Below are 144,179 nucleotides of genomic sequence, written 5' to 3'. Positions count from 1 at the left end.
TTTGAGAAGACTCAGAGTTTCCGCTTCTGGTGGAAGTAATGTATAAAGGGAAAGAATTCAGTTGGGTGCTTCTTTGATAGAATGTTTACGTGCTGGCAGAGCGCTAGAGTTTAGCTTATACTCGGGACCAAGACAGAGTGGGTGACTCTCAACAGTGGTCCTGGTGGGTTCAAGAATTTGAGTATAGTGCCTAAGAACTTGGAATATTCTATGTTATCATTGGGTATGCAGTGCAGTACTAAAGGAAGGGAATAAATAGCTTTGGATTCACAGAAAGTCTTACAAAATGGGTGTACCAGTTGGCTATGCTATTGAGCGCTTAAGGAGAATATGAGACGGTTCATGGGTATTGAGACGATGTGGTCTCGTGGATTGGGTCACTGGGGATGAGTGTTATTGGGTTTCGTTACATTAATGAATGGAACTATTATTGTTTCTAAGGCAAGTTGAGAATAAATTAGAAGTTGAGGATCAAGGTTGCAGTTGATGTCGACAAGAATGTCAAGAGCTCGGATGAGCAGGGAAGAATTCAGATATTTAGAGTAAGATGGTATTGTCTTTAGCGTCACCTGAGATCGGTGTCATATGGAAGAGGCTTTGTGTATTGACTTGCAGATTTTTGACCCACTCTACAGAATTAGAACGACTGGTGGTATGGATGTGCGGACCTTGCTACCTGAGTGTAATGGTCGTGGGAGCATGCCCCACGGGGAGATTTGTATAAGTGTGACATGTCAGTCACTTAATTGTTAAAGATTGAGACCAAATGTGGAGGTCATGGTAATATCGCAAGTGCGAGAGTTTATGCCTGAGAGGCATTCTATTCCTTGGGCTATGGACCATGTGAGTTTGTTTCGGATTTGACAGCCGTTCTTATGAGTTGTGAATAGGTCATTGTGGGTCCTTGAAGGGTTATTAGCCCAGTGCGGTATGATTAGAATCGGCTTGAGGTCCGTGGATGGATCTAAATGTGAATGTGGGATCTATATCAGGCCGGATGTGTTCATTTCAGCATAGCGTTGTTTTCAGAGGGATCTTCGAGCCTTGGATGATATTTCTGTTATCGGCCCTTCCGTGTAGTCTCTATTGTGCCATGTGGATTATGAGGCGGTTTGATTATTCGCACTCGTATTGAGATCCCTTATAATTTGTGGTGTTATGTGAGCAGCATGACTCTTGAGATACAGATCATGTATCGCACCTTAGTTGTGTTTGAGTTTTATAGCGCGCGACGCTACCCGTCTCCCCAGGATTTGTATTATGCACTTGGCGTGCTTATGATTGATATTCGGGCATTTCGCGAGTATAAGCGTTACGGCTCGATATGTGTTTTCTTTAGATTATTATGTGTGGATCGGGTGGCACGCCGCCACGGGTATATGGTTGGATCGGGTGGCACGCCGCAACGGATATGTTGTTTGGATCAGGTGTCACGCCGCCACGGGTATCATGGTTGGATCGGATTGCACGCCGCAACGATATCATGTGTGGATCGGGTTGCATGCCGCAACAGTGTGTTATTGAGTACGGTTTCCCATATCTATTATTGTGTGTTTTGCTTCTCATTTTCTGAGGAAGGTTCATGACATCTTTTCGGTTGTTTAAATTAGTTACAAGGGTTGAGTAGATCTTTCCAAAGTTTGTTTCCTTATGTATCACATTCGAGTTTGTAGATTGTTGGCACATTGTGGCATCATATGAGACTTTTGGCAGTGTCTGAGGTGGCTTATTGCCTGAGCAGCTTGTATTGGGTGAGACGAGATTATTGGACCTGGATTCAGTGCGATCAGATTTATATGAAGCATATTAAAGAGTAGTATTGTTATTCAGTCCGGAATGAGGTAATGGTTCTTGTCGGGAGGAGAGACTCCATAAATTGTGATTTGGCATGTGGCTATGAGTTCTACACATCTTCTCTGTCGTGGCAGTGTTGCGAGAGTTAAAGCAAGGCTTAATTGGTCATGAGGTACACTACGAGCTTCGGTCAGTGGAAATTTTAGTTGTTGTGATTTGTAAAGATTGCCTTGGGCAAATGAGTTACGTGGTGCATGGTAAGAATTCATTAAGGGTATACAATCGTGTTTGGTGCAGTGTGTAGTGATTGATACGGTGTTCGTATGCTGAAACAGGCCTGGTGGAGAATTGCGGATGTTGGAATTTGACTCTAAGGCTTACTTGACTAAATAAAGGGGAAGAACTTCATATTGACTCGAGTTAATGTGCCCAACTGGGTTGTGGTAGCATGGATAGGTGCACGAGTTGTTGAACCGTGATTTTGGACAACTCCAGAGCAGTTCTTAGCACGTTCGAGGACGAACGTACGTTTAAGTGTGAGAGAATGTAACGACCCGACCGGTCGTTTTGAACTCTAGCGCGTCATTCAGCGTTTTGAGACCCTGAGCAGCTTCACTTCAGGTATTATGACTTGTACGCGTAGTCGGAATTTAATTTAGGGGAGTTCGGAGTTGATTTGGAAAAAAAATTCTAATTTCGGAAGCCTTAAGTTGGAGGAATTGACTAAAGGGTATTTTTTGAGTAAACAACCTCGGAATCAGGATTCGAATGTTCCAACAGTTTTGTATGATGATTTTGCACTTTGGCGTATGTCCGGATCGGATTTTGGATGACCTGGGAGCGTTTTGGCGCCTATTACGGAAGTTGTCATTTTGGAAGAATTTCATAAAAATTGGGTTGAGGCATATTTCGATGTTATCGATATCCGTTTGGAATTTCGAGTCTGGGAATAGCTCTGTATGGTGATTCTGGTATTGGGAGCGTGTCCGGAAGTGGATTTGGAGGTCCGTAGGTCACTTCGGGGTCATTTGGCGAAAGTTAGAAATTTGAAGGGTTTTGAAAAGTTTGCCCGGGAGTGGACTTTGTGATATCGGGGTCGGATTCCAATTCCGAAAGTTGAAATAGGTCCGTAATGTCGAATGTGACTTGTGTGCAAAATTTGAGGTCAATCAGACATGATTTGAAAGGTTTTGGCATCGAATATAGAAGTTTGAAGTTCTAAAGTTCATTAAGCTTGGATTGGGGTGCGATTCATGATTTCAATGTTGTTTGGCATGATTTGAGGGTTCGAGCATGTCCGTTTTATTATTCCAAACTTGTTGGTATGTTCGGGTGGGGCCCCGGGGGTCCCGAGTGGCGATCGGACAAGGCTCAGACCAAGTTGGAAATTGGGAGCAACAGCTGAAGCTCCCAGTTGCTGTCATAATCGCACCTGCGCTTGGTCAGCCGCAGGTGCGAGCTATGAGCCGCAGAACCAAAAGAGTGAGGGCAGCCCAGCCATCACAGGTGCGGAAGTTTTGGCACACCTGCGTGACCGCAGGTGCAAGAGCAGTAGTCGCAGGAGCGGATGGGCTCGCAGAAGCGGTCCCTTTTGTCCGCAGATGCGGAGCTTGGCCAGGTAAGGGAAATGCGCACCTGCGAGGATTTTTTCGTAGGTGCGGGACCGCAGATGCGGCCAAGGCACCGCAGGTGGAAAAAATCGCTGGGCAGAATCATATTAAGAGCGGGATTTGGCTCTTCTTCTCTCATTTTTCACTTGGTTGGGGCGAATTTAGAGAGCTTCAAGGAGGGATTTTCATCATCTATGTCAAGGTAAGTGATTCTCGCGTATTGTGAGTTAATAACAAGATTTATACATGGATTCAAGCATAAAAATTTGTAGAAATTTGAGATTTTGAAGAAAAACCTAGAAATTGGTATTCTTGAATTTTGATCAGGAATTTGGGCATGAAATTGAGAATAAATTATATAATTGAATTTGTAGTGCTATGGGTAGTATTTGTCTTCGAAAAGTTTTGGAATCCGGGCACGTGGGCCCGAGGGTTGCTTTATCGATTTTTCGAGCGGAGTTGGAAATTGTTATAAATTGATTAATTATGAGTATTAGAGTATATTTTGATTGGGTTGCATCTTATTTGACTGGTTTTGGATCGGCGGTCACCGGTTTGAGGTGTTAGGGCAGTGTTGGAGCCAGTTTTGGAACATCGGAGTGAGGTAAGTCTCCTGTCTAACTCTGTGAGGGGAAAAATACCCCTAGGTGTTGTATGTTGATGTGTGCTACTGTTATGGGGGCTACGTACGCGCGAGGTGACGAGAGCCAGTACGTAGCTACATTCATGTTATTGTCCGGGTAGGCTTAGGTTCACATCATGTTATAACTACACTATTTGAGCATTTTCTCGCCTATTAAATTCCTCTGTTTTACATTCCTACTTGAGACTAGACTTGCTATTGTAAAGACTTCACGAGTTCACGATTAGTCACCGAATAACTTTACTCCTCCTACGACATTTTTTCGTGATATAGATATACTTTATATATATATATATATATATATATACTTTATTGAAAGGTTTTTATTAAAGAAATTACAACTCACACGTTTATTCATGAGTGGGGTCAAGGACCCGTCAAAGCTTCTTATTCTATGGAATCGGGTCGTTCGCGTCGGTAGGATTATGTATTTCACTCTTATGAGATCGGGCCGATCGCCTCGGCAGGATTTATGTACCACACTCTCATGGGAGTGGGTCGTTCACCTCGGCAGTTTAATAGATGCATCTATGGTTCGTGCCGTTCGACCCTCGGCAGTGCACAGTTTAAATTTTTATGTTGGATCGGGTCGTACACATCGACATTTCCTATATCATATCCTCATAGAATCGTGCGTAATCTTTGGCAAGAAGCCAGTGTATCTGTGAGTTTTCTCGATTTGAGTTATGATAATCTATCTGATGAGATCCACTATATCTATATATATGTTCCGGTTAAGGAGGAAATTTCTATCGGAGAGCTTGAGTTCCTCGTAAATAGGGGGATTTGTACCACCCGATTCATGCTTATTTATCTCACTTATTTACTCTGCCTCATATTTACTTACCTTTTTACTGTACTTGATATTATTGGACTACTAGTGAGTGTCGATGTCGACCCCTCGTCACTACTTCTCCGGGTTAGGCTAGATACTTACTAGGTACACGTTGATTACGTACTCATACTACACTTGCTGCATATTTTTGTGCAGGTACATATGTGACTAGTGGCCTTGTGAGAGTAGAGGCGTGTATACACGCGGGGACTTATACGAGCTGCATTCCATATTACGACCCGCAACCAACAGAGTCTCCTTCAGAGTTATTTGTATTTTTTTCTGTCTAAGTTGTATTCCGGACGGATGTTGTACTTTATTTTTACTTCTTGGTTGATGCTCATGCACTTGTGACACCGGGTTTTGGGGTGATTATGGGTTGTTCTGTATTGAAATTGTTAAGAATATTATTACTTACACTGTGAATTCTATCTTTTACTATTTAATCGAAGAAAAATATAATTTCAAAAATATTAAAATGAGAACCAAATCAAGTATTTATTTTTGGCTTGCCTGACGGTGGTGTCCGGCGCCATCACGACCTTTAATGAATTTTGGGTCGTGACAGAAGCGAGGTTGAGATGGTTCGGTTATGTGAAGAGGAGGGGTACAGATGCTCCAATGATGAGGTGTCAGAGGTTGGCCTTGATGCGTTTGAAGAGAGGTAGAGGTAGGAAGTATTGGGGAGAAGTAATTAGGCAGATATGGCGCAATTTCGGCGTATTGAGGACATGACCCTTGATAGGAGAGTGTAGAGGTCGAGAATTAGGGTAGGAGGTTAGTAGGTAATCGAGTATTTTTCTATGCCATACCTGTAGGTAGTAGTATTAGTTTTGTACTTTCGTTTTCTTAGAGTTCTATTTGTCATACGTTGTTTCTTTCGCTTCAGTTACCTTATTATTTTGTTGTTATGTTACTGCTTATTGATTTCTACACTTTTTTTGTTTTTTCTTGAGCCTAGGGTCTTCGGAAACAACCTCTCTAGCTCCACAAGGTTCGGGTAAAGTTTGCGTACACACTATCCTTTTCAGATCCCACTTGTGGGATTATACTGGGAATATTAGTGTTATATTCTAATACTAATACTTAGTTGCTTACCTTCTAGTATATATACATATAGACAGAGCAATTTAATTTTCGTTGTAAAAAAATGGTATAACCCCAATGAATTAAATCCTCTTTTCTTTTAGGAAACTTCTTCAATTATGTATTTGCTACTATTCTTTTCAGTATCTATAAATACATATCGATCGAACTTAAAGTTCTATCATATTTTTGTAATAAAGTAAAAAAAAAAAAAGGTAAAAAAATACTCAAATACTTGCTTCAAACTTGTGATGGCAAAGGCTACGTTGATTTTAATTCTTTTGTTTTGCTTATCTTTTGCAATTTCAGTCAGATAGGGAAATCTTTTGAAGGGAAAAAACAAAATCATTCCGATGATGAGATAAAAAAGGCTGAACGCCAAAGTTAGAAATAAAAAAGGCTGAAAGCCAAACTTGTGATTGCGAGCAAACTTTGTTGTTGTATTGCTCCCATACCACCTAGTGCTTATGTATAAAAAATGCAGTTGGTATGATTATTATGTATGGCAAAAATGAATATAATACATATCTTATAGTAATTAATAAGTTTTGATTATTTTTATGAATTTTACTAGTTTTATTACCACCCAAGTCTAGATGAGCTTCTTTTTTGTTTGTTGTATTTCAAGTACTGTATTATTTTTCTTTTTGACTTTTCTCTTTTTGGAGAAAGGGATCAAAAGTTAACGTCATCTCTCAAGTAATTCTAATAACTTTTTTTACCACATCATTTAGCCCACCGAATATATTAATTTGCCTCGATTAATTACAACAACAATAACAATAAGTATACTTGAATCCCAAGCAAATTAGAATTGGCTATATAAAATCCTCGATGACTATATTGTTCCATTTAAGCTTATCTTATATTTACATTATTCAATAATAATAATAATAAAATATTATAAATACGCTACATTTTTTGCAGCACATAAAGCTAGACTAAACAACTCCTAGAAGACATATAACACATAAACTAAATATAGTATTGTGATTAAAATATTATCCTAACTACTAAGTATCACCTATAGATTTTCTTCTTTTATTGTGTTTTATTTTTTGCTAAATTTGCGTATCTTCCAAAAGATACTGCAGGTATCCGAGACAACTATTTTTAATGTTATTTTAAGTTTATCTGCTTTTTTAAACATCTTCACTCAGCATTTTACACGTACAGATTGATGTATCTGGAGGTCGGCGGACTAAATTTGGGTGCTATTTATACATCATGCCCCTTTATAATTTTAAATTTAAGAAAATAATATTTTTAGATCTCTTACGTATAAAAATAAATCTTTTATTGTAAAAAAAAAAATAAGATTATAAAACTAAAAATAAATTTGTAAAGAGCCAAAAAATCCAATTAACCCCTAAATTTGCTTGGTTAGATACTTTAGGAAGGATGATAAATATTGTAGACTTTTGGTCAAGAACTTAGAACTGTGTGAGATACTTAAATGGTCAAAAGATTATTTTTAGCCCGTGTCAAATACTATTTATATTTAATAGTTATAAAAATGTATAAAATTTATATTTTGTAAGTATATAACATACACAAATGGTAAAAATTGACTCATTAATTTTAAAAAATTGTCTTGGTATCCACCAGTATTTTAAAAGGCACTTTCGGGGTGAGCCCTGGGGCGAGGCGCACCAAAAATGTCCTGAGGCGATGGTCTGGGGCGAAAGTCTCAAGAGGCGTACACCCAACAATTCGGGGCGTACGCCCGGGCATTTGAGGTACGTTTTTTTAGTGAGGCGTAAGCCCCAGAGACTTTTTCAAATTAAATCAAAAATTGTTGAATAAGTCCTTCATATAATACCCTAATTTTCAAAAGTCGGCTTGGTAATTACTCAAAAGTTTTAAAAAGGAACTGAAATGTATTAAATTTAAAAGCCAAGACATTTTTATTGATTGAAGCCCTAATTCATGGTCTTTCCCAATTCTTTATCTTATCCGCTAGTCTGTTAATATCTCCCAAAAGTAATAAATATTCAAATATTTTTTTACAAATACAAAGAGAACTTCATTCTCCTTCATAGCAGCAAGTTCAAAGTTCAAATTGCAGGTTAATCATCATTTTTGTTCCTCCATTAGAAAATTTTATTCTTTTAGACTCAAGTTACATGTGCTTGTAAGTAGCATATAATAGATTATTTTGACTAGGTTTTTGTGGGGATGGAGCGCGCGCGCACACACACACACTCTCTCTCTCTCTCACACACACACACATATATAATTTTCTTCAATTTTTATACAATTTTACATGTTTATAAATATTTACTGTAATTATATTATTTTATAAAATATTAAAAATTAAATACTTATAAGACTTATGCCTCGTTGAATCAGATGTAAAACGTCTCATTTACGTCCACGACTTTTAAAACAATGGTATCCACCACTTGTGTCCAATCTTAAATATTACCGTTCAAAGATATACTCTGGTAAAGAGGCTGCTTTTGTCATTATTTGTTAGAAAAATCTTCAAAATGAAGGTATGCAATTGATGAGCTGTGTAATGTATATGGTTGTTGTTAGCCGGCCCTAATATGTCATAGTCTTCGGTCTCACTAAATGCTTTTCTAATTTCAAAAGATTCCTTTAGCATTATCTTCTTCCAATGACTTTATTTGTTTTTGTATTTAAAGGCCCTTGTGGTTTCAAGAAAATCCAATCCCAAAATCTGAGTTTGAGCTCTTATTCATGGATGGATTTGGATGAGATCATAAATTTACTTTGATTTGTCATCTTACACTGATAACATAATCGTCTCTCCTTTTCCCATCTTTCTCTCTGTTTTATTTCTTTTTTAAGAAAGAAGATTTTAATTTATAGTTCAAAGTTTACTGATATTTCAGTAGATTTGCAACTATTGTATTCCTCAAACATTTCTTCTCTATTAACTAATGATAGATCAATTTTCCTTTCCAAAATTTTTCCTTACAGCTGTACCCAGTGCAATATGTCATTCTTACTATACTCTTATTATACCCACGAGAGCGAGGGTTTTGACAACTAAATCAGTGCAATAATGTCAGTACAATATAGATATTATCTCTGTTCGAATGTCTATTTGTCAAAAATAAAGAGGGTGTCATTTGTACCAAGAGGCTGTCTGAAAGAATGTTATTGGATAGATTCGCCAAAGAATATATTGAAAGCCAAAGAAAGATAAATTAGTTTCTGCAAGTCTCCGACCGTGGTTGGAATAATTCCTGAAAGGTTATTCTTCGACAAATCTACTAATGTTATGGCATCCAAATTTTCGAAATCTGTTGGTAAAGAACCAACCGAAAAATTATTGGACAAGTCAAGCACTACAAGATCTTTGAGGCTCCATAAACTCATGGGTATGTTAGTGAGCCTATTTGAATTTAGGTAAATATTTTTCAAAGAGGTAGTAGTATTGCCAATTCAATATGGTATTGAACCGATATTTGATTATTAAGACAAACCAACCAAGCCCAACACCAGCAATTTGCAAAGGCACTCCGAGAAAGTAAAACTTGAAGATTCTGTAAATCACATAATGTTCTATCTGTCCCTTAATCTCGGAACGATATAAATAAAATAGTTCAAGAGAATTGGAGAGATTGCCAATGGAATCTGAAAGAACACCATCTCTTTCAAATATCTGAAGTCTGCCAAAGAAGTTAAGATACTTAGGTACGGAGATGATAAGTTGTTATTGAACAACTTAAACGTTCAAGCTGTCTCAAATTCCCCAAAGAGTTAGGACTCGGGCCACTGAATTTTATAAAAAAAATTTAGGAATTTTTTCCTTTCCATAGAATATTTGAATTTTTTTTTTTATCAAAATTGTCCTAGTTTTGTATATTACCGTTCTAAGCAATGATTACTTACAAATTATATACAATCCATTATTAATGTCTTAAATTAGGGGATTCATTTACACCATTTTCCCTCTCCTCTTTCCTTATTTTTCTGCCTCAATTCAGAAGAGTTGAATTTGTTGGGAATAAATCCCCTACAGAAGTAATATTCACAGTAATAAAAGCGGAATAATCACGTAGCACCGAGATATGGTAATTAACAAGAAAAAGAGTGACAACAACATCATGATTTTTACGTGAAAAACCCTTTGAATAAGGGAAAAAACCACGGTCCCGAGACGAGCAACTGATATCACTATAGCAAGGAATTTTACACTTTGTAGGTCCGAGTAAATTATTCCAAAGACCACTACAACACTCAAAAGAAATAACCCTTTTTGATATTCTCATCTCATACAATATCGCTCATTCTCTATTTTTCTCACAAACTATTTTCTTGCACCTTGTCTGTGAAACCTCACTCTTTCTTTCTCTCTTTGTTGATGTGTGAAAATGAGATTTGAAGCTCTCCTTTTATAGCCGAAGCCTCACTCTCTAAAGCCTACTATATTTGACAATTTGCACATATTTTTTTTTTTTTTTCTTCAATGTTGACAATTCAACAAAGTTGACTACCAACCCAAAAAAATTTAACAAAGATGACTATCAAACCAAAAAAAAGTTTCGTTAGGCACATGCCTTTTACTTTGACTTTTGAACGAGATAGAACCCATCAAAATTGCTCTTACCCCCAGCTTTTATGATATACCCAAACAACGTTCAAAACTTTTTGATTCTCATCGTTTTCTCCATTATAGATTCCCCTCTTTTTAATAAGTATATTCACTTATTTTTCCTCCTTACTATTTTGTTCTTTTCTTTTCTATTTTTTCGTTTCTTTGCTCCCAACATGAAGCTTGTTCTTGTGCTATACATCATTAGCACTCTGTCCTTGCATTTCATTCTTGCTTTCTCAATTATATTATTTTTTCTACTAAAGAAATTAACTGTATTATATTTGAATAAACATGTAACATTCAAAAGAATGACAGAGCTAATTAATTGTATTGCATATAATTCTTTCTTGGTTTTTGGTTGATTTTTTTATTCATTAATTACACATTATTTAGTTATTCAAAAACATCATCGTGCGAGATTGTTATTTTCATTTTATTCTACCACTTACTAATGAAATAAAAAAAAACTTCAAGCGATAAATGATATTTTAAGTGACAGCAGCAACATACAAATTTGTATGTTACAATAACATACAAATTAAAAATAAATTCCGTACAAATTTGATACTTATACAACAACATATAAACTAAAAATAAATTTTATATAACTAATTGTATAGTATAAAACTTATTTGTAACTTATTTATAATTTTCATACATTATTTTTACCCCAGTTAAATGCAACTACAACATCATATAGCTTAAATATAATTTTCATACAAATTTTATACAATATATTTTTTGTAAGTATTTTGTATATGAGTCGTATATATTTTGTATATAATGTGTTCATCTTTCTCTCTGAAATCCAATCAAAACTTCCTCTCTTAATACAATTTTGATAAATATCAACAACTTTATGTAAAAGGATAATATTTATAACTTAAATACAAATTTCATACAACGATTAAATATATTGTTACAACAGAATACAACTTAAAATACAATTTATATATAACTTTAATACAATTTCATAAGTATATTGTATGTCATGTGTTTTTCTTCTTCTTCTTCGAGGAGTTTCAATATGGAATTCAGCCAAAAATCAAGTCTAATCTTCACTAAACACCCTCAAAAATCAAGTCTAATCTTCTCAATTATTTGCAACAACACTCAATCCAAACAAATAATAGTTTTTGAAAACACAAATTCGAATTCAAAGCTTTGAAGCTTTTTAAAGGTTGTCAATGGAGGAGAATCAAACACCTTCACAATTTTAATTGACACTTCCAATTCGAACACTAATTGCGCAACATGAAAGGAAATTGTTAAGTTAAAACTCTATATTAAAACAATTAAAATTCATTGATAAAAGAAAGAGGATAAAAAGCAGAAAAAACGAAGGAAGAAAAACTGGAGAAAGAACAAAGAAGGAGAGAAAGAGAGTAGGGATGGAGAAATAACTGATTCCATAAGTAATTCCTAATATAATGAGATACTCAATAATACTAATTTGTATATAATTGGTAAATTGTATATGTACATGTAATTAAGTTAAAACTTGATTAATGATGGTAATAAGTTTCATTTGTAATATAGAAAAATAAGAAAATAATTTCGGTACAAAGAGGGTACTATTTGTACATTATGCTCTTTATAATTTATAATTTAAGAAAATAATTTTTTTAGATTTTTTATATATAAAAAATATATTTTTTTATATGTAAAAGTAAATCTCTAATGTGTAAGAAAAGAAGTAAGAATATAAAACAAAAAATAAGTGGGTAAAGAGTCGCAAAACCAACGGAGAGGCTTCTTTTGTCATTATTTGTGTAGAAAAATCTTCAAAATGAAGATATGCAATTGATGAGCTGAGTAATGTATATGGTTGTTGTTAGCCGGCCCTAATATGTCATAGTCTTCTGTACCCCACTTAAAAAAATGGTGACTCTTCAGTCTCAATAAGAGCTTTTCTAATTTCAAAAGATTCCTTTAGCATTATCTTCTTCCAATGACTTTTTTTTGGTATTAAAAGGCCCTTAAGGTTTCAAGAAAATCCAATCCCAAAATCTGAGTTTGAGCTCTCATCCATGGATGGCTTTGGATGAGAGCATAGATTTACTTTGATTTATCATATAACACAATCGTCTCTCCTTTTCCCATCTTTCTCTCTGTTTTATTTCTTTTTTAAAAGAAGATGTCAATTTATAGTTCAAAGTATACTGATATTTCGGTAGATTTGCAACTATTGTATTCCTTAAACATGTCTTCTCTTTTAACTGAAAAAAGAGCAATTTTCATTTCCAATAAATTTCCTTACATTTGTACCCAGTGCAATTTGTCATTCCTATTACACTCTTGTTATAGTCACGAGAGCGAGGGTTTTGACAATTAAATTGGTAAAACAATTTCAGTACAATATAGACATTATCCTTGCCGAAATGTCTATTTGTCCAAAATAAATAAGCTTTCTACAGAAAGTTTCAGGAAGTATGCAATCAGGTGTCAAGAATAGGCACCTAAGATGCGACCTCCGAAGAGAAAGAGTACAATGTTTGAAATTTTTCTCCAAGCCCAAGATGAATTAATACTTTTTTCTTAGGAATCATTTGTCGAGATCAAGCAGATAGGAGAAATGGTATAAGATGCGATTAAAATGGGCCGAATTATGAGATCGATAGGATATTATGTTTCGTATTCTGAATCGTAGAGTCTATCACTCTTTGACCAGATTGTGTGCCAATACCCCCAGCTACTTCTCATGTCCACCCCAGTTGTGACTGTGTAGACACATTCTGGTACTATGCTATCTCTTTTTCCTTTTTTTTTTTTTTTTTTTTTGGTACAGACACTTAATTCATTCTGGATTGACTTGTTTAGCAACTTTTACTGTGCATAGCTCAAACGCTTGATTTTGAGCCCTTCTTTCACAAACATACCTATTTTGGTTACTTCAATAAAACACCCGCCCATAAATGACAAAAGGTGAGAGTAGTAGTTATCATCTCAGTTACTTCTCATAGGCAAAAGGTGACTATCACTCTTTAACAAGATAGTATGTCAATACCCCCAGTTACCTTTCATGTCGGCTGATATGGGATTTCTAATATATCGGTGTACTATTAGAAAAAAGAGTGAAAAATATATTATGTTAGAATTGATTTATATTTCTCTTCGTAATTAAGTCAACCTTAAACCAAGTGCAACATTCAACTTTCTTAGAGTATGAAGGCCAACTATTAATATTATACCAGTTTTAAAAATATGCATCTAAAATATCTAATTTTGTATGGATTCATGTGTCCTATATTTTTGCCTATAAATCCGCCCCTCCTGAGTCCTAATGCCTTATGGGTTCACGTGTCCTAGGATTTTGAGCCCTTCTTTCACATCAATTGCAGTACGATGCACCCTATTTATCAAACTTCCACAACCAAAAGTTTACTTATATAAGGTAAATCGTGCAAATGCATACATAAGGTAGATCGTGTGAAATCCTAGTACGAAGACCAATTACTTCAACAAGTATGTTCTGTCATACTTTCCCAACCTTTAGTTACTCAAATTGCATTTGAGCTACAAGATTATAAAGTGTTCAAGTTAGAAGGTGTTATGTCTTTTTGATGAACTGAAAATGTGCTCTATGCCATGTTAATACTACAGTGCATATGTAATATATACAGTTGCATCCAGTGTAATTTTAGATTTTGGAAGATACAGATTGATGTGGATCTTCAATTTTTCATTTCCTGTTGTTGTATCCTTTTACATTTGTAATGTCAATGAATTATTCTAAGAAATGATCTTTTATCTCTTCTTGCAATTTGAATATCAGAAAATGACATTTAGGTATATTAAAAGGCCTGCTTGCAAAGGAGTTGGGCCAATCAATTAGCATACAACCAATCTAAAAATGACTGGTTTTGGGTTTTGAAATTCAAAAATAGCTCGATTTACTCGTGATAATTGAAAATAGTCGCTGCCTCGAAGTAATCGAAATTTAGCCATTTTTCATGTAAAGATAAATCTGAACGAAAACACTATTCAAAATTCGAAAAATATTCTAGCATATTATACTCGACTTCCAGTATAATATACTGGTCCAACTGGAAGTTCATACACATGTAGTGCTTTAATATCCAGCATATTATGCTGGAACTTTTCTTGTGTTGGAGTTCCAACATAATATGTTATAAGTTCATACACAGGTGCACTAATCTCCAGTTTATTATGCTGGAACTTTTCGTGTTGTAACAAAATAATAATAATGGCTATTTTTCAAACGTTGGTTATTTTTTAATTATCAGTCCGAAAATTGACTAGTCCGTGCTATTTTAAGTTTAATAAAAAAAAGTCTGGACTAAAATACCCTCTAGCCTAAAATAGAACAACTATACAATCTACGGTAAATGGCCAAATATACTCATGTACTTTCGAAAAAAGTTTAAATATATCTTTCGTTATAGTATGAGTCCAAATATACCCCTGCTACTATATTTTGGTTTTAAATATACCCTTAATTTAAATGGAGGGACACATGTCATTGTTTTATTGGTCAATTCTAAATATCTCCTAATTAATTAAAAAGACACATACCCATACTTTGTAAAAATTGCTTTAAAAAAATTAAAAAATAATTTTTATAAAAACTGAAGAAAAAAAATCAACAAAATATTTTTGTTTTTTTAATATTAATGTACTTGTATCCACTGCTTTAGGAAAGTCTTTTTTTTTCGGTTTTTAAAATAAAATCTTTTTTTTCCCGTTTTTACAAAAAAATTGCTATAAAAAAAAATGAAAAAGAATTTTTTGTAAAAACTGAACAAAAAATCAAGAAAATATTTTAGTTTTTTAAAAACTAATGCACTTGTAATCCACTGCTTTAGGGAAGTCTTTTTTTCAGTTTTTAAAACATAATCTTTTTTTTTCCAGTTTTTACAAAATAATTGCTTTAAATAAAACTGAAAAAATTGAAGAATATTTTTTTGTAAAAACTGAAAAAAAAATCAATAAAATATTTTCGTTTTTTAGAACTAATGCACATGTAGTCCACTACTTTAAGAAAGTCTTTTTTTTTTATTTTTTAAAACAAAATCTTTTCAGTTTTAAAAAAAAAAATATTTTTCGGTTTTTTCAGCCTTTTAAAGTAATTTTTTTTGTAAAAACTGAAAAAAAAGATTTTTTTTTTAAAAACTTAAAAAAAGACTTTCCTAAAGCAGTGGACTACAAGTGCATTAATTTTTAAAAAACAAAAATATTTTCTTGATTTTTTTTTCCAGTTTTTACAGAAAAATATTCTTTAGTTTTTTCAGTTTTTTTAAAGCAATTTTTTTTGTAAAAACTAAAATTAAAAAAAAAGAGATTTTGTTTTAAAAACTGAAAAATAAAGACTTTTCTAAAGCAGTGGACTACAGGTGCATTAGTATTTAAAAATGAAAATATTTTGTTGTTCTTTTCTTCAGTTTTTATAAAAAACTATTTTTCAGTTTTTTTAAAATAATTTTTACAAATATTTCGGGTATGAGTATGTGTCTTTTTAATTAATTGGGAGATATTTAGAATTGACCAACAGGACAATGATACGTGTCCCTCCGTTTAAATGAAAGGTATATTTGAACCCAAAATATAGCGGCATGGGTATATTTAGACTCATAGTATAACGAAGGGTATATTTAAACTTTTTTCGAATGTACAGAAGTATATTTGGTCCTTATCCTACAATCTATACAAAAGAAGCGCTGCGGCCATTTCCAAACCCAGTTAAAATACATCGTATGAACTAATTCTGTAGAGCATGCATAAATAATAACTGGTCCAACAATTCTCTTCATTGTATTCGTTCAAACGTTTCTATTTTCTTCTTTTCTTTTCCTTTTTCTTCCTTTTAAATTAGGGGGGCATTTCACCTGTCATCGTTTTTCTGTTTAGTAGACACACACAATATATAGATAATTGAAATAAAACAATAAAGGAAAGGAAGAATATTGCAAAGAAAGAAAGGGAGAAGATTTTGAGATGAATTACAATGTGATAAAACCCCATATTTATAGGGAAAAAGTGACTTAGCCACAAAGTAACAAACTCTCTAAAAGATAAACATTAACCTAGAATACAATTCTATTTATAATAATTCTCCTTGAATATCTATTCAATAGATAATGTGCCTCGTTAAAACCTTAACTAAAATAAAAACCTAGAGGGAAAAAATCCTGGTGAAGGAAAAAAAAAGTACACATGTTTAAAAATACGTCTTTTGGCTGCCTCATTAGAAACCTTGCAAGGAAAATCTAGTGGGACAAAATCTTCTAAGGGAAAAAGAATACAACGCGTATTAACGCCTCCTGATGAGAGCATTGAGCCTTCGCATCCCAATCTTGTACACTAGCTTCTTGAAGGTTGACGTTGGTAAAAATTCGGTGAACAAATCAGCCATATTATCACTTGAACGAATCTGTTGCACATTAATATCACCATTCTTCTGAATATCATGTGTGAAAAATAACTTTGGTGAAATGTGCTTTGTCCTATCCCCTTTTATGAATCCTCCCTTCAATTGGGATATGCATGTTGCATTGTCTTCATACAAAATCGTGGCTAGATTGTCACATTTCAAACCACATTTTCTCGAATAAGATGTATTATAGACCTCAACCACACACATTCTCGACTTGCTTCATGAATAGCAATTATCTAAGCATGATTAGATGAAGTAGCCACGATTGATTGCTTAGTCAATCGCCAAGATACGGCAGTGCCTCCACATGTAAACACATAGCTTATTTGAGATTGAGCCTTGTGTGGGTCAGATAAATACCCAACATCGGCATAAACAACAAGATCGGGACTGCAATCATTGTCATAAAATAAGCCTATATCGGTAGTTCTATTTAGATACCGTAATATGTGTTTGATTCCATTCCAATGTCTCCTTGTAGGAGTAGAGCTATATCTTGCTAAAACATTAACTAAAAAAGTTATGTCAGGTCTTGTAGTATTAGCAAGATACATTAGTACACCAATTGCACTAAGATATGGTACTTCAAGACCAAGAAGCTCTTCATTCTTTTTTTTAGGTTGAAACGGATCCTTATTCACATTAAGTGATCTAACAACCATCATGGTACTTAACGGATGTGCTCCATCCAAGTAAAACCGTTTCAATACTCTTTTTGTGTAGGCAGATTGATGAACAAAAATTCCATTTGTTAAATGTTCAATTTGCAAATCGAGACATAATTTTGTCTTTCCGAGATCTTTCATCTTGAATTCCTTCTTTATATAATCAATTGCCTTTTGGAGTTCTATGGGAGTTCCAATAAGCTTTATGTCATCAACATATACAACAAGTACAACAAACTCGATGTTGTTTTCTTTATAAAAGCACATGGACAAATGACATCATTTATATAATCTTTCTTTAATAAATACTCACTAAGGCGGTTATACCACATTCTTTCTGATTGCTTTAGACCATACAAAGATCTCTGAAATTTAATTGAAAATATTTTTCCAAACTTTGAATTATGTGCGTCGGGCATTTTAAATCCTTCGAAAATTTTCATGTATATCTCATTATCAAGTGAGCCATAAAGGTAGGCTGTAATCACATCACTAAATGCATGTCAAGCTTTTAATGGATAACAAAACTAATGAGATAACGAAACGTTATTGCATCCATAACAGGTGAATATGTCTCTTCTTAATCGACACCAAGCCTTTGTAAAAATCCATGTGCAACAAGGTGTGTCTTATATCTTTGTACCTCATTTTCTCATTCTTCTTGCGTACAAAGACCCATTTATAGCCAACATGCTTAACACCATTAGGTGTTTGGATTATAGGCCTAAAAACTTCACATTTTGCAAGTGAATTCAACTCTGATTTGATTGCTTCTTACCATTTTGGCCAATCACGTCTTTGTCGACATTCTCTAACAAATTAAGGTTCAAGATCTCCACTATGTTGCATAGTGCTAGATGCAACATTATATGCAAAGACATAATCCTCCACTCTATCCAATCGATTTAAATTTATCTCAATATTGATTGGGTTTATTGATAGTTCTTTATTTTCTTGAGTCTCAGGCTGAGTGATTTCCTCATGAATCTCAAGATTAGTTAAATCATAGATTTCTTTATGAGACTTTTTCGTAGTGCCATCTTGATCATTTATTTTTCTTTTCTAGGATTTAAATCCTTAGAACCTAAGGGTCTGCCATGCTTTAGGTATGCTTTTGATTCATTAACTATGACACTAGAAGATTTTTCAATTGGGACATCAATACAGATTGGAACATTCTCTGCAGGGATATGTGGTTTTGTTATTCTTTTTAGATTAGTAAATACGTATGACATTTGATTTGCTATTTTCTGCAAATAAATAATCGTATGTTCATCTTTTTCACAAATAGAAGCACGTGGATTATGATGAGACAATGATGGATTTTTTCACAAAATTTTCCGTTTGATTTCACTAGTTTCTCCCCCTGATTTTGGAAAAAATATCTCATCAAATCGACAATCTGCAAATTGAGCAGTGAACAAATCTCCCGTTAATGTTTCGAGGTAGCGAATAATGAAGGGCGATTGAAACCCAATATATATGCGTAATCCTTTTTGGGGACCCATCTTGGTGTGACATGGCTGTGCTACAGGCACATATACTGCGCATCCAAAAATTCTTAAATGAGATATATTAGGTTCATGACCCAAAATTAATTTTAATGGGGAATATTTATGATTATTTTTCGGTGTGAGACGAACTAGCATTGCCGCATGTAAAATGGCATGACCCCAAAAGAAAGTGGGAAACCTCATTTTCATGAGTAACAGTCTTGCTATCAATTACAGACATTTAATCAAAGATCTTGCACGGCCTTTTTGAGTATGAACATGAGCTATAAAATGTTTCACTTTTATCCCAATTGATAAGCAATAACCATTAAATGCTTGGGATGAAAACTCAACATCATTATCAAGTCGAATAGACTTAATTGGATTATCGAAAAACTGTGTCCGTAATCAAAATATTTGTGCCACTAATTTTGCAAATGCCAGATTGCGAGATGACAATAGGAACACATAAGACCATCTAGAAGATGCATCTATTAAGACCATAAAATATCTAAACGATCCACTAGATGGGTGAATAGGTCCACAAATATCCTCATGTATACGGTCCAAAAATGCAGGGGAATCAATCCCAACCTTTGTTGATGATGATCTAATAATTAACTTTCCTGGATAACAAGAAGTGCAAAAAAATTAAATATTAAAAAAGAATCTTTAAATTCTTTAATGGATATCCATTTGAATTTTCTATAATTCTATCTCATCATAATTGATGAAGGAAGTCCTAATCGTTCATGCCAAAGTACAAAAGTATTGGAATCAATAACCTTTTGGTTTACCCATTAGTGCTGGATTGTTTAATATAATTTGAGACAACACTGTACAACTGAGTATTTGCCTGACTCAATATTATTTATAAATTGTTTGTTTATAGGGCGATCAGATTCATGTGACTGTCTGTCGGTCTCTTATACGTATGTTCAAACCAAAGATAGAGGGATTGGGTTTGTACTTTATGAAAAACTTTGTGATTGGACCAAATAATATGAAACTTAAATACACGCGGCATAAATTGAAGTTGGCATTTACTCATAGGACGACTGTAGAGGAATCACATGAACAGTTTTTGGGTATGAGTATCTTCGACTTAAGACCTTATGAGTATTTGGTAAATAAACTTGATGTTGATGAAAGTGAACTCTTCGGTAAGTATTCTTTTCGCAGTTCTTTTATTTGAATGTCTTATCAACTTTGTCGTGACTATTTTTTAAAAATATTATAGATGTCATAGGAGAGGTTGTAAGCTATGGTGAAGTAGAATCACATAACCAAGGTGATAAGACCAACACTTTTATGAATGTAGAACTTGAAGATCATGAGTAAGATTGCGTTTATGACTTTACTTTGTTATTTATTTTAACAAGATTACTTATCGCAATTTGATTAAGTTTTTATATAATTTAGGTAGGAGGAATAATATTTTGGCAACATTTTAGGGAGAATTCGTAGACCAGATCTTGCCACATTTGGAGGGATTACCCCATCAACCAATCATAGTAGTTATGCAGCTGATAAAAGCTCACAAATTTCAAGATATTTCAATTGTCTTGATGACATGGGAGATTTATTTTATGTTAATTTTTTGGTTCTGAAACTAATGTTATATATAGGCAAATATTATATGCGTAATACTTGGCATGCCTCAAAGCTCTGGATTAATCCAGATCTTCCTCAAGCTGTTGAATTTAAGTCCAGGTTAGTTATTTGAAAAATTAAGTTTGTGTGGATGCTAAAAAATTATTTTTTATAGTTAGAACTAATACAACCTTGCGTAAATGCAGATTGGCAAGTGAGAATGAAGCTAACTCTTCCAGAATCAGTCATATACCTTCTTAGCGTAGTAATTCTGGTTATGATGAGTTGGCTGCTGGAATTGTAGGAGTTAAGACTATTAAAGAATTGGTCGATTGTATGGAGGTAATTAAAGTGTTAAACTCCTTTAGTATTTAATTTATGTTATGTTGTGCATGTATAACATTATTGGATCTAAAACACCATTTTGTTTTCTCAAATGTGCACATATGTATTTTTTAGAATACATGTAACATAAGTTTATGAGCATTTCACAATCCGAAACTTCAGAGTAAAATCCTAAATGCTTCTGTTGATGTGACATGCTTTTATGCACGTCTCTTTTATTATTCTAATATTGTAAAATGGTACTAAATCTCATAATCTCAGATCAACAAATTTATAAGCACATAAATGAAACTAATTGAATCTGGATGCTTACTGCTGCTTATTTATTTGGTTTTGAACATCATCATTTAGTGGAATGTAATGATACAAAACCTTTATAATCTCAGGATATAAAATTAATAAGACTAAATAAGTGAAACTAATTGAATATCTATGCTTATCTATTTGGTTTTGGACATCATCTTTTAATGGGATATAATGGAATTTTTACAGCTTATGCTCCTTGGCATTTACATTGATATTCCAACAATCAAATTTGCAAGATACATTGCTACAACTTTAATTCTTCTTTTCAAGAAGGACAATTTTGGATTGTTGCGACTGTAGTGAATCTGCAATTTAAAAAAGAATGGTCATATTTGGGGAGCAAGAGATGCTCGAAGAAGGTTGATAAAATTGGAAATAAATTTCACTGCAAGAAATGTGACTGCCTGATAGTTCCGCCATTTATAGGTTTGATAAGATTCTCTATTTACTTAAAAAATTAAATATAACTTAAGTTTAAATTTCTTGTTCTAAACGTATTTTTCAGGCGCAAGTTTCAAGTGCAAGTAATGGATCGCACTGGCTTTATATCTTTGTTGCTTTGGGATCGTGAAGCAACAAAGCTCATTGGGAAGTCTGCTAATGAGTTAAATGAAAGTTCAATAGAAGTATGTTTTTTATTTTATTTTTATTGTTAGTATATTTTTTCAATTAAGGTAAATATGGTATATTTGCAAAATTGGAGTAAAAATTAACTCGAACCTCCAATACACCCTTATATTTATTGGAACTGCCCATTTGTTATATCACTCAAAAGGAAGAGCTCCATTATTATTTTTATACCATTCCCTTTGCCATTTTTTGGCAGCAACAATCGCATGTAGACAAATGATATAAAAACGACATAATGCACTCTACCAGAATGAAAAGTAGGCTAATGATTTAAGGTATGGTTTAATCGATGTACTTTTTATTTTATTTCTTATTGTGTTTTAGCACTTCTAACACTAATTCGGTCTTAGACTTTAGTGATGTTGATGAGTGTTCTTATCCAGTGGAGTTGTTTGATATTCTTGACAAAAAAGTCATGTTTAAAGTGACTGTTAAGAGCTCCAACATTAAAGTGCATGCGAAAGTTTATAATGTTGTTAAACTGTATGTGATCGTTACTCAAATACTTCATAATATGCCAATTTTCCCTTTGATTTTATATAATCGATTATCAAGTTTAAATTATTTATGTTATTATTTTCTTAATAGGACCCTGATTTCAATTGTGAACAAGTCACTGATGCAGACACAACTTTCAAGGTGAATAATTCAAATTTTGCCTGTATAGCTTCTCATCTACAATATGGTTCAAATAATTTATTTTTCCTTTGTAGGATTCAATGACTGATAATGAGATGACTTCTCCTGCAAAGACCCCTGCCAAGAGAAGTAGAGAAGAGGATGGAACATATGTAGTAGAAGTTGATGATGATCTTGCACAATTTTCAAGTAACAAGATTAAAAGAGTGATTAAACAGGAGAAAAATCCTTGAATGGCTGCATTTACTTCATTTTAAATGACATTATTCGTACAATTGCATTAGCAAGTACTTTGGTACGAAGGAGAAGTAGTTTTATTTGGTTTCTACCATTTAGAATCATGATTTAATATCTGAAATTAGTTCACTCTTTGTGATGTGAACTTTATTTATATTAGAAGAGCTATTGGATATTTTTGAAATATCGTATGCGAACGTTTATGCTATTATATCATCAAAGAATGATGAGAAGGAACTTATGAATATTATATGTGAGTTAAGTGAATGAATTAAGTACTGAATAAATATCTTTGTGTAATTAAGATTTCTATATCTACTTGTGTTTGTGAGACTTCAAACTTCTTATATATATTTTGTGTATGACATATTGAAGTCCAATAAAATGAAAAACATGAATCGATGTTCCAGCCTCTAAGCCACAACATCTCCAGTATAGTAATATGGGAAAAAGGTTCCTAGAGTGTAACCTTTATGTATGAGATATTGAAGTCTCATTGTGATGTACATTGTTTAAATCAGATAAACATCTCGATAATCCCTGAAGATACTCCATGTAGTTTGGATGGGGGTAAATATGAAAGGCTTGCTCTAACTCTTCCAGCAGCAACATGTATAGTTCCATTCAAGGCGCCCTTATAAAAGTGCTTCTCATTGTTTGTACAAATATTCTCATTGTTTCACTAGTAATTAAAATATTTGACACTTCATTATAGGAAGGAACCTTCAATTTGAAGATGAGAGCGTTAATCTCTAGCAAATGGCATAAGGAGGAGTTCTTAGTCTTTACTTTCTATCCCAAATTAGCGTATACTTTACATAAGCTTGTAGACAATGATGACCCGATAGGTCATTTTGAGTTTTAGCCTTTATTTCTGTGTTCTAAGAACTCAAATAGATCCATTTAGTGTCCTTGATTTGTGTGCGCAGTCCGTGTCTTTTTCTGGAAATTTTTTATGTGAAAAATTGAACAAAATATGAATTTTAGCCTAAAAAATTATTTGAGTTTCCACTGATTCTAGGAGATTCGTCTTCGCAATAAGAAATCATTTCACGTCTCACAAACAAAATTTTTACTCTGGGTTAAATTAGCATGAAATGACCACTTCCAGAGTTGCAGTAAACATAAATTTCATGTCTAAGGCGAAATAATAGAGAAGTGGTGCATTTTCTGTTAATTACAATGATACAAAAGACTTATTATAACGACCCGATTGGTCGTTTTGCTTTATAGAATCCATTCCCCTAAATAAGACTCCTTGTATATGTTTTTACTGTTTTATGACTTACGGGGATGGTTAGTTCGAGATTTGGAAGGGTTCGGGTTGAAATCGGAATACTAGGTTCCTTAAGTTGGCCTTAAAAGTCTAAGTTTGACTTCGGTCAACATTTTGAGTAAACGACCTCGGAATCGAGATTTGATGGTTCCAATAGGTTCGTATGATAATTTCGGACTTGGGCGTATGTTCGGATCGGGTTTTGGATGAACCGGGAGCGTCTTGGTGCCTAATAGTGAAAGTTGGTTCTTTAAAGGTTTTAGAAGTTCTTTAAATTTGGTTTGGAGCGGGTTTTGGTGATATCGAGGACCAAATGGAATTTTGAGACTGGAAATAGTTCTGTAATGTTGTGTCAATCCGAGTAGTCTAAGTACGTTTCGGCGCCTTGGGAGTAAATTGAAGAACTCAAAGTTCATAAGTTTGATTCAATTGGTTTTGGGTGTGATTCGTAGTTTTAATGTTGTTTCGGGCGTTCCGAGAGTTCAAGCGAGTCCGCTTTATGATTCCAAACTTGTTGGCATGTTCGGGCGGGGCTCCGGAGGCCCCGAGTGTCAATCGAACGAGGCTTGGACCAAGTTAGAAATTTGGAGCAACAGCTGAAGCTCCCAGCTACTGTCATAACCGCACCTACGCTTGGCCAGACGCAGGTGCGAGCCAGGAGTCGTAGAAGCGAGCATGCCAAGGCTGCCCAGGATCCACAAGAGCGAGGAGTTTGGCGCACCTCCGAACGCGCAGGTGCGATGACTGTGACCGCAGAAGCGGCTATGTCCGCAAGCACGAAAGGGTCAGCCGCAGGAGCGGTTGTGCAGGACCGGCCCTGGCTCCGCAGGTGCGATGGGCGAGTGGACAGGCAGGTTCCACAGGAGCGGATTTTTGACTGCAGAAGCGGAAGTCACTCTGCAGGTGCGGAAACCGCTGAAGGCAGAATCCTTCATTAAATGCGGGACTTAGTCAATTTGGCTCATTTTTATTCTATTATTGGGCGAATTTTGGAGCTCTTAGAGAGGGAATTTTACCTAACACTTTGAGGTAAGTAATTTCTATATAATGTGTGACAAATACATAGTATATGGGTAGAATATTACATGTAAATTAGTGAAAAATATGGGTTTAGGTAAAAACCTCGGTTTTTTATAAAAATGAGATTTAACCACGAAATTGATTATGGAATTTAGTAAAAATCATATATTTGAGTTCACGAGGTTATGGGTAACAACGTTCTTCAAACATTTTCGGAATCCGGGCACGTGAGCCCGGGGGTAAATTTAAGGAATTTTGCAAATAGGCTTGGGAAATCGCTTTGATGGTTGGGATATGAACTTTTAAGAATGTATTAATTATTTTAAAATAACATTTGACTATTTACGAGTCGTTTGGCGCCAAATTGAGGGTTTGGGCACAATCTTGGACCGGAAAGTAGGCCATAAGACGAGGTAAGTCTCTTTTCTAACCTTGTAAGAGGGAATTTACCCCATAGGTGAACTTAATCATTATGTACTTCTATTTGTGCAGGCTACGTACGTACGAAGTAACGAGAGTCCGTGCGCAACTACTATTCATGCTTATGTCCGGATAGATTTAGGCTTACACCATGTTATTGTTGATACCGTTGCTTGTTTAGAGCGGAGGTTGAGGATTTCAATATTTTGAAGGTTCCTAGCTGAATTTCGTATTTTGAAAAAGAATTGAGAAATATTATGATAACTTGAGGAAATCTATATTCAACCGCTTCGCAAGTATATTCCGTGAGCGAGGTAAATTTTTACTACTCTCATGGGAGCGGGCCGTTCGCCTCGGCAGGTTAATTGATGTATCTATGGTTTGGGCCGTTCGACCCTCGGTAGTGCACAATATATTTATATGTATATTTGGATCGGGCCATACGTACTCGGCATAATTCGTGCGTAAAAATATTGGAATCCCTTTTATATTTAATATTGCTTCATGGACTTGAAAGGTGGAAGGTTTTGATGAGAGAAATGACTTGGTTCTTACTTGAAATGAAAGGATTGTTTACTTATTTTCCTGCTATGAGTTCTATTCTCATCTATATATCATGTTTAATTATAACTTCATGCTATTATATTTTTGGCCCATAGTAAGTGTCGAAGTCGACCCCTCGTCACTACTTCTTCGAGGTTAGACTAGATACTTACTAGGTACATGTTGTTTATGTACTCACGCTATACATCTGCACTTGATGTGCAGGATCTGAGGCAGGTGCATCTGGTTATTAGTCCGGCACGCACGCATGACTTCTGGTTCCAGACCACACGGTGATCTGCCCTTCCGAGCCGTTCAGCAGCAGTCGGAGTCTCTCTCTTGATTATTTTCTATCTATTCTATTTCAGATAGTAGAGTAGAAATCTTTTTATATTCTACTAGTAGCCGACATACTTGTGACACCAGATCTTGGCACATACTAGTAGACTTGTAATTTTGGCTTTATTTCTATGGTCATAAGTACATTTGGTTGCTTTCGTTTTATTAAATTTAAATCCGTTTCTTACCAAACCTATTAAATTAAGGAAAGTTATTTACTTGGGAAAAACTTATAAAAATGGAAACTCACTAGGTTGTTCAGTATTGGCTTGCCTAGCAATGGTGTTGGGCGCCATCACGGCCAAAAAATGGAATTGGGTCGTGACAACATGGTATCAGAGTCCTAGGTTCACGCAGGTCTCACAAGTTATGGCCAGTCTTAATAGAATCTTGCGGATTGGTGCGGAGACGTACGTACTTATCTTTGAGAGGTTATAGGGTATTAGAAAACTACTCTTTATTCATCTCCTATCGTGCAGTTGATGGTGTACTAAGTTTCTTCTCTTACTCTTTCTTAGATGGTGAGAACGCGCACGACAGATGTTCCGGACCTAGGAGGAGCTGCTCCCCCTGTTACTAGAGGCCGAGGCAGAGGCCGGGGGAGGGCATCGGCTTGAGGTAGGGGACAAGGACGTCCCAGAGTTTCCCCAGTTGCACCACCAGCCGATCCAGTAGAGGATCTCATTAATGAGGAGCAGGGTGAAGTGACCGCAGCAGAGCCAGCCCCGGTTGATTTCATGTCAGCACCGGGCTTTCAGGAGGTCATGGGTCGTATGTTGCAGTTCATGGATTCTATGACCCAGGCAGGTTTATTTCTAGTAGACCCAGCCATATCTCAGGTGGGAGAGGGAGCACAGACCCCTACCGCTCAGGCTCCTGGGCATGCAGCTGCAGTATATCAGACCCGGGGCACACTACCCGATGATGGAGCCCAGCCAGTTATAGCAGCTGTACCTGAGCCCAAGCCAGCTGCGACCGGCGAGCCGCAGAAGCTACTGGATAGATGGACCAGGCTTCACCCTCCGGTCTTTGGGGGTGAGCGACATGAGGACCCCCAGGACTTCATTGATAGGTGCAGGGATAGACTGCACAACATGAGCATATTGGAGTCTCATGGGGTGGATTTCACTAGCTTCCAGTTGGAGGGCAGAGCACGTAGGTGGTGGAAGTCCTATCTCCTTGGCAGACCAGCGGGTTCTCCTCCCATGACTTGGGACCAGTTCACCCACCTATTCTTGGACAGGTATATTCCACCCTCCCAGAGGGAAGAGTTGCGGTGTCAGTTTGAGCAGCTCGAGCAGGGTCATATGTCAGTGGCCGACTATGAGGCGAGATTCGCTTAGTTGTCCCGCCATGCACTTATGATACTTCCTACCAACGCAGAGAGGGTGCGGAGGTTTATTGCGGGGTTGCACCCTAGTATTCAGGCTAGTATGGCTCAGGAGGTTGAGATGGGGGCTTCTTATCAGTTGGTAGTGGAGATTGCTCGGAGGATTGAGGGTTATCATCAGAGAGGTAGAGAGAAAATGCAGCGGGACAAGAGGTCCCATTTTTCTAGAGAGTTCAGAGGTGCCCCAGCTGGGGGCAGAGGTCATTTTGGGAAGGGTCAGCCTAGCAGGCCCCCCCATATTCAACACCACCACCTCCTCGGGGTATTCCGGCGCGACCCTATTTCAGTGTTATGCCAGAGAGTTCTTACCGCCCGCCAACTATTCAGGGTTCTTCCAGTGGGTACTCCGGTCATCAGGGTTCTTCAAGTGCATATTTCAGTGCCATGCCAGAGAGTTCATACCGCCCGCCCGCTTTTCAGGGTTCTTTCGGTGGGTATTCGGGACATCAGGGTCAGACTTCAGGGCATCACTCCACCACTCCGAGAGGTTGTTATGAGTGCAGAGATCCTAGTCACATAAAGAGACATTGCCCCAGACTTTGAGGCAAGGCAATGCAGCAGGGTCAACAACCCATGATTACAGCATCAGTAGCCGCACCAGTAGCCGCACCAGTCATCCGGTCGCCCAGAGGCGGAGGGCAGGTGGGTAGGGGCCATCCCAGAGGTAGAGGTCAGGCAGGCGAGGGCCATCTAGGTGGCACTCCAGCCAGATTCTATGCTTTTTCGGCCGTACCAGATGTAGTGGCCTCAGATGCCATGATCACATGTATTATTTCTGTCTGTGGTACGTAAGCTTCAGTATTATTTGATCCAGGGTCGTGTCATCTATGTTTGCTCATTTTCTGGATATTTCTCATGAGTCCTTGGGGACTCCTGTTTATGTGCCCACTCTTGTGGGCAATTGTGTTATTGTGGATCTGATATATCGGTCCTGTGTGGTCACATTCTGTGGATACGAGACTAGAGCGGATCTTCTGTTACTTGATATGACCTACTTTGAGGTTATCCTAGGCATGGACTGGCTTTCCCTATACCACGCCATCCTTGACTGCCACGCCAAGACTATTACCTTAGAGATGCCAGAGTTGCCTATATTGGACTGGAAGGGTTCTTATGTCAGTATATCTAGTCAGGTTATCTCTTTTATGAAGGCTCGACACATGGTCGAGAAGGGTTGTTTGGCTTATCTAGCCTATGTTCGGGATACTACTGCAGAGTCTCCGATGATTGATTCAGTACCAGTAGTCTGGGAGTTCTCCTATGTATTTCTTTCTGATCTTCTGGGCATGCCACCAGATCGTGATGTCGACTTCTATATTGACTTGGCTCCAGGTACCCAGCCTATATCTATCCCACCATACTGTATGGCTCCGAAAGAGTTGAAGGAGTTGAAGGAACAGCTTAAGGAGTTGCTAGCGAAGGGGTTCGTCAGGCCAAGTGTATCACCTGGGGTGCCCCAGTGCTATTTATGAAGAAGAAAGATGGGACTATGCAGATGTGCATTGATTACCGCCAGTTGAACAAAGTTACTATCAAGAACAAGTACCCGATGCCGCGTATTGATGATTTGTTTGACCAGTTGCAGGGTGCTAGGGTGTTCTCTAAGATAGACTTGAGGTTAGGGTACCATTAGTTGAAGATTCAGGACTCGGATGTTCCGAAGACTACTTTTCGTACTAGATATGGCCATTATGAGTTTCTGGTGATGTCATTCAGCTTGACTAACGCCCCAAAAATGTTTATGGACTTGATGAATAGGGTGTTCAGGCCTTTATATTGATTCGTTTGTCATTGTCTTCATTGATGACATTTTGATTTACTCACATAGCATGGAAGAGCATGAGTAGCACTTGAGAGTGGTGCTACAGACCTTACGGGAATAGAAGCTATATGCTAAGTTCTCCAAGTTTGAGTTTTGGTTAGATTCTGTGGCATTCTTGGGGCATATTGTATCAGGCGAGGGTATTAAGGTGGATCCCAAGAAGATTGAGGCAGTTCAGAGTTGGCCTCGTCCTACTTTAACGACTGAAATCAGGAGCTTCTTGGGGTTAACAGGTTATTATCGTCGGTTCGTGGAGGGCTTCTCATCTATTGCAGCACCTTTGACTAGATTGACCCAGAAGGGTGCTCAGTTTCGTTAGTCCGATGATTGTGAGATGAGCTTCCAGAAGCTCAAGACGGCTTTGACCACAACACCAGTCCTAGTGTTGCCTTCCGGTTCGGGGATGTATACTGTGTATTGCGACGCTTCACGCGTTGGCTTGGGTTGTGTATTGATGCAGGAGGGGCGAGTTATTGCATATGCTTCATGTCAGTTGAAGCTCCATGAGAAGAATTATCCTGTGCATGATTTGGAGTTGGCCGCGATTGTTCATGCTCTTAAGATCTGGAGGCATTATATTTATGGGGTGTCCTGTGAGGTTTACACTAATCATCGCAGCTTGCAACATTTGTTCAAACAAAGGGATCTCAATTTGAGGCAGTGCAAATGGCTTGAGTTACTGAAGGATTATGACATCACCATCCTTTATCATCCAGGCAAGGCGAATGTAGTCGCGGATGCATTGAGCAGAAAGGCAGAGAGTATGGGTATCTTGGCCTTCATTTCAGCAGAGGAGTGACCACTAGCTTTGGACATTCAGTCTTTGGCTAATAGACTCGTGAGGTTAGATATTTCAGAGCCCAGCTGAGTTCTTGCATGCGTCGTTGCCCAGTATTCACTATTGGAATAGATCAAGGTTTGACAGTTTGATAATCCGCACTTGACGGTTCTCAGAGAAACGGTAGTGCACGGTAGTGCCAGGGAGGTTTCTATTGGCGAGGATGGTGTCCTGCGACTCCAAGGTCGTCTATGTGTTCCAAATGTTGATGGCTATAGGAAGATGGTTCTAGAGGAGGTACACAGTTCTCGATATTCCATTCATCCAGGTGCTACGAAGATGTACCGCGACCTGAGGCAATATTATTGGTGGCGGCGGATGAAGAAAGACATAGTTGAGTATGTATCCATATGCCTAAATTGCCAGCAGGTTAAGTATGAGTACGAGAGGCCAGGAGGCCTACTCCAGCAGATGACTATACCTGAGTGGAAGTGGGAGCACATTACTATGGGCTTCGTAGTTGGGTTGTCACAGACCTTGCGGAAGTTTGATGTAGTTTGGGTCATTGTAGACCGATTGACCTAGTCGGCACATTTCATTCCTGTGATGACTACGTATACTTCGAAGAGATTGGCCCAGATTTATATCCAGGAGATAGTTCGGCTGCATGGTGTGCATGTTTCCATCATATCAGACAGAGGTCCTCAGTTTACTTCACATTTTTGGAGAGCAGTACAGAGTGAGTTAGGGACCCGTGTAGAGCTCAGCACCGCTGTTCATCCACAGACCGACGGGCATTCGGAGCGGACAATTCAGATCTTGGAGGACATGCTCAGAGCATGTGTGATTGACTTTGGGGGATAGTGGGATTGGTTATTGCCTTTAGCCGAGTTTGCTTACAACAACAGTTACCAGTCCAACATCGAGGTGGCTCCATTTGAAGCTTTATATGGTCGGCGATGTCGTTCCCCCATCGCGTGGTTTGAGCCCGGCGAGGCTAAGTTATATGGCACTGATTTGGTGAAGGATGCCTTGAAAAAGATAAAGTTGATTCAGGAATGACTTCGCACAGCACAGTCCAGACAGAAGAGTTACGCGGACCAGAAGGCGCGTGACTTATCATTTATGGTAGGCGAGAAGGTTCTCTTGAAAGTCTCGCCGATGAAGGGGATCATGAGGTTTGGGAAGAAGGGCAAGTTGAGCCCAAGGTTTATAGGCCCATTTGAGGTGTTGAGATGAGTTGGGGAGGTTGATTATGAGCTTGCTTTACCTCCTAGCCTATCAGGAGTTCATTCAGTTTTCACGTGTCTATGCTCCGTAGGTATCACGCCGACTTGTCACATGTGTTAAACTTCAACACGATTCAGTTAGATGAGAGCTTGGGTTATGAGGAGGAGCCAATTGCCATTGTTGCCAGGCAGGATAGCTAGTTGAGATCCAAGAGGATTTCCACGGTAAAAGTTCAGTGGAGGGGACAACCAGTCGAGGAGGCAACCTGGGAGTCCGAGGAGGACATGCGGAGCAGAAATCCTCACTTATTCAGCACTCCAAGTATGATTCTAAACTCGTCTAAGGACGAACGTTTGTTTAAAAGGTGGAGAATGTAACGACCTGACCGGTCATTTTGCTTTCTAGAACTCCGTTCCCCTAAATAAGACTCCTCGTATATGCTTTTACTGTTTTATGACTTAAGGGGATGGTTAGTTCGAGATTTGGAAGGGTTCGGGTTGAAATCGGAATACTAGGTTCCTTAAGTTGGCCTTAAAAGGCTAAGTTTGACTTTGGTCAATATTTTGAGTAAACGACCTCGGAATCGGGATTTGACGGTTCCAATGGGTTCGTATGATGCTTTCGGACTTGGGCGTATGTTCAGATCGGGTTTTGGATGACCTGGGAGCGTCTTGGCGCCTAATAGTGAAAGTTGGTTCTTTGAAGGTTTTAGAAGTTCTTTAAATTTGGTTTGGAGCAGGTTTTGGTGATATCGAGGTCCAAATGGAATTCCGAAATCGGGAATAGTTCCATAATTTCATTTAAGACTTGCACACAAAATTTGATGTCAATCCGAGTAGTCTAAGTACGTTTCGGTGCCTTGGGAGTAAATTTAAGAACTCAATGTTCATAAGTTTGATTCAATTGGTTTTGGGGTGTGATTCATAGTTTTAATGTTGTATCGGGCATTCCAGGAGTTCGAGCGAGTCCGCCTTATGATTCCAAACTTGTTGGCATGTTCGAGAGGGGCCCCCAGGGGCCCCGAGTGTCAATCGGATGAGGCTCAAACCAAGTTGGAAATTTGGAGCAACAGTTGAAGCTCCCAGCTGCTGTCATAACCGCACCTGCGCTTGATCAGACGCAGGAGCGAGCCAAGAGCCGCAGAAGCGAGAAATCCAAGGCTGCCCAGGATCCCAAGAGCGAGGAGTTTGGCACACCTGCATACGTGTAGGTGCGATAGCTATGACCGCAGAAGCGGCTATGTCCGCAGGCGCGAAAAGGTCAGCCGCAGGAGCGGCCCTGGCTCCGCAGGTGCGATGGGCGAGTGTCCAGGCAGGTTCCATAGGAGCAGACTTTTGACCGTAGAAGTGATCCCGCAGAAGCGAAAGTCACTCCGCAGGTGCGAAAACCGCTGAAGGCAGAATCCTTCATTAAATGCGGGACTTAGTCATTTTGGCTCATTTTTATTCCATTGTTGGGCGATTTTTGGAGCTCTTAGAGAGGGGATTTCACCTAGTACTTTGAGGTAAGTAATTTTTATACAATGTGTGATAAATACATAGTTTATGGGTAGAATATAACATGTAAATTAGTGAAAATTATGGGTTTAGGTGAAAACCTAGGTTTTTGATAAAAATGATATTTAACCACGAAATTGATTATGAAATTTAGTAAAAATCATATATTTGAGTTCATGAGGTTATGGGTAACAACTTTCTTTAAATATTTTTGGAAGCCGGGCACGTGGGCCCGGGGGTGAATTTTAGGAATTTTGCAAATATGCTCGGGAAATCGCTTTGATAGTTGGGATATGAACTTTTAAGCCTGTATTAATTATTTTTAAATAATATTTGACTAGTTACGAGTTGTTTGGCGCCAAATTGAGGGTTTGGACGCAATCTTGGACCGGAAAGTAGGCCTTGAGACGAGGTAAGTCTCTTTTCTAATCTTGTAAGAGGGAATTTACCATATAGGTGAACTTAATCATTATGTACTTCTATTTGTGGGGGTTACGTATGTACGAAGTGACAAGAGTCCGTGCGTAGCTACTATTCATGCTTATGTCCAGGTAGATTTAGGATTACACCATGTAATTGTTGCTACTGTTGCTTGTTTATGCTTACTAATTGTTTGGATTAGAGCGGAGGTTGAGGATTTCAATATTTTTGTAACGACCCGGCCAGTCATTTTGAGTATTACAGCCTTGTTCCCCCATTTACTGCTCAATTTATGCTTTACAATTGTTGTATGACTTGCCGGGGTAATTGGTTCGGGTCCGGAAGGATTTCAGAGTGAAATGAGACACTTAGTCTCATAATTGAAAACTTTAGTTGGAAAAGTTGATCGGATGTTGATTTATGTGCAAACGACCTCGGATTTGAATTCTGATGAATCCAATAGCTCTGTATGGTGATTTTGGACTTAGGAGCGTGTCCGAAAAATTATTTGGAGGTCTATAGTGGAATTAGGCTTGAAATGGCGAAAGTTGAATTTTTGGAAGTTTGACCGGGGGGTTGACTTTTTGATATCGGGGCCGGAATCCGATTCTGGAAATTGGAATAGGCCCGTGATGTCATTTATGACTTGTGTGCAAAATTTGAGGTCAATCGGACTTAATTTGATAGGTTCCGACGTCGTTTGTAGAAATTGGATGTTTCAAAGTTCATTAGGCTTGAATTGGAGTATGATTCGTATTTTTAGCGTTGTTTGATGTGATTTAAAGGCTCGACAAAGTTCGTATGATGTTTTAAGACTCGTCGGTATGTTTGGATGGGGTCCCGGGGGCCTCGAGTGAGTTTCAGATGCTTAACGGATCGAATTTGGATTTGGAGGAGGAGTTGAAGCAGTTGGGCTTCTGGTGCAACCGCACCTGCATGAAAAAGGGCCGCAGGTGCGAGCTCGCGGAAGCGAGGCATGAGTCACAGAAGCGAAAATGCATGGACTGTCCAGGCACCGCGGGTGCAAAACTTTTGCCGCGGGTGCGAAGACCGCATGCGCGAAGAAATCCATCGCAAGGCACGAATGTCACAGGCTCGAGAGTTTTGCCGCGGGTGCGAAGACTGCAAGTGCGAAGAAATCATCACAGGCACGGACACCGCAGTCACGGTGTTTCCCATCGCAGGTGCGAAAACCCCTGGGCAGTACAAAAACAGAGGTGTTCCGAGCTTTTGCCACTTTGGGGCATTTCAAGCTCGGGTTGAGCGATTTTTGAGCGAGGTTTTCACGGGAAAACTTGAGGTAAGTCCCTTGTGATCATTTCTACTCCATAATATTGAATTATCATCGAATAATCCGACTAGATTACATGTTTTTGAGGTGTAAATCAGGGGTTTGAACTTAGAGATTTGAAAATAAGATTTGAAGATTTGGAGGTCGAGTTGAGGTCGGATTTTGGAAAAATTGGTATGGTTAGACTCGTGGTTGAATGGGCTTCCAGATTTTGTAACTTTTGTCGGGTTTCGAAACCTGGACCCCACGGGCGAATTTTGAGCTAAATTACAGATTTTTGTCCAATGATTTGTATTGACTAAATCAAACTAATTGTGACTAGTTTTGAATTATTTGGCGTGGAATTGAGAAGATATGAAGGCGTTCAGAAGTTGATACGCACAGAATGGAATTTCTGGAGCATGGTTTAGCTTGCTCAACATTTGATTCATCTTGTTTGAAGTAAGTAACACTTCTAAACTTAGTTCTGAGCATATGAAATCCCGAATTTGGTGATATATAAATTGTTGGAGGTGACGCACACGATAGTTGACGAGCGTGTGGACGTGCACCATTGAAATTGTGACTTGATAAAATTCTGTGAAGTTGTAAAAATTAAAGAATCATGTTATTATTTGAACATTCTCCACGTATTAGAGAAATTGAGCTGAGGCTCCTATTAAAGATCATGTTTAGGCACGTGCCAATATTTTGGGACCCATGGGGTCGTATTGCTGTTGAATTAATTGTTTCAAAAATATACATTTCACAATCAATAATATTTGTCCATTGTGAGGATATTTATGGGATCGAGTTGCGCGACGCAGCAGGCCATATTAGCTTTACATATATGATTACTACATGGAACGGGGTTGCCCGCTTGCAACACGCCATAATGGCTTTATACATTATTATTATATGGATCGGGGCTGTCCGCCTGCAACAGGCCTTATAGGCTTTACTATTTTATGGATCGGGGTTGCCCGCCTGCAGCAGGCCTTATAGGCTTTATTATTATACGGATCGGTACTGCTCGCCTGCAGTAGGCCATATTGGCTTTATATCACGCTTGGGCTGAAGGAGCCCCTCCGGAGTCTGTACACACCCCCCAGTGAGCGTAGATGATTATATATATATTCGGGATGGATTTCCCAAGGCATGGACTTGCCTTACTTATTTATATTGTAATGAATTTACCTGGACATGGATCTTGTCCATATCATTTACATTTGGGGATAAATTACCCTGGGCTGGATTGGCCTTATACGGTACTGAGTGACTGACTATCAGTCGATGTGTATTTATATACGGGTTGGAACACCCCTGGGTTGGATTGGCCATAAACAGTATAGAGTAACTGAATAATTTATGAACAGTGTTTACATGAGGTCTTTCAATTGAGATGCCATATTCTTCATATCATGCAGTATTGATCTATTTCTCATGTACTGAGTTTAACTGTTGAACTTAAAAGCATGCCTATATTTTTTTGTACCATTATTTATACTGGAATGTACCTGCGGAGCTCATCACTACTTTCAGCCTAGAGGTTAGTCTTGTTACTTATTGAGTTAGTTGTACTCATACTACACTCTGCACCTCGTGTACAAATTCAGGTGCTCCCGGATACGGCGACTTCTAGATTTCGAAGTTAATCCTGTTGGGGACTACCAAGGTAGCTGCTTGACGTCCGCAGACTCGATTCCTTTCCTGTTTAATTATTGTATTGTTCAATATTTTCAGATAGTAATTTTTATCTGTTAGACTTTGTATTCATATTAGATGCTCATGTACTCAGTTACACCGGGTTTTGGAGTGCTATATTTGAAATTGTGAGTTTCTTCCGCTGAATTTAATTAATTTTTTTTCAAACTTAAAAAGATATGGTGGTTTATTGAGATTGTTGGCTTGCCTAATATTGAGATAGGCGCCATCACGACAGGTGAGATTTTGGGTTGTGACAATTTTGAAGGTTCCTAACTGAATTTCTTATTTTGAAAAAGAATTGAGAAATATTATGATAACTTGAGGAAATCTATATTCAACCGCTTCGCAAGTATATTCCGCGAGCGGGGTAAATTTTTACTACTCTCATGGGAGCGGACCGTTCGCCTTGGCAGGTTAATTTATGTATCTATAGTTCGGGTCGTTCGACCCTCGGCAATGCACAGTATATTTATATGTATATTTGGACCGGGTCGTACATCCTCGGCATAATTCATGCCTAAAAATATCGGAACCCCTTTTATATTTAATATTGCTTCATGGACTTGAAAGGTGGAAGGTTTTGATGAGAGAAATGGTTTGGTTCTTACTTGAAATGAAAGGATTGCTTACTTATTTTCCTGCTCTGAGTTCTATTCTCATCTATATATTATGTTTAATTAGAACTTCATGCTATTATATTTTTGGCCCATAGTAAGTGTCGAAGTCGACCCCTTGTTACTACTTCTTCGAGGTTAGACTAGATACATACTGGGTACATGTTGTTTATGTACTCATGCTACACTTATACACTTGATGTGAAGGATCTGAGGCAGGTGCATCTGGTTATCAGTCCGGTGCACACGCTTGACTTCTGGTTCGAGACCACACGGTGAGCTGCCCTTCCGAGCCGTTCAGCAGCAGCCGGAGTCTCTCTCTTGATTATTTTCTGTCTATTCTATTTCAGACAGTAGAGTAGAAATCTTTGTAAATTCTACTAGTAGCCCACATACTTGTGACACCAGATCTTGGCACACACAAGTAGACTTGTGATTTTGGCTTTATTTCTATGGTCATAAGTACATTTGGTTGCTTTCGTTTTATTAAATTTAAATCTGTTTCTTACCAAACCTATTAAATTAAGGAAAGTTATTTACTTGGGAAAAACTTATAAGAATGGAAACTCACTAGGTTGTTCACTGTTGGCTTGCCTAACAATGGTGTTGGGCGCCATCACAGCAGAATTGGGTCGTGACACTTATTGTGGTGCTTTATCATAAATTACATCGTCTGATTTGTTCTGTCAAAGGCTTGTGGTTGTTTAATGCTTGAATATCCTACATTGATACTGTGGTTCGTCTCTCTCTCATATATATATATATATATATATATATATATATATATATATATATATATATATATATATATATATATAAAATTGTGCTGAGGGGTGCTATATGGTTATCCCTGAGCTTTAACAAATTATATAATCCTTTCAATTTCTCATACTTTTTGGGACTGAGGCGTAGTAGTTGTTATTGTTTATTTGTTTGATTTGCTCATTATTCATGTGAACAGAATTGCCTCCATGATCAAAGTCCAATCGGTATTTGGCTGCTCTTCATCATTACCAAGATAATGATCTGCTTAAAAGGAAAATTATTATATTTATGTCACACTCCCATTTTCCAGTTTCTAATTTGTGTAGTTAAATGATTATCTTAATGGAAAGTGATCAAGGCACGGTTTCACACTTTAGCTAGCTCTACTCTTAAAAGTTGCAAAAAGACCTATGCGTGATGTAGGCTAGATCAATGATGATTTATAATCTGAAGCCAGATCAACTATGATTTATAATATGAAGTTACTTATCTCTTTATGTTATCGACTTGATGGATATTAGAAGAGCTAATGGAAAGTTTTGAAATATCACATTTGAACGTTTATGTTGTTATATTTTCAAAGAATGATAAGAAGGAACTTTTGAATATTATATGTGAGTTAAGTGAATGAATCAAGAGCTGAATAAGTGTCTTTGTGTAGTTAAGGTTTTCGTATCTACTTGTGTTTGTGAAACTTCAAACGTCTGATATATAATTTATGAATGAGATATTGAAGTCACCCCTGTAAAATGGAAAAACAGGAATCAATACTCCAGCTTTTAAGCCACAGCATCCCAGTTTAGAAACTGGGAAAAAGGTTCCTAAAGTGCACGATTAGAAACTATGTTATTTTTTAGTTTGAGATGGCTCCCTTTTAAATTTAGCATCCTTGACCATATTTCTGTTTTTATGTAGTAAATTTACCATACTTTCATAGAATTCAAATGAACAAATAATTACGAGCAATATATTTTATTTTTGATAATGATAATTAAGAGCAATATTATCATGCTAATATACTTTTTTAACTATCCGCGTATCGTGCAGGTTCTAATACTAGTGATTACATTATGATTATTCACTAGCTACTATGAATATTCAAAAATAAAAACCAAACTACTTAGTCATCTTTAACCACGGATCTATCACCGATCAAGTGGTCTATTTTTCCATCAGTGTGCTCAAAGAAGTCTGCGACATCCAAATGGGATGTCAAATTCATTGTCAGAGACAAAATTAGCTCCAGGGTCTTTATTCTTTAGAGATGCTTGATAAATCTAAACCAAATATCTTGGTGTACGATAAATATTTGCCCAATGTCCTTTTCCATCGTAACGATAGCATTCAGTTTCTGAACCCTTTGCATTTGACTTTTTATCTTTTCCTTTCCACTTTTGGTGAATATTTTTCTTTGGGGGATGATTAACACCTGAAAAATTTCTTCCTTGGCCACGGCCATGAACAGGGCCACGACCTTTTCCACACTTAGCATAATGGGAATAAACCTCATTCACTTCAGGCAATGGTGTAGACCCAATGGGTCGATTATCGTGATTTCTCATGAGCAAGTCATTGAGTCGTTCAGCCACAAGGAGAAGAGGAATCAACTCATAGTACTTCTTGAAACCTTTCTCTCGGTACTGCTATTGCATGACTATATTGGAGGTATAAAACATTGTGAACGTTTTATTTCAAGCATATCATAGTCAGTAATACTATCTCCACAGAGTTTCAATTAAGAAGTAATTCTAAATCGTCGAATGATATTCAGAAATAGACTTAAAGTCTTGGAGCCTCAGATGAGCCCAATCATATCATAGTTGTGGAAGTGTGACCAACTTTAGGTTATCATATCTTTCCTTTATGTCATTTCACAAAACAAGTGGATCATTGACTGTGAGATATTCTATTTTCAACCCTTCATCAAGGTGATGGCGCAAGAAAATTAAGGCATTAGAACAGTCTTGGGTAGACGCTTTATTTTTATCTTTAATGGCGTCTCCAAGACCCATTGCAACTAAATGGATTTCAGCATCCAACACTTATGACATATAGTTCTTGCCCAAAATTTCAAGGGCAACAAACTTTCGTTTCATAATATCAGTCATAGTTAAAATAGGAGAAAAATTATACCTTAGTCTTCTCAAAGAGCTTTTTGAGACGGTAGAGTCTCGTGCTGATAACGTGAAATAAAACAATAAAGAAAAAGAAGAATATTGCAAAGAAAAAAAGGGAGAATTCTATTGATTTTGAGATAAATTATAATGGGATAAAACCCCTCTATTTATAGAGAAAAAATAACTTAGTCATAAAATAACAAACTCTATAAAAGATAAACATTCATATAGAATACAATTCTATTTATAATAATAATTAACTTTTATGAAATTTATAAATTTAAGTAACCATATTTTCTTACTTTTTATAACATGTGTTGTTGAAATACCTTAAATTCCTACCAGGTTGGCAAAAATTTATGTTATATTTACTCTACTTATATTGTTCAGTTGTTCATAAATCCTAACAGGTTGATATGACTTTTTAATTATTTACCAAACTCTACTATATTGGCATAACTTTGTGTTTTTTACATTCCATTTATTTGAGAAATTATTTATAAATTATACCTAACTGGCATGACCTTTGTACTTGTTCAACCTTTTCTACATAAAATCTCATAAGATTGGTATGACTTTGTGTTATATTCATTCTATCAGTCTTGTTAAATTGTTTCCAAATTCTACTATATTGTCATGTTTTCAAAGTTTCACTCATGATGACCGACAAGGGTTGTGGCGGAATAGTAAGTACTCCTTCATCCTTAACCAGAGGTCTCGTGTTCGAGCCCTGGGTATGGAGTCACCTTTGTTAGGAAGCGCTTTTACCCCCTCCCCTCCCCCCAATGTGGGACTTTTCGACACGAATTCGATTTTAATCGGGCACCAATGCGGCTACCGGACGCCGAGTGAAAAACCAAAAAAAAGGTTTCACTTATGATGCACCTCTTTTATGACTTCAAAGCTACAAAAAAAATAAAATACATTTCAAAACAACGACATACAAGTCATGACAAATCGGTAGGGCTTCATGTTATATTCAACCTAACTATTATGTTGGAACTTACAAATTCTACTAAATTTGCATGACTTTATGCTTGTTCAATTGTTTATCAAACTCTACCATATTAGCATACCTCTGTATTATTTACATTCGACCTATTATATGTTGGAATGAGCTCTTATGTTACAAATGCTACGTTTACAGAAGAGAAGGAAATGGGTGAAAAGAACAAGGAACGGGAACTATACTTTGGTTATAATGACCAAAGTCTTTTATCCCTTTCTACAACAAGAGATCCTGGTCGTTCATCATTACCAAAGCCTTCAGGTCACAACCCTTGATTTAATACAGCTATAACACTTAAAGACTCTTTCAAGATATTTCTTCATACTTGTGAGTATGTGAAGGAAAATGCATTTTCTTTATTCTTTTGTATATTCTGATTAGTTAGTTAGAATAGTACAAATTAGAGTAGTACACATAGCCTAGCATAACAGATTTAGATTCTTTCTTCTTGTACAAAAACATACACAACTGTTAATAAAATCACATCGAAAATTTCTACAATACTGGATTCTTCCAATTCCTATATGGTATCAGAGCAATAAGCTCGATCCTTCAGTTCTTCATCTCTGCTTCTTTTCATTTTTTTCTGTGTCAATTCTCAATCATATCAGATAACACTAAGACTAGCTTGGTTCAGCGTGCTTCTGGTGGATCTACAACAATTGATCCAAATCATGCTTACTTTCTCCATTCATCTGATGTACCAGGTATGACGCTTGTCAATACTGCCTTCGATGGTAAGGGGTTTCAAGGGTGGAGAAGATAAGTGTTGATAGCACTTTCAGCAAAGAACAAAATAGGATTTATCAATGGAGCTTGTCCTCCACCTGATATCACTTCTAAGGAATATCAGCCATGGAGCAGATGCAACAACATGGTGACTTCATGGTTTCTCAACTCACTGTCCAAAGATATTGGGACAGTGTGATTTACTCAAAATCAGCCAAGGATCTCTGGACTAGCTTGGAACACAAGTTTGGACAATCCAATGGAGCTAAACTTTATCACCTGAGAAAGAAATTATCAGGGTTAATATAGGGAACAAATTATATAGCAACTTAATTCACAAAGCTCAAACGATTGTGGAATGAATTAGACTCACTCAACTGTGATGTAAAATACAATTGTCTTTGTGTTTGTGAAGGGAAACAGAAATTAGAGAAATTATTAGATAATGAGAGGCTAATTTAATTTCTAATGGGACTAAATGATGGGTATGGACAGGCAAGAGGAACCATTTTGATGATGAATCCTCTACCAAACATCAATCATGCTTACTCACTTGTTTTGCAAGATGAGAATAAAAGAGAAGTTTATGCTAAGCCTCTTATTTCTACTGATTCTTCCTCTTTCATGGTCGGAAATAAAAACAACTTGCTCGATATGCAAATATTTCACAAAAGAATAGGAAGCAAACACAGCTGAACCTATGGTCAGTACCAAAAACTTGGAAATAATTTTTAGAAGACAACAAACACATCTCTGAAAAGATCAACTTTCAAAGGGAAAAAAATCAAATTCAACCCAAATGTGTCTTGTACCCACTACAAGAAAGTAGGTCACACTGTGAATGACTACTACAAAATCATAGGTTTTCCAGAAGACTTTAAATTCACTAAAGGAAATCAAATGCAAGTGAGGAGCAATGGTGCTTTCTCAATGGAACATGAAGATGACAATAACAGTAATGATAATGACACCATTAACCAGCACCTTTCAAAGGATCAATTCAACCAACTAGTCCAACTGATCAAATAAGTTAAAGTGGCAGATTGTGGTACAGAGATCAATGCAAATGCAGTGGCTGGTACTATTAATAAGTATTCTAGTTCATATTTTTCAGTTTATAATTTTAGTACATGGATAATTGATTCAGGAGCCTCAGAACACATGTGTTTTGATTCAAATGCCTTTATATCCTTGTCACCACTTCCTGTCCCTTTACATATAAATCTACCAAATTATTTTAGAGTTACTGTCACTCACATAGGCAGGATATCTATTATTCCTGACTTCATCTTAGAAAATGTGTTACATGTACCTAGTTTCAGCTATAATTTACTATCTGTTAACATATTTTGTTTTTAATTTCACTCTATTCTCTTTTTCACTTCTGATAAATGTATGTTGCAGACCCCTTTAATGAATAGGGCTCAAGTTTTTGGTGATGCAATGGAAGGATTGCATCTCTTGGAGCCTAGTGGAGTTAGGACTTCTTTAGAAGAAAAAGTCATTTCATCTTTCAATCAAAATATTTTTAGTCAGTTTTCAGCATTGTTTCCTTTTTCTGCAAGTGTAATTTCTGATGTAAACCTTTGGCATATTAGATTGGGGTATTTGCCTTTTTCATCAATGAAGTATCTTAGTTTTATTTTATTTCCTTCCAATTTTGAATGCTTCTGTGATATATCTCCTTAAGGCTAGACAAACTAGAACCCCTTTTCCTTTGAGTCATATTAAATAAAAAAGGGCATTTGAATTAATTCATGTTGACACATGTGGGCCTTACGAGGTACCAACTTACAATGGATTCAAATATTTTTTAACTATAGTGAATGATTATAGCAGATGGGCTTGGACTTTTCTAATAACTAGCAAAAGCAATGCATTTGCAGTTTTCAAGTGAAAGTACAGAAACTTAGGATTGAAAATGCCTTTGAGCTTGGAACAGGCTCCCAAGAGGCTGCTTATCTTAACTCTCAAGGCATACTGCATCAAACATCTTGTGTGGCTACCCCTCAACAAAATGAGTTAGTTGAGAGGAAGCACAAGCATCTTTTGGAGATTGCCAGAGCCTTATTGTTTTAAACTAAACTTCACATTCCTTATTGGGGAGAATGCTTGCTAACAGTTACATTTTTAATCAAATGTTTACCTTCCAAAGTGCTTAAAGGGTAATCACCTTACTTTGTTTTACACAAATAGATGCCTACTTATGAATCACTAAGGAGTTTTGGGTGTCCTTACTATGCATCTACTCTATATAGTGGAAGAGGTAAATCTGAGCTAAGGGTAAAAGCATGTGTATTTTTGGGTTATCCTATGGGCCGAAAGGGATACAAAGTCATGGATTTAGAGACCAAGAAAATATCGGTCTCAAGAGATGCTCACTTTCATGAGGATCAGTACCCCTTTGCCTCTCTCAACCATTCTCCAGAACTGATCTTTCCTATTCCCATGACTAATGACACTTCTGTCACCTCTACACCAATTTCTGTGTCACGACCCATAAATCACACCTATCGTGATGGCGCCTATCTCAATACTAGGCAAGCCGACAACATCAATAACCCACATTTTTCTTTAAGTTTGAAAAACATAATATTGAATTTCATAGAAAATCTCACAATTTCTGACATAGAAATATACTCCCAAAACCTGGTGTCACTGAGTACATGAGCATCTAAATGAATATAAAGCCTGACTGATTAAAAACACTGTCTGAAAATATAGAACAGTACAATATCTGCGAGGAAGAGAGACAAGGCCAGCGGACGCCAAGCAACTACCTTGATAGTCTACAACTGGTAACACACTGAGGTCTAACATCCGTCGTGTCCGGAAGCACCTGGATCTGCACACGAGGTGCAGAGTGTAGAATGAGTACAACCAACTCAATAAGTAGCAAGACTACCTTTGGGCTGAAAGTAGTGACGAGCTCAACAGGTACAGTCTAGTGTAAAAATAATAGTACATAAATGTAGGCATGCTTTAAAGTTTAGCAGGTATAATTAAAATAGATCAATTCTGAATGATATGAGGTTTATGACATCTCTGTGTCTATATGTCAATGTGCATACTGTATATGATGCACCTCAATGAAAACCTCGTATACTCAAATCTCAAAATGTTCAATCACTCAGTACTGTATATGGCCAATCCATCCCAGGGAAGATCCATACCATATATATATATATATATATATATATATATATATATATATATATATATATATATATATATATATCAAATAACAGTCAATCATTCAGTACTGTATAAGGCCAATCCAGCCCAGGGGAAGATCCATCCCCAAATATAATTGATTCAGACAAGATCCATATCCAGGGAAAATCCATCCCTCAATATCAATGCTTTGGGCAAAATCCATGCTCAGGAAAAATCCATCCCTCAATATAGATGCTTCGGGCAAGATCCATGCCCAGGGAAGATCCATCCCTCAATATATATATCTATGGCAAGATTCATGCCCATGGGATATATATATATATATATATATATATATATATATATATTCGGGGATTTTCCCTGGATATGGATCTTGTCTGAATCATTGATATTCGGGGATGGATTTTTCCTGGGCATGAATCTTGCCCGAAACATTGATATTGAGGGATGGATTTTCCCTGAATATGGATCTTGTATGCGCTCACTGTGCGGGGGTGCAGACTCCGGAAGGGCTCCTTCAGCCCAAACGCTATAATAGCCAAATCCATGCATAAATAAATAAATGTAAATATCACTGAGAATCTCCTGTCTCTCGGGATCTCAATGACATGAAAAATCAACCTGACATGATGATATGAAGTATCAATGAATGACAACAGAGACTGAGATATGATATGCAAGTGATAGATGTGACTGAGTATAAAATTATAAATTTAAACAAATAATTCAACAACAATACGACCCATGTGGGTCCCAAAATATATCGGCGTGTAGCCTAACATGATCTTTAATATGAGTCTCAGGTCAATTTCTCTAACACGTGGAGGATATGCAGATAATGACATTTATTTAATTATGCAACTCCATGGAATCAATTAAGTCACAATTCATATGATGCACGCCCACACGCCCGTCACCTAGCATGTGCGTCATCTCCAAACAATTCATACAACACGTATTTCAGGGATCCATACCCTCAGAACCAAGTTTAGAAGTGTTACTTACCTCAAACCGTGTAATTCTTTACTCCGCTATATCTTTGCCTCGCGAATTGGTCTCTGAAATCCTCGTATCTAGCCACAATTAATTTGATTCAGTCAATATAAATTATTAGAATTAATTCCATATGAAAATACCAATTTTCAAACAAAAACCGAAATTGCACTCCAAAAATCGCATGTGGGGCCCACGTCTCGGAATCCGACAAAAATTATAAAATCCGAAAGCCCATTCAACCACGAGTATAATCATACCAATTTTACCAAATTCCGACAACGAATCGACCTCCAAATCCTCAATTTAAGGTATAGATAATTTCTACCTTTTTCAACCAAATTCACTAATTTCATGACAAAAACAACAATAGATTCGTGTATTTTAACCAAAATCGAGTTAGGAATTCTTACCCCAATATTTTCCTTGAAAAACTATCGAAAAATTGCCTTACCCGAGATTCCTTGGTCCAAAAATGGAAGAATGAGATGAATTTGGATTTTATTCTGCTGCCCAGGGGTTTGTTCTTCACGTTCCCGACCCACCCCTCGCGTTCGCGATGAACAAATTCCTCAACCGCTATTTCCAAACCCTTCCCAGACAGCCTGTAGTGTATCCACTATAACGTATGTGCCCAACTCCAAATGACAAATGGTTTAACTTTCTGAAAACTAGATACCAAGGGCTATAACTTTCATTTGTTTCTCATCTCCCAATTCCTTATAGATTGCGAGATATACGCTTCCAAAGTCAGCCTTGTGCAGCAGAGATATCCAAACTCTTCCCAGAGAGCCTGTAGTGTATCCACCATAACCTTTTGTACACAACTCCAAATGACAAATGGTTTACCTTTCTGAATACTAGACATAAAGGGCTAAAACCTTTAATTGGATCAGCTCCAAATTTCTTATAGATTGCGAGATATGAGCCTCCAAAGTCAAACCTGTGCAATAGATATTTCCTTCTTCGCGAACACGAGAGTCTCTTCGCGAACGCGAAGAACAATATCACAGAAGCCAAATTCTTCTTCGCGAACGCGAGAGGCTACCGGCGAACGCGAAGAACAACACCTAGACATCAGAAAATCAGCATCCAAAGTAACCCAAAATGATCCAAAACACACCCGAGGTCCCCCGGGACTCCAACCAAAATATACCAACAAGTCCTAACACATCATACGAACTAAGTCGAAACCTCAAATCACATTAAACAACGCTAAAACCATGAATCATACCCCAATTCAAGCTTAATAAAACTAAAAAATTTTAACTTCTATATTCGACGCCGAATCCTATCAAATCAAGTCTGGTTGACGTCAAATTTTGCACACAAGTCATAAATGACATAACAGAGCTATAAAAATTTCCAGAACTGGATTCCAACTCCGATATAAAAAATTCAACTCCCCGGTCAAACTTCCAAACTTAAATTTCTATTTTAGCCATTTCAAGCCTAATTCAGCTACAGGCTTCCAAATAATTTTTCGGACACGCTCCTAAGTCATAAATCACCATACAAAGCTATTGGAATCATCAAAATTTTATTCCGGTGTTGTTTACACATAAGTCGACATCTTGTCACTATTTTAACTTAAGCTTTAAACCTTGGAACTAAGTATTCTAATTCATTCTAAAGCCTCATCGGACCCAAACCAATTATCCCGACAAGTCACACAACAACTGTAAAGCACAAATTGAACATTAAATGGGGGAACGAGGCTGAAATACTCAAAACGACCGGTCGGGTCTTTACATTCTCCCCCACTTAAACATATGTTCGTCCTCGAACGTGCCAAGAGTTGTTTTCAAGCCATCACATCACTATTCCATCATACCACGCACATACCTGGGGTGATCCCACGCCACATTATTCCATAAAGGCCTGACAATATCACGTAATTGAAGATCATTACTTCAACCTTAGCCCATAAACATTGGAATTCAATTTCCAACATTCAGAATTTCTTTTCAAGACCTGAATCTCATATCTACACACTGTATGAGTCTGAACAAGCTATTTCAAGCCATAACCATAACCCCATATATAAGCACGTAATATACTACACAACTCGCATGCTCGCAACACCATTTTCGATCACAGTAGCTACTCCAAACTAACCCGGTAATAGTATTAAACCCCATATCAAGCCAAACTTTGTTCCAAAACCTTCGTACACTACTGACATTTAAAGAAACACGCGGAATCTCATAACCACTTATTATATAAACAAGTCATGGAGCTCTCTCGCCTCAACCCGAACCATAATCACTTTCTAAGCCGACTTTCGATGTCATCCTCCCAAATATACCGTAATCAAATACAATAGTACACATTCTAGGCCCAATGACCTTATATTTTTAAATACAACTATCCCAAATATATGCCACACCAATATAACTCAAGCCGTAACTGCGCAACCCATGTACCAAAAAATGGAAAATGTCTTAAAGAAAAGAACCGTATTGCGAGTTCAACAAGCACCACCACAAATGCAATGCTATAAGCTCATTATATATAGTAGAACCAAGACACACAAATTTAATAACAGTAACCAGATCTTCTAGAGCTCACATTAATATCACTCGCACGGATAACTCACGTGCTATAGTATCAATATCTGGACCCGCACGGACAACTCACATGCCAATAATATCAGTATATGGATCCGCACAGAAATCTCACATGTCAATAATATAATCTGCATGGCACTGCCACATGCCCCCAGTCCAAGCATATCAAACAAGAGCAATCAAATAAGTACACATGTATATGATAGATGAATTAAGATTCTCATACTCCTGGACTGGTATAAATAACACGTCATAAAGTAGGCAGGTGCAAAGTGTGCTATCACCACTAAAATCGGCAAGTTAAAGCAGAAATAGTAGCTACCCAATTTATTCAGGGAATTAGTCTCTTTGTAACCTCAAGTGTAGTCCAGATAGTTCTCGACAAAGGTATGAATACTAGAAATGTTATAACTTTACGCTTAATAGTCAACTCTAGGCATATCATAGCCTAGGAATTCTTCTGAGTATGAATACTTGCTCCGACGCCCACACATGGGCTCAAACCATACATATATGCACACTCACAGCGCGTAGCTATCACAAATAGTTAAAACAACTAGTGCCTCCACTGAGTTTAAATAAAATACTTACCTTAACCAGGAGGCAACCTTGATACAATATGCTTCTGAGAACTCCCTGTCTCTGATCCCAGTTTTAGCATTTGAATGACTAACATATCTTTCATGCATGATCATGTGAAAAGCACGAGAATCTCATTATCAACTCTGAGTCACCAACAAATTACATACCCGGTTAGTTAGAAACCTTTCTCTTGCTTCCTTCCACAAGGAAATCACAATACACAACATGTCCACCACACCGGTAGAAAAATATCTGGTTCGAACCATGATAGAAACCATCAAGAACTCTTCAAAACCCATTTGTAAATAACTGATCTATTAGAGCTAATTTTCCCTATCTCTACCAAGCCACACAGGTCACTCAAACTTCTGTAGAGCCTCACCACATCATAATTATCCAAAAGAACCGAGCATACCATTATAATATTGGTCTAGCCTACTACCAAGTTGTCCTTTTTTCCTCCGAATTTCTTCTGAATTACCCTCAAGTTAACACTTCTCCTTGTCAAAACACTACGATCCTTAACCAAAGCTCACTACAATACATCCTAACATAAAATCACATTGTCGTAAGGCCCATAAGCCATTGTATTCTTCTTAAGCACCTCCATAAATACCACAACCGTAACACTCACTCTGAAAATACCTTATGTGAATTTAAAATTGCTCTTCTTATCTTTCTTATACTAAAATATATAATCCATAGTCATACAGAATTACCACACATCCCGATACCATCCAATGTAAGTAACCGATTCTAGTGATATACAAATTCGAAAAAATTTCAATTGCCACATATATATTTTGAATCCATTAGAACCCTCTCGAGAGTCATCCACTCTGCTCAAATCTAATTTGCTCTGCCCAAACAGGCCTAAAGACACGTGCTCCTTTAGCACAATCAACACTCAAAGAAGTAACCTTGCCTTAACACGACCAATCAAATTCATACTTCGTGGCACTACATCTTTCAAAATAAGAACTTAATCATTCCATAATTTTCATATTTTCATAAAGAGCAATATAACCCGTATCTAGAAATTTTCTTACCCGAGTCATCCTCGATCTCCACCTCTATAAGTAATAACTAATCCACCAGTATGCCTCAGACCAAAATTAAAATTTAACATATATCCATGAAATTGAATTGTCAATAGCAGGCTCCCCTACTTGGCTCAAAGCCATACACCAAAACACACAATAACTCACAATACCCATACTTTATTATTTCCATAATATTGCAGTCAGTTCAACGAAAAGTCTTCTCAAGATTATGCAACACCCACCATAAAATAGCTCAATCATCCGCTAAGTTCGCATTTATTATCGTGACAGTCAAGTCAACTTTCTCAACCGGATTCAAATTTAAATCTCAACACATACACCCAGCTGGTAGAAAAGAAACTCTCCACTCAACATTATAAGGAACACACCTACGTAGATTACTCCGCAGGAGATAACCCACATGCTTAGCCTCAAATTGGCATCTTGCTATACCCTTTCGCATCTACAATTACCACGAAATCACTTAATATTTCTGAGTTTGAACTCATCAACACGACATGAAAATCTACTTCGCTCCACAATTATACAGCATGACAAATCCCTCGACGCACTCACAACTCAAGACTGTACGTCACATCAAAATAAGAATCAAGTACCCAATAGCAGACTCTTGAGTGACAAGTAAACTTTATTCGTCTCATTCAACCCACCTGAACACATCCCGCATTCACATCATACACATAATATAGTCATTCAACCGCCCATCGAGCCACAAATTTCACTCATAGGGATACTACCGATGCATAAGTCCAAAACGCACAATATCTCACATCCAAAACTATTGAGCTTAATTTGTGGTCTAACCCTGGCCTCAAGTTCTCCAGAATGGCCCATCACCAACACACAGAATACTCATCTCGAACCTCGTTCATGGAATCACAATGGGCAAAAAGGGTACCTGAGATGGCCCCGCCGGCTCAACTATATCTGTAATTTACTCCTGAGTTGGAGCAACTGGTGGTGATACACAACTGCTATTCGAGCTATACCTCTACCTCTATCACGACCCCGGACACTTGCAGCCCTAGCTGGTGGCATGTGTGGCTGACCCTCCGATCCGGTAGTACGTATCCTCACCATCTTGAAAGAATAGAATCGCAGAAATTTAGTATCCGGAACCAACAAATTTGCACGACAGAATACAAGAAAATAAAATTTTCCTAAAGGGTTTGGCAGCCCCTCGAAGATAAGTACAGACGTCTCCGTACCGATCCATAAGACTCTACTAAACCTGCTCATGACTCATGAGACCTATGTAACCTAAGATATGATACCAACTTGTCATGACCCAAAAATCACACCTGTCGTGAAGGCGCCTATCTCAATACTAGGCAAGCCGACAACATCAATAACCCATATTTTTCTTTAAGTTTGAAAAACATAATATTGAATTTCATAGAAAATCTCACAATTTCCGACATAGAAATATACTCCCAAAATCCGGTGTCACTAAGTACATGAGCATCTAAATGAATACAAAGCCTAACTGATTAAAAACACTGTCTGAAAATATAGAACAGTACAATATCTTTGAGGAAGAGAGACAAGGTCAGCGGACGCCAAGCAACTACCCTGATAGTCTCCAACTGGTAACACACTGAGGTCTAACAGCCGCCGTGTCCGAAAGCACCTGGATCTGCACGCGAGGTGGAGAGTGTAGAATGAGTACAACCAACTCAATAAGTAGCAAGACTAACCTTTGGGCTGAAAGTAGTGACGAGCTCAACAGGTACAGTCTAGTGTAAAAATAATAGTACAGAAATGTAGGCATGCTTCCAAGTTTAACAGTTAAACTCAGTAAAATTAAAATAGATCAATTCTGAATGATATGAGGTTATAACATCTCTATGTCTATATGCCAATGTGCATACTGTATATGATGCACCTCAATGAAAACCTCGTGTACTCAAATCTCAAAATGTTCAATCACTCAGTACTGTATATGGCCAATCCATCCCAGGGAAGATCCATACCCCATATATATATATATATATATATATATATATATATATATATATATATATATATATATCAACTGACAGTCAATCATTCACTACTGTATAAGGCCAATCCAGCCCAGGTGAAGATCCATCCCCGAATATCAATGATTCAGACAAGATCCATATCCAGGAAAAATTCATCCCTCAATATCAATGCTTCAGGCAAAATCCATGCCCAGGACTCGTGTACTCAAATCTCAAAATGTTCAATCACTCAGTACTGTATATGGCCAATCCATCCCAGGGAAGATCCATACCCCATATATATATATATATATATATATATATATATATATATATATATATATATATATATCAACTGACAGTCAATCATTCAGTACTGTATAAGGCCAATCCAGCCCAGGGGAAGATACATCCCCGAATATCAATGATTCAGACAAGATCCATATCCAGGGAAAATCCATCCCTCAATATCAATGCTTCGGGCAAAATCCATGCCCAGAAAAAATTCATCCCTCAATATAGATGCTTCGGGCAAGATCCATGCCCAGAGAAGATCCATCCCTCAATATATATATATCTATGGCAAGATTCATGCCCATGGGATATATATATATATATATATATATATATATTCGGGGATTTTCCCTGGATATGGATCTTGTCTGAATCATTGATATTCGGGGATGGAGTTTTCCTGGGCATGGATCTTGCCATAGGATTTTTCCTGGATATGGATCTTGTCTGAATCATATATATTCGGGGATGCACCTCAATGAAAACCTCGTGTACTCAAATCTCAAAATGCTCAATCACTCAGTATTTTATATGGCCAATCCATCCCAGGGAATATCCATACCCCATATATATATATATATATATATATATATATCAACTGACAATCAATCACTCAGTACTGTATAAGGCCAATCCAGCCCAGGGGAAGATCTATCCCCGAATATCAATGATTCGGACAAGATCCATGTCCAGAGAAAATTCATCCCTCAATATCAATGCTTCGGGCAAGATCCATGCCTAGGAAAAATCCATCCCTCAATATAAATGTTTCGGGCAAGATCTATGCCAAGGGAAGATCCATCCCTCAATATATATATCTATGGTAAGATTTATGCCCAGGGAAGATCCATCCGAGATATATATTGTATATATATATATTTATTTATATATCAATTGCGCTCACTGTGGGGGGTGCAGACTCCGGAGGGGCTCCTTCAGCCCAAGCGCTATAATAGCTAGATCCAGGCATAAATAAATAAACGTAAATATCACTTAGAATCTCCAGTCTCTCGGGCTCTCAATGACATGAAAAATCAACCTGACATGATGATATGAAGTATCAATGAATGATAATAGAGACTGAGATATGATATGCAAGTGATAGATGTGACTGAGTATAAAATTATAAATTTAAATAAATGATTCAACAACAATACGACCCATGTAGGTCCCAAAATATATCGGCGTGTAGCCTAACATAGTCTTTAATATGAGTCTCAGCTCAATTTCTCTAACATGTGGAGGATATGCGGATAATGACATTTATTTAATTATGCAACTCCATAGAATCAATTATGTCACAATTCCTATGATACACGCCCACACGCCCGTCACCTAGAATGTGCGTCATCTTCAAATAATTCATACAACACGTACTTCAGGGATTCATACCCTTAGAACCAAGTTTAGAAGTGTTACTTACCTCAAACCGTGTAATTCTTTACTCCGCTATGCCTTTGCCTCGCGAATTGGTCTCCGAAAGCCTCGTATCTAGCCACAATTAATTTGATTCAGTCAATACAAGTTATTGGAATTAATTCCATATGAAAATATCAATTTTCCAACAAAAACCGAAGTTGTACTCAAAAATCGCCCGTGGGGCCCACGTCTCGGAACCGGACAAAAATTACAAAATCTGAAAGCCATACTAATTTTATCAAATTCTGATAATGAATCGACCTCCAAATCCTCAATTTAAGATATAGAAAATTTCTACCATTTTCAACCAAATTCACTAATTTCATGACAAAAACAACAATAGATTCGTGTATTTTAACCAAAATCGAATTAGGAGTTCTTACCCCCAATGTTTTCCTTGAAAAACTTTCGAAATATTACCTCACCCGAGCTTCCTTGGTCCAAAAATGGAAGAATGAGATAAATTTGGACTTTATTCTGCTACCCAGGGGTTTGTTCTTCGCGTTCGCGACCCACCCCTCGCGTTCGCGATGAACAAATTCCTCAACCGCTATTTCCAAGCTCTTCCAAAACAACCTGTAGTGTATCCACCATAAAGTTTTGTACCTAACTCCAAATTCCAAATGGTTTAACTTTCTGAAAATTAGATACCAAGGGCTATAACTTTCATTTGTTGCTCATCTCACAATTCCTTATAGATTGCGAGATATAAGCCTCCAAAGTCAGCCCTGTGCAGCAGAGATTTCCAAACCCTTCCCAGACAGTCTATAGTATATCCACTATAACTTTTTTTACACAACTCCAAATGACAAATGGTTTACTTTTCTGAATACTAGACACAAAGGGTTACAACTTTAATTTTTGGATCATCTCCAAATTCCTCATAGATTGTGAGATATGAGCCTCCAAAGTCAGACTTGTGCAACAGAGATTTCCTTCTTTGCGAACGCGAAGAACAAAATCCCAGAAGCCAAATCCTTCTTCGCGAACGCGAGAGGCTCCTGGCGAACGTGAAGAACAATACCAGACATCAGAAAATCAGCATCCAAAGTAACCCAAAATAATCTGAAACACACCCGAGGTCCCAGGGACCCCAACTAAATATACCAACAAGTCCTAGCACATCATACGAACTAAGTCGAAACCTCAAATCACATCAAACAACGCTAAAACCATGAATCATACCCCAATTCAAGCTTAATGAAACTAGAACTTTCTAACTTCTACATTCGACACCGAAACCTATCAAATCAAATCTGATTGACCTCAAAATTTGCACACAACTCATAAATGACATAACAGAGCTATGAAAATTTTTAGAATTGGATTCCGACTCCGATATCAAAAAGTCAACTCCCCGGTCAAACTTCCAAACTTAAATTTCTATTTTAGCCATTTCAAGCCTAATTTAGCTACGGGCTTCCAAATAATTTTCGAACACGCTCCTAAGTCCAAAATTACCATACAGAGCTATTGGAATCATCAAAACTTTGTTCCGGTATTGTTTACACATAAGTCAATATTTGGTCACTATTTTAACTTAAACTTTAAACCTTGAAACTAAGTGTTCCAATTCATTCCAAAACCTCACCAGACCCGAACCAATTACCCCGATAAGTCACACAATAATTGTAAAGTACAGATCGTTACATTTTGACTCACCAGAACCTTTAGCCTCTTCCCCTCACTCTTCTCCACCTTGAACATCACACTCTCAACCAGTCTCCAAAATACTTTCATACTTACATGTTCCTTCAACGTCTACATCACAAATGCTTGTTTCTATTCCTGAGCTTAGAAAGTCATCTAGAACACAGAATGCACCTTCCCATCTCAATGATTATGTTTGCAATTTTGTGTACCTAACTAATCTCACTGACTCTTGCTTCTCTGCACAAATTGATCCACTTATTTTGCCCTTCACATCTCTCTCTCTCTCTCTCTCTCTCTCTCTCTCTCTCTCTCTCTCTCTAACAAGTCTCTAATCAACTCCACTTCCTATCTATCTGAACCCAACTCTTTTTCACATATTGTTTTACATCCTGGGTGGCAAGAGGCAATGGACAAAGAATTGGAAGCACTTGAGGCTAACCAAACCTGGGAGGTTGTACCTCTGCCCAAAGGCAAAAAAGCACTTCCCTGTAAATAGGTTTACACAGTCATATACAAAGCAGATAGTTCCTTGGAAATGTTCAAGGCACGTTTGGTTATCACGGGAGACACACAAAGGGAAAGAATAGACTTCAATGAGACTTTTTCCCAGTTGTCAAAATGACAACAATCAGATGCCTACTTGCAATTGCAGTCAAGAAAGATTGGAAAATCTCTCAGTTAGATGTCAACAATGCATTCTTGCATGGTGACTTACAAGATGAGGTTTTTACAAGAAGAGGTTTTTATGAAAATCCTTATATGGACTGCGTCAATCCTCAAGACAATGGTATGCGAGGCTCACAACAACCCTGAATTTTAAGGGGTATTCACACTCTCTCAACGATTATTCTCTTCTTTTTTTAAAAAAAAAATCAAAAGGAAGAATCACTATTGTTGCAGTCTACGTTGATAATATACTGATTACAGGAGATCATTCTAGTGAACAATTGGACCTCAAGTTGTTCCTCAATTCAGAGTTCAAAATCAAAGATCTAGGGGATGCACATTATTTCTTAGGATTTGAGATTCTAAGGGAAAAACATGGCATTATTTTTAACTCAAAAGAAATTTACCTTAGATCTTTTGTCAAAATTTCAATGCCTAAGTATGCGACCAGCTTCTTCTCCACTTGATCCAACCTAAAAACTCCAGCTTAAGCAGGGTCCTCTGATCAAAGATCTCACTTTTTATCGACGACTGTTGGGGAAATTAAATTTCCTTACCCATACTTGACCGGATCTCTCTTTCGCCATTCAGCTTCTTAGTCAGTACATGCAAGCACCTCGGCAACCCCATCTTCATGCAGCCTTTCATTTCTTGAGATATCTCCTTAAAGACCATGGCTTGGGTCTTTTCCTCAACTCCAAGCCCACATTTCAGCTCCTTGCTTTTATGTGACTCTGATTGGGGATCTTGTCCTCAATCTCGTCGATCAATTAGTGGGTTTTTTATCAGCCTTGGTGGCTCTCCGGTATCATGAAAATCAAAGAAACAAACATCAGTTTCTTTATCATCCGCATAGGTTGAGTATAGATCTATGAGAAGAGTGGTGGTTGGGGTTACCTGGTTAGTCCGTTTGTTAGCAGATCTGTTTGTCTCTCCCATTTTGCTGGTGAATCTTCTCTCCGATAGTCAGGTTGCCATCCACATCGCTAAAAATTCAGTGTTCCACGAACGTACGCCGGAGCTAGATTGTCACTTTGTGCGGCAATAATATTTGGCAAGGATTATATCCCTCTCTTATACTCCCTCTCGATTTCAAGTCGTCGATATATTCACCAAACCTTTGGCCGAACCGGCTCATCATTCCATTATTGGAAAGTTAGGTGTGGTCTCAACCCCCTCCAACTTGAGGGGGGCGGTGTTGGAATGAGTTCTTATGTCACCAAAGTCTTTTATACCTTTCTACAACAAGAGATCCTGACCGTTCATCATTATCAAAGCCTTCAGATCACAACCCTTGATTTAATACAGTTATAACACTTAAAGACTATTTCTAGATGTTTCCTCATACGTGTGAGCATGTGAAGGAAAATGTATTTTCTTTATTTTTTTGTATATTCTGATTAGTTAGTTAGAATAGTACAAATTAGAGTAGTACACGTAGCCTAGCATAACAGATTTAGATTCTTTCTTCTTGTACAAATATATACGCAGCTGTTAATAAAATCACACCGAAAATTTCCACAATATTGGACTCTTCCAATTCCTACATTATATTATCCAACATGAGTAGTTTATTTATTTACGGGTAGGAAAGCGCATAATAGCTGTACAATATATGCAAATCTTTAGGACACAAATTATTGTTTAATTTCTCGTAATGTAATTACATCACAAGTTAAAAATTCAAAGAAGAAAGGTCATAATTATAAATTATTGTAAGATTGTTTTGAATATTTACTTGTTGGAAGTAAATATTAAAGTTAATAACCTTTTTAATGAGTTAGTATGATATTTTCCCAAAAGAAGAAAACGAATTACCAAAAGAGCAGGAAAAAAAAAAGGAATATTGTTAAGTTAAGAAATTTATTCTGTTACTTAAAACGCTTATACGAAGTCACAACAATATACATATAGCATAGCATAATCAAGAACTGACTCTTCCAATTAGGTATGAGTATAAATATTATTCATGTACCAAAAATAATTATATTATTCCTGAACAAATAATTTGTCTAATAGAGTAAGACAATCAGACAAAGGATCTCAGTAACCATATTTTCCTTCTATGTATAATACTATATACTCAGCATAATTATTACTTTCTATGTATACTATGCTTCAAAAGTATATAAATACATGTAAAACTTAGTTAGATCCTGTCATATTTCTGAATAGAAAAATATATATACACTCAAAATATTCGTCAATTCTTGAGATGGCAAAGGCTATATTGACTTTTGTTTTTCTGTTTAGCTTAGTTTTTTGCAATTTTAGCCATATGGGAAGATGTGTGGAAGTGGAAAAACAGAGTGTGATTGGGACAAAACAGCAAGTGCCACAAGGATGCAACAGTGCAGCAGATTGTGTCTCTTTCTGCAAAATTATTGGTTTCCAAAGCTGTGGATGTGATGCCAACAAGCATTGTTGTTGCGTTATTCCACCCCCTAGTGCTTAAGAAGCAATGATCTGGATTTTTTTAATTTTTTTTTTCTAGATTTACTTTGGATGTTTTTTTATTTCTATGAAACGTGAAGATTTATATATTTATTATAAGCTTGATCATTTTGAGAATTTCCACTTGTTTGTTGGGTACTTAGATTATGGCATTTCACACAAAATCTAAATAAGAGGAGACTTTGCAAACCTGTGCAAGTTGGAGTTGTTAATTTGTGTATTAAACCGTAATGTTATTTAATGTCACTTAGCAGTTAGCACCTCGAATTTACTCGTTTCCCTTTGTTAGATACTCAAAAGGCAAGATAAAATTTGGGTCACATGTTATAGAGTAGATTCGTGGAAACACTTGAATTTATTATTGGAATAAACCTTGTTTTCAACTCTTGACTAATCTTAATCCTAGAGGTGAAATACTAGTCTTGAAATACAAGATGGAGATTTTAAGGCCAACGTCGACGATTGACAACATATGAAGAAGAAGTAAGACCATGTAATATAAAAGTATCAAACACATATCGGTGCATCGTTTGCCTTATTCTTCTTAGATGCCAACGCTTGTTAATCATGATTTGGTGAAATTGAATTCTAATTAAAAGGTTCATATGTTTATTTCACTTGTTCAAACGTAATGGGTGTAAAATGTTGCCATTGTGTCATGCTAATTATGTGTGTACAAATGAAACCGGTAAACCGCACCAACCCGATAATCCGAGTCAAACCGAGAAAAAAAACCCGACTATGGTTTGGTTTTAATTAAAAAAAAGTCAAACCGAAACCAAACCAACTCGACATTGTATGTATAGGAGTTTTAAATATATTTAATACATAAAAATATTTATTGTAGTGTAGTTTATAAATATTTCTTAAGTTTTTTCATAGTTTTATCTTTTAACGTATTATTTCAAGCTTGGACTTATAATTTTTGGATGCTCCAATAAGTTTTATAGTCCATAAATGTTAGTAACTCAAATAAATCCTAAACCAAAATCAAATCAATACTAATGCTAATAAAAGACATTCAATTCAATTGTACTACGAATGAAAATAGTGTTGGATATATATTTTTTAGCTTATTCATGGTTTAGATATAATGCATAACTTAGTGTTTAGTCATATAAATAATAATACTTATTAGTCGTACTTATTTTAGCAACTTATTAGTAATTTTAAATTATGTTTGTTTTCATTATGGCTTATTAATAATATTTATTTTATGCGATTTTATTATCTTTATTGTTGAATATTTTAGTACAATGTCATAACTCATCTCATATTTATGTTATTTTATTGAAAAAGACCTTATATAGTTCTGTCTTACTAGTATTAAAGAAATATTTAGAGCACAAATTCTATGTTTTGTGCTATGAAGACTGGAAAAAACCCGAAAAAAACCTAGATTAAAAAACCTGATTTTTATTGGTTTGGTCTGATCTTTAGATTTAATAACTTACAATATGGCTGCAATAATGGGATAACTCTAAATTTGGGAGCCGGCTTTGCAAACTGTACAAGTAGAAGTATCAATTTATGTATCAAGTCTTTTTTTTTTTTTTTGGGGGGGGGGGGGGGGGTGGGAATAAACACACGCATGTCAGGTGAGCTTTTAGGGCACTTTATCTACAGAACTTGCAAGTTAAGGGGCATAATTGGTTTGTCCGCAAAGTTAAGGTATAAGTGAAATTGAAGGAGTGAACGTATGTAATGTTCCGAATATTGTACGCAATTTTACGCAACTACTAGTGTCAAATCTAAGACTAAAATTCAGAATCCCAATCTCAATTTGGGAAAAAAAGGTCTTTCCAGCACCTCCCTCATCAAGTTGGCAAGAGAAGACAGAGCTTACAGCCTTCTAATTTAATTGCAATACTGCCTCAATAACTCGGATTGCATTTTCATGACCTGTTGTAGGAGGCAACACACACTACAATAAAAGAGTGACACCATTTAACTTTGCTTACTTATCTACCTATAACTTCAACACATAAATGTCACTGCATTCAGAGTGTGGGTTTCAGAATATATTCATGAGAATCCACTTACAACACACACGGTAGCTTTTCGTTTGAGCAGAAACTGATAGAAATTGAACTCTTAGGCAGACATTGTTTCATAAAAGCCAACGGGTAGACAAAATTCTAAGCAAATTATTCAAACCATACTTCAATATGAAACACAATGGGATGAGGTGGAAGCTATCTAAGAAGGCAGTAGGTGTCCACTGCTAAAGCAGAATAAACTTGGTAAGGCATTTTTCCCCTCCTTATAAGCTTCTCAATGTCAGTAAGCATCATTTAATTCATGTAGGATACGCCCAGATGCCTTTGATATGTTACAGCACCAAAACATGTGCAAGTACAAAAGAGATTCCTGCTCAACTATGCAGGGAATTGATACATTCTCATGTGATCTATGTCAATTTCAACTGCATTTTCACACTATTAAGATAAGAGGGGGAAAAAACTATATCTCAGAGGTGATCGATATTGCAACTCTTTTTCCTTCAGAACATCCTCTGTTTCTATCCCCAAAGAACCCAAATGATGTATTTGAGCAAATGACTTCAAAGCATTCTGCAGTTCTTGATTTTTCCCTGCCAGATACACAGAAGTCTCATTTAATCTTCCAGGACTAGCCCATATGATGTTGAATAAGTTCAGAATCAAATCCAGTAATTCCTAGGCCACCATAAAAGGGAACACATGAAAACAAGTCTCCACGTCCATTATACATACGCAGCACATATAGTACAAGACAAAGCCTCGCTTTATCAAGTTTCTTGTGTAAGACAAGCCCCATTTAAAGCAATCCAGCCAAAAGAGGATACTGAGTGGGTGTGTTACTTTTTTTTTCTTTTTGATTGGTGATACTGTAGGGGTGTTTTCGCTAACTTTCAGAGCCTATTGTCAATTTGCCTCCAACTAGCTTCTTGTAACTTGATGTCACAGTATATTTACCTGCGGACTCATGCAGCCACTGCAAAGAATCTACCTGATCTAATACCACCTTCACTTCCTAACAACCAAGTTGGCGATGCTTAGTTCAAAAGTACCATGCCAGAGAAATGTTTTTTTTTTTTTTTTTTAATTCCATAACAGAAGAAATGTTTTGAAATCTCTAACAACATTCTGGAAGGGCATAGAGGGGAAAACGGTCCCAATGCAAGCACATAAAAGATTGTTGGACCAATATCAACTATTCTATGCAGCAGCCTTCAGAAGGATCAGCATTACCAAACAAAACTATTAAACTACTTTTGACGAATAAGCAGATTCTGATTCCAGAACCTTTTAATCTAAAGGATGTAATCAGAAAACTCTTCACAAACCAATAGCAAAGCTTTCGTTCTCTAGGCCAATTATACAAGTGAATCGGAAGCGGACTACCCACCCTATCTTAATAACTAGATGCTTCAGTGATCACACAAGAAGGTTAAATATGTTAGCAAATATTTACTGTGTTCCTACATCTGGGAATCCATAACAACAACCCAGTGCACATCTGGGAATCCATAAAGTCCACAAAAACATTTACATCACTGTTCATATTTCAAGTTGCACCAAGCCACCAAGAGCTCAAAAATTCCAAAACTCTAAGGGGCTGTTTGATTAAGGGTGCCCCCCCTGTGATAGATAAATAATCTACTTTCAAATTCTCAACTACATTCTACCACATTAGTCTGCCTTCCTTTTGCCCTTAGAATCTCCCCAATTATGTAGTGCGGAAGTTTTCCGCTTCACGGCCCAAAATCTTGTTAAAAAACGGAACATTACAAACTGAATTGAGTAGGAATATCATTAACCCAAGAACATAAATTCTTCATATCCATCAAAACCTAAGTCTCAATCAGATCCCTCAAAATCCCAAATTTCTACACTGGGAAAAAAACATTTCCAATCAACCCAATTGGAGAAGTAGTCTTCAAAGGACTTTGTTTTCTTCTTCATTTCATAAGAAATTTTTTCTATACTTACATATGTCCTACTCACCATTTTTCCTTTTCCTGAGAATTATAATTTTTCCCAAAAAGATAATCATCTAACCAATCCTAAATATTTCAAATAATCAAATAAGATCTTGTATCCATATAAACAACAACAACTATGCCTCAATCCCAAACAAGTTGAGGTAATCCTCACCGACCATGTAACTCCATTTAAATCATCTCATGCAAATACAAATTAATGTTACTCTATTTAGATCATCTCAAGTCCATATTATGCAAATACAAATAGAAAGTATTAGAAGTTCTGTAAACGTATAAAATCTTTTAAAGGCTAAACAACTTATACAAAGCATAAGACCCAGAGTAGAAGTGCTAACATCTAACTCTCCTTTACTAATATGTATCGTCTATATAGATCTTTGTCTTCTGATGAGCCTTATTTTTTGCTTAGTCTGCATGGCTCCCTAGAAACGGTAGGTCCTGAGACAACTTCCTTCCCTATGATTTTAGATATACCTTCTTCACCCCATATAAACCTTATACTGAAAAATACATTTAAACTCAGCCCAAATGAAGAAATTATCCTTTATACCATCTTTTTTTTTCCAGCCAACTTTTTTTTAAAAAAAAAAAAAGGATACGATAAGAGAAAATATACGCACAACAGAACCTTAACATTGAATTAGAATTCAGTCAAACCAAAATTTCGGTAACATTTGAAATTTTCAAATTATACGTACAGGAAATCCAAAGCCGATTAATTATCTTAGCAATTGCTGGTACTGGATTCACCGTGATCCTCCAATTTACAACAATGGTGAACCTTCTTATTTGATTGATTTTTATTTTCATCGTCATCGCTGTCATCCTCATCAAAAGGCTTTTCCTTGTGAAATATACAGCAAATCTTAGAGCTCTTCTTGTTGAGGAATTCGTTATCCACTGTACCTGGCTTCCATGAAACGTTCTTCTTCTTCGGCTTCAATTTCAGAGTTAGGGTTTCTGTTGTATGCTGCTGCTGTTCAGACGATGAGGAGGAGGAGGATTCTGATGAGTTGTTTAGGGTTAGGGTTATTGTTGTTGTTCCGGTGGTCGCCGGTAATGGTAGTTGTCTTGCGTTTCTCGCCATTGTCGGGGCTCCGGTCCTAGCGGTTCTTCTTCTCCTTTCAAATGTCGGTTAACACTTAACAAAAGGCCAACTTGTTTGAATTCCTCGTCACACTTTATTCAATGAAATAGTTGTGTTTTTTTCTATTTTATTTCTTTAGGGTCAATAATATAACAGATGTAAAATCAAAGGCAACTTTTCCTTAAAAAAATTTGAATTTTTCTAAAGTTTTTACTTCCAACAAATTATTGTGTTTCTTATTTGAATTTTTTCTATCTAAAGTTTGAACTAGAGACATTTGATTGAGCAAGCTATCTTATTCATTTCATCATATTTCTTAGCAGTATATTTTTGTACTCATGGTTATTTGGTACGCGGACTAAATTATCCAGAGATTATAATCCTGAGATTATAATCCCAATACTACTTTATACCACATGAAAGATGAGATAAAATAATCTCACATTTGATGAGATAAAGTGGATAAGATGAGATATTCTGAATTAAGTCTAGCATTAAATTTATAACTTGTTTGGTTGACGATATAACCTCCAACCAAACAATGTATAAATTTTATCCTACACATTATCTCACCTTATACCTCATACCAAACCAAACGACCCCTTAGTTTTTAGGGATAATAATAAGTATATAGTTATAAAATGACTCTCCGAGTCTCATATCATTTTTTCCCCTTTACCCAATCCAATCCACAACCTTATGCATTGGAGGTTGTTTTGTATGTGTTCAAGTTATATTGGTATTATAACCTTGGAATTATAATATGAAAATTAAATAATAATATCATTATTTAGGAATATACTTTTATTCATAATTAATTTGTTTCATTAGACTAAAAAGGAGTTATATGAGATATTATATAAAATAAATGTCTAATTTTACGTAAGATAAACTTGCATAATTTTTTATTTTTATTTTTAATCTTGACTTCCTTAAAAGTCTTCGGCAGAAGAGCTTTAGGAAATGGCATTTTTGTTATTTTATTAGTTTATCTAATTCCTAGAATGTTAACCCACATTAAGTTTGGTATAAATTTCCAATTACAATATAATTAATCTAGAGATCATATATATCGAAATTAAAACAATAAAATGCAAAACAAAATAATCTGGAAAATTTTATCCCTTATTATGGTAACCAAATAATCCGTAAATGTGTAATTATATTAAGTTGAGATAAACTAATAGAATGGACTCTAAACTAAGTTTGAGCGAAAAATTCAAGTTTAAATTTCATTAAATATCGAATGATTTCAAAGGGAAACGAATATGAGCTCGAATTTAAGCTATCATTATGCCTTTATTAACAATATCTAATATACATCTTATATATCCATATTTTAAAAAAGAAAATAAGGAAACAATTCCCACAAAATTGCAACAAAAACATATAAATAAATTCACCTAACCAGGCACAAGAGGAGATAGAGAAAGGGACAGCAGAGAGCAGCAGCCATGGCTTCTTGCTCCTCTCTCAGCTTCACACCAATCTCCTCAAACTCCGACCCCCAAAAGCATTCCTTCTCTTCATTAGTCCCTTCTTACCTTTCTCACCTACCCTTTACTTCCTCCCACTTGTCATTTTCTAAATCTTCTTCCCTTCACTCACGTCAAACCCTTTTCAGAACTCATTGCCGGAGAGTTCCGCCTCCCAACGGTGCCAGTTTCCTGGTATTTCGAGCTTTGAATTGCATACCCTTTTGATTATTTCAGCTAATTTTGAGTTATGATTTGAATCTTGATTTCTAAAATTTAGGTTTTGGGATGTGCTCAAAAGGCAGAGCCTTTGAGGATAATGATATCTGGTGCTCCTGCTTCTGGGAAAGGAACACAATGCGAGCTCATTACCGACAAGGTACTAGTTCTATTCTTTGTGTAAAAGTTTTGATTTTTCTTTTCCTAATGAGTTTGTCTAGGATTTGTAGTATGCATTTGGACAAATTTGAGCTGAAGCTGAAAAAAAGAGAGAAAGATTACTCTGAAATTGAATTTGACTGTGAACTTGCTTAAGTTGAACTTGGGTTTCAATAGATCTAATAGCTTTTTGGAAAAACATGTTAGTGAAAGCTAAAGATTTGTGACTGAAAGTTAGGAAATAATTCTGCAGTTAAAATTCACCTATGCACCTTCATACCACTATTATGACTTGAAGTAATCATTCCAAGTTTGAAGTTCAATTTCTTTCGGAAGACATGTGAAACAAACTTCGAATTTGCAAATAAAGTAAGTGTCACGATCCAAAACTAGAGGGGCCGATGACTGGCACTCGATGAGCCTGACACTCGTCGAGCAAATCCTTAATCCTGACAAATCAACAAACCACAAACATATATCAGGGATCCAGACATCCCCGTGCATCACGCATATGTAAAAATGGGCATCGGTTGTTCCCGTAACATCAGAACATCTATATTAAAAAATATGAATGACACCCAAAAAGGGCCCAATGGCAGCATAGCCCAAATAAGCTTTGACGAGGGGCGTTGTTCAAACTCTATCTCATAAGCATGCATATCTATCCATAGGGAGTATAGAACTTCTAAAGAGTTCATTGTACAAAATAGAAATGGGTCGTCACCTAACAAATGATTAAAGGAAGAAAATGTCAATAGAGGCCGCCACCGGTCTAGGATGGGCTCACCACCGAAAGTATGAATGGAGTAGCAAGTCTCACAGACAACCTCTAAAAGTTGAGACAAGTCCTTTGAGAAAATTTGCACTTGTATCAAATGTCATAACTTAGAAAACTTAAACATATCATATGCAATATCCATTTTCAAGTCATAAACATGTAGAGATCATATGAAAACTTAATTATCTAATAAGGATCATATGAAAGCTTATTTGAAACATAACTTGTGCCTGTAGGCCTTTTAACACAATCATAGCTCACGAGAGTCATAAAACATCGTTATCGTAACATTTTTATACTTAGGGTCGTGTGCATATCACGACATCAGATTAGTAACCATCCGATTGGCTAGGGAAGGACGTCCCAACTCCCTATTGTATGACACAAAAGAGATTAGGGATGATGGCACACCTACCTATGTGCCATTACACTTTGAGGGCGCGCCACAAGCTGCAATTACCCACACTTGCACGTGTGGTTTAGGGATAACACCACAGAACTTTGGTTGCGAGTATACACGCAAATATCAAAAGCATCATTCCAAAATATTCATCATAGTCATAACAACAAAAAATATATTTCATCATAGTCGTTGTGAAATGGCTCATATGGGCCTCAACATAAATATTATCAAACTTTGATGATAATATCAACATTTTATATTACCTTGACATAATGGGCATGATTATTCTTAGTATTTGAATCAAAGCAAGAACTAATTTTGTCCTCGTATTCATCGTAAAACATGCTTTAGAAACACTTGAATATATTATACAAAATTCTAGAATTTCATAAGCATCAGTCATACACAACATTTCAAAATGGTGTTAGTTGCACGAGCTTATCGCCACATCCACAAATTCACAGTTAACAATTTCAGATAGTCTTTCATGCATTCTATCAAATATTAAACATGCATACCTTTAGTTAGCTTAGTGACAATAGGGCTACAAGATCAAGAACATGCCCGCAATGATTGATCTACTTCATTAGCATCATAATAGGGTCAATTTCACTCTAGTTATGTAAAAGAGGGTAAATTTAGCCCATGGGGTTTTTGCCTTAGGCCAACCCAATCCTCAAACATGGCCATGGGGTGAGTTCCGGCTCTAAGCCCTCTCACATCAACCAATCCCACAATATTCAATTTATCCATATGCTATTAAAACCATACCCATGAGTAAGGAGTGATTACCTTAATGTGGTCACATCCCATATTGAGTGTTCTTGGAGTATGGATCGGGAGTTGCAAAATCTAATCAAAATTATGATTGTTGGTGTCGGAATTAGCATTGGAATTAGTTGAATTGTGTGACCATCACATCTAAAAGTTTAAGCTGTTAGATAGAGCACACTTTTATTTACTTAATTATGTCTTCAAGCACCTAAACAACCAAATATGGTCTACCTTTGTGTTAGGAGGCCTTGAGGTGAAAACCCTTGTTTTGGAACGTGCTCTAGCTTGGAAGCAGTGTTGTCAAAGGCACGCTTAAGCCCTAAAGCGAGGCTCAAAACATGTTGAGCGCTTCGCCTCGCTTTGCGGGCGCTTCAGTGTCGCATCAAGGCTCTAAGGCAAAGGCACGCTTAAGCCCTAAAGCGAGGCTCAAAACATGTTCAGCGCTTCGCCTCGCTTTGCGGGCGTTTCGGTGTCATATCAAGGCTCTAAGGCATATTTTCCTTGCCAATGAGTGTAATCCTGAAAATGCGACTAAACAATTGATATTTGACTTTATCGTTATTTTTTCTTCAATTTTTTTGTCCATATATTTGTTATTCATGCTTATAATTATTGGTCTTGGACAACATATACATATTTTTACTTTTTCCTCCAGTTATGCCTTTTTCATTAAAGCCCACGCTTTATTTGCGCTTTGCGCTTAAAGCCCCAACGGGCCTTAAAGCTTTTTTGCGCTTTTCGCCTTTGATAACACTGTTTGGAAGAGTGAAAGATAGGAGAAAATATGAAGTTGGGTGATATTTATGGTGGAGGGTTTTGGAAAAGGCATGTAGCAATCGCCGGACAAGGGCTACAACCACATCATTAGAGGACTGGGGTCGGACTAAGTGTCACGACTCGAAATCTCACCCGTCGTGATGACGCCTATCTCAATATTCGGCAAGCCGACATAATTAATAGCCCACAATATCTTTTAAATACTGAAAACATCATAATTAAGTTTAAGAGAGAATCGCACAAATACTGGATATAAATACACTCCCAAAATTCGGTTTCACTGAGTACATGAGCATCTATGCATTACAAGTCTGGAAAACACGGTCTATAATAGTCTAAGACCAAATACAGTAAACAAGGAGATAGGGAAGGAGAGACAAGGTTTGCGAAACATGACAGCTACCTCTGAATCTCCGAAAAATCAACTGTGTGAAAGAATCAACACCCACTATGTCCGAGATCACCTGGATCTGCACACGAAGTGCAGGGTGTAGTATTAGTACAACCAACTCAGTAAATAACAATAATAAATGAGAACTGAAGGTAGTGACGAGCTTCACAGCTAAATCCAAATACAAAAAATTTCAACATAAAAGGGTAGGCATGCTCTCAAGTTCAACATTTAAAATTTCACAATAATTTCATATCAACTTTGACTGAAACAGAAGAAATTGTCTTTTAGAAATTTTTCCAAAACAGTCATATATGACAGCTGAAATGCACCAACAATGAAATCAATGCATCTTCTCAGAGTAACAGTCACTCAGTTCTCCCATTCACTCCAACCTCACAATCACTCTTTCCTCATAGTCACTCATCACTCGGCACTCGCACTCGCATTCAGTAGGTACCTGCGCTCACTGGGGGTGTGTACAGACTCCAGAGGGGCTCCTTCAGCCCAATCGCTATATCAAGCTAATCATGGCATATAACAATGAAACATGCTGCGGCGTGCAGCCCGATCCCATAAATATCCTCACAATTAGGCCCTAGGCCTCACTTCGTCATCAACCTCTCCAGTCTCTCGGGCTCAAGATGTCATGAAAATCAGCCAAAAAATGATAATATGATGTATCAATAAATAGCAACAGAGACTGAGATATGATATGAAATGAATGAACATGCTTGAGTGTGAAATTACAATTTGAACATATAATTCAACCACAGAAATGACCCCAGTGGATACCAACAATAACAACATATGTCTAAGCATGATTTTTAAGTCTCAGCTCAATTTTCTCTAACACGTAGAGAAAGTACGGATATCAACAAATAATTCAAATACACAGTTCCATGGAATTTGACCAAATCATAATTCTTACGGTCAACTCGACCCTCAAATCTTCAATTAAAGTCTATGAAGATTTCTACTATTTTCAACTCAATCTTTACCCATTTGAACTCAACAATCTTTCCACAAACCTTATTGGTATGTGTATGTATAAGAATCATACTCTTAATCACCCATCTTTACCCAAACTCGAAATTGAAGACTAGGGGTTAGAACCTTTTTTCTTGGGTGAAGATCTTGTGATATTTCCTTGTTGGATTTCAAAGCTTGAACAAGATCTTGATGAACAAAGCACTTGAGCTTCTTCCTCTCTATAGAACACTCCCCCTTCTCTCTAAAAATGTCAGATTTTTGCTCCAAAATGAGCTTCAAGGGCTATAAATCGAAGTTGGGTCGGGTTATAAAAACCCAAAAATGAAGCTCCGAACAGGATATGAGGTCGCATATGCGACCGCAGAATGGATATGCGGTCCTCATATCGGCCGCACAATTGGCCTCCAGAACTGGGAAAAACCTTCTTGGGTTTGCGGTCACTATGCGGCCCGCAGACCTGTTCTGCGGTCGCATAATGAACCGCAGAACAGTTCTGCGGTCGCATAGTCGACCGCAGAATGGCATCCAAAATGCCCCTTACCTGCCTCACTCTGCGGCCATTATGCGGTTCGCGGAGAAATTTCTACAACCTTTGTACTAATTGATCTACCTCGGCACCACAAAACCTTAATTTCTTAGCAAAAATTCTCCGGGGTCGTTACACATAAGTCAACATCCGGTCAACCTTTTCAACTTAAATTCTAACCTTGGAACTAAGTGTTCCAAATCATTCCAAAACCTCACCGGACCCGAACCAATTACCCCCGGCAAGTCACATAACAAATGTAAGGCATAACTTGAGCAGTAAATGGGGGAACGGAGTTGTAATACTCAAAACGACCGGCCGGGTCGTTACACTAAGGAAGTTGCCAGTGCAGCCTTGAGGCTTTTGATAATTAATTTTGTGGCCTCACTCATGGCTTCCAGGTCCACTGTGCTACAATCACAACACCCCTCCTACGATTGTAGCATTAGAGATTATTGAGGGATTCGGCCAAGTTCAATAAGACTACCATCTTGGCCAGCCTCATGCGATCGCGAGTTATGTTCCAAGGATCACTGCCTCATTTTCTCTCTTTGCTGCGACTGTAACATCACTTGATTTTGGGTTATTTTTTTCCTTTTCAATTCTAGATCAATTCTGAACCTCAACGCTCGTAACACATATTTCACCATTCCAAATCTTAGTGTTGTTGAATTATGTAATCGTCTCATCTGAAAGCTTAAACTTTTAGAAAGAGCAGACTTTTAATTACTTAGTTATGTTTTCAACACGCCTCCTCGCATGCGGGAAAAACTATTTTTCTTGTGCCAAACATGTGAAAATTCTTTATGATGATGATGGGTCATGGATGAAGGTGAGACTTGAACTCAGGACCTCTTCTGCTATGATACCATGCTCTGTAACCATGTTGTGATTGTTTCATCTAAAAGCATATGCTAATAAAAGAGGTTCACTTGTAATTACTTAAATATGTTTTCAACATGAGTGAATAGGCTCTTGTACGGGTGTTGTTGGCTAGATGAGTTGGGGGCGAGAACGAGAATACTTATCGCAGAGATGATGGGCAATTTAAAATGAGAATACTTGTTGTTTTGTGATCTTCATATTTTCAAACTAAGAATTGTTTCTCTCTTTATTCATTTGGTTAATGCATCTTCTCTAAAATTCGCAAAGTGGTTGGCTAGATGAATCTTAGTGCCCGCAACGAATACACAATTATCAGCATATATCTAGCCAATAAACAAGCATGAACCACCTGTTAATTTTTTTTATGAACATTTGTCAGCCAATAATCAAGCATGAACCACCTGATAATTTTTTTCAACCAGCTAATCGTTTGCACAGACCATATTACTGGACAACCATGTACTTGAACTTGACCAATCTTGCACCAGCTAGGCACTGGCAATTGCTTGCAAATACTTCTTTACTAGTATCTTGCTTACAGTCTCCAGCTCTTGTTTTCTCCAAGATTTTTTGGATTTCTCTAGATATTGTACTACATAGAACCACAAAAGTGGTCACTCAGTTCCAGAGTAGGCTTGAAAAGCTTCGATTCTCTGGCTCATACTACATTATCGAAGGACAATCTTGGTGTACTCAACCAATATAACTTTCCCTGTGCCTATTCAGTTACTAATCTTAGGTATCTTTATTGTGTCTAAAGTGAATTCTCATCAACATTTCCTGTCAATTTGAGATGTTCTCTCATGTGCATTGAGGGCTTAACCAATAGGTGGAAAATGCCTCCCAACCAAAAGCGGAAATGTCATAAGCTTTTCTATCTTATTTGTAATGGAAGCCCAGGCTGCTTGAATTCACATGCTTTAAGGGTCTTGGATAATTTGGCATTTGTTTGATCGATGTGCTGGTTAAGTGGTTATTTCTTCCGTCATTTGGGATCATGGGATGTAATTGTACAGTGGTGCCTTGAATATGCTTTTAGTTGCTTCCTATAGCCTCCGTATTCCTCAGTATGTAGTCATTTGTGAGAAGAAATAGCGTCAATCCAGTTTTCATCGTGTGTGCAGTATGGTTTGGTGCATATTGCTGCTGGAGATTTACTGAGGGCAGAAATTGCTGCAGGATCCGAAAATGGGAAGCAAGCAAAGGAATACATGGATAAAGGGAAATTGGTACCGAATGAAATAGTTGTGACGGTAGGTTTACTTCATGCATTGCCTGCTTTGGTTAGTATGTTATTGTTTAGTATGCTACTATGCTTTATAGGTCGGAAACTGTCATTAATTCAGGCAATCTTATTGATTGGTAATAAGTGGTTCCTTCTGGTACAGATGGTCAAAGAGCGGTTAAATGGTCCAGATTCTCAAGAGAAGGGTTGGCTTTTAGATGGATACCCTCGGAGCTCATCTCAAGCCAAAGCACTCAAAGAATTTGGCTTCCAACCAGACCTCTTTATTCTTCTGGAAGTGAGGTTCTGCTGTTGCTATGTGCCTCGTGTTCTTTTGTTTTTCTCTTAGTGAAGTTTCTTTTGTGTAGACCATACGGAAATTATTCCATTACATAACTTAGAGAGATACTTTTAAATACTTTAAGATTCCTTGACCTTTCTTTTGTTTCTCTTGCAGTAGACTGTAACTCCAGGAAGTTTCACTATATAATCACCTTCGTTCTGTCACAAGTTTTATTGTGCGTATAGGTACCTGAAGAGATTCTTGTTGAGAGAGTGGTTGGCCGTAGACTAGATCCAGTAACGGGGAAAATTTACCATTTGAAGTATTCTCCCCCCGAGACAGAAGAAATTGCTGCTAGGCTTACTCAGCGCTTTGATGACACAGAAGAAAAGGCATGTTTAGTCCATGAATTAATCAACATTACCTTTCTTGGTTACTTATAAAAAATACGGTATCATTCTTGGTTTAACTTTCCTGGTATTTATTTGCAATAGGTTTGATGTGAAGCTTTTGAATCAAATTCCTTCATGTGAAACTCATCTGACTCACAGTTGACAGTTGCCTCCCTTTCGACTCATTAGTTTGCCTTTTAAATAAAGTTATCCCCCTTCTCAGCTCCTTCTCTCTTCCTCACAACTGCGGTCCACCCCCTCCCCCACCCAGCACAAGCAAACTTCACCGCCCTCCAAAAAAAGGTGAAAAATTAGAAATCCAACAGGCAATCTTTGACCTAAAAGGACCGTTTGGACCTGAAAATGCTGCTGCTGTTCTGCAATTTTCCTCTTCAACTAAACCATTTTGTTATGTTCTCTTCTTATTCTGGATTCAGTTTATGTATCTTTAAAGCCAGAAATATATATTATTATAGGCTTGGTTTTTCTATGATCGCTCTTATAATTACTTTTTCAGGTTAAATTGCGTTTGCACACTCACCATCAAAATGTGGAGGCAGTTCTCTCAATGTATAAAGATATCACACTCAAGGTACTCCTTTTGCCAAAATTCTTCTTGAAAAGTTACTTGACCTTAAACTGCGGAATGGAATGGCTGTATTCTGAAACTGTTGAATTTACATAGCAAATAAAAACCACATCAATGATTTATTGCTTGAGAATTTTTGAGGTATTATGGGTCGATGTTATTTTCCTAAAAAGAAAAACGGTATTATGGGTCCGTCAATAAGATATGGATTCTCACTTATACATGCATTATATTTGCTCTAAGAGACGGTAAAGAGTAATCAAATGTTGGTTCAAGTATACCATAAATCTCGTCTTGCTGTCCTTTCTGTCCTTTCTGTTCATTAAGTGACTTTGGTTAGAAAATCATACCAAAGACTGCAATTTTTATTGGACACATAATTGGTAGTGAGGCACAGAAAATCATCTAAGCTTGTGACTAGTGTTGTTGTGGTTATAATCTGCTGTCCTCTACACAGATATTGCTGTGCTGTCTTTTTGATTGATAAATGAGAAGCTCTTTCAGTTTCTTTGATGAAGCATTGCCTTGGCCGCATGATAGTGTCTTAACTACCACTTTCTTCTCCGCCTTCTTTATCCTAGATGCTCTTGTTTGTTCTTCTCTTTCTCGATGCAATTCTTTATCTGTTCAAGTATCTCCTTGCTTATTGAATAATCTATTCAACTTTCTTATTAATATGTAAAATTTGGTTATAGCCTTGAATAGCTCATTGACTGACACCGTGCAACATCATAAGTAGCTCTGTGGAAAGAGAAGTTAGTTAACATGTCAACCATGGAGCGCTTCGAGTTTTTAGTTGTCTTAATTCCTAAAGCTGCTAGTACATAAACTAGTTGTAGAGAATAAAGAAGTAAGACCTAAATGTATCTAGAGTTTGTGGTCTTAAGTTTCACCTTATTTCCAGTAAGACACTTGTCACATCATCGTCAAGGGAACGGAAGTGTGTGATGCTATATAACAAATGAATGCACCCCGATTGGCATCATTATGCTCTATAAAAGGACAGAGGAGCTACAGCAATACCTTGCAAGATTTAAACGTCCAACCTCCTCAGCGCATCCCCCCAACAAAAAAACACTCCACCACCCAAAAGAAAAAAAGAAAAAAGAAAAATCCTTGCTAGGGAAAGTATTTTGAATTGTGAATGTGTAAAATGCAATACCCAGGGCTTTGGTTCAACAAAAATAATACACATAGGATGTGTAATAGATGCACGCCACTAGTTTAAATTTTGCAAGGTGTCAAAGTGAGGTTTTACTGTTATATCCAAATAGTAACTTCTTGAATCTTTCTCATATGAGATGAAAAGAAGCTATTCTTTCTCAATTTGTACCAAACAACTTCAATGAGCGATATTATACTTTTAGCTAAGGGAAGAAGCACATCAATGAAATGGTCCCTCGTACGCTCCTCTATCCCTTACTTGATCGAGACATATTATAGTTCCTCTATTTCCAGGTGCGTGCATGAGTTATCATCTCTTAACCTTAGAAGGGCAATATGCTTCCGCTCTTCTGAATTATTTTTGTTTTAGGTGAATGGAAATGCTTCGAAGCAGGAGGTATTCGGTCAGATCGATGGTGCATTAACACAGGTTTTAGAACAAAAGCAAGGACTGTGGCAGCATAGAGGAACACAACAAATTAGCATGTAAAGACTGAGGAGTATTATCCAAGGTGAAGAAAAGAGTCTAATCATAGGATGCATTTTGAATTTATCATGAATGTCATTGTTTATTGCCATTCCTCTTGTATTAATATGCTGAAACATCATGTATAGACGAGAATAAGTGAAAAAAGAAAAATTATTTGTCTGGTTTTCAGCTTCTAGTTGTATACTCATGGTTTTTGCTTTTGATTTTGGCCCTCTTTTGTATAATGGAGATTGGTACAACACTTAATTGTTTTTAGAAAGTTTTTGGTCTCTTAAGTTTGTTAGAGTTCTTCTGTTATCCACAGGGGCATATCGGCTTTGGGGGGTATGTTCTTAGGGCACGTGAATCCATGCTCTCGCTTTAAATTATGTATAGTAATTTTTTTTTTCTCAAAAATATATATACACACATACACAGTGTGTGCGCGCGTGCACCCAAGCTCAAATTATCATATGATACTGATACGATGGGTATTGAGTGTACCTCTCTAAGGTTTGGTAGTTCAAATTTTATGTCAATCTTGTTGTTTTTTCCTTCTTTTTTTCTTTTCTAGAATTGGGCGCACCCACGGGGTATGGGCATGTATGGTGTCATTTTTGCGTATTAATTAAGTGCAGAGCGTAGATACATAGTTAATGAGTTTAATTGATCCCAACAATTCCAATACAAAATATAGATATATGTAAGAAATTACTATTTAAAAAAATAATTTTGAATTTATAATTTGAAAAGCATAATCAGTGCAATAGTAAGAATTAAAGGTTAAACTTGAAAAATTTATATTTTGGATTCATCTTTTAGTAATAGTGTGTGTATTTATCTTCCCAAAATCTTGGATCCGCCTTTGGTTATCCACTCAACATGTGTAAACTAAAAGCACGTTGATTTTGTACACGTTGGTGTCGCGTTCTATTTTAAAATTATGGGTAAAGGATTATTAGTAGAAAAACTACGTGAATCTGTCTTCAAAGATTGTTTCTTTCGTCGTACTTTTGACTTTTCGTCTTTATAGTGTGTGCCTGTATCTCATTTTGTTTAAATGGAACTTCTTAAATTATTTTTCGGATCTGTAGGTTAGCAGATGCTACTCTAATTTAAGTGATATCACACTTACTTTCAACTTTGAGCAACAACTTGTTTGGATGCTTGTTACGTATCGTTTCATAATATATTATATTATATTGTACTGTATTGTTTTGATGAATATAACGTTTGGATAGATTGTACTGTTTTTCATCATTTTATAATATCATGCACCAACAATACGAAAAATTAACTTGCAATATTATAAAAAAAAGTAGGGTACATGGTAGAATTATTATATAAAAAGATAGGGTAAATAATAAAATATAATTATTTAATAATAAGGAAGGACAAAATAAAAGAAAAAAAATATGGTAACGACGCGGTCACACCAAATCGGTCGTTACCGAAAGTGACACTTTTTGTAGTTATATAACGATAGATTTAATGATGCGATACAATAAAATTTAAGTAACAATCAAAATAAACAGTATATATAATGTAACAATACGATATAATACAATAGGTAACAGCCATCCAAACAAGCTGTTAGTTAAGTAAAATTATTTTTTTTTAAAAGTTATTTTTTCTGTAGTTTTGAGGTAAATTATATGACATTTGAAGAGAGAAAGTGGAAAAGAAAAATAATATTAACTTCATTTACTTAATAATAGTAGGAAGTCTAGCCCCCAAAACTTTATCTAGTGGTAAAGCGCAATGCGTAATTTGTGGGTTAAATGATGTTAGAAAAAACAATAATTAAAAAAGAAATTGAAGAAGGCTTAAGGCGTGAGAACGACTTTCCTTAAAGAAGATATTGTCCGTATTCAAATTGAAAAAATACAAACAATCTTCTTCAAAATACAACAAATAAAGAATATACTTGTAGCTTTTTCTATGTCCACTTTATTGGAAGCTTGTATTTATAGAGCGGACCTTTTCAAAAGATATGTTCTTTATTCAAATATATTTAATATTTAAAATTCAAATAAAATAGATTTTAATTATAGAAATAAATAAAAATACAAAACAAATATTTAAGGTCCGACCCGCCCCTTGCTCAAGCCCAAGCCTTTAATATATATTTCAAGAGTAAGAATTTAAAAGGACAAGAAGTTAAAATGCTACAAAAGTGGCCTTTCACCACCGATGTGGAACAAACCCACATTCAAACACTTTATAATAAACTATTCTTTATATGCATGTTATCTGTTTGAACGCTGCCACAAGAAAAGAGCTTGATATTTAAGTATGAAAGGATATAAGGAACAGACCATTATCCATTGAGTTTCAAGTTATGCGCTAAAGGTTTTCGGGTATTTTTCGATTATTAAAAAAGAAAAAATAATAGAAGGGAGTCTGAAAAATAAAAACATAAACTTAGATATTTCCAACAGTGTCAGTTGGAATATATAAGTACATCTTGGAGAACCTAGGTTTGATTCCAAGTTTTATCGTAAAATTAAAAACATAAAGCTAGATGAAAACAGAGTCAAAGCTAGGTGGGCAGAAAGGATTTAAGTCGAACCATCTTCGCCGAAAATTATACTGTGTATATAAGGTTATATATTTTTCGTGTATATAGATATTGAATTTTCTTAGCTTCTTTGCGTGTTTACTTTTTTATTTTTTGAACCCTTTGGTGAAAATCCTGGTTCTCTTACCGGATGCAGGGACGAAGCTACATGTCTTAAAGGGTGGTCAATTGACTACCCTTTGTCCAAAATGTATACTATGTATATAGGTAAGGTGTTAGAGGTATATAATCACCAAAAATCAAAGTAATATCTATCCACATCAATCTTTCTATTTTAATTTTTTAAGAAAGTTATACCAATTCAAGATACAGTTCTAGAACTGGGTGGGGGGGGGGGGGATTCATATTGCACGTGTTTGAAATCTATTCTATATTTTCTTGCCTATTTGCTCATATTTAACTATTTGAGCATTACAAAAAGGACTCTATTTTGGACAATGTATGTATGAATGAAAGAAATTTGTACTTTTAAAAAGGTGTAAAACTATTTTCAAATGCATGTTAATTTTCAATGGGGTAAGGTTCCTTGCTTTTGCAAATTGAAGGCCTGTAGCAGAACCATATGTAAAACTTCCGCCATCCCAATTTGTACGACAATGTTTGTCTCGATACGAAATTTAAGAATAATTTTTTTTTTGAGATTTGTGCTTTGAAACAATATATAGAAATTTTGTGATTATAAATCATCATATTAAGGATAAAATGATATGTTTAAAGTTAAATTGCTACGAAATATAGAAATATGTTATTCTTTTTAACACTAAATAAAACGGGCCGACTCTTTGCTGGACCCTGCGCATAGCGAAAGCTTAATACACCGGGTTGCCACTAAATAAAAATAAAAGAATATCACATATAAATTGAGATGGAGGAATTATTCTATTGCAAAAAGGAGTCATCAAATTATTGAAATTGTAGCAATTATTGTCATGAATTAAACGTTAGCAATTATGTTGGCTTGACTTGGCAAAGCCCATTCATTTCTAAAAATATTAAACAAAAAAGAAAAGAACAAGAGAAGAAGGTGACCTTACTATCTGCCTTTGTCATAGCAAGTTGACTTTTTCTACATCAATATTTTTCAATCATTTTGATCCAAATTACAAGCTCTTTAATCTCTGGAAACTTGTATTAAAACAATACCTTCAATGACAGTTAAATATACTAATAATATAAGGCTTGTTCAAACAGACAAAGGAAGAAAATACAGGTCAATTTGGAAGATTGTTGAATTGTATGCACATTTCTACAATGTGACCTAATCACCCCACAAAAGCAAAAAAAGGACCAAGCTATAGTTGGTAAACTCTCTATTTTATTTGATTTTCAATATTTTCTCTTTGACTTATGGTAGTACTAATTGCCAACTCTGTCTTTGAAAAACTATAAAATTGAATAGGAAAATTCAAATGGAAGGTCAGAAGGAAAATTTTAAATTAATGCGCTCTGTCATCCACTTTTGTTAAATCACTTTGTGGTTGGTATTAATTTCATACACTTTCCAAATCTTGGAGGAGCAAATTGTACTCCGTCTATCCTGAAATATTTTAATTTTTCTTTATTACCCTAGATTCAAAGTAACGTAAGTTTTGACTATTATTAAAAAATTCTTTACTATTTTGATTGAAAAATTACAATATATTTTTATAATGTAACTTCTCAATATCAAAATTTCATAATTGAAACATGAATTAATCTAATTCAGTTTAATTTTGAAATTGATCACATTGATCTACAACTAAGCGAAAAGTGTCACAAATTAAATAGTGATAAATGCTTAAAATATATATAGAAAAATAAGAAAAATGTATAATTACAATATACACGTGTCAAAGCGTGCTGACTATGTGGACGAATCATCGGTGTTGGACCGAGAAAGAATTGGAGTAGCCAAACATGCCTGCAAGGCTCTTTCTAGCATATTTACAACTTGAGTCATTGTTGGACGATCTCTACCTTCTAATGTTGTACAATCTGCTGCAAGATAACCTACATATGCCACAGACTCAATTTCAAAAGGTGTTGGTGGTGGAACTCTACGATCCAACACTCTATGAATCTCATCTTGTACTATGTATGGCACAACAAAATCAACCACATTTCGTGGTACCCTATTCTCATTCTTGTGAATTGCCTTGTACCCTGACAACAACTCTAGCAACATTACTCCGAAACTATACACATCACTTTTCGTCGTCAGTTGTTGCAATCTGTAGTACTCGGGGTCCATGTAACCGACTGTGCCAGCAGCGCGCATAGAAAGGTGTGTTTCGTCATCCTGAGGCCCCATTAGGGACAATCCAAAGTCGGACACCTTGGCGTTCCACGTGGCATCCAGCAATATGTTGGACGACTTGATGTCACGGTGGATGACAGCTGGCACCGCGTACTCGTGCAGGTACTCGATGCCACGTGCCGCGTCCAATGCCACCTTGATCCTACCAGCCCATGACATTAGTGGTGAGCTTTCAAGCCTGTGGAGATGGTCATGGAGAGTGCCATTGTTCATGTACTCGAAAATCAAGACACGTTCATTGTTATCTTCACAATAACCTAATAGCCTAACAAGGTTCTTGTGATTGAGGCGTGACAAAAACTCTAGCTCATTGAGGAATGCATTGTCCTTGTCCTCTTGTCTATATTTTGTGCCACCAGCATAGGAAGATGAGGCTGAAGCTTCTGCTCTTTTTATGGCTACTTCACGCCCGTCTTCTAATGTAGCATGATAAACAGATCCAAAACTTCCACTCCCTATTTTGTGCTCGTCGGAGAAATTATTCGTCACTTGAAGTAATACTTGCAAGGAAAATTCTTCTAGGTGACCCCCATTTCCTATACTAATCAATTGACTAAGTCTTTTTTCCAAGGCTGGTGGCTGAGGAGTATCTTGTTGATCTTGAACTCGAGACGTCTGGCTGCCTTGCTGGGGCGGTGAACCCGCCTCATCAAGGCGGCCGGAGTCGTGTACTCTGCATCCTCTGATCTTGCAATACTTGAAAAACAAGATAACAAGGACACTCAACATCATTAAGGATCCAACACAACCTACCACTAGAAATGTCACATTCCTCCTACTCCATAGACCGCTTCTTCCACTCGTTTGAGATGGCGTTGGCGTTGGCTGTGGAGGCAATGGTGGTGGTGAAGGACCCGACCCGTTAACAATTGGTGGATTCACCCCAGATTCTGGCCTATCACAATGTTGACATACCATTAGTCCCTGACCACAAAATGTCTCATAGTTAGGTAAACGTGCACAAGGACATGAAGTAGTACATGGTCCCGGAACTACTTGTACACCATTAAAGACTGCTGGATTTGAATTGAAAATGTCATTACCCCAACAAAACAATGAATAATTTGCGGTCACAATACCACAGAAAATGTCCTGTTTTGCTTCCAATGTTTCAAAACGTTCCTCACTCAAAGATGAAGGGAGACCAAAACCAGTTTCTCCCCAGCAAACGACTGTCCCATTAATCTTCAAAGCACAACTCCTATTATCACCTAAAGCAAGTGATTTGAATTGGCCAATAGGTTTTTCTCCTACCATATTTCCCCAACATTCCAAACTATTATTCTTGGAAATAGCACAAGCATGTTGAGAACCAGATGCAATTTCACTGTAATTCCCTGAGGGAATAGTATCAGTGACATTTCTGAAGCTTCCTAAACATTGGATTTGACCAGATGCCAACAAACCACAAACAAAATCTTCTCCAACAGCAAGATTTGAAGTAATTAAGCTGGTGTTTGATGAATTAAATTCATGCCACTGCCAACACTCAAGCCTATTATTGACAATTCCACAAATGTGGGAATTTCCAGAATCAAGATTTGTGATCAATGGACCAAGATAAATCCTTTTGTAAGACAAGTTGGTGCCATTGTGTGAGAATCTCCAACACACCATGATTGAAGTAGAAGAGGAGTAAGATGAGGTCAACCCACAAAGGAAACCATTTCCACCTACAATACCAGAAAAGGAAACTGAAGGATTCAAAGGGATTTGAATTCCCTGAGGAAAGCTAGTACAATTGAGGGAAGATTGTTGAGGAAATGAGGAGGAGGAAATCAATGCACAAACTAATGTTTGGTTAGAAGTTTTTGAAATGGCAACAGTTGAAAGTGAAGAAATGGGTGAAAGGGAAATGAGAAAGCAAAGAACTAAAGAAAAGAAAAGGTGAGTTTTTTGATCAAGAATGGCCATAGAAATGGTGTGGTGAAATATGCTTTCATGTTGTTTTAGAGAATAAAAGATGGTGTTTTGTTTTTCAAAGGAAAGATTTGTATAATGTTGTGAGGTTTGAAGAAGCTTTAAGGGACAGGGGATTATGATTTGGGAGTGTGGAAGAATCAAAGTAAAGGAAAACGCGGCTTAGAAATGGCGGAGAGTGAGGACTGAGGACCAAAGACTAAGTCCCTATTTTAGGAAATTTGGAAAAGAATAGGCAAAGGGACAGCGTGTGGTCACAGGATACAAATCGGTTAAATTTTAGGTATAGTGACTCTCAAGTTTACGAGCTAAGGGTCTATCGGAATAAGACTCTCTACCTACGCAAGATAAAAATATAGTGTCCGTATATATTATAGGAATATACTGAGAATGTTGTTATTGTTGCTATTATTTCCGTCAAATCATGTCAACTTATTATAATTAGGTAATTTAATAAAGAGATAATATATATCAATTTATTATAGTTAAAAGTGATAAGTCTATACGCACATATTATGCATCCATTTAGTGTAAATACCATGATGCGGGTGATTTTTTTACATAAATCTCTATAATCAACTTTGATTTAACTTGAAAAAAATACTAGAAAATTATTGGGAAAAATACAAAGACGGCCGGTCGATCCAAGCTAATTCTATTCGCTAGCAAAAAAGATAAAGTATGTATACTATATATATATATATATATATATATATATATATATATATATATATACTTATCAAAAAAAATACACATATATATATAAATTATTATTTTATCGACTATTATTTTTGCGAGCGACTAAAAGTATACGTTTCTCAAATTTTATTTGATATAACAGATTAAACAACACTTATTTAACGTAAAAAGTACTAATCTGTATAACCTAAATCCACATTTGAATTACTTTTCTTTTAAAGTCCAAACTTGAAATAGAATGCAGCTTTTACCCATCGAGTTCACTTCCTTTTTTTTTGGGGTGGGGTGGGGGGTGGGGGGTGGGGGTGGGGTGGGGGGTGTCATGACCTCCGTTTTAAGTTAAAAATTAGAAATCATGGGCAAATTTGGTCAATATAGCTTACTTTTCTAAGTATTTGTAGTATATTTTTAGTTGAGTCAAGAGTGTCCGCAAGCTATATCTGTGGTCTCAATTTGGTCCTGACTACACCTTGAACCATAACTTTCCCCGCACTATATTAATTGCTCCTATTTGGTCCTCAAATTGCTATTATATAGTCCTTCATGCTGAAAAATAAAGATTTGATTTTCTACATGCTTGTTTGCATCAATTAAATACATATAAACTGCTATTGCTTAATCATCATTACGAGTAAGTATTTTTCTGAAGAAAAAACAAGAGAACTGGTTTAGAAGTGAGAGCTTCTTTTTGAGTTAATATCCTAAAATCCTCTTAAACTATTCAATTTTTATCAGTTTCCTACTTAAACTATTTGATATTCCCAAAACTTTCTTGAACTATATTTTCCTTCATATTAAAAACGCATTGAATTGTTTGAAGTGCATATGCTCCATGCTCTCATTTAATGAAAAGAATGCCATGTGGCACCATACGTAGCATTTTAACGCAGCCTAATCTAATAACCAACTTAATTACGTGTTTTAATTAGTGGTGACAAAATCGATAAAAAATAGTTATTCATTCATATTATCCACTAAAAAATAGATTGGATTATGAACTTTTTAAAAATATGTCAAATATGGATAAAAACCATATTATCCACTTAAAAAATGGATAACCAATGGGTTTAACTTTTATATTTGCAAAGCCTCAAATTGGTGGTTGCTTTAGGAGATTAGGAATTCTCCCAAAAGTGATCATATTCATGAAGCCATGGATAATATGGATATCCATATTATTCGCCGGTTAACCCATTTTTTATGTGCATTGAATGGAATGGGTCGGATATTTTATCCATTTTGCATTATCTATTTTCGACCCGCCCATATCCAACCCGACCCACCTGTTTGCCATCCCTTTTAAACGAAGAATTACATTTAATTGAATGTGTATAAGGGGGTTAAAACATCCAAAAAAAGAGGGGACGCTGTACTCCGCCGGTTATTTGTAGGAAAATCCCTTTCTCTTCTATTAATCTCCTTCGATAATGGCTACAAATAATCCGCGATAAACTTCAAATTAACCTTATTTTTAATTCATTAATTTTTGATTTCATTGTGGGTTTTGATTTAGTACGACATTTGGGATGAAAAAAAAGTTAGATTTTGGTAAAAATAAAATTTTGGCCAAAAAATATCACATAACATATGATGATTTGAAAGATGATTATCCCATAGTGTTTGAATCCAAAAAAAATGCCTTTCTGAATTAACAATTGCCATTGACGTTCTCAAAGATGCAAGTTGTGCACATCCACAAACTACATTCAACCTTATTCTCTACAATGTATTGAATTGGTATTCCTTCGTTCGGATAAATTCAGGTAAGATATGTAAGAAGAATAAAAAGAAAGAAACGTAAAAAATAAATTTAGAAATAACAAGAGAGGGAGAATTTCATTGGGAATTAGATGGTGTAATGAAGAAAGGTGAAAAATGTAGAAGAAAGGTTTTAAAAAAAAAAAAAGAGGAAGAAAGGTGAAAATAAAAAGAAAATAAGGAGAAAATAAAAAAAATATATTTTTTAAAAAGTAAGTTAATTAGCCGTTACACACTATCAACTGGGCCATTTTTGATGACCTTTTCCGGCCGTCACGCACTCGGTTGCGAGTTATTACACATATTATGCATGATAATCCAACGAAGGGTTTTAGTATAAAGAAAAATATATCTTAGAAGGGATTTTGGAGACACCATATAATTCACATAGGAAACTAGCAAAAGTTGGATAGTTTAATGGAATTTTAGGATATTAACTCTTTTCTCTTTGGCTTTTTCTATCATTTAATAACAATAGTGTCTAGGTTATTTTTTGTAAATCTCGACTACTCTCGAATTTTGAGTACTCGCTATAACAATAATTTCGTCCACAAAAATTAAAGCAAATTAGAGAAATCATCAAATGTTTTTCGTCCCGATTGATTTTTTTGACTTATTCATTTTCCTTTTTTTGAGTAATTAGTTAGATTTTTATTACCAAATTGGAGTTATGTACAATACACAAACACTAAAAGTTGGACATCAAGTCCCAACCTTCAGTCTAAGCTTAGAAACTAAAATAGCAAAAAGATCATCTCAATAACAAAAGTAAATAGGCTGGGTAGTAGTTTAAGCTCTCTAGCCACTTTGCAATCTTCACCTTCATTGAACCTCTAAAATGGATTTCCTGAACTATTTGTCTAGCTACTACCTCAATACTCTGCTGCTTGCCCTAAAACACTCTATAATTCCTTTCTATCCACACACGGTAAATATCAGCCGCTAGTAGCATTCTGTATACCTCAGCTCTTGGACTTCTTCCACTAGCATATTGCGTAGCCCACTTTAGTTCATCTTCCCAAGCCATTGGGTTTTCAGTGACACCTATCCAGTAGAGTAGCTTCATCCAGAGTTGTGCAATGGTCTCACAGGTAAAGAATAAATGGGCCAAACTTTCATGGTCTTGCTCACATAAGGGACAAAATTGATCTTGAGTCACACCCCACTTGAATAATCTGTCTCTTGCATACAATCTCCAAAGTGCAGCTAATCTGTCACGACCTCAATTTTCCTCCGTAGGATATCGTGATGGAATCTAGTCTCTATGACTAGGTAAACCTAATAATTAATAACAACTTGACAGAAATAATTAACAAATACTAAAATAAGGCTGAATAACTGATATAAACTCCTGAAATTGAATCTCAACAAAATACTTTCCCAAAACCGGTGGAACTGAGTCATAAACTCTACAAAGTAAAACTAGAATATCTACTGTATAACTGTCTGAAAGAAAATACAACAGGAAATAAGAATAAAGGAAGGTGACTCCGAGGCATGCGGACGCCGAGCAGGCATACCTTGAAGTCTTAGTAAAGAAGCTAACAGATGATCACTAACGACCGGCACGAGCAGCGTACCTGGATCTGCATAAAAATATGCAGGAGATAGTATGAGTACACTACAACGGTACTAAATAAGTATCAAGCCTAACCTCGGTAGAGTAGCGATGAGGCCAGGTCAAAACACCTACTAGGATATAAATAAATAGTATGAAAATGTAATACGGATAAATAATGGAAGCGGAGAAATAACTGATGTGAAACAGTTAACAACATGAACTAATATCAGAATTATAAGTACGGAAATAACATAAAGAAATCAGTTAAGGAGAACCACAATGATCATATACAGACAATAACTGATAAAAACAAGGAAGAATAAAACCACAAGAATCACAACGAGGTACCACCTCGTGTATGATAAGAATTACCACTGAGGTACCGCCCCGTGTATATATATCAAGAATCACAACCGAAATACCGCCTCGTATTCACAATTCACAATCTCAATCCTTCCTTATACCGCCGCGTGAGCCTTACATTTGAAATAGGTTTTGAAAACAGATTTTTCGAAATAGCTACACGCACTTTAGCCCACCTTATGATGCTGTGTAGATTCACGTAGTTCCCCTACAAGCAACACACACATAAGTTCCACCTTATACCGCCGCATGCATATTAACCCCAAGCCTTATACCGCCGCATGCGCGTCAATATCATATCATAATAACAACTCGTACCACAAGTGACCATATATCATAACTTGCCAACAATCAACAATATCAATGTTTTCACAACAATAGCCCACGACTCCATCACAACATGTAAAAGAATATCAACAATAACAATGAATGAATAATTCTCAACAAGAAAGATATCTTAACAATTATCAACTTTGCTTCAAAATGATACGACTTCCACAACTTCAACATCAATAACTCAACAATAAGAAAGATAATGTGTAACTACGAACCAAATACCATTAACTCACAATGGAAGGAATACCATGGCTTCAAATGAGAATAATAGCAACGAAAGAGATAACTAGTAACAATGACTTCAAATAATAATAATTAACAATAAAAGAGATAACACATACAATGACTTCAAGTAATGATAATCAACAATGGAAGAGATGACACATATCAAATAAAGGGGCAAAAAGTTCAACTAAAGCATGAGAGCAATTTATCAAGTAAGATGTAGAACAAATGTTAAACAAATCAATTAGGGCATGTGAGGATAGACTAACACAAACAAGAATAGATTAACTATGAGAATTTAGAACATGATATGATATTTTAATTAAGGCATAAAAATAGTCTAAATAGCCTAAACCGGTCAAATACCACATACAACCCGTGTATCCACTTGTCACCTTGCGTATACAACTTTCACATAGCACATATGAATAAATCAATACCAATCCTAAGGGGTAGTTCCTCCATACAAAGTTAGGCAAGATACTTACCTCAACTAGGCCAATTAAACACTCGAAAATAGCTTTTCCCTTAAAATTCGCCTCCACACCGCTCAAATCTAACCAAAATTGACTTAATATAATCAACCAATGCTAGGAAAATTAATTACAATAGATAAAGCTTAGATATTTATACTTTTTCCCAAAAAGTTAATAAAGGTCAACCCGGGGCCCACCTAGTCAAAATCCAGGTTCAATGGTAGATTCCGATTATCCATGACCCCACGAGTTCATATATGTTATTAGTTTCAAAATCTAAGTCCAAATCGACTTTCAAAACTCAATTTTTTATTTTTCAAAAAACTTGACAAGATTTCACAAATTTTCACTTTGATTCATATGATTTTAATGTTAATATCTAAGATATATTGATAGAATATGATTAGAAATGGATTATAATCACTTAACCAAAGTTTGTAGGTAAATATTTTCTCTCCAAATCGCCTCCTACCGAGACTAGGGTTAAAAAATGAGAGAATGCTTTCAAAAATCCCGTCTCCCAGCCCTTTGTACCAGATGTAGATGTCGCATTTGCGACATAGGGTTCGCATTTACAAACCCTCATAATTGCGGACCAGGGATCGCATTTGCGAACCCTGACAGCCTCAAACATCATCGCATTTGCGATAAAAGGCTTCGCAATTGCGAAGTTGGGAACATCACAAAAGAGAACAAATGTTCGCAAATGCGAGCTAAGGAAATGTTTGTCAGACTTCGCAAATGCGAAGGGGAAGTCAAAATTGCAACATCTGAGCCCCCATTGTCACCTTCGCAATTATGATGCTGGTGCTCGCAATTGCGATACCTGAGCACTAGCAACACCATCAATCAAATTTCAGTTCAAAACCCTTCCGGAATATGTCTGAAACTCATCTGAGCCCTAGGGGCTCCAACCCAAATATCTACATAAGTCAAAAAATATCATACGAACTCGTTCACGCAATCAAAACATAAAAATAACATCTAAAACTACGAATCGGACAGTAAAACGCATGAATTTCAATGTAAAGTTCAAGAACTTCTAAAAGCACAACTAAACGTCTGAATCCTATCAAATCTACTCCAAACGACACCAAATTTTGCAGACAAGTTCTAAATACCATAACGGACCTATTCCAAGTCCCAAAAATCAAATTCCGAGTTCGATAACTAAAAGTCAACCTACGGTCTAACTTTTCAATTTCAAATTGCCAAATTTCGGCAAATCAACATAAATCAACCTACGGACTTCCAAAATCAATTCTGGGCATACGCCCAAGTCTGAAATCACAATACGAAGCTACCAGAGCCATCAAACAATAGTTCTAAGGTCATTTTCACAAAAAATCAAAGTTTGGTCAACATTCCTAATTTTTAACTTCTAAGTCAAGAATCAAAGGGTTCAAATCAACTCGAAAGCTTCCTGAAACAGAACTAACCAACCCCCAAGTCATAAAATCATAAACATACATGTGTGAAGCATAAAAATGGGGGGTTACGGGGAGCAATTACCTAAAATGACCGGTCGGGTCATTATATTATTTCCCTCTTAAAACAAATATTTGTCCTCGAACATGCATAAGGACATACCTAACGTGGTGAAAAGATGAGGATAACAATTCCTCATGTCGTGCTCGGTATCCCAGGTCGCCTCGTTGACCGGATGACCCCTCCATTGAATCTTTACTGAAGCAATGTTCTTTGATCTCAACTTCCGAACTTGTCTATCCAAAATAGCCACCGGCTCCTCAATATAAGTCAAATCCTCATCCAGTTAGACCGTGCTGAAGTCTAAAATATGAGACGGATCACCGTAATACTTTCGGAGCATAAAAACGTGGAACACCGGATGAACCACAGATAAACTAGGTTGCAATGCAAGCTTGTAGGATACCTCCTTAATCTTTTCAAGGATCTCAAAAGGTCTGATATACCTAGGGCTCAACTTTTTCTTCTTCCCAATCCTCATCACACCATTCATGGGTGAAACCCGGAGTAAGACTTGCTCTCCAACCATGAATGAAACATCACGAACCTTCCGATCCGCGTAACTCTTCTGTCTAGATTGGGCAGTACGAAGCTGATCCTGGATCAACTTGACCTTATTCAAAGCTTCTTTAACAAAATTTGTGCCTAATAACTTAGACTCTCCCTGCTCAAACCACCTAACTGGGGAACGACACCGTCTCCCATATAGGGCCTCATAAGGAGCCATCTGAATACTTGATTGGTAGCTATTGTTGTAGGCAAACTTTGCAAGCGGTAAGAACTGATCCCAAGAATCCCTGAAATCCATAACGCATGCACGAAGCATATCATCCAATATCTGAATAGTGCGCTCGGATTATCCGTCCGTCTGAGGGTGAAATGATGTACTCAACTCAACCCGTGTGCCTATCTCACACTGTACAGCTCTCCAGAAATGCGATGTGAACTGCGTACCCCGTTCAAAGATGATGGATACTAGTACTCCATGAAGTCGGACTATCTTGCGGATATAAACCTGAGCCAACTGCTCTGAAGAACAGGTAGTCACCACTGGGATGAAATGAGCTGACTTGGTCAACCTATTCACAATAACCTATACAACATCAAATTTCTTTTGAGTCTGTGGGAGCCCAACAACGAAGTCCCGGGTGATACGCTCCCATTTCCACTCAGGAATCTCAAGTCGCTGAAGCAAACCACCTGGTCGCTGATGCTCATACTTCACCTGTTGACAATTTAGGCACCGAGCTATATACTCCACTATGTCTTTCTTCATCCTTCCCCACCAATAGTGTTGCCTCAAGTCCTGAGACATGTTAGTGGCACCCGGATGAATGGAGTACCGCGAACTGTGGGCCTCCTGAAGAATCAACTCACGTAACCCATCCACATTGGGCACACATAATCGGCCCTGCATTCATAACACACCGTCATCCCTAATAGAAACATCCTTGGCATCACCGTGTTGAACTGTGTCCTTGAGGACAAGCAAATGGGGGTCGTTATACTGACGCTCTCTGATACGATCATATAGATAAGACTGAGAAACCACACAAGCAAGAACTCGACTAGGCTCTGAAACATCCAATCTAACAAACTGGTTGGCTAAGGCCTGAACATCCGATGCTAATGGCCTCTCTGCTGCCGGTAGATATGCTAACTACCTAAACTCTCCGCCTTTTGACTCAAGGCATCGGCTACCATATTGGTCTTCCCGGGATAATATAGAATGATGATACCATAGTCATTAAGCAACTCTAACCACCTCCGCTACCACAAGTTAAGATCTTTCTATTTCAACAGATGTTGTAGACTCTGGTGGTCGGTAAAGACCTTACAAGGGACACCGTACAAAAAATGCCGTCAGATTTTCAATGCGTGAACAATGGCTGCCAACTCCAAGTCGTGGACCAGATAGTTCTTCTCATGTGTATTTAGCTGTAGATACGCGTAGGCAATCAACCAACCGTCTTGCATCAACATCGCTCCAAGTCCAACACGCGACGCATTAGTACATAGTGTAAGACCCCAGGACCGTAGGCAACACCAACACTAGGGCTATAGTCAAAGCAGTCTTGAGCTTTTGAAAGCTTGCCTCACACTCCTCGGACCATCTGAAAGAAGCACCCTTCTGGGTCAATCTGGTCATAGGTGCAACAATAGATAAGAAACTCTCCACGAAACAATGATAATACCTGGCCAAACTAAGGAAACTCCGAATATCAGTAGCTGAAGACAGTCTGGACCAACTTTGCACTGCTTCAATCTTCTTCGGACCTACCTTGATCCCCTCACTCGACACCACATGACCCAAAAATGCCACCGAATCAAGCCAGAATTCACACTTTGAGAATTTTGCATACAACTGCTTCTCTCTTAAGGTCTGGAGCACGATCCTCAAATGTTGCTCATGATCTTTCCGATTACGGGAGTACACCAAAATGTCATCAATAAACACAATAATGAATGAATCAAGATATGGTTGGAATACACTATTCATTAGGTGCATAAATATTGTTGGGTCGTTGGTCAGCCCAAATGACATCAAAAAGAACTCGTAGTGACCATACCGAGTCCCAAAGGCAATCATTGAAATATCCGAATCCCGAATCTTTAGCTAATGATAACCTGACCACAAATCTGTAGCACCCCGAAAAAATTTTAAAGTACCTAAGTGCTATTAAGAAAGTTGATGTGTGCTAATTATATTATTTTATGTGCAGATGAGGACTATTAATATGATGGATATTAATTGGATATAATATCAAGTGTACGAGGTGTATGTGAAGTAATATAGGGCCTAAGGAGAGCCCTTGGGACAAGTCAAGTTGGAAATTTCATGATAGATTAAAGTTCCAAATGAGTACGCGCAAGACCTAATTTTGGACGAGTATATATATATATATATATATATATATATATATATATATATATATATATATATATAATGAGTTATGTGGTGGACAACCTATCAATATTTTTCTCACTCTTTTGGTGGTTTGTCAATTTGAATCTATTTTCTTTATGCTACCGAATAACGAAAAGGGGAACCGACTCATTCCTTCCTTGCGGAGGACGAATCAAGGCCTGAAGTTGGTTCGTCGCGCAAGAGGAGAGAAGGGTCAATAAGGATTTCATACCCTCGGTACTTTCTGCCAACTCGATTTCAATACTAAGTAAGCTCCTCATCGCATAAGTAAGAAAGTTCAGCTACAAATGGTAAAAAGAGAGGCAGACGAGAGTTCTAATAATTCTCTTCCTTCCATACAGGTCTGCGAGCGTCCTTTCTTACTTGAATGAAGAAAGACAGAACCTCTCTTTTCAGGTTTAGCTGTCAGTAAGAAACTCCTCAATCAAGATGAATGAGACATAGATCTGTTGAGTGAGAGAAAGGGAGATTTCTCTCTCTTAACTGGAACTACCCTATGCAGCTCCATCTTCAGCAGCTGCTCAATCTTTCATTTCGAAAAGAAAACTTGGATGTCATGGGACTTTCTTACAACTTTGTTCCTTTCGTTTTTTTCCATCTTTAGCAGTTTCATATTAATCGGTTTCATTCCGATCGATCAATCGAGATGGTTAGCTTGGGCGCTAATGGTATTTTATATTTAGAATACCTAGACTAATGACAATCTTCCTTACTTGAATTAGAATCTTAAGCAGCTCAATTCAGATCTTCACTGGTCTGAGATGGCCCTCTATTCAAGTACCACTTCTTCTACTCGAGCCTCGGCAGAGCCGTTTTGATCTCATTCGTATTCTAAGAAATTCTAAAGGACTCTTTCATATTGCACCGATGCTGGAAAAGATTGGACTATTCCCTACCGAGACAACATAAACTCTTCAACGGATCCTCCTTTTTCAACTAGAAGATCGCCTTTTCTTAAGGTTTCATACTACTACTCAAGTGATACATGAATTGCTCAGGAGAAGTTTTTCTAACCAGATTGAAATCGTGAGACTGTTCGGTTTTCTAGACCCATCTGCCGCCCTGGAGAAGGGGCACGGTTTTGAAATTGTTGAACTGGAGAAATGAGTTGGAAATGAGTGGAATGAAAGTAGACAAGTGAAGACCAAAAGAGACAGGCTTATGACTAAACACTACCCGGAACGAAGCCCAATCGATTCGAATCAGTCAGTCGAATAAATAAAGACTATAGTTCGCGATCAAATTGTTCGCTTCTATAGCGGTTCTGAATTCCATTTTGATAATGAAATATCTTCGAGTCTAGTTTCTAACGCTTTAAACCGTTCGTCATTTGGACATTCCTACAAGAAGTTTTGGTTTCATCATCAAATCCTCTAAACACAAAAATCACCAAAGTTGTGATTTTTAAGATTGATCTACTAGAGGTAATTCTAATGCTTCAAACTCGTTTATTATGATCAGTTAGAAGTATTTGAAGCATTTGTTACAAGTTTTAATGGTTGAAAGGTTGGATTATAAAACTCTGGTCCATGGCATGAATATTACTTTTTGAGAAAATGAGAGAGAAGATGAATAGTAATCTTGGCGATGAAATTGATGAATACAATAAACCTATGGACTTATTTGTTAGCAAAAGTTGGAAGTGATCAACTAAGTAATCACCCGGATTGTATATTTTGCAAGTGTTGATTATGGAAGACGATGAATAGTAACTTGGTGGCATTGGACAATTAATGTAGTATCATTAATGACTTCGAATGGGTATTAAAATATAAGATTGAAGTTGAATGGGCTAGCATGTGAATCTATTCGGCGATTTGAGTTGTTGGAGGCTTGTGGTCAACTTATGAGCCATAAATGAATATTGGTCAATATTTTAGGTCATACTTTAATGTAATTAGGATATCTAATTGTAGATATCGACTTGTTGGTGATGTTTGAGCATTTTAATCAACATTGGAACGATGGAAGATGATTGAAAGCTTGTGAATGTTAATAAAGTGAAAGTGAGGTAAGTTGATTAAAACTTACTCTTCTTGAGGGATCTTCTCTAAAAGCATGTTTCTAGTTAATGCGTAAGTTATTTGTAAATGTGCTTTCGTGCTCGTGGGGACAACAAGTACATATGTCTCCATGTACTAAAAAATTATGTTGCATATGTAGTGTCATGTCATTTTATTAAATTTTATTTTAAATCTTGTTGGCAAAATGACACTTAAGGTAAATGTTATAAGTTTTTATCAAAACTTACGTATTGATAAGAGTATACATATTTGAGTGCTAAATATAAGTTTTCATGGAAAGTATTTTTGTTGAAAATTGATAAATAGAATAGCACTTGTGGTATATTTTAAAGGTTGATGTTAAATTGCTAAAGGTTTTATTGTTTATTTAAATTTTATTCCAATAGTTTAGATTTTCTATTAATGCAATGATTTGATAAAAAAATAGATCATTTGAGGCTACTATGCTATGAATCTATTTTTGAAGTATCAAATATTTTGGGAGTTACTTGTGTTCACCGAGATTAACTTCGGATGTATTATGTTCGTCATCATGAAACTACACGTGCCGGTGTAGGCGTAGATGGCCACTTTGTGGTATAGACTACGACAAAGTGCTCTCCCTTGAGAGGGTACTATTTTGTGCTATTATTAGCATGGATGAGTCGATACGTACGACACTATAATGAGACGACCTGAGCAAGTAGGGTATATGATACTTGCCGCTAAGTACATAACCTAGTTGACCTTCTTGTGTCGGTGGTGGTATAGTACTCCCAGTGAAAGGTAAGGATGATTTTCTTATGCTTAGGAGCATCAGCACTAACATCTCTCACAAAGGCTAGATAAGAATCACACCCCTTCTCAACCATCCGCTGAGCCTTTAGAAATGACATGACCCTGCTAGGAACATAATCCAACGCACCCCTCCACTCTAACTGTGGCAACCTTGGCATAGCCAATGTCATAGCCTTGGTGTGACAATCTAGGATAGCATGATAGGGCGACAACCAGTCCATGCCCAAGATAACATCAAAGTCTATCATACTAAGTAACAATCGATCAACTCTAGTCTCAAAACCACCAATAACAACTAAACACGGCCGATATACACGATCAATAATAATAGAATCTCCCACAGGCGTGGACACATAAACAGGAGAACTCAAAGAATCACGTGATATATCCAAATACGGAGCAAAGTATGATGATATATATGAATAAGTGGATCCCGGATCAAATAAGACTGATGCATCTCTATAGCAAACTGGAACCATACCTGTAATGACTGAGTCTGAAGCAACTGCCTCCATCCTACCCGAAAAAATATAGAATATGGCATGGCCTCCCCCTCTAGGGCGACCTCTACCCGCACGTCCCCCACCCCTAGCTGGCTGTGCAGGTAGAGCGGCAACTGGGGCGGCAATCATGGACTGAGAAGTCTGCGGACCTGACTGAATCTGTGGAGCCTAAGTAGTCTATGGAGGTGCACCCCTCCTGAGTGTGGGGCAGTCTCTAACCATGTGACGGATATCACCACACTCAAAGCAAGCTCTCGATGGGCGTGGCTGCTGGGAGTAGCTCGGGCCTGATCGGCTAGACTGGCCGCTGAAGGCACACCGTGCAGGAGGTGCACTAGAAAGTGGCTGAGCAAAGTGGGCAACCTGAGATCTCGGAATAACCGGAGCACCACTAAAAGCTGGAAGTGATGAATGAACTGGACAACTCACATACCCTCTACCATGACGGACTGTAGCTGTAGCGTGACCACCACTAAATCCTCATATACCTCGAGGCCTCTTGGCCTTCCTGTCCTCTTTCTCATGGCCCCGCATACCCTCCAACCTTCGTGTGATCTCTACCACTTGTTGATATGGGGTATCTGTCTCCAACTCTCGAGCCATGCTGAACCTTATACCATAGTTGATCCCCTCGATGAATCGACAGACTCGCTCTCTGACTGTAAAAACTAAGGCAGGTGCATGTCTCGACAAGTCACTGAATCAGACAATATACTCCGACACTGTCATAGTACCCTGGCGCAGCCGCTCAAACTCCGCGCGCTATGCATTCTTAAGGGTCTGGGGAACAAGCTCCCTCAAGAATAACTCTGAAAACCGAGTCCATGTAATCAATATAAATCAACCTACGAACTTCTAAAATCAATTCTGCGCATACACCTAAGTCCGAAATAAGAATACGAAGCTACCAGAGCCATCAAAATACAGTTCCTGAGTCGTTTTCACAAAAGTAAAAGTTTGGTTAATAATCCTTATTTTTAACTTCTAAATCAAGAATCAAAGGGTCCAAATCAACCTGAAAACTTTCCGGAACAAAACTAACCAATCCCGCAAGTCATAAAATCATAAACACACATGTGTGAAGCATAAAATGGGGGGTAACGGGGTGCAATTACACAAAAGGATAGGTCGGGTCGTTACACAATCCCAATATGAAAATCTATTTGGGTAGACCTTGGTTGTTACACACAAGTTTCCTCCATGCTACTTTCTGGAATGTACTCCTTAATTTCAAGTAAAATTGCTTTGTAGAGAACTTCTCCATATTCTGTACCTCATTCAATATATAGCTTGCTTCATTAAAGTACTTTGTGGCTTTCAAAATCTTCTGAACAATCCAAGATGCTTGCTTTGGGACATCTTCAAACATATTCATGTTCCTCCCATAGTAAAAATGAATCCACTTCACCAAAACCATAGTAAAAATGAATTCACTTCACCCAAAGTTTATCTTTTTTCCTACATATATTCCACAACAATTTACTAATTGCAGCTTTATTCCAAACTGCAATGTCTAGAATATTTAAACCACCTACGGACCTTGGATAGTGGATCCTATCCCAAGCTAACAAAGCTTTTTTGACAACTCAGTACCACAAGACCGAAGGAAATTCCTACAAGTAGCTTCAATGAATTTAACAACTTTCTTAGGTAAGATGAAGTTCTGCGCCTAGAAGACTTATATGGAGAACAACAATGACTTTATCAATTGGGATCTGCCAGCATAGGATAAAAATCTAGTAGTCCAAGATTTAATCCTTCCCAATATTTTATCCAAAAGAGGCGGGCATTGAACAACAGATACTCTCTTGGTGCTTAGAGGGGAGAAATTTTATTTTGTATCGTACATTCCACATTATACTTATGTGAGGCCCTTAATTACTTGACAAGTGGATTCATGGGTCTCATTTATTTACTTTGAAGATAAAACTAAAAAGGCAATTTAAAAGTCATTTAATATGCATAACTAAAGACAAAAGTAAGTAATAACACAATAATCAAAATGGTAAGAAAATATATGCATTTAAAAAGCTAATCATGCTTTTACTTCCTAAGCTAAAACATATATTTGAGTTGGAAAAATATGAACGCCAAGTCGAGACAGAAATTGAAAAAATATGCTAACTTATATTTATTTTTTTTGGATATGAAAACAGAACTTCGTTGAATAAATTTTTTGAAAATACTTTTTGACCATTTATCGATTTGTGCATGTCATTCTTCCGCAAGGACTTTGCTAATTTTTTTTATATCGTTCCAATTTTATTGGATGTCTCCGAAAAAATAAACTTTGTTTAACAATAATCTCCAAATTAAAATCAAAATCAAAGTCAACCCTCGATCCAATTAATAAAAATGTACAAAATTAAGTGTCAAAATAAACAGCGATAAAAGCCGAAGCAGTGGCTTCATTATTCCACCGTGACTTGCACCAAACCTTCTCTAACTTGCTCAATCTAATCATTGCCATTTAATTACTCTATGCCTAATCATTATCATCATTACTCCAAATATTAGGCATTATCTCCTAATTCAAGAGGCGGAAACGAATTCTAGCATACAAAAATCTTTGTTTTCCATATCAGTTTACTTATTCTTGAAATCCAAACTTTTAGCCTAACTCCACTTATTAATTAATCATTGTCAATTCATTATGTCTTCCCATAACCATTGCTATAATTATTATCATGATGTAAATGAAAAAAACAATATATCAATTGGAACACAGTAGTACAATATGTTTATATGAAAATATGCATACCTTATTCTTTCTTTTCCCCAAATCGTGATAGCCGCCGTAAGAATTTTCAGAACTCTTTCTGTTAGTTTAGCCATTTGATCTCTTTTTTTTTTCCTCTCTTAATTTATAAGACCTAATTTACTCCTTTTTCCCTACACCTTAGGTTTTTGGACGTGGGCCACAGGGGCGGCTCAAGAAGATTGGTGGCCTGAAGCCAATTTTTAATCTGGGGTCTTTCAGAAGGGAAAAAAATCATCTATATTTTCAATTGAAGTCTATTTTTCTAGCTTTTTAAGATGTAAAGTTGTTAATAGTTTCTTTTATAAATAATTTAATCTCTCCTAAGATATTGTTGATCTTAGATAATAGAACCATATTCAAGAAGTTTATAACTTGATATCGAAATAATTTTTGATATACTAATATACTTGTTGAAACGCTTGAAACCTGAGGGGAAAAAAAGGAAAAAAAGAATGCGCAATATAGTTTTATTCAACGGTACTCTTCAACTCTTGTTTTTTATAGAAAAAATATAACTCTTTTCTTTCTACAAAGAACAATATAACTTATCTATAAAACTTAAGCTTTTTAGCAGAAACCAAGAAAGAGAATATAAGAATGTAGTACACATTTTATGATGAGAAAGATAAAAAATAAAACTTGGACTATTGAAGATACCAAAAAACGGATTCTAAAAGTGTCACGACCCAATTTCACCTATAGGTCGTGATGGCGCCCAACACTACAGCTAGGCAAGCCAACAAATAAATTAAACATATATCAATTATTTTCAGAATAAGTTTCTAAGTAATTTTATTATTTTACTAGCAATATTCAAGAAATTAGAAAAGATACCGATTAACTTAAATTCAAGAAAAATAATACAATTCCAAATTGTACCAATGTGTGTACTAAGACCTGGTGTCACAAGTGTATGAGCATCTAGTAGATTATACAAAACTTCAAATACTGTCTGAAATAAAATAGACAGAATATAAATACAGGAAGAGACACTGGTAGTTGCAGAACGGCTCAGAAAGGCAGCTCACCACTACGCCTCTGGATAACATGGGTGTAAGATGATAGGTCCTCCACTAATACTTGCCTCAGGTCCTGTACAAAAAGTGCAGCAAGTATAGTGTGAGTACGTAAACAACGTGTACCCAATAAGTATCAAGCCTAATCTCGAAGTGGTAGAGACGAGATGGTCGACTTTGACACTCACTAAGGATCAACAATAATAAATGGAATGAAATAGAATTATTTAAATCAGCATGATTCACAGAGTTAACAATAACTTTATTCAATTAGCAGAAATAACAAAAATCCTTCAAACGCAATAATTTCCAATCTATTAATTAAATTCACAAACTGCAATTAAAATATCAAGGTATCGTGTAATTATTATTATTATTAGGCACGTTTTCTGCCTAGGTCGTACGATCCGATCCAGAGTGTTGTGTACACTGCCGAGGGACATGCGGCGCGATCCATCGATGCATCTATCCTGTCGAGGCGTTCGGCCCGCTCCACAAGAAAGGAGGACATTTTCTTATGTACCTCCGGAAGGAGAGTATATTTATAATAAGATAAATTCGGGAGGAATGAACAATTTCTTTTAACAATTAATTAATTTAAACAGAAAATTAAGCATATGAGATTTTCATCCTTTAATATTTTTACCTAACAATTCATAATATATATATATATATATATATATATATATATATATATATATATATATATATATATATATCAAATAATTTTAATTAAGTAAAGAATACAACTTGCACAAGTAATTCATGCTTTTGAGTCCTAAACTACCCGGAGTTTAGCATTAATAGTAGCTACGCACTGACTCTCGTCACCTCGTGTGTACGTAGCCCCCCACAATTAGTAATAATTATTAATTTAATTACCTATGTGGTAATTTCCCCCTCACAAGATTAGACAAGAGACTTACCTCGTCTCAAAGTCCACTTTTCCGATTACCACGTCGCGTTAAATTCACAATTCGGTGCCGAAAATCCAAAGCTATCCAAATTTTATACAAAATAATTAATATATGTTCAAAAATTCAAATTTAGGCAATTAAATAAATTACCCTAACCAAAACGATAAAATTCCTAAAATTCACCCGGGCCCACATGCCCGGATTCTAGAAATTTTCGGATGAAAACGTTACCCATAATCTCAAGAACTCAAATATATAATTTCTACCCAATTCTATAACTATTTTTGTGGTTAAAATCCCATTTTTATAAAAATCTAGGTTTTTCATCTAAACCTTTGATTTCTAAGATTTACTAATTATAATCTACCCATAATCTATGTATTTAATTCAAAGTGTAAAGAATTAACTTGCCTTAAAGTTGCTAGTCGAACTCCCCTCTCAAAAAGCTCTAAAATCGCCCAACAATGGAAGAAATGAGGTTAAAAATGGTGAAACCCCATTTTAAAGACATTTTGCCCAGCACTGATGACCCCTTCTTCGCGAACGCGATCAAGGATTCGCGTTCTCGAAGGCAAAATTCCATAGCCTAAAATTTACCCTTCGCGAACGTGACATGGGTCTCGCGAACGCGAAGGCCTACGCTGACTGAGCATCGCGAACACGACATCTCTTTCGCGAACGCGAAGAGTAAAGCTCACTGGCCCTCCCTGGCCCCATTTCCCCTACGCGAACGCGAGGTGGGGTTCGCGAATGCAAAGGACAATATGCCACTGCCCCAAATCCTTCTTCGTGAACGCGATTTCCCTCTCGCGAACGCGAAGAAGGAAACCAGAACTGGAAAAATTTGGTTTCTAGTTTTAGCTCCGGGCGGTCTGAAACACACCCGAACCCCTCGGGACACCGTCCAAAGGCACCAACAAGTCTGTAATCATAACATGGACCTACTCGAACTCTCAAAACGCGTAAAACAATAACAAATCCAAGAATCACACCCCAAAACCAAATTGGATCAAACTTTGAACTTCAAGTTTTCCAAATTCTCCGAATGCGCCGAATCATACTTAGACTACTCGGAATGACACCAAATTTTGCGTGCAAGTCTTAAATCACTATAAGGAACTATTCCCAAACTCGGAATTCCAAACGAACTTCATTTACTCAAAAACCTACTCCAAACCAAATTTAAAGAACTTTGAACCTTCAAATAGTTGATTTTTACTATTAAGAGCCAAAACGCTCCTAGGTTATCCAAAACCCGATTCGAACATACGCCCAGGTCCGAAATCATCATACGAACCTATTGGAACCGTCAAATCCTATTTCCGGAGTCGTTTTCTCAAAATGTTGACCGAAGTCAAACTTGGCCTTTTAAAGCCAACTTAAGGAACTAAGTGTTCCGATTTCAACTCAAACACCTCCAAATCCCGAACCAACTATTCTTGCAAGTCATAAATTATTAAAAGCACATACGAGGAGTTTTATTTTAGGGAACGGGGTTCTAATAGTTAAAATAATCGGTTGGGTCATTACAAAAAATTTATTACACGTTTTTTAGTGAGAAATGTAAAAGGAGAATAATAATATAGGTACCTCACTAATAATGTCAGTCATAAAATTTAAATAATGAAAAGTTTTATATTCACGACAAGGGTTTAGGGGGAGTGATTCTCTTTCTCTAATTTTCGCTCAAACGGTTAAATCACTACTAAATTAAAAATTATCTTTACTTTTTATAAAATATTTTTTTTATTTTAACATACCCAATATATTTATACCCTTCCTCTAAAGATTGTTGTGAGGTGTATATGATCCAACTTACCTTAATTAGATATATCAGGTTCGAGTCTTGTAGTTAAAGAAAATCCTGTTAAAATGTGTTCTCTCTTTTACTAGGCCTTATGCGGTAGGAATCTAGATTAGTCAGGGTCTCAATACAAATACGAGTAGAAAACAAAAAGATAAATTTGTGGCCCTCAAAATTTGGGGAGGCCTAAAGCCATTGCTTTAGTGGCTTGATCCTTGGGCCGCCCCTGGCTGGCCATGTGTGGGTCTAGCCTTTTTCTTTACCATTATTTAATAGGAATTTTTACATTTCTATACACTATTTTAATCTTTATTACCCTCCCTATTCAAGTTTTAATATAATTACATATTATATACCTAATTACCAATTATGTATATTTTTAGGCATTTAATGATAATAATTAGTGTCCTAAAATCACTCTAACGTATCTTCCACTCCCCCACGTTTCTCTCTCCACAAACCCCCCTCTCACGAATCTTGCACTCACCCACGTTTCTCTCTCCACAAACTTCAGTATCCCTCTATTAACGCCTATTTCCACTATTCTTCAAAAATCAGTCTATATTTTTTCACTCTTCTTCAAAAATCCCTCTCCATTTTTATAGATTCAAGCTCTAAATACTCTACCACACACCTCCATTAACGTCTGTTGCTTGCTTAACTTTCAATGAAGAAGAAAATACTTTCGAAGACCTGCCCTAATTCCAGTAAGAGAGCAGCAATTCCACCATTGGTAGCTATTAAAAAGCTTTGAAGCTTTGCATTCGAATTTGGATTTTTAAAAATCATTATTTGTTCGGATTGGGTGTTGTTGCAAACAATTGAGAATATTGTTTGGAGTTTATATCTCATTTTTGAGGGTGTTTTGGTGAAGATTAGACTTGATTTTGGCTGAATTTCAGATTAAAACTCGAAGAAGAAGAAGAAGAAGAAGAAGAAGACATGGCATACATTATACTTACGAAATTGTAGTAAAGTTGTAGTAAAATTGTAAAAAAATTGTATTCTGTTATTTATATATATTTTTTTATTTAAATATTGTATGAAAGTTGAACAATATTGTATAAAAATTATATTTAAATTGTATGATATTGTAATTGTATATAACTGGGTAGAAATAACGTATGAAAGTTGAGATAAGTTGTATAATATATAATTAGTTGTATGAAATTTATTTTTACTATGTATAAATTAGATACAAAATATACAAAAGACATTGTATAAAATTTGTATAAAAATTATATTTTAGTTGTATGATATTGTAGTTGTATTTAACTATATAGAAATAATGTATGAAAGTTATAGATAAGTTGTGCTTTTACATTGTGCTTTTAAGCTCTTTGCCTAAACGTGTTAAAACTGTTTAAAACATTACTTAATTTCATGAAGTACCTTGCAACTTAATTCAGATCGACTTCTCATAAAAGGTAAACTTGCCTATCTTCAGCATTACATGCGAGAAGGATTCCATCTTATTTTGTAGGAAAAAGTATAACCATTGTTGAGTATGATTTTGTAGAATAATGCCCTCCACATATATTCTATCCAACTAGGGCTGTCCTATTAATTATTACTCCTACCTCAAGAAAGTGAAAATCATAGGATATAATTCTTTGGAAATGAGTGCCCTTCTGATTTTGTATTTTGAATAGCAACTTCAACAAGTTCTTAATTGGATAATAATTAAATAGACTTGATAGACATGGAATAGAGTCCGATTCCCTTTTAAGTATTTAAATTAAAATTTTGATTTTATCCTGAATCCTGATAAAAAGAACTTGTAAAAAGTTATCCCCAAATATTAATCTAATCTTCCTATTAATTATAGAGGAATTCTTACTAAATTCCAACGTAAAACTGAAGGGTTAAAAAAAAAGAAGAAGAAAAAGGATTAGAAGAAATAACACAAAATTGTAAGCACTATTAAGACATGGTTACGTGATCAACCAGATGAAAGAGTTGTCCACTGACTTGATCACTAAATTGCTACAAGGGTGGAAGATCTGGAGAGAAAAGGGGAAAGAGAAGAGAAAAAAGGAAAAAGGTATAACTAAATCCCTTGATTGAATGCACTAATAATGGATTGAGAGCCTTTTAAGATGGAATGTATATATTTTGTAAGCAAAACTTGTTTACGTCGGGTAATTAACTAAACATGGATATTTTTTGTAATAAAATTTTAAATAGTGTATAGGAATGTAAAAATCCCTATTTAATATTCTAAATATTTTTCTATTCAATATAATATGTGTAATAGTTAATTAGGCTCACTAATCACTTATTTAATACACTATCTTATATGTTATATTAAGTAGCTTAGTACTTTTCTAATAGCCAAAAATAAATTAATTCACTAATCTCACAATTAATAAGTATAAAAAAAATATTGGGTTATTAAATTCAATACCACCTGCTTCATTTTGAAGGTATGAACAACTTTTTTAGTGCGTATACCATGCAACCACATCTATATTTTAACCTTTGCCATTTCTTTTTTTGATAATCGGAACACGACGGGGATTGCCCTTCGCAAGAACAAAGAAATAAACATCTAGTTAATTCTTTGTTTCTGTTATAAGTTTTTGCACCTTTTCGAACACCAAAACCTTTTGCCACAGCATAAGAATTGCAAGCTTCATATGATTCATTTTGAGAACAAAATTTCCTCCCAATCTTAAAAGCAAAGTCGTTGTCGATGTTAATCACATTACGAACCAATGTAGAACAGCAATAAAGTGAAATATTTACATATAAATAACAATAAATATATAAGATTAGTTTTATCATTCTCTAAAATAATGGGAAGACTAAAAAAATTACGTAATCGAAGAGAATTTCGAGATACGAAAGTCTTACTTAATTGCGTAAAGTTCACATCGTCAGCAGCATGTAAATCCTCCATATCAATTCTTTGAGCAAAAGGTTATTTTGCTCTTCCTCAACACAAGTAAAGGAAAATTCATGTGCGCTGCCGAACAGAAGTAAAAGTTATTAGCTTTTTAAATGCATATATTTTCTTGCCATTTTGATTATTGTGTTATTACTTACTTTTATCTTTAGTTAGGCATATTAAATGATTATTAAATTGCCTTTTTTTGTTTTATATTCAAAGTAAATAAATGAGACCCATGAATCCATTTGCCAAGTAATTAAGTGTCTCACATAAGTATGACGTGGAATGTGAGATACAAAATAAAAATTTTCTTTTACATATTCTTTTCTTTTGTTTTTACAACTTTTTCCCCTATTCTTTCAGATGCCCCATTTTCAAATGTGTCGGTGCAACCTGTGGTGTCGACATAATTTCTTGAGGTTTTGCTGTCAAAACCGAAGAGCTAACAAAAGCAAATGTAATAATGGAAGAGAAATATGAATTATTGATAGATTGAATATTAATAGCTTGTTTGGCCAAGTTTCTAAAATTAGCTTATTTTGAGAAAAATATGTTTTCAAAAGTATTTTTGGTGTGTTTAGCTAATTAATTTGAAAAGTATTTATGAGTTGCAATTAGTGTTTGACCAAGTTTTTAAAAAGTGTTTTTAAGCGTACTTTTCACAAAAATATTTTTCAAAAAATACTTTTGGGAAGAAATTACTTTTTTCTATTTCTAAAAAATTATTTTTGCTTCTACTCAAAAATATTTTTCCCCTCTAAAAATTTGGTCAAACATTTAACTTTGGGAGAAAAAATATTTTTAGTCAAAAAAAAAAAAAGTTGACCGGAAAAAAACTTAGACCAAACATACTATAAATCTTACTAACCGGCCCATGCGTTTCTCTATCTTAGTTACAACTTCCAAGCATGATACAGGAAAGGTTGTTATAATTATTGAATACAAAGATACGACAGTAGGTTTGTAAAACATAATTAGAGGCTGTCCCAAGCATATTTTTGCAATTTATCAAATGGACAGGTAATCAACCAAGGGCGAAGGTATAAGCACATGTAATAATTTTTGCTTAAATAATATATTATTTTATAAAATTTATTAATTATGTATACATATTAAATTTAGAACCTTATTAGCATTTAAAGTCATTTTAAAATTTCGAACTCATAAAATTAAAATCCTAGTCCCGTTATTAAAATCAACTAGACTTAAACCAGATATCTGTATATTTACAGAGATCATTCATATGAATTAATACCTCTACTTTTTGTATGTTATCGATTTGCTTATCACACATCTTTATTGGAGTGGTGAGCACCCTCCACTTCCAACCAAGAGGTTGTGAGTTCGAGTCACCCTAAGAGCAAGGTGGGAAGTGTTGGAATTTTAAGCTTGTGTAGCTTAAAGAGGGTGAATGAGAAATGTAGGAAAAATGAAATATTTGAGTTTTCCTTGGCAAAGGGACATTGTCCCATATCGGAGGAAGAAAAGGCTTTTGATGGGTATATATATAATTGCTCTTCTTCTAGCTCTTAAAGAGTTAAGAAAAGGGCAAGCCTCGCGCCGTCGTCGCTCGGCTCGGCTTCGGCTTCAGATTGATTGATTAATCTTTTTGGACAAAATGACCCGCGACCCGGTTCGCTCAGGCCCGTTTTCTTTCCCGGATTATTTTAAATATATTTTTCCCGCAATATTTCAAATAACCATTTTTCCAACAGCCATGGTTATTTCTGAAAGGTTGCAAACCTTTTCAGAAACAATGCCAACAACTCTATTAATAGAGTTTGAATCCCAGAATCTTTCCTTACGAAATTTTCTGAGCTTCTTCTTCTTCTTCTGCACAATAAATTTCAGTGTGTTTTACAGCCTTCGAGTGGCTCGCTGTTCACCGGCGTTTTGGTACCAATACTCCGGTGAGTTAAATCGTTCTATCCTAGGAGGATGTATGCCAGCATCTCGGGTACTTGAGGGGAATAATTTTCTTAAGGACACACTGTGAATTCAGTGGGCTCGATTTATTCCTATACTGTTTTTCCAAAATTTATTTCGTTAATCAAGTATTACTAACTTTCTGTTTTGTTTTTCCAGAAAGTTTAATTGTTTATTACAACAATACAGAAGTATAACATTCTTAAGGAAATCATTTTTTTTATATTCTGTATTTTGTTTGTAGAGATTAAAATCTGTGTGGTTTTCTACTCCTTCTGAATTTTACTATTCTGATTTGAAGATATAAAAAACTTCATCAAAGTATTCAAATTCATAAAATGATTTGAAGAACATAAAAACTTTATCGTTTTTTTATGAAACAGTATATAAAAACTTCGGTTTTATTTATTTGACATACTGTTTTTTTGTTAATAACAATATTGTTTACTGTTCTGATTTTGCCATTAATTGAACTCTTTTGTTGTTTACAGTGAGAAATGGCAATTGATAACGGAAATTCTTTTACGACTATTGCGGCAACGACGATAGCCTCATCAAGCCGGACTGCTGTTCCACCGGCAGAGAAACCGGAGAAATTTTTCGGAGCCAACTTTAAAGGATGGCACCAAAGGGTGTTCTTCTGGCCTACCACATTTGGTATGCAGAAATTCACTAGTGAAGAACCTCCAGTGCCTGCTGCGGACAACGAGAAATTCATGATTGTTGAGGCGTGGAAGCAGGTAGATTTTTTTTGCAAAGGCTATATCTTAAGCACTTTAGAGGATGACTTGTACAATGTGTACCGTGCGATGAATACTTCGAAAGAATTATGGGACGCACTTGAGAAAAAGTACAAGACTGAAGATGCATGCTTGAAGAAGTTCGTGGTTGCCAAATTTCTAGACTATAAAATGATAGACAGTAAAACTGTTGGAACCCAAGTTCAGGAGCTTCAACTTATTTTTTATGACCTTATTGCTAAAGGTATGGTCGTGAATGAAGCATTTCAAGTGGCTGCAATGATTGAAAAATTGCCTCCTTCGTGGAGAGATTTCAAGAACTATCTTAAGCACAAGCGTAAAGAAATGAAGTTGGAAGATCTTGTGATTCGTCTCAAGATTGAGGAAGACAACAAAACAGCCGAGAAGAAGTCTCATGGAAATTCAACGATCATAGGAGCTAATATCGTTGAGGAGACTGCTCCAAAAAGTAAGAAGAGAAAGAGGACTTCTGGACAGACTAAGGAGCAGAACAAAAAGAAATTCAAGGGCAGCTGCTACAATTGTGGAAAAACCGGTCACAAAGCCCCTGATTGTCGTCTCCCGAAAAAGTATAAGAAGAAGGGACAGGCCAACATAGTGGAGAAAAATGATGACATTGATGATCTGTGTGCAATGCTTTCGGAATGCAACCTAGTTGGAAATCCGAAGGAGTGGTGGATTGACTCTGGAGCCACTCGACATGTTTGTGCTGTTAAGGAAGCATTTGCGAGTTACTCTACTGCTGGTCCCGAAGAAGAGCTTTCCATGGGAAATACTGCAACAACCAAGATTGAAGGTTATGGGAAGATATTCCTGAAGATGACTTCCGGCAAGGTGTTAACGCTCAATAACGTTCTTCATGTTCCTACTATTAGGAAGAATTTAGTTTCTACTTCTTTGCTTGTTAAGAATGGATTCAAATGTGTATTTGTTTCTGATAAAGTTGTTGTAAGCAAGAATGAAATGTATGTTGGAAAGGGCTACCTCACAGAGGGCCTCTTCAAACTAAATGTAATGGTTGTTGACAGTATGAATAAAATTGCAGCTTCTTCTTATTTATTGGAGTCAAATAATTTATGGCATATTCATTTAGGACATGTCAATTATAAAACCTTGCGGAAGTTAATTAATTTAGAAGTGTTGCCTAAATTCGAGTGTAATAAATCAAAATGTCAAATATGTGTTGAGTCTAAGTTTGTAAAACATCCTTATAAGTCTATTGAAAGGAATTCAAATCCTTTAGACTTAATTCATACTGACATTTGTGATATGAAGTCGACACCATCTCGATGTGGGAAAAAGTATTTTATTACTTTTATTGACGACTGCACTCGATATTGTTATGTTTATTTGCTTAATAGTAAGGATGAAATAATTGAAGCATTTAAGCAATACAAGAATGAAGTGGAGAATCAATTGAATAAAAAGATCAAAATGATTAGAAGTGATAGGGATGGAGAATATGAATTTCCATTTGCAGAAATATGTTTGGAATATGGAATTATCCATCAAACTACTGCACCTTACACACCTCAATCCAATGGAATTGCGGAAAGGAAAAATTGGACATTAAAGGAAATGATGAATTCTTTATTAATAAGTTCCGGATTACCGCAGAGTTTGTGGGGCGAAGCTATCCTTACAGCTAACCGAATACTCAACAGAGTACCCCACAGCAAAACGCAATCTATTCCATATGAAAAATGGAAAGGAAGAAAACCCAACTTGAAATATTTTAAAGTGTGGGGGTGTCTAGCAAAGGTATAAGTTCCTTTACCTAAAAGGGTTAAAATCGGACCAAAAACTATTGATTGCGTTTTCATTGGATATGCTACAAACAGTAAAGCATGTCGGTTTTTAGTTCATAAATCCGATAATCCCGAAATTCACGTTAATACGGTAATGGAATCAAATAATGCTGAATTCTTTGAAAGCATTTATCCGTATAAAACTGAATGTGAGTCGTTAAGTGAAAGACCTAAACGACCTCGGGAAGAACCAAAGAAAAATACTCCAAGTATAGAAGATCCAAGGCGTAGCAAACGTCAAAGAACATCTACTTCCTTTGGACCAGATTTTGTGACATTCTTGCTTGAAAATGAGTCTCAAACTTTTAAAGCAGCTATGTCATCTTCTGATTCAGCGTTTTGGAAAGAGTCAGTCAATAGTGAGATTCAATCAATTTTGGATAACCATACATGGGAATTGATAGATCTTCCTCCGAGAAATAAGCCTTTAGGTTTGAAATGGGGATCTTTAAATGAAAAGTGAAAGCTGATGGCACTGTTGACAAATATAAGGCAAGACTTGTTGTCAAAGGTTATAGACAAAAGGAAGGCCTTGATTACTTTGACACTTACTCTCCAGTAACGAGGATAACATCTATTAGGGTATTAGTGGCACTAGCGGCCGTGTATGATCTTGAAATCCATCAAATGGATGTTAAAACAGCTTTCTTAAATGGAGAATTAGAGGAAGAGATTTACATGGAACAACCTGAGGGTTTTGTGGTAACTGGTAAAGAAAAGAAAGTGTGCAAACTTGTTAAGTCACTTTATGGACTTAAACAAGCACCCAAACAATGGCATGCCAAATTTGACCAAACAATGTTGGCAAGTGGGTTTAAAATCAACGAGTGCGACAAATGTGTTTACATTAAAAACACTCCAGGTCATGAAGTCATTGTTTGTTTATATGTTGATGACATGTTGATAATGAGCAAAAACATGGCAGATATAAATGCTACTAAGCGCATGTTGGCTAGCAAATTCGATATGAAAGACTTAGGAGTTGCTGATGTGATCTTAGGAATCAGAATTCACAAGACTCCACAAGGTCTAGCATTATCACAGTCTCACTACATTGAAAAGGTACTTGACAAGTTCAAGTATTTGGATTTCAAAATTGCCAAGACTCCAATTGACGTGAGTTATGCACTTCAAAAGAATGAAGGTGAAAGTGACTCACAACTGGATTATGCAAGAGTATTGGGAAGTTTGATGTATATCATGAATTGTACACGACCAGATATAGCATGTGCTATTAGTAAACTGAGTCGGTTTACAAGTAATCCCAATCACATACATTAGATGGCAATGAAACGAGTTTTGGGGTATCTCAAACATGCCCAAAATTATGCTTTGCATTATAACAAATATCCCTCCGTGATCGAGGGATATAGTGATGCAAATTGGATCACTGGATCATCTGAAGTTAAATCCACGAGTGGATATGTTTTCACAATTGGGGGTGGAGCAGTGTCTTGGAAATCATCCAAACAAACGTGCATCGCCCGTTCTACAATGGAATCTGAATTCATAGCTCTAGATAAGGTCGGTGAAGAAGCTGAATGGCTCCGGAATTTCTTGGAAGATATTCCATTTTGGCCCAAACCTTTGGCACCTATTTGTATATATTTTGATAGTCAAGCGGCAATAGGCAGGGCAGGGAGCGTTATGTATAACAAAAAATTTTGTCATATACGACGGAGACACAATACCGTTAGACAACTACTCTCTAGTGGTATTATCACAATTGACTACATAAAGTCAAGAGATAACGTGTAGGATCCACTTACAAAAGGCCTATCTAGAGAGGCAGTTGAAAGATCATCAAAGGGAATGGGGTTAAGGTCTAGGACAAGTCATCATGACGGTAACTCTACCTAGCAGACTGGAGATCCCACGAGCTAGGTTCAAAGAGATCAAACAAAGTTATGAATGACAGGTCAACATTGGCAAATAACTCAACCCATTCTCGTGATGAAAACAATGTTCAGAAATCGAGGTAAAGCGTTAAGGCTTTTTGATGAGTCAACAAAGCTTAAAGGTTTTTTTAATGATTTGCTAAGTCTGGCAGGTTATGACCAGATGGTGTGTCTACAGGATTACACGTTTAGAAATCACCTATGTGAGTGTGAAGTGTAAGTCGCTTCAAAGGGAATGAAAGTAAAGGCCCATTCTCTAAGCACTCATGAAATCAGGCGGTGTTCATGGCTGAAACGAACACAACCGTGAGCACCATAGATGGTTAAGGATTGATTGTGTGACTGATGTTATCTAGGTATACAACAAAGCTCGACGGTTCAAAGATATTAAATCTACCGATTGACCGAGTATATCCGATATAAGTTTACTACGAAAAGTTCAAAGGAAAACCTACTTATCCAAATACAATTAATTCTTGCATGTAAAACACACACGCGTCCGTGCATTCCTTTATTTTATAGCCATTCCCCATTCATGTGGGGGATTGTTGGGATTTTAAGCTTGTGTAGCTTAAAGAGGGTGAATGAGAAATGGAGGGAAAATAAATTATTTGAGTTTCCCTTGGCAAAGGGACATTGTCCCATATCGGAGGAAGATAAGGCTTTTGATGGGTATATATATAATTGCTCTTCTTCTAGCTCTTAAAGAGTTAAGAAAAAGGCAAGCCTCGCGCCGTCGTCGTCGTCGCTCGCTCGGCTCGGCTTCGGCTTCGGCTTCGGCTTCGGCTTCGGCTTCGGCTTCGGCTTCGGCTTCGGATTCAGATTCGGATTCGGATTTGGATTTGGTCAAAGATTGATTGATTAATCTTTTTGGACAAAATTTCTTTCAATTAATTAATTAAATAATTAACGAAAAATTCAATCCGGAATAACCCATGACCCGCGACCCGATTCGGTCAGGCCCGTTTTCTTTTCCGAATTATTTTAAATATATTTTTCCCGCAATATTTCAAACAACCCTTTTCCAACAGCCATGGCTGTTTCTGAAAGGTTGCAAACCTTTTCAGAAACAATACCAGCAACTCTATAAATAGAGTTTGAATCCCAGAATCTTTCCTTACGAAATTTTCTGAGCTTTTTCTTCTTCCTCTTCTTCTTCTTCTGCACAATAAATTTCAGTGTGTTTTACAGCCTTCGAGTGGCTCGCTGTTCACCGGCGTTTTGGTACCAACACTCCGGTGAGTTAAATCATTCTATCCTGGGAGGATATATTCCAGCACCTCAGGTACTTGAGGGGAATAATTTCCTTAAGGACACACTGTGTATTCAGTGGGCTCGATTTATTCTTATACTGTTTTTCCAGAATTTATTTCGTTAATCAAGTATTACTAACTTTCTGTTTTATTTTTCCAGAAAGTTTAATTGTTTATTACAGCAATACAGAAGTATAAGAGGGAGTTCTTGGAGGGAGGGAGCCGAGGGTCTATCGGAAACAGCCTCTCTACCCCAGGGTAGGGGTAAAGTCTGCGTACAAACTATCCTCCACATACCCCACTAGTGAGATTATACTGTTGTTGTTGTTGTGCATCTTTATCGGAGTTGGAGAAGTTGTTGCAGAAGTCTAGTTTGAGCCGTCATATAATATATATTGTTAAACGACATTTTTTTAGCTTTTAGCGGAAATTCAAACATTATTTTCTTAGGAATTTGATGCCGGAAGAGAAATAGAAATAAGTGAAAACTCTTATGGCAAAATGCAATTTTGTCCTACTTTTTTGAATTCTGCAGTATTTCTAAGTTTTCAACCATCTTAAAGAGAAATATTTCTGATTAGGAAGTTGTTTACTTTTAGTTATCACTTGTAAATAAAAAATACAGTTAAATAACGAGTGAGTGAAGCATTAGGTGACCTAAGCTGTTCGAGCAAATACTAACACGTCATAGATGAACCCAAAACCTCCCTTTAAATTTTGATGTTTTTGTTTTCTATTTTTCTTATAGATGGTTAATTAGAAGTGGTTGATTTGAATCAATCAATTATTGGGAAAAAGATTCTTGAATCGCCCAATTTCTTGTCAAAAATTCATACCCAACATTCTTAATCCTGTCCCCCAAGTTGGTATCAATCAAGATAAATAGGGCATAAAAAGTGTTGACCACCATTCACTCACAATTTAAGCATGGAATTAATCATTTAGGAGTAATAATATGCCTAAGCAATCAATATGAAGCAACACACGAGAGAAATAACTTTGTTGAAGACAAACTTATTTTTAATTTTATGACGTTATCTTTTTTTTACATATGAAAGATTTACTTTTACACATAAAAGATCAAAAAATAACACTTTCTTAATTTTAACTTTGTAAATGGCCGTGAAGGCCCATTCCCTTGCAACATATCGAGGTCCTTTGGGTCGGAGACAAGTTATTACGAATTAGTTACAATAGATCATTTATACTAGGATCACTTGGTAATATGTGGATTATAATGCAAAAATTGTAATGCGGCCATTATTTCTTATTGAATATTTAATTTGATTTATTAAATATTAGTACACAATGTATAATTTAAAATATTTGTTTTTTTGTTTAAACAAAATAATTAAACTTCTCTTACTATTATAAGGGTTAGTTTAGTTATTTTAGCATTTTCAATCCATGTAATACTTATCCCCGTATTTTTATTTCATCTTCTATCTCACATAAAGTAATACATTATTTTTTGCATAACTTATGCAGATATTATTTATGTCGACAAGAAAAAAAGCAACCAACATGGGATAAGCAATGTTGAACTTTACACAAATTGAAAATAAATAACCAAACAATGTATTATTTAATACAGAATTTAATGCAGCTATTAAAGTACTCAATACTTTTTACCAAAATAGCCCAAAATTATTCCATAATCAGAACAAAAGAACTTGGTGTTGGGTATTGACGCTAATGATATGGCTAAAGCAAATTATGCTAGTGCTAAAATCGATCGTAAGAACGGATCAATTACATAATCTTCCTCAAGGTTTTCTAACAAGAAAAGAGAAGTTGTATATCCTGAATTGCCAATTTAATTTTTTTGACGTGTATTGGCACAATTGATCAGGTATAATTCGTCCCGCCTTGTTCCCGCATTATGTTTAAAAAAGAAAAATACATAAAGACCCCATAACTTGTCCAGAAAACATGTTTGAACACTTAACTAAACGGGTGTTCTTTTACCCCCCAAACACATTGTGAGTGAATTTTATTCCGCCCTCCATGACCCCAGACACATCGCGTGGAAACATTTGATTTATGAGCGTGTTTTACACTAAAATTAACGGATAAAATAAATTAAAAAAAGAAAAATTATTATAAAATAAAGAGACCCTTTACTTTATAAAGAGACCCAACGGTAAAATTATATTACCCTACCCAATTCTTCTTCTCTTCTTCAAGAACCCTAAATCTCCCTCTCCTTCAATTACTCACAACTTCTGGCCAAGATATGGAATTTCGAGCAAAATCAAATCCTTTTATCTGAATCAAAACCGGATTCTTCTCTATAATCTTTTGGTTCATCTGATTTTAGGGCTTATTGACTGTATCAATTTTTTTCTTATTTGAGGGGTTCATTTGATTTTAGGGCTTATTGAGTGTATCAAATTTCTTCTTATTTGAGGGGTTCATCTGATTTTAGGGCTTATTGAGTGTATCAAATTTCTTCTTATTTGAGGGGTTCATCTGATTTTAGGGCGTAGTCGACAATGCGGTCAACTAACTTGGATAGACTTTGCATGGAAGATGATGATCCTGAGTTAAATGAAGAAGTGCACTGCAATCATTGTTATGTGCTGCCTATATTGACTGCTTGGACCCCTCCGAACTCCGGTAGAAGATATTGGGTATATCCATACTATGAAGTAAGTTTAATTTTTGTAAATTAGTTGAAGATTTCATTGATTGACCTTTAATCAATTCCTTGCGTTTCATCATTGTAAGGTCCAAGATCTTGTGATTTTTGGCGTTGGAGAGATGCAGAAATTGATCCAAGATCAAAATTTGTTATTCTTAAACTGGTGAAGAAAATTGGTAAGGTTGAAAGTACATTGTAAGTGTATGAAAGTGTTGAGAAGCCTAGGGAAAAAAATAAGTGGAAAGGAAGATAGAGATGCAATTAGAGAAGTTGGAGGGAGAGATTGAGAAGATGAAAGAAAGGGAGAAGAAGTGGAGGAGCAATTTGGTTAAGTCCAAGATTAGGAAGAAAGTACTTTGATTTTTTGTGTTGTGTGAATATGTTATATCTATAAGCTATTGGTTTCATCTAGTATACGTGAAGAATGATTCAATGAAGTTGCCTTAGGCTCTGTTGTGGCAGTAGTATCTTTAGTGTTGCATCATTTTGTTGTAGCATATTTTGTAAAACTTTGGTGTAACTTTTGTTGTAATATAAATCACCTTGTTGATATAGTTTATGTTGTTAAAATTGAAAATATGTGTGTTACAAATGCAGGCTTTATATTAACTTAGAAATCTGTAGTCACTCCTACATATTAGTTGCAGTCATTGCTGCATATTAAGTGCATATTTATGCAAAAAATAGATTAACAAATATGCAGTCACTGCTGCATAGTAGTTGCATATTATTGCATAAAAACAGACTTAGAAATCTGCAGTAACTCCTGCATATTGCAGAAAAATAGACTTAAACAGAAAAACTGAAAAAATGACTTAACAAAAGTGTAGTCATTGCTGTATATCATTTCCAGAAAATAGACCTATAAATCTGCAGTAATTGATGCATATTGCAGAAAAACAAACTTAAACAGAAAAACAGAAAAACAGAAAAACTGACTTAACAAAACTGCAGTCATTGTTGCATATCATTTTCAGAAAACAAACCTACAAATCTGCAGTCATTGCTGCATATCATTTAACGAAACAAACTTTGAAACTTTCAGTCATTGCTGAATTTAGTTACATACCAAAACAGAACATTGTTTAAAAGTGGAGACACATTCATACTGTCTTTACATATACCAGCTGCCAAAAGGCAAACAAAAATACTGAAGTACTAACATCTACTAGGTAGTTGATTGTGGTGCTGATGAACTTGTTTGGCTCAAACGAACTCTTTCAGATGCCTTTGACCGTGTTTTTATTCTTTTCTTAGCTTGAACGTGTTGAAGTTTCCTTGAGATGATAGTTTCTTTACTTTTACATTTTACCCATATTCTTGGTTTGTGTCTAATATCTCCAGTCACTACTGCAGAGTTTATAAGCACATTTGACATTCCTGGCTATATTCACAAAAACAAACTTTGTTAGTTTACATCCAAGTTTGATCACAAAGAGTTCATAGTCACAGTTGACATTCTAAGCTTACATTATAGATGTAAGCTCCACTTTCTGTATGAAGAATTCCCATACCAAACATTCTTGGCTTTTTATAGGGTATCCCTCTTCTTATACCAGTAGCAATATCCCATAACAAGTGTAAAGTATTAAGAAGTTATACAAAAATAGACCTACAAAAGTGCAATCTATAGAAGTAACTTACAAGGATTAACTATTTCGTTCAGCCTCTTAGTCTTTCTGTTCCTGTTCCTGTTCCTATTTTTGATACACTTTGAACTGAAGGTGTTGATGAAGAACCAACACTTGATACTTTTCACCACCATTTGATCTTGCAGTACCTTGTGCACCCTTATGATAACCTTTCTTATTATTGCCTTTAGCATGGCAGTTGTTGCAGGTCACCTGAGTACCTCTTTTGGAAGCTTTCCTGTTTTGTTTTCATTTGGTTCCTTTCTTCTCACTTTCTTGGGCCTGCTAAGCATTATTCTTACTTATGGTGATATAACTGAAGGATTTTATGATTGTGGCCACATCTCCATATATTGTACAGGATAAAGGAAGTGGCTATAGATCTTCATATAAGTCTCCCTATGGTAACAATGTGTAATGTAGTTAACTGGCTCTTATTTTTTGAAATGGATATCAGCTACAGCATGAGCACATGGTATACCCTTCAACATCCACGGTCTATAGGTGCAGGTAAGCCTGTTCAGATTCACTATATGCTTACTGGTGAGTCCTTCCTTCACTTTATAACCATATTGACCATTCTAGTGCACCACACATTTCATTGATTTTGTTGTGTTCTTCTGCAACACCTTTAGTGCCATTAGAGAAATATCACTGATCCAAGTATCACAAAAATCTCTCATTTTTGTTATTCTTATCATTATCTTCACCCTAATCTCTTCAAGCATTCATGCGATGATTGTCTTGTGCCTTGGCCCCAGTATCCAAGAATTGAAACTTTCAGCCATGTCAGAATTGCTGAAATACTTGAAATATACCTTGCGCCACCTCTCTTTGTTATAGTATAGCAGGTCCTCAACTATATTATCCCCTAGTTTCTCCATGTGATCAAGATTTTTCTTTAACTCTTGCTCATAAGTAGACTTAGCACATCTCCAAAAATAGTTTCTTCTCTCAATGCCTCTCTATTGTTTTTGACCAATTTGCTAGGATGTGCCTGGCACACATCATATGTTCTGCATGTGGGAGGATCTCACTGATTGTTTTGTCAAGTCCCTACAATAGTTAAAAGAATAAACTTAACATATTTGAACAACACATTTAAATGAATATAGATTACCTTCTGCATGTCTGTAATAACAGTCAACTCTGTTACATCTCCAAGCTGAAGATCATTCTTTATAAGGTTCACAAATCATCTCCAATTAAATGTGTTTTCAACTTCAACTACTGCTCAAGCCAGTGGCAACATCTGATTATTCATATTCTTATAGACAACCACAAGTAATTTTTCTTTACATACACCTTTCAGAAAATACCCATCAAACCCAATACACCTCCTACAACCATCAAGGAAGGCCTTCTTCAAGGCATCAAAATAGATATAAAATGCTACAAACATTTTTCTACCATCTTCATGTGTTTCTTCACTAAGTCTCACAACACATGTGCTGCCTGGATTAGTCCTTAGAAGCTCATCTCTATAGTCCAGAATTCTACCAAACTCTTTAACATGGTCTCCCATAATCTGTGTTAACATAATATTCTTGGTTTTCCTTGCAACAGTCCTTCCAATATATACTTCTAACTCCTTTTAAACTAACTCCTGAAAGTTAAAGATTCTAATATTTAGTTCAGAAATTATTTTGTCCTTGTATCTTTCTGCTAAGTACTTTGAGTTGCATAGTTTGTTCTTGGTAGTACCATTGCACATGTGAAGTAGATTATAGTTCTTCACCACACAATCTTTTGTCCTAGAATCATAACTAGCAAACAAGAGCCATGAATAGCCATCACAACACTTTACCCTCACCCTTGTTGGTTCATTAACATACTTATCTAACTCTACATGTTAATCAACTTCATACTTAGTAAGTGCTTCTCTAAATTGTCTAACACTCTCAAAAGCAAGGCCAGTTTTCCAAACAATTAACTTACAACTAGGATCAAAGATAACCCTATTTTGTTGCTTTTTTCTTGCTCTTAGTGGCTGTTGGACTTCATCTTCACCTTCATCATAAGCAGTTTCATCAGGAACTATTTCAAAGCTAGAAGCTTCATCTGAGGGATAATATGGCTCATCTCTAGCAATCTTCCCCTCTAAAGATGTCTTCTTCCTAGCTGCATACTCATCGTATCCTAGATCTGAACCCTTTTTTTTTTTATCTAACTTGGCATGTCTAGTTTCAACCTCTTTCTCTTTTATCTTGCTTCTCTTCACCTTTTTCCTCTCTTCTCTTAAAATTGTATACTCCTCATCAACATCACTACCATATTCTTCTTCCCCTTCCTCAAACAGCTTTTCAATTTCTGAATATGTACTATGGTCACTGCTTTCTACATCAGTTTCAACTAATGGAGTATCATCAGCATTAGAAGGACCACCCTCATCCCCACCAGGCACATTATCAGCAGCATGGACACTATTTTGTGGTTCTTCAAACCCTATACCTTCACTGACTCCGGTACTTTGATTTATCCCTTTATCAAAAGACACACTAGATTCCCTCCACACATGGCTTATATATTCAACAATAGCTGGAGGGACCACTAATGCTTCATCAACGGATTGGGACACATACACTTCAAATATATCCCCTTTTTAAAAAGAGGCACAATACCCATAATATCCGTATGAGTTAACTTTTTTACCAAAGTGCTAGAATTAGGTGGTCTCACATAAATAGAACATGTTTCATAATTATACCCATTTTCTTTCATATAGTCTACAAACTCAAAATATGAAAATCTGTCAACATCAATTTCAAAGTACTGTGTCATTATACCTCCTTCGTAGTTGATAGGATATTGTTGTAACTGACCTCCATGGAAGATCCTCAGTGTAACGAGCTCAAAAGTCATTTTTTCGAACTGAAATCAGTAAAGAAGAAAAATGTCAGTAAATATTTTTTTTACACTTCAAAATCGACACAAAATTGAAGAAAACAAGACGAACCTACAAGAGAAGCCAACGATCTTCAGTATCTACACTCTAATCGATGAGATTTGGGGGAAAATATACACTAGGTTTTGAGTTCATCAATCCTTTTCTCGTTTTGTTTAGAGAGAAATAAGGTCGGATTATTCAGTATAGGGTAGAAATTAAAAAATAGAGGGTTGAGTATTTTAATCGGATGAGTTTTTAAGTTATGGACCATATCGTTAAAATAGTTTGAGTTCATTAATGACGTGACATCACCAGAAAGAGCGTGGCTCACACTCGTTAGTCGTTAACTGGTCTGGGGTCATGGAAGGTGGAATAAAATTCACTCGCAATGTGTTTATGGAGGTAAAAGAACATCCGTTTAATTTGAGTGTTCAATATATTTTTGGGACAAGTTTAATGGAGTTTTTATGTATTTTGTCTTTAAAAAATAGTAATAATTTATCCACCCGTCCCGTATGACGGTCAACCTGTCCCACCTGGCATGACGACTAACCGGCCCAGTTGCCATTCCTATTTCGTGATTTGGGGTTTAGACTGGAACCATATGAGATACCTACACATTTGGCAACCATATGTACAAGTATGCCTTTACTTATTCCACTAACATTACATTTAGTAACCTTTCAAATTAATTAACATTAAATTTTCGAAAGGAAAACAGTAAGCATGATACTCCCTCCGTTCACTTTTACTTGGCACGTTTTGACTTTTCACGCTTTTTAAGAAATAATAAATGAAGTGTATAATTTACGATACCCATATTAATTGATGCATATTTTATTGGATTTGAGAAAATAATTTGAAATGAGCAATAAGTATTGTGGGTATAACAGGAAATTTTTTTTATCTAATCTTGATATGCGTAAAATGACAAGTAAAAATAAAAATTACACGCCAGGTAAAAGTGAACGGAGGGAGTAGATTTATATGTAAAATAAGTCTCATAGTTGGCAAATGCTAATTTTATATATGGGTTGTTGAACATGCATGTTTAGCAAGTGAGTGGTAGTTATGTGGGAAACAGCAGTGTGCCATTCTGACCTTGAAACCGACATTCACATTTATTAGCAGCCTATATATGGTTTTAGTGGAGTAAGTATTATACTTACTCCACCAAAAATAAAAGGTAGTGAAGCCACAGAGATCCAGTGAGAGAATGATCTGCTATTAGCTAGGAATGCATGTAGTGTTCACAATTACTAGGGAAATAGAGCTTATTAAGTAGGCGTTTTGGCCATAGATTTCAAACACTTCATTTAGAATTTATGAAGTTGGAATTGAGGATAGAGTTATGTTTGATTATACTCTTTATAAAAGAGAGAAGATAACACTTTATTTGGAATTTATGAAGATGGAGTTGAAAAATAGGTTTGGAGCACTTTTCCAAATTTGGAATTCAACTCCAAGTTGGCTTTGGAAATTTTATAACCCAACACCGACTTTGAAATAAAGTGAAATATTATTTCGAAAAAAGTGAATAAAATTCATGGCCAAATGGCTCCTAAGTGATATCTGTGTTAGGATTTTATCCTGATTTTCTTACCATTTGATATTACCTTTTCTTTAAAGAAGGAAAAAGAGTTTACCATAATTAATTTTACTTTTCCTGAAAGAAAATTGTAGATCTCTTCCATATTTGACAGATTCCTTTCTTGGAGGAAAAGGTTGTGGCCTCTATAAATTGAGAATCTTTCCTTCACATAATAACACAATAACATCCACATGTAGTTATTACGAGAGTTTTATTTTAGGGGAGATTATTCTCTCAATATTATTTTTATATTAGTTTTCTCATATGTAGGTCAATTGACCAACCCATATTAAAACATTATGCCTATTTTAATATATATATTTTTGGTCGTTTGATTTATCGTCACCAAAATTTACTTTGTTATCTTCCGCATGACGCCTTGTTACTTTCGATCCCAACAAGTGGTATTAGAGACAATGCTTGAAGCGAGATTGAAGACAGGCCGAGGTGAGTTCAAATCAAGTTGCAGCCAATTTAATGATAATGAAGATTTCTATCCAAAAAAAAAAAATCATCCTTAAAGTATTATATGTGGAGACAAATTCTCAACCATAATTCAGAAATCCTGTTGCTGCATATACAAAAATAACAACCATTATGGGCTCTAGTTTTCAACTCATGCTTACTTCTAAGAGGAATTTTTATAAACCAATATAGTTTAGAGCCTAGTAACTATAGTTTGTCTAATTACCATTCATAGCGACTATTCAATTGTTATTAACTTGTATCACTTGTATTCAAATGCGCAACGAATAAAGCTTGTATCAACTGTATTCGTTCGCGCAACAGATACAACGTGTATCAACTGTATTCGTTCGTGCAATTGTATTCGTTCGTACAATGAATACAATATGTATCAATTGTAACCAAGGCGAAATACAAGGATGTATAATCGACTGTAAACATGAGTGTATATAAAGGATACAACATATATTTGTCACGACCCGAATTTCTCACCTTCGGACCGTGATGGTGCCTAACATTTCACCTGTTAGGTAAGCCAACGTTAGAATGATATTAACCAATTTTTAAACAATCTTTAGATTTATTAATAACAAAGAAATAAACGCAGAAGTAAGGTCTGAAATATAGTGATTAATCCATAAAAATAACGGTGTCTAAATACCATCCCAGAATTGGTGTCACAAGTGCACGAGCTTCTAGAATAAATACAAATAAAGGTTTGAATAAAATAAAGCTGTCTGAAAATAAACACACAGCTAAAGTAAAATAGACAGAGACTTCAGAACTGTGGACGCCATGTAGTTATACCTCAAGTCTCCTCTGGTAGCTCAAATCCGAGCAAGTCTATGGTACGCCGCTGGGACCAACTCCAAAATCTGTACAAGAAGTGCAGAGTGTAGTATCAGTACAACCGACCCCATGTACTGGTAAGTGCTGAGCCTAACCTCGACGAAGTAGTGACGAGGTTAAGGCGGGTCACTTGCATTACCTGTACGCAATATTAGTAACAACAACAATAGTAGAAATATTATCAAGGCTCCACTTTACCTTTAATGCAAGGCTCTAATACTTTTAACTCGTGCTCACTTTCATGCACGAGACTCTAATTTTTAACCCATACCTACTTTTAACCATGACAAATAGAAGTGATGAAGATTATGTGATATGGTGGATCAAGCTTTGCCAAGAAATCAAAAGGGAAAAAATTGTTAGGATTTTGTCATGATTTTCTTGCCATATTTAATATTACCTTTTATTGAAGGAAGGGAAAAGAGTTTACCATAATTGATTTCATTTTTCCTTATAGGAAAATGTAGATCTATTCCATATTGAACAGATTTCTTTCTCGGAGGAAAAGATTGTGCCCTTTATAAATTGAGAATCCTTCGTCCACACAATAACACAATAGCATCCACAAGAGTTATCACGAGAGTTTTGTTTTAAGGGAGATTATTCTCTCGATATTTTTTATATATTAGTTTTCTCATATGTAGGTTAATTGACCAAACTAATTTTAAAATATTATACCTATTTTAATATATATTTTTTGTGTCGTTTGATTTATCATCACCAAAATTTGGCTTGTTAATTTCCGCATGACGCCTGGTTGCTTTATTCCAACAATAAGTGTTCTTGAATAAATGGGTCAATTTTATGGTTCGTGGCTTGACTGTGGTAAGAAGGATCAACATATGATCATTACTCGAAGCACTCGTTCGGCTTAACTGACTTAAAAGTAGCTGATAAATAGTGAATGTTAATACGTACTTTTAAGTGGTGAAATAAGCTTTATAAATAAATAATTATGTATTTTAGTAGGAGCATTAAAACAGATACTCCAATAAACACTCTATTTACTAGAAAATGTGGTATATGACGATTACAAAGTTATACCATGAAAAGACTTGACCACCCACTATAGATTGGTAATCCTTAATAGGAAGTAAAAGAGTAGGAAAATTTTAATAGTTGCAAACGGTATTTAGTTAGCTATATGTATTTTCACCTGGACGATGAAAGTTCGATTTCTCACCTTGTAATCCTTTTCCCATTTTTCTTCCTGATCATGCCTAACTATGCCTCCTAAGAGATCTAACGATCGTTGCAAATATAATCCGATTTACAAGTTCGGAGTCGAATCCCATAGGAAATTAACCTACTAATCACAACCACTAGTTTCGCAAGAATTCAAGTAATCAACCTTCGAAAATATTAAATAATGGTTTGAGTTTTTACTAACTAAGAGCAAAGTATTTAGAAAACTGTAATTTTATTACTAACAAAGCAAATATTGTAGACAAGATTGGAAAAGTCTAGGGTTTTGATTTCCCTTATTGTCGGAATCTCCCCCGCTACGTTTCCTATAAATTTGCCCAAGTATTCTCTACCGATCATGAGTACTTTGAGTATCGTAGCTCTCTCTCGAGCAACTACCAAAATTTACTAGATGTATTCTCTCGAACTACGCTAACTGGCACTAATTCACCACTCACTACGATCTCACCAAAGTTTCGTTATCTCTAATCTCGCCTTTAAACCCTCTGTATTGATCTCTCAAATACGTTAGAAGTGGTATTATTCAACAACTACCTAAATGCGTACTCTCTCTCGAGCAGTACTGTTACACCCCATGTTTTCGTACGTGAAAGTACGCCATAAGTAAATTGATGGAAGCTCGGAAAATGAGATGTTACATCCCGCATTTTCGTACGTTAAAGTTTCGTCGTAAGTTAATCGACATAAGTTCGGGGATGAGGTTATTTTGAGATTTGCATTATGCTATTTCAAACAAGTGATGAGTAAATTCGTGAAGGAGAGAGGGTAAGCAAATCGAAGAAAATGAGTTTCGTCGAAGTTTGGCAATTTGGGATAAAATACGGTCCAAGTTATAATACCCTGTATTTATGGACTAGTACCCTACAAGGTACCACATGACCATGATAGTAAGGTGTATAAGGTGTGTTAAAAGTAAGTAGTATTTTAAGTAATTTGAGATAATTCTTAATTATGTGGGTAATTGATTAATTGTTGGATTAGTGAAGAATTACCAAGTTAATTAAGAAAATTGGTAATTAATTAAGAAATTTTGGATAAAATTCTTGAAGCCCAACGTGGCAGCCCACTATGCCTATATAATGACTCTTGAATTATGTGGTAAGTTGGCCTAATTAGAGGCTTTTAGGCAAGGATGAGTCATTCAAGTGGGGCCCACTCAATAAGATAAAAATTCAATCTTCCTAATTCATTAAAGGGAGATGGATTAAGAGATTCAACAAAGAGTTTATATGAAATCTTCAACAAGGTAACGGGTGGAGCTCCTAACTTTGAGAGATTTTCTAATCTCATTTAAAGTATGATGCTAAGCTTAATGAGATATTTGTTTGGTGATGTTACGTTTGGTGATGCTAAGCTTAACGGATATTGTTTGGTGATGCTAAGCTTATGTCACGATCCGAAATTCCCACCTTCGGAACCGTAATGGCACCTAACTTTTCACTTGCTAGGCAAGCCAACGTTATAATATAATTTGCCATTTTATCACAATTTTAAATTAATTAATAACAAAGAAAACAAATGCAGAAATAAAGTCTGAAACAAAGTGAATAATCCATAATAGACGCGATATCTAAATACCATCCCAGAACTGGAGTTACAAGTGCACGAGCTTCTAGAATGATACAAATAAGGGTCTGAATAAAATAAAGCTATCTGAAAGAAAACACACAGCTAAAATAAATTAGACGGGGACTTCAGAACTGCGGACGCTGTGCAGTTATACCTCAAGTCTCCTCTAGGTAGCTGAAATCCGAGCAAGTCTATAGTACGCCGCAGGGACCAACTCCGAAATCCGCACAAGAAGTGCAGAGTGTAGTATCAGTACAACCGACCCCATGTACCGGTAAGTGCCGAGCCTAACCTCGACGAAGTAGTGATGAGGCTATGACAAGACACGTACGTAAACCACCTATACAAGTATATATAAATACAAAGTAACAATAATACAATAAATAACAATTTATAAATTGGGAGGGCACATGCGAAGGGGAATGATATAATAATTTTAGCAGGAGAAGTATCACTTAGCAGCCATTTAATTTATCAACAATAAAATGAGCAATTGATAATATGAAAAGGGCACGACACCACCCTTCGTGCTTTTACTCTCATTTGGCACGGCATCACCCTTTGTGCTTTTACTCTTGCTGAAAATGACACGGAATCACCCTTCGTGCTTTTACACTCACAAATGTCATGGTAACACCCTTCGTGCTTTTACAATCACAAAGGCACGGTAACACCCTTCGTGTTTTTACACTCACAAATGACACGGCAACACCCTTCGTGCTTTTACACTCTTCCTTACCATAAAAATAATAATATAAATTTGGAAGAGTATTTAAATGCGAGGATATGTACTTATCAATCAATTCAATACCAGAGTACCGACTTCACCTTCCGAAATATTCAACAATAATTAAATGAATAATAATTTCACGAATAGTGATCAAATAATCAATAATAAACTTAAACAAGAATGTCTTAATTAAACAGGCAATTATTCATAATAAAAAAATTCTACCCGCATGCTTTGACTCAACCACAACACATAAGTACTCATCACCTCACATATACGTTGTACCCGCACATTAAATCACGTAGCAAATAAACAAATAAGTCCTACTCCCTCAAGTCAAGGTTAAACACGATACTTACCTCACTTTGCAACCAAATTCAAGAATCCAATAAACCTTTGCCTCGCGAATTCGTGTCTGAAATCCTCAAATCTAGTCATAAACAATTCAATAGACTCAATACAAATCGTAGGAATTAATTCCATATGAATTTACTAATTTTCGAATTAAAATCCGAAATTTATTTTAAAAATAACAGTGGCATCCACGTCTCGAATCCCGAAGAACTCACGAAATCCGAACACACGTACCAATACGAGTTCAACCATACAAAAATTATCGAATTCCGACATCAGATTGGCTTTCAAATCTTTATTTTATATTTTTGGAAGATTTTATAAAAATCTGATTTTTCTTTCATAAATTCACGGATTCATGATGTAAATGAGTATGGAATTATGAAATATAATCGATATAGGAGAAGGAACACTTACCCCAATGTTTTTCCGTGAAAATCGCCCAAAAAGCTTCTTACCCGAGCTCAAAATCGAAAATGGTGGAAAATGGGACGAAATCCCATTTCCAAAACTTAAGTTCTGTTGCCCAGATTTTTACTAATCGCGATCGCGGGAATTCATTCGCAATCGCGTACAACAATTTCTGCCTAGGTCCATTTTACTCTTCGCGATCGCGGATAACTCTTTGCGATCGCGAAGCATATTTTGGCTGCCCAGATTATTAACTCTACACGATCGTGTAAATGGTCATGCGATCGCGAATAATATTTTCTCAGCCTTACGCGATCGCGTACTGACTTATGCGATCGCGTAGCACAAATGGCATGCCCATCTTCTGCCTTCATTCCTTCTACGCGAACGCGGCTTGGCCCTCACGTTCGCAGTGCACTGGGAGCTAACCTTCTGCGATCGCGTGCCTATCTTCGCGAACGAGAAGGGTAAAAACTCACGGCTCAGAATTTCCTTTTCGCGATCGCGGGAATGGCTTCACGATCGCGAAGCACAATGCACCAGATGATAACTAAAGCTAAAAATCAGATTTCTTTCAAAGTTCAAATGGTCCGTAGGCCATCCGAAACTCACCCGAGCCCTCGGGGTTCCAAACCAAACATGCACACATGTCCAAAAACCTCATACGAACTCGCTCGCGCGATCAAAATACCAATTTAACACCTAAAATTACGAATCGGACACCAAATCAAATGAAATTTTTAAGAAAACTTTAAAACTTCTATTTTCACAACTGATCGTCCGAATCACGTCAAATCAACACCATTTCTCACCAAATTCGACAGACAAGTTATAAATGATATAACATACCTATAAAAAATTTCAGAATTCGAATCTGACCCCGATATCAATAAAAGTCAATTTGTGGTCAAACTTTAAAATCTTTAAGCCTTTAGGCTTCTAGTTTTCGCCAACTGGCGATAATTCAAGCTAGGGACCTCCAAATTAAATTCCAGGCATACGCCCAAGTTTCAAATCACGATACGGACTTACCTAAACTGTCAAAACACTAATCCGAGTCCGTTTGATCAAAATATTGACCAAAGTCAACTTAGTTGAGTTTTAAGGCTCTATTTCACATTTTAATCAATTTTTCATATAAAGACTTTCCGAAAAATTATACGGACTGTGCACGCAAGTCGAGAAATGATGAATAGTGCTTTTTAAGGTCTTAGAACACAAAATTAATTATTAAATTTAAATATGACCTTTTGGGTCATCACATTCTCCACCTCTAAAACAAACGTTCGTCATCAAACGGAATTAGAAAAAGTACCTGAGTTGGTAAAAAGGTGTGGATATTTACTCCGCATGTTCGAATCGGACTCCCGGGTAGATGCTTCTACTGGCTGACCTTTCCATTATACCTAAACTGAAGGATAACTCTTAGACCTCAACTGTCGGACCTGCCGTGCTAGAATAGCTACCGTCTCCTCTTCATAAGTCAAATCTTTGTCCAATTGGACCGAGCTGAAATCTAATACATGGGACGGATCACCATGATATTTCCGGAGCATAGACACATGGAACACCGGATGAACCGCTTATAAACTAGGTGGTAATGCAAGCCTGTAGGCTACTTCGCCCACTTAGGGCTCAACTTGCCCTTCTTTCTGAATCTCATTACACCTTTCATAGGTGAAACCCGAAGCAATACTCTTTCTCCAACCATGAATGCAATATCACAAACTTTACGGTCGACATAACTCTTTTGTCTAGACTGAGCCGTGCAAAGTCGATCCAGAATAATTTTGACCTTATCCAAGGCATCCTGCACCAAATAGGTACCAAACAACCAAGCCTCTCCCGGTTGAAATAATCCAACTGGTGAATGACATCGCCTTCCGTATAATGCCTCATATAGAGCCATCTGAATGCTCGACTAGTAGCTATTATTATAAGCAAACTCCGCAAATGGGAAGAACTGATCCCAAGAACCTCCAAAGTCTATAACACAAGCGCGAAGCATATTTTCCAATATCTGAATGGTGCACTCTGACTGTCCGTCTGTATGTGGATGAAATGTTGTGCTCAACGCAACCCGCGTGCCTAACTCATGCTGTACAGCCCTCCAGAAGTGTGAGGTAAATTGTGTACCTCGATCTGAAATAATAGACACGGGTACACCGTGAAGGAGGACAATCTCACGAATGTAAATTTCAGCTAACCTCTCTGAAGAATAGGTTACTGCCACCGGAATGAAATGTGCTAACTTGGTCAACCTGTCCACAATAACCCAAACTGTGTCTAATTTTCTCTGAGTCTGTGGGAGCCCAACAACAAAATCCATAGTGATACGCTCCCACTTCCACTCAGAAATTTCTAACTTCTGAAGCAAACCACCAGGTCTCTAATGCTCGTACTTGACTTGCTGATAATTTAGACACCGAGCTACATATGTAACTATATCCTTCTTCATTCTCCTCCACCAATAATGTTGCCTCAAATCTTGATATATTTTGGCGGCACCTGGATGAATAGAATATATGGAACTGTGGGCTTCTTCCAGAGTTAATTCACGAAGCCCATCCACATTAGGCACACAAATACGACCCTGCATTTGCAGAACTACATCTTCCCCCACAACAACATGTTTGGCATCACCATGCCGTACCATGTCCTTAAGGACAAGTAAATGAGGATCATTATAATGTCGCCCTCTGATGCGCTCATATAAAGAAGACCGAGCGGCTGTGCAAGCTAGAACCCGACTGGGTTCTGAAATATCTAACTTCACGAACTGATTAGCCAAAGTCTGAACATCTGCAGCTAACGGCCTCTCACCAACCGGAATATACGCATGACTTCCCTTACTCACAACCTTTCTACTCAAAGCATCGACCACCACATTGGCCTTTCCGGGGTGATACAAAATAGTGATATCATAGTCTTTCAATAACTCCAACCATCTTCTCTGCCTCAAATTAAGATCTTTTTGTTTGAACAGATACTGAAGGCTATGATGATCAATAAATACCTCACACGAGACACCGTAGAGGTAATTCCTCCAAATCTTCAGCGCATGAACAATGGCTGCCAATTCTAAGTCATGAACATGATAATTCTTCTCCTGAACTTTCAATTGTCGCGACGCGTATGCAATCACCCTGCCATCTTGCATTAATACTACACCAAGCCCAATGAGAGATGCATCACAATATACCGTATAATATCCTGAACCTGTGGGTAATACCAACACTGGCGCCGTAGTCAAAGTAGTCTTGATCTCCTGAAAGCTCAACTCACACTCGTCTGACCATCTGAATGGGGCACCTTTCTAGGTTAGTCTGGTCAATGGGCTTGCTATAGATGAAAACCCTTCCACGAATCGACGATAATAACCTGCCAAACCCAGGAAACTCCGGATCTCTGTAACTGAAGTAGGTCTAGGCCAATTCTGAACAGCCTCAATCTTCTATGGATCCACTTTTATGCCTTCTGCCAATACAACATGCCCCAAAAAGGCAACTGAGTCTAACCAAAATTCACATTTTGAAAATTTGGCATATAACTGATTATTCCTCAAAGTCTGAAGCACACTCTGAAGATGTTGCTCATGCTCCTCTCGAATGCTGGAGTAAATCAAGATATCATCAATGAATACAACCACAAAAGAATCCAAATAGGGCTTGAACACCCGATTCATCAAATCCATAAATTTTGCCGGGGCATTTGTCAACCCAAACGATATCATTAGAAATTCGTAATGCCCATACCGAGTCCGAAAAGCTATCTTAAGGACATAAGATGCCCTAATCTTCAACTGATGGTAACCAGACCTCAAGTTGATCTTTCAAAACACCTTGGCACCCTGAAGCTGATCGAATAAGTCATCAATTCTTAGCAGTGGATACTTGTATTTGATAGTGGCCTTGTTCAACTGCCGATAATCTATTCACATTCGCATTGAACCATCTTTCTTCTTTACAAATAATACTGGTGCACCCCAGGGCGAGACACTGGGTCTAATGAATCCCTGATCAAGCAAGTCTTATAATTGATCCTTCAATTCTTTCAACTCTGACGTGGCCATACGGTATGGTGGGATAGAAATAAGTTGGGTGCCTGAAGCCAAATCAATATAGAAATCAATATCTCTGTCGGGTGGCGTCCCCGAAAAATATGCAGGAAATATATCTAGAAACTCACAGACAATTGGGACTGAATCCATAGAAGGAACATCCGCACTGGGATCGCAAATATAGGCCAAATAAGCTAGACACCCTTTCTCGACCATACACTGATGACCAAGAGTTCCTTTCCACTCTAACCGAGGTAACCCCAGCATGGCTAGGGTCACTATCTTGGCATGACAATCCAATATAGCATGATAAGGTGACAGCTAATCCATACCCAAGATGACATCAAAATCTACCATATCAAAAAGTAGAAGATCCACACTAGTCTCAAGACTATCAATAGTAACCACACACGAATGATAGACATGATCTACTATAATAGAGTCTCCCACTGGTGTAGATAAACACACAGAAGCACTCAGAGAATCACGAGGCACAACCAAATATGAAGCAAAATAGGAGGACACATAGGATTAAGTAGATCATGGATCAAATAGAACTAAAGCATCTCTATGGCAAACTGGAATAATACCTGTGATCATAGCATCAGATGACTCGGCCTCAGGCCTAGCTGGAAAAGCATAAAATCGAGGCTGGGCCCTACCACTCTGAACTACATCCCTGTGACTGCCTCTAACTGGCTGGCCTCCACCTCTAACGGCCTGACCTCCACCACTCTGAACTGCGTCCCTGTGACTGCCTCTAACTGGCTGGCCTCTACCTCTAACGGCCTGACCTCCACCTCTAATGGTCTGACCTCCACCTCTAGCTACCTGACCCCTACCTCTAGCTGGCTGAGCAGGCGGTGAAGCAACCGGTGCTGGAATCATAGCATGAGAGCACCTACTGCTGCATGCTGCCCTGAGACCTGGGGAAAAGTCTAACAATGTGCCTCAGATCACCACAAGTATAACATGACCTCGGCTGATGTGATTGCTGACCTTGAAATTGTCCCTGTCGACCTGAGTAACCACCCTGAAAACTCTGGATTGGAGGTGCACTGATAAGAGTTGGTGGTGCATTGTAGGATGCCTGGAGTGTTGAATGAAATGGCCTGGGAGGATGACCCCTACCAAAATTGCCCCTGCCTCCAGACGAGGCACCACTGAACCCACTGAAATGACGAGGCCTTTTATCAGACCCCTGCCCTCTCCCTTATGCAAGAACCATCTCGATCCTCCTAGCAATATTAGCAGCCACCTGAAAAGAAATCTCACGTCTGGTCTCCTTGCCACCTGAAGCCTAATAGGGTGAGTAAGTCCCTCAATAAACCTCCTCACTCTCTCTCCCTCGGTAGGAAGTAAAATGAGAGCATGACGGGCTAGATCCACAAAACAGGACTCATACTAAGTAACAGTCATACTGCCCTGCTGTAAATGCTCAAATTGCCTACAGTAATCCTCTCTCAATGTGATAGGGAGGAATTTCTATAAAAATAGCCGTGAAAACTACTCCCAGGTCAATGCAGGCGATCCAACTGGTATGGTCAATATATAATCTTTCCACCACCTCTTGGCGGAACCCGTCATCTGAAATACAACAAAATCGACCCCATTGGTCTCAACTATACCCATGTTCCGTAGCACCTCATGGCAGCGGTCAAGATAATCTTGTGGGTCCTCAGAAGGTGTACCACTAAAGTGAACTGGAAAGAGCTTAGTAAACTTATCCAGTCTCAATAAGGCCTCAGAATACATGACGGGCCTATCACCGGCCTGTGTCACAACAACTGGCTGAACTACCCCAACTGGCAGGGCTGTTGGAGCCTGATTCTGGGGAGCCATCTACTCCGGAGCGGGAGTAGTGGGAGTTTGTGATCCTCCCCCAGCCTGTGAGACGGCTGGTGCCACTGGAAATGTATCATTCTTGGCCACGCCCTCCATAAGACTTACCAAATGGACTAGAGCGTCCTGAAGCACTGAAGTAGCTATGAAACCTTCCGGGACCTGAACTGGTCCAACTGGTACAGTCTGAACTGGAACCTCTTCCTGAAGATCCACCTGAGGTTCTACAACAGGTGCTGCTGCTCAAGCTCTAGTCTGAGCTCTACCTCTGCCTCGTCCTCTAGCACAACCTTGACCTCGACCTCTACCCCTATCCATAGTTACCACTGGGGGCTCTGGTCCCTGTCCGTCGATGGATGTATTACGTGTTCTCGCCATCTGCGAGAGAATAAGAATAGAATGGTTCAATTATAGATGATAGAATAAAATTGCATGAAAGGATAAGAAAGAAGTGATATTGTTCCTAGACTTTATAGCCTCTAAAAGATAAGTACAGACGTCTTTGTACCGATCTTTCAGACTTTACTAAGTTTGCTCGTGACTCGTGAGACCTATGTAACCTAGTGCTCTGATACCAACTATCACGACCCGAAATTCAAACCTTCGGGACCGTGATGGCGCCTAACGTTTCACTTGCTAGGCAAGCCAACGATAGAATATAATTAGCCATTTTATTAGAATTATATATTAATTAATAACAAAGAAAACAAATGCAGAAATAAAGTCTGAAACAAAGTGAATAATCCATAATAGACACGATATCTAAATACCATCCCAGAACTGGAGTCACAAGTGCACTAGCTTCTAGAATGATACAAATAAGGGTCTGAATAAAATAAAGCTGTCTAAAAGAAAACACACAGCTAAAATAAATTAGACGGGGACTTCAGAACTGCTGACGCTGTGCAGTTATACCTCAAGTCTCCTTTAGGTAGCTGAAATCCGAGCAAGTCTATAGTACACCGCAGGGACCAACTCTGAAATCCACAAAAGAAGTGCAGAGTGTAGTATCAGTACAACCGACCCCATGTACTGGTAAGTGCCGAGCCTAATCTAGACGAAGTAGTGACGAGGCTATGACAAGACACGTACGTAAACTACATGTACAAGTATATACAAATACAAAGTAACAATAATACAATAAATAACAATTTATAAATTGGGAGGGAACATGCGAAGGGGAATGATATAATAATTTCAGCAGGAGAAGTATCACTTAGCAGCTATTTAATTTATCAATAATAAAATGAGTAATTGATAATATGAAAAGGGCACGGCACCACCCTTCGTGCTTTTACTCTCATTTGGCACGGCATCACCCTTTGTGATTTTACTCTTTCTGAAAATGACATAGCATCACTCTTCGTGCTTTTACACTCACAGATGGCACGACAACACCCTTCATGCTTTTACACTCACAAAGGCACGACAATACCCTTCGTGCTTCTACACTCACAAATGGCACGGCAACACCCTTCGTGATTTTACACTCTTCCTTACCATGAAAATAATAATATAAATTTGGAAGAGTATTTAAATGCGGGGATATACACTTATCAATCAATTCAATACCAGAATACCGACTTCACCTTCCAAAATATTCAACAATAATTAAATGAATAATAATTTCACGAATAATAATCAAATAATCAATAATAAACTTAAACAATAATGTCTTAATTAAATAGGAAATTATTCATAATAAACCAATTCCACTTGCATGCTTTGACTCAACCACAACGCATAAGTACTCGTCACCTCACATATACGTTGTACCCGCACATTAAATCACGTAGCAAATAGACAAATAAGTCTTACTCCCTTAAGTCAAGGTTAACCACGATACTTACCTCGCTTTGCAATCAAATTCAAGAATCCAATAAACCTTTGCCTCACGAATTCATGTCCGAAATTCTCAAATCTAGTCATAAACAATTCAATATACTCAATACAAATCGTAGGAATTAATTCCATATGAATTTACTAATTTTTCAGATTAAAATCTGAAATTCATTTTAAAAATCAACAGTGGGACCACGTCTCGAATCCCAAAAAAACTCACGAAATCCGAACACCCATTCCGATACGAGTTCAACCATACAAAAATTATCGAATTCCGACATCGGATTGGCTTACAAATCTTCATTTTACATTTTTGGAAGATTTTATAAAAATCTGATTTTTCTTCCATAAATTAACGGATTCATGATGTAAATGAGTATGGAATTATGAAATATAATCGATATAGGATAAGAAACACATACCCCAATGTTTTTTCGTAAAAATCGCCCAAAAAGCTTCTTACCCGAGCTCAAAATCAAAAATGGTGGAAAATGGGACGAAATCCCATTTCTAGAACTTAAGTTCTGTTGCCCAGATTTTTACTCATCGCGATCTCGAGAATTCGTTCGCGATCGCGTAGAACAATTTCTGCCTAGGTCCATTTTACTCTTCGCGATCGCGGATAACTCTTTGCGATCGCGAAGCATACTTTGGTTGCCTAGATTATTAACTCTACACGATCGCGTAAATGGTCATGCGATCACGGATAAAATTTTCTCAGCCTTACGCGATCGCATACTGACTTGTGCGATCACGTAGCACAAATGGTGTGCCCAGGTTCTGCCTTCATTACTTCTACGCGAACGTGGCTTGGCCCTCGCGTTCGCAGTGCACTGGGAGCTAACCTTCTATGATCGCGTGCCTATCTTCGCGAACGCGAAGGGTAAAACTCACGGCTCACGATTTCCTCTTCGCGATCGCGGGAATGGCTTCGCGATCGCGAAGCACAATGCACCAGATGACAGCTGAAGCTAAAAACCAGATTTCTTTCAAAGTTCAAATGGTCCGTAGGCCATCCGAAACTCACCCGAGCCTTCGAGGCTCCAAACCAAACATGCACACATGTCCAAAAACCTCATACATACTCGCTTGCGCGATCAAAACACCAATTTAACACCTAGAATTATGAATCGGACCCCAAATCAAATAAAAATTTTAAAACTTCCATTTTCACAATCGATCGTCCGAATCACGTCAAATCAACTCCGTTTCTCACCAAATTTGACAGACAAGTTATAAATGACATAACGGATCTATGAAAATTTTCAGAATTCAAATCCGATCCAAATATCAATAAAAGTCAATTTGTGGTCAAACTTTGAAATCTTTATGCCTTAAGGCTTATAGTTTTCGTCAACTGATGATAATTCAAGCTAGGGACCTCCAAATTAAATTTCAGGCATACGTCCAAGTCCAAAATCATGATACGGACCTATCAGAATTGTCAAAATACTAATCCGAATCCGTTTGTTCAAAATGTTGACCAAAGTCAACTTAGTTGAGTTTTAAGGCTCTATTTCACATTTTAATTAATTTTTCATATAAAAACATTCTGGAAAATTAAACGGACTGTGCACGCAAGTTGAGAAATGATAAATAGTGCTTTTTGAGGTCTTAAAACACCAAATTAATTATTAAATTTAAAGATGACCTTTTGGGTCATCACAACTTAAGAGATTTCGTGATATTTGTTTGGTGATGTTAAGCTTACGGATGGAGTTCAAGCAATTTGCTTGAAACTTCATGATATAATAAAGCGTGAGATTGGCAATTCTAAGGAATTACGGTTCAATCTTTCTCAAGAATATCGTATGAATTTTTTTCTACTTCGATCCGCCACTATGTGATTTGTCTTAATTGACGTGTGTTATAGGAATTGTCAAGAGAATTGGCTCAGGTATGTTAAGACTAAGCCATTCCATTATTTTGGCATGATCTCATAATTACATATGTTTGATAACGAGGCATAAAGAGAAGTTCATACTCCAGAATTTATATTCACTATCGTAGACTCATAAGTTACAGTATTATCCCTTATCGGGACTTTATATTCAATTAAGTATTGTCTTCTTCCAGTCAAGAGAGCAGAGGGTCTATATATATATATATTCAGTATTACAGTAATTTCACCACCATCGAGCTATAATCGGTGGGCAGGCCCCTATTGGGCAACCTCTGATCATATGGTAAGTTATATACCGAGTCTACTGTGGCCGAGCGCCTATGAGCGAGCCTACTACGGCAGAGCAATTATACATACCGATCCTTATAAGGCCGGACAACTATTTTACTTACTATATTGAGAGAGTTGAGTCAGTATCAGCAGGTAAGCATATCTTCAGATTATCTTTGACTCCCAGTTACTTTCAGTTATTATATTATCAGTTTAGTTTCAGCTTTCAGTTATTTGATTGCCTTACATACTCGGTACATTATTTCGTACTGATATCCCTTTTTCTGGGGACGCTGCATTTCATGCCTGCAGGTATAGACAATCAGTTTGACGAGCCCTCATATTAGACGAGGTTAGCATTCAGCGGAGGATCGGTAAGACTCCACCTCATTCGGAGTGCAGCCGAGTCTATGAGTCATCGTGTCAGGATTTTGCTACAGACTTATGGGTAGGCTGGTACCCTATCCCATTTGACGGCTAATACTCTTAGAGGCTTTGTAGACAGAGGTTTATTTTGTACAGTATGTCAGAGGCCTTGACGGCCCGTATGTATTCATGTTTTAAGAATGATAATTCATTGATACAGTGCTTTCCCACTATAGTTATACATTACAAGTTGTGGCCATATTGGCCCAGTTACCAATGATAGTAGGAAAAGAAAGATATATTACGTTGGTACTCGGTTGAGTAAGACGCCGGGTGCCCGTTGCGGCCCTTCGATTTGGGTCGTGACAAAAGAGGTATCAGAGCAGTTCTGTCCTAGGGAGTCTACAAGCCGTGTCTAGTAAAGTCTTGTTTATGGGTGTGTTATGCACCACGCTTATAAGTAGGAGGCTACAGGGTATTTAGGACTGTCACTCATTCTTCTTACTCTAGATCGTGTGGTAGAGCTCAGTTGTAAGAATTTAAACTCTTAAACTCTATTTTACTCGTAATAAGACGATACCTACAACCAAAAGACAGGTGGTAAGAGATTGAATGTGGCTGTGGAAGAGTTGAATCAAAGAAACTTGATTTTGCATTATTCTTATGATGAGTAAATATAAGGTCTTCAGTAGATCATGTGTGTACTAAGACGTGTAAGCCTCTCGATAAGGAGCCTTAAGGAAAGAATATCTATCCACCCCTATGGTGAAAAGCAATGAGAGATTCAGAAGGTAGGTACAAGCTTCAACAAGTAAAAGGAGCAAGATGAGAAGGGTACAAGGTACCCAGTTAATGAAGATCATCGGTATTTTCAACTCAGGCAGAAAAATATAAGCATTGTGAGTTACCTTCAACAGTAACAGAGGTATGTATAATTGGCCACACCCATCTCAGTTATGCCCTATGGGAGCTAACAGATATGGTTTAAGAGAAGAACGGGATATCAGGACCCGGCTGGGGTTAGAGTAACCCAAAATGATGGATGGATTATTTGCGTTAGTTGACATTTTCGAAGGATATTGCAAATGTGCTAATAGATCTCCTTGTGAGACACCCAGATGGTGCACTCTAGAATAGTACAGCTAGATATGAGTACTATAAAGATAGACACTGGAAGCCTGGAAGGGATAAATATTTCCTTAGTGTGGCTCCCGTCCCTAGTAGAGGGAGAATGTTGGGCAACCCGAAGAGCCAGTGGATGGAGTAAAAGGAGCTAAAAGTAAAAGAATGTCTTATTGGAGTTTTCACAATAAAGTGATAGACATAAATGTTAGCAGGGAAATAAGAAGAGAGTTAATGAAGTATTATGAGTAAGATGTGATACATGGATGACAACGGTAGATCCAAAAAAATGACAATGTTACAGAGTCTATAGTCAAGTGAAGGAAAAGACGAGAGGTGACAGGCCTTGAGACAACAAAAGAGTATAGGCCATAAAGTCATATCCTCATTTCAAGAAATAAGTTCGTGACTCTAACGCGACTACCAGAAGGAAAAGTTAGACCCGAGAATACTAGAAATTGGTATGGGCTGGTGAACAAGATAAACTAAACATGAATTAGGGACTGAGTGATTTGATAATGGTCGACATGATTGGAATTTCATATTTCATTCTGGCGATAATAGAATGAACGACAGAAGAATAACCTTTAAATTTCATTCAGGAAGACGTTTCCCTAAAGCAAGCAATGTGAACAAAGTTAAGCTTAAGGGACTGTATGTGCCAGTTATACTAAGTGTCACCTTCTCGAGTAAGGAAATTTGTTATCCTTGGTACATAAAGATTACCGTGAGGCGAGTAAGGATCATTGATGATGTGAAAAGATGCCAAATATGAAGAGCTAAAACATCTATAGGTAGATCGTCGTAGCACTAAATCTTAGTACTCCCCTAAAGCGGGGAGTGATGTGGCATGTAAGTCAGAATTAAGTGGTTCTAGTAACTATGGAATGGTAAAGTAAGAATGCGATAAAAATGAGAAAGGGATGAGATTTCACTTACTCAAATCCTACTGATATGTTACGATTCCAGAACATTATGCAAACAAGACGTCAAAGAGAGAAAGTAAGGGTTCCTGCCCGGGATGTTATTGATAGATAGGGAGCCAGTGTGAGACGTAAGTTAGGACAAAGGAAATAACCCAAGAAAGATTACGCGGAATATTGATATGAGGATGGGCCAATGAATAGTTAGAAGTTGATTCAGGAAAAGCCTAGTTATGGCTAGACAAGAGGATACAGACAAATCAATAGATCGTGCAAGATAAATATAGTGAACCCCAACATGGGGAATTCAGTCTCGCAGATATGACATCGTGATCCTTGAGAAATATTCAGATATGAATTGGGGTAGTTAAAAGTACCGTATGAATGTTACGAAAATAAAAAAGAGTCTCATTGGGAAGATAGTCAAAACTTCAGCTCAGAAGCAACTATACGAGCACATGAGCGTGGAGGTAAGTAACTAAGGATAATTATAGGTAAGTAAGAACATCGAAAACTTTTTCGGGTATACAATATAACAAGCTCGCAACTTTACAAGAGTCAGAGGGTCCTCCCTAAGTACAATAATGAAAGACTAGCTGAGGAAATAAGGAAGAAGGCTTCAACCTAAACATGGTAACTTGAAGGAGAAATGGTCATGTAAAAACAGTCTCCCTACAAAATTGTATGTCTCCAAAAGAAAGTGGCACCTACCATGGCTAATGAACGGGGAGTAAAAATCAGAAGTAATATTCGAGACCATATGAGTTGTACAAAAATTCTGGCATACGTGGGAACTAAGATAAGCTAAGTATGCACGCAACAAGGGGCAGAAAGACCAGGAAAAGTAATTACCTACGTTTAAGGAAAGTTGAGATAGAACAAAAGGAACTATTTGATCAATGATCCAGAGTTAGTTACGTTATGAACGAACTTAAGAGTTCAGAGTATTATCCATGCAGCATATATGTTGACAATCATACAGCCGTAGAAGACTCAGGTATAAGTTAAAAGAAAGAATGAATTGTTAGTAGATTGTATCATGGATATTCCATAGCGTCCATGAATGGCTAAAGCTATAACTAAATACCATGAGCCACAGATCGGAAGATATCTTAAGCCTACATAAAGGCTGATCAGAAGGAAAAGGAAACTAAAGAATTAAATCAACCAAGTAAATCAGGAGTCAGATTATTGGACCTAGAAAATTATAGAAATTGTGATTGAGAACATTGCAGGATCACCCTGAATATCAGAGGTACAAGAGAGATAGTACAACAACCATATTATATAACGGCTCTACGAGAAAGCAAGTTAGAAGAGTACCAGCCTTATAATAAGTCAGTATGAAGCTCCCACCGGATTGTGTATGCACCATAGGTGCAAGTATTACAATAGAGCTTCAAGTTGTGGATGTAAATCATACCTATGCAGAAGGGAAGTTATGAAAGAGATAGAAGACGTGATGCGATATTTTAAAGCAAGTAAGGTAAAGGTGAACAACGTACGAGATACTCAAGTGCAGAAGGTTGTGAATAGTCCTACTTCGGATAGAAGGCTAGAAACATTGGGATTCAGTATCCAGGAAAGATAGCGGAGGCATGCCTTCCAGCCTATGGTTTCTAGGTATCGAGAAGCCTGATTAAGAGAGTAAATAAGAGATAGAGACGATGTGATATCTTGCTTGATGATCCAGAATAACACAAGGAAATCTATGGTGCAAGCAAGTTGAAGGGAGGTTGCGAGTAGTATAAATAGACATGTATAGATCGCAAGTTAAAGTATGGTAAAGCGATAAGGTTTAGGAAGACAGGAGTAAGGACAAGAAAGGACGAGTAAGAAGGTGACGGGAAATGGATAAGCCATCAGAATTAAGCCCAGGAAAACAAAAAAGCTGATGGTTTCTCTAAGTTATAGAAAGCTCAGTATAGCCTGAAAGAAATTAAAGGAGTCTAAGACTAGTAGCATTTAGAAGAGATGGAATGCTGCCCTGGTAATAGAATGAGGATGTAGTTGTGATAAATAAGGTATGACGTTTGGGCCTTCGATTGAGTAATGATTTGGAAAAAAGGGGATTTCATGAATTGTACATGATTGAAACACCCACGTAAGGTGAATCATATTGGGATGCTATGAAAAACGGTTATGGAAATTACTCCAGATGTTCCTCGATGCAACATGGGCCATAGTGATTATGTAAGAAGTTTCAAGTTATTAGTGGTAAATTGTAGATCAATATTGAGGTGAATCAACAATGAATGAACAAAAGTCACAAAGTATAAGATGAGATTAGGCCGTCATTCTTAAGATGAACAGTAATGAGGAAGCATTAAAGGACTTAGATTTATACATATAGGATAAGCAACGAGAATAACCTGGAGTTTGGTGGCAGGCCTCAATAAGTACAGTATGACCTACCTAGATGCGGTAAAGTCATATGGATGGATAACCGGGTCCAAAAAGTAAGGTATAGCAATATTCGTAAGTTCAACAAAGTACCGAGCGAAGAACTTCAGTATACCTATAGATGCCCAGAGGGACATATTGTCAAGCTCTGTATATGTTTACAAGGTAAGGCCTAGAGATTGGCTAAAAACTGGAGGCAAAAGCTGGAGGGAAGAGTCGCATAGGCGTACATACAAGGAAAAAGTGGTACAAGCTGCATGATAGAAGGTAGCAACAGTTACAAGATTGGAAGAATTCCAACTACAAGTCATGGTATGAGAAAGAGGCCTAAAGGAGGGAATGCCCTAGCCTTTGGAATTATTCACAGAATAGTTGCCTAGATGGCAAGGCGAGTACTAAAGTATTCGGAAGACATAAGTTAGGAAAACGATAAGTGCATCAGTCAAGCTCGGAAAATGAGATATTACATCCCGCATTTTCGTACGTTAAAGTTTCGTCGTAAGTTAATCGACGTAAGTTCGGGGATGAGGTTATTATGAGATTATAAGCATTATGCTATTTCAAACAAGTGATGAGTAAATCCGTGAAGGAGGGAGGGTAAGCAAAACGAAGAAAATGAGTTTTGTCGAAGTTTGGCAATTTGGGATAAAATACGGTCCAAGCTCTAATACCCTGTATTTATGGACTAGTACCCTACAAGGTATTACATGACCATGATAGTAAGGTGTATAAGGTGTGTTAAAAGTGAGTAGTATTTAAGTAATTTGAGATAATTCTTAATTATGTGGGTAATTGGTTAATTATTGGATTAGTGAGGAATTACTAAGTTAATTAAGAAAATTGGTAATTAATTAAGACATTTTGGATAAAATTCTTGAAGCCAACGTGGTAGCCCACTATGCTTATATAATGACTCTTGAATTATGTGGTAAGGTGGCCTAATTAGAGGCCTTTAGGCAAGGATGAGTCATTCAAGTGGGGCCACTCAATAAGATAAAAATTCAATCATCCTAATTCATTAAAGGGAGATGGATTAAGAGATTCAACAAAGAGTTTATATGAAATCTTCAACAAGGTAACGGGTGGAGCTCCTAACTTTGAGAGATCTTCTAATCTCATTTAAAGTATGATGCTAAGCTTAATGAGATATTTGTTTGGTGATGCTACGTTTGGTGATGCTAAGCTTAACGGATATTGTTTGGTGATGCTAAGCTTAAAGGACTCCGTGATATTTGTTTGGTGATGTTAAGCTTACGGATGGATTTCAAGCAATTTGCTTGAAACTTCATGATACGATAAAGCATGAGATTGGCGATTCTAAGGGATTACAGTGCAATCTTTCTCAAGAATATCATACAGATTTTTCTCTACTTCGATCTGCCGTTATGTGATTTGTCGCAATTAACGTGTGTTATAGGGATTGTCAAGATAATCGGCTCAGGTATGTTAAGACTAAGCCCTTCCTTCATTTTGGAATGACCTCGTAATTACATGTGTTTGATAACGAGGCATAAAGAGAAGTTCATACTCCCAAATTTATATTCACTATCCTAGACTCATAAGTTACAGTATTCTCCCTTATCAGAACTTTATATTCAATTGAGTATTGTCTTCTTCTAGTCAAGAGAGCAGAGGGTCTATATATATATACAATATTACAGTATTTTCACCACCATCGAGCTATAATCGGTGGGCAGGCCCCTATTGGGCAACCTCTGATCAGATGGTAAGTTATATCGAGCCTACTGTGTCTGAGCGCCTATGAGCGAGCCCAGTTGACCGAGATACAGAGCCTAGTATGACCGAGCGCTTAAGAGCGAGCCTACTACGGCATAGCAGTTATACATACCGAGCCTTATAAGGCCGGACATCTATTTTACTTACTATATTCAGAGAGTTGAGTCAGTATCAGCAGGTAAGCATATCTTCAGATTATCTTTGACTCCTAGTTACTTTCAGTTATTATATTATCAGTTCAGTTTTAGCTTTCAGTTATTTGATTGCCTTACATACTCGGTACATTATTTCGTACTGACGTCCCTTTTTCTGGGGACGCTGCATTTCATGCATGCAGGTATAGAAAATCAGTTTGAAGAGCCCTCATAGTAGACGAGGTTAGCATTCAGCGAAGGATCGGTAAGACTCCACCTCATTTGGAGTGCAGCCGAGTCTACGAGTCATCGTGTCAGGATTTTGCTACAGACTTATGGGTAGACTGATACCCTGTTCTATTTGACCTCTAATAATCTTAGAGGCTTTGTAGACAGAGGTTCATTTTGTACAGTATGTCAGAGGCCTTGACGGCCCATATGTATTCATGTTCTAAGAAAGATGGTTCATTGATACAGTGCTTTCCCACTTATAGTTATACATTACAAGTTGTGGCCATCTTGGCCCAGTTACCAATGATAGTACGATAAGAAAGATATGTTACGTTGGTACTCAGTTGAGTAAGACGTCGGGTGCCCGTCGCGGCCCTTCAGTTTGGGTCGTGACAAGTACACACTAAATAGGCACAGTCAATTGAGGGGCCTTCAACCAACAACAATAATAATATAATTGAATAAGTAGAGAAAAGTATATGGCAAATTTATATTAAACACAGTGAAAAAATCATCCTTCAATAGGTTCCATCAATCCCTAGATGAGAATTTAGCTACTCATAGTTGTTTGCACAAATACAAGACTAGAATTCATAGCAATGGAAAATAAGAAGAAAGAGGGAAAAAAAATGTGAAGTTGAATCCTTCTCCTTGCTCCAAGTGTTTTCTTGCTTCTACAAAGTCTTCTCTCTCCCTTCAAAAAGTGGCTAGAGGAAAAACAAAACGTGAAGTTGAATCCCTCTCCTTGCTCCAAGCGTTTTCTTGCCTCTCCAAAATCTTCTCTCCCTTCAAAAAGTGGCTAACTCTCATATTTATATGGTTTAGGGTTTAGTTA

At 36.8% G+C, this 144,179-nt stretch overlaps 3 protein-coding genes, 1 long non-coding RNA gene and 2 other non-coding genes across 8 annotated transcripts; 2 read left to right on the top strand and 4 right to left on the bottom strand.

Moving 5' to 3' along the window:
* Window positions 1–19,885: 19,885 nt before the first annotated feature.
* Window positions 19,886–23,082, top strand: LOC104094493 (uncharacterized). 2 transcript variants are annotated; one of them, XM_070196668.1, is made up of 7 exons: window positions 19,886–20,181; window positions 20,334–20,430; window positions 20,520–20,806; window positions 20,893–21,028; window positions 21,524–21,963; window positions 22,556–22,606; window positions 22,681–23,082. In XM_070196668.1, the coding sequence occupies exons 5-7, from the start codon at window positions 21,865–21,867 to the stop codon at window positions 22,837–22,839; spliced, it is 309 nt and encodes a 102-aa protein (XP_070052769.1). In that variant the 5' UTR covers window positions 19,886–20,181; window positions 20,334–20,430; window positions 20,520–20,806; window positions 20,893–21,028; window positions 21,524–21,864; the 3' UTR covers window positions 22,840–23,082. The 2 variants fall into 2 exon arrangements, 1 of the variants encoding a protein (XP_070052769.1); XR_011414555.1 differs by lacking the exon at window positions 22,556–22,606 and having other exon boundaries at window positions 19,886–20,430; window positions 22,681–22,832.
* A 30,770-nt stretch (window positions 23,083–53,852) lies between these two features.
* On the bottom strand, window positions 53,853–57,352 carry LOC104093341 (uncharacterized). Of its 2 annotated transcripts, XR_001968706.3 has the most exons (4): window positions 57,068–57,352; window positions 56,728–56,970; window positions 56,578–56,643; window positions 53,853–53,923 (listed from the first exon to the last, which is right to left on the bottom strand). It is a non-coding gene; the product is annotated as an uncharacterized lncRNA (long non-coding RNA). The 2 variants fall into 2 exon arrangements; XR_004506293.2 differs by having other exon boundaries at window positions 56,578–56,970.
* Window positions 57,353–60,751: 3,399 nt separating this feature from the next.
* LOC104093342 (uncharacterized) lies at window positions 60,752–63,944 on the bottom strand. The gene is made up of 2 exons (XR_011414554.1): window positions 63,311–63,944; window positions 60,752–61,217 (listed from the first exon to the last, which is right to left on the bottom strand). It is a non-coding gene; the product is annotated as an uncharacterized protein (transcript).
* Window positions 63,945–65,090: 1,146 nt separating this feature from the next.
* LOC104093343 (adenylate kinase, chloroplastic) lies at window positions 65,091–75,390 on the top strand. Its single transcript, XM_009599068.4, has 7 exons — window positions 65,091–65,369; window positions 65,455–65,553; window positions 72,204–72,332; window positions 72,468–72,602; window positions 72,833–72,979; window positions 73,497–73,571; window positions 75,103–75,390. The coding sequence occupies exons 1-7, from the start codon at window positions 65,154–65,156 to the stop codon at window positions 75,220–75,222; spliced, it is 921 nt and encodes a 306-aa protein (XP_009597363.1). The 5' UTR covers window positions 65,091–65,153; the 3' UTR covers window positions 75,223–75,390.
* Window positions 75,391–79,546: 4,156 nt separating this feature from the next.
* On the bottom strand, window positions 79,547–82,081 carry LOC104093344 (serine/threonine-protein kinase-like protein CCR4). Its single transcript, XM_009599070.4, has one exon. The coding sequence runs from the start codon at window positions 81,990–81,992 to the stop codon at window positions 79,626–79,628; it is 2,367 nt and encodes a 788-aa protein (XP_009597365.1). The 5' UTR covers window positions 81,993–82,081; the 3' UTR covers window positions 79,547–79,625.
* Window positions 82,082–97,319: 15,238 nt separating this feature from the next.
* Window positions 97,320–97,426, bottom strand: LOC117276069 (U6 spliceosomal RNA). The gene has a single exon (XR_004506294.1). It is a non-coding gene; the product is annotated as a U6 spliceosomal RNA (small nuclear RNA).
* Between the last annotated feature and the right edge of the window lie 46,753 nt (window positions 97,427–144,179).

This window comes from Nicotiana tomentosiformis, chromosome 3 (assembly GCF_000390325.3).
Source record: "Nicotiana tomentosiformis chromosome 3, ASM39032v3, whole genome shotgun sequence".
Lineage (NCBI taxonomy): Eukaryota > Viridiplantae > Streptophyta > Magnoliopsida > Solanales > Solanaceae > Nicotiana > Nicotiana tomentosiformis.
The sequence above is the reverse complement of the archived record's forward strand: the minus strand, read 5'-3'. Positions and strand labels throughout refer to the sequence as shown.

Coding starts and splice junctions, on each gene's coding strand:
- LOC104094493 (XM_070196668.1), top strand. CDS start 21,865: ATGGATCGCACTGGCTTTATATCTTTGTTGCTTTGGGATCGTGAAGCA. Junction 21,964..22,555: donor TAAATGAAAGTTCAATAGAA/GTATGTTTTTTA, acceptor TTTTCTTAATAG/GACCCTGATTTCAATTGTGA. Junction 22,607..22,680: donor ATGCAGACACAACTTTCAAG/GTGAATAATTCA, acceptor TTTCCTTTGTAG/GATTCAATGACTGATAATGA.
- LOC104093344 (XM_009599070.4), bottom strand. CDS start 81,992: ATGGCCATTCTTGATCAAAAAACTCACCTTTTCTTTTCTTTAGTTCTT.
- LOC104093343 (XM_009599068.4), top strand. CDS start 65,154: ATGGCTTCTTGCTCCTCTCTCAGCTTCACACCAATCTCCTCAAACTCC. Junction 65,370..65,454: donor CCAACGGTGCCAGTTTCCTG/GTATTTCGAGCT, acceptor TCTAAAATTTAG/GTTTTGGGATGTGCTCAAAA. Junction 72,980..73,496: donor TTGATGACACAGAAGAAAAG/GCATGTTTAGTC, acceptor TTACTTTTTCAG/GTTAAATTGCGTTTGCACAC.